Source organism: Hyla sarda, chromosome 9, assembly GCF_029499605.1.
Source record: "Hyla sarda isolate aHylSar1 chromosome 9, aHylSar1.hap1, whole genome shotgun sequence".
NCBI lineage: Eukaryota > Metazoa > Chordata > Amphibia > Anura > Hylidae > Hyla > Hyla sarda.
This window is the reverse complement of record NC_079197.1, coordinates 78,600,509-78,744,687: the sequence shown is the minus strand read 5'-3', so window position 1 is coordinate 78,744,687 and position 144,179 is coordinate 78,600,509. Positions and strand designations below refer to the sequence as shown.

The following is a 144,179-nucleotide window of genomic DNA, read 5'->3' as shown; positions in this document are numbered from 1 at the left end:
AGTAAAGATTACATCAGTTAAGCAAACCAGCGTGTCTTTCCTTTCAGTATAAACTTGATGTGAAGCTGTGTCCACGAGACAGCGGAGACATTATAGTAAAAAGGCTTTTAAAACGTTATCAGAAGCAGTTAATCAGCTTTGAATCGTCCGCAGCAGTAAAAAAGACTCATAAATCCTGTGCCCTGCAGTCTGTGTCGGAGTAAGGGCGCGAAGCACTAGAAAGTGAAACTAATTCTCTCACGTGCTATAACACCGCTGTGCTGTGTCCAGTCATCATCATTATCTACGCTGCCAGCTAAATCAAGATGCAGAACCCAGAGAACAGCACTCTGACAGTTAACCCTCAATGCTCCTATAAAGAGGAAGACACCTTGCCAAGAAGTAGATCTAGGTGCACAACATTGTCTAGAGCATCCAGTCAAACAAATCTAACTTCGGTTAGCGCCGATGCATCAAGATTTAAACGCCATAGTTCTAGACACTCAAGCACCACCAGCCTGTCATCCGCTAGCGCCATAGCAACTAAGGCAAGAGCAAAAGCAGATGCAGCTTGTGCAATGGCGTCCTATGCAAAGCAGGAAGCTGAATTGATGAAAGAACAAACAAAAAGTGAATCTGAAGCACTTAGAAGAGAAGCTGAATTGATGAAAGAACAAGCAAAAAGTGAATCTGAAGCACATAGAAGAAAAGCTGAAGCACTTAGAAGAAAAGCTGAAGTGCAAGCATCTTTACACTTACTGCAACAGCAGAAAAACGCTGCAGCAGCCTTAGCCGAGGCAGAAGTTCTCACAAGGGCTGCTGAAGCTCAGTTCGCTGACATAGAAACCCAGATGTCACCCCTCAGCGCAAGCCAACGTACCCGTGAGTACATACAGTCACAAGCAACCATGTACACTGACCAGCAGTTCAATGACACACCAAGGCCATCATTGACTCCACCAGCAATAAGCAACTTTGATACTATGCAACACTGCAAGACTGAATCAGAACCTCAGGGTAGGAAGTCAAGTGGTCGCATGCTCAGAGACCAATCTGCCAACCTGACAAGAGTGCAAACGGATGCTGATGTACTCCCTCCTCAAGCAAATACAAGTCTGGATTATAGCAGAAAGACTTACAATAGAGGAGAACAAAGCAGACTTAGTCAAGTACCTCATCAGCCTTACCAGCCGCAGCCATACCCTGAGTTTACACCCAGGAAGTATTCACCAGATGCAGCAAGAGCTACAGAGGTAGCAAGATTCCTGATGCGCCGTGAGATAGTGAGCGCTGGTCTCATGAAATTCGACGACCGTCCAGAAAACTACTTGGCCTGGAAGTCATCTTTCCTAAGCGGTACCCAAGACTTAGATCTGACAGACAGAGAAAAGCTTGATCTGCTCGTCAAATGGCTAGGACCAGAGTCCACTGAGCAAGCCCAAAGAATCAGATCAGTACATGTTCATGACGCAGCAGCAGGACTTGCAATGGTGTGGAGGAGACTAGAACACTGCTATGGGTCACCTGAAGTGATTGAAGATGCTCTTCTGAAGAGGATAGAAAACTATCCAAGAATGACAAACAAAGACAATCAAAAGCTGAGAGGGTTTGGGGACCTACTCTTAGAAATAGAAGCCGCTAAGTCTAGTGGATATCTGCCAGGTCTCTCATACTTAGATACAGCACGTGGAGTTGATCCCATAATCGAGAAACTTCCTTTCAACTTGCAGGAAAGGTGGGTCACTCAAGCATCAAGATACAAGAAAGAACATCGAGTCGCATTTCCATCATTTGCCTTCCTTGCTGAATTCATCGTAGACCAAGCTGAAACACGCAATGATCCAAGCTTTGCTTTCCTGAACAAGAGAACTGCAAGCTCCCCAAAGGTAGAGCAAAAACATCCAACGCCTTACAAAGAACGCAGAGCAACAGTTTCTGTACGGAAGACAGAAGTCTCGCCTGAGTCTGCAGTCAATCAGGAAGACAACACAAGTAAGAAAGTTGAGGAGCCAGACAAAATATGTCTCATCCACAACAAGCCTCATCCACTAAGAAAATGTCGCAGTTTCAGAAGTAAGACGTTAGAAGAGCGCAAAGCTTACCTTAAAGACAATCACATTTGTTTCAGATGTTGCGCTTCAATTCAGCATCTTGCAAAAGACTGTACAAAAACAATAAAATGCACAGAGTGCAACAGTGACAAACACCTGTCAGCACTGCACCCAGGACCATCACCATGGAAACAAGAAGTTCCAGCAACTCAAGAAGATCATGGTGGGGAGCAAGGCGAGAGTACAACGCCAGCAGTAACCTCAAAGTGTACTGAGATCTGTACAGAGCAGGGCCGCCCCAGATCATGTTCCAAGATATGCTTAGTCAAGGTGTATCCTGCAGGCTTCAGAGAAAAAGCAATCAAGATGTACACAGTCTTGGATGAACAGAGTAACAGATCTCTGGCAAAAACAGAGTTCTTTGACCTCTTCGGTGACAAAGGAAGTCCAACTCCATACACCCTGAAGACTTGTTCTGGAGTTGTAGAGACAACAGGGAGAAGAGCAAACAACTACATCATTGAGTCATTAGATGGAAAGACAAAGGTGACTCTTCCTATCCTCATAGAATGTGATGAGATACCAGACGACAGATCAGAGATCCCCACACCTGAAGTTGCTCGTCATCACCCCCATCTGGTGCGAATAGCAGACCAGATACCAGCACTAGATCCAGATGCTGCAATCATCCTTCTACTTGGGAGAGATATCCTCAAAGTGCACAAAGTCAGAGAACAGTACAATGGGCCACACAATGCACCATTTGGACAACGCCTTGATCTCGGATGGGTCATCTTTGGAGAAGTATGTCTAGACGGACTCCACAAACCAGAAAAGGTAAATGTCTACAGAACACATCTGTTACAGAATGGTCGTACATCTTGTCTTTGCCCATGTACCAACAGTCTACACATTAAAGAGAGACTTGTAAACCCAACACATCATCCGAGTATCCAGAGGTGCATGGAAGACTTCGCCTCAACTGGAGATACAGATGAACTGGGCTGTAAGGTGTTTGAAAGAACACGAGATGACGACAAGCTAGCACCCTCGGTGGAAGATACTCTCTTCCTTGAGATCATGGACAGAGAAGTCTTCAGAGACAAATCAGGCAGCTGGGTAGCCCCTCTACCCTTCCGGTCACCACGCCATCGCCTTCCTGACAACAAGGTACAAGCAGAGAAACGCTTCACCTCGTTGCAGCACATGCTACAAAGAAAGCCAAATATGAAGAAACACTTCCAAGCCTTCATGCAGAAGATCTTTGATAACGATCAAGCTGAAAGGGCACCACCACTACAAGAGAACCAAGAACACTGGTACTTACCAATATTTGGGGTGTACCATCCTCAGAAACCAGGCCAGAAACGCGTAGTATTTGACTCTAGTGCGAAGCACAAAGGCATCTCACTAAATGATGTCCTTCTCAGCGGACCTGACCTGAACAATACACTCCTTGGAGTACTCATCAGGTTCAGAAAAGAACTCATAGCAGTGACAGCAGACGTACAACAGATGTTCTACTGTTTCCTTGTTCGTGAAGATCACAGAGACTATTTAAGGTTCCTGTGGTATACAGACAACGACTTTAACAAAGAAATCACAGAGTACAGGATGAAGGTACATGTGTTTGGAAACAGCCCTTCTCCAGCTGTAGCTATCTACAACCTGAGACGAGCAGCACAGCAAGGTGAAAGACATGTTCAAGAAGCCACACAGTTCGTCATGAAGAACTTCTACGTAGATGATGGACTTGCTTCTTTCTCCAGCAACGAAGAAGCTATCAACGTCCTGAAAAGTACAAGAGAAATGTTGGCAGAATCCAACATAAGACTGAACAAGGTAGCTTCCAACAGCAACAGAGTCATGGAAGCATTTCCAATGGAAGACCGTGCTAAAGACCTCAAAGACTTGGATCTAGGAACAGAATCACCACCCTTGCAAAGAAGTCTTGGGATTAGTTGGGACCTGAAGACTGACAGTTTCACCTTCAGGGTCTCCAGAGAAGAGAAGCCATTCACAAAAAGAGGTGTCCTATCTACAGTCAACAGTCTTTACGACCCCCTGGGGTTCGTAGCACCCATCATCATGCAAGGTAAAGCTCTTTTGAGACAGATCACTACTGAGCAAGAACAAAGTGACTGGGACGTACCTCTACCTGAAGAGAAGAAAATGCAGTGGAAGTTGTGGAAAGACTCATTGTTAGAGCTTGAACAACTCAACATCCCTAGACCATACGTATCTGTTTCCTTGTCTGCTACAAAGAGAAGAGAAATATGCATATTCTCTGATGCCTCCACTATGGCTATCGCATATGTCGCCTACCTTAGGGTAATAGACACTGAGGGACAAAGTCATGTCGGGTTCCTCATGGGAAAATCTAAGCTGGCTCCCAGACCGGCTCACACTGTCCCACGTCTAGAACTTTGTGCTGCTGTCTTAGCTGTAGAGATGACAGACATGATTACAACAGAACTGGACATCGAGATCCATGCAATGAACTTTTATACAGACAGCAAGATTGTGTTAGGATATATTCACAATGCTTCAAGAAGATTTTATACATACGTGGCCAACAGAGTGACACGTATCAGAAAGTCTACAAGTCCAGAACAGTGGCATCACATCAGCACAGACAAGAACCCAGCTGATCATGGGACAAGACTGGTGCCAGCCGCTGCGCTCAAGCAAACTAACTGGTTTGTAGGTCCATCCTTTCTTCGTAAACCAGAAACCAAAGAAACTACTCAGGTAGAGACCTTTGAACTCATAGAACCAGATCAAGACAAAGAGGTAAGACCTCAAGTGACAGTTTGTAGGACTATAGTTACAAGAGACAGTCTGGGCACTCATAGATTTGAAAGGTTTTCCAGCTGGAAGTCGCTGACCCGTGCAATCGGAAAACTTATCTGTCTAGCCAGATCCTCCTGCAGAGCTACCAATACTGATCAGCGTAGCAACGACCACCTTGAACAAGCCAAGGTCACGATCATCAGATGCGTCCAACAGGAAGTCTTTAAAGAAGAAATCCAAGGCCTTCTGAAAAAGGAAGAGATTTCTCAACACAATTCACTCAAGGACTTGTACGCCAAGCAATGGAAACAAGTTCAAAGTCTTGCGGACATTTTCTGGAAGAGGTGGAGACAGGAATACCTGGTGATCTTCCAGCCATGCAAGAAATGGCAAGATGACAAACCCAATTTACAAGTTGGAGACGTTGTCTTACTGAAAGACTCTCAGGCCCACAGGAACGAGTGGCCTATTGGACTCATTGTGGGGACTGATCCTAGTAGTGATGCTAGAGTTAGAAAGGTTGAAGTTAGGATTGTTAGACAGGGCATTCCCAAAGTGTATGCAAGGCCAATTTCTGAAGTAGTTTTACTTCTGTCCAAGGGTTAGTGGCATAACAAAAAAGTATGCCAGGTGGGGAGTGTGCTGCCTTCGCAATGTATTTTACATGCTTGGCACTCAGCAGGGTCTGTTCCCTTAAGACCCTCCATTTTCTTGAAGCCTAGAGGCGGGCCTTCTCTCTAAAGCATAGGGCTAGATCCGGCATGTCTCATTCATTCCAGCTCCAGCCACCACAGTGACCAGATCCACAGGACTTCTTAAAGCTAATACAGACTGCAAATCTGATAAATACCAAAGCCTGTGAGTACGGAATTGTTAGTTAGCCTGTGTAGAGAGATGCTAGGCATTTGTAGATAGATAATGTGTTTTCAGTGTGTAGTAAGTAAGCACATGTTAGACCCTATCTATGTATTAGCTATGCATAATGTAAGGCACTTGAATAGCCATGCTTACATTTGTCTTTCATATGTTTGTTTTACAGTTTTACCGCACTTTCATTATATCTCAGTAAAGATTACATCAGTTAAGCAAACCAGCGTGTCTTTCCTTGAGATTCGGTATAAACTTGATGTGAAGCTGTGTCCACGAGACAGCGGAGACATTATACATATACTGTATACCCATACATATATACCCATACATACATTCACCCTTACATATACTGTATACCCATACACATATATACCCATACACATATATACCCATACCCACATATATACCCATACCCACATATATACCCATACATATATACCTATATACCCATACACCTATACATATATACCCATACATATTCTGTATACCCATACATGTATACCCATACATATACTGTATACCCATACATAATTACACCCATATATATATATATATATATATATATATATATATATACACCCACACATACATACCCACCCATATATATATATATACATATATACCCATACATATATACCCATACATACCTACACACATATATACCCATACCCACACACATATATACCCATACCCACACACATATATACCCATACCCACATATATACCCATACCCACATATATACCCATACCCACATATATACCCATACATATATACCCATACATATATACATATTTACCTATATACCCATACACCTATACATATATACCCATACATATACTGTATACCCATACATGTATACCCATACATATACTGTATACCTATACATGTATACCCATACATATACTGTATACTAGAGGTGCACCGAAATGGAAATTTCAGAACCGAAACGAAACCGGAAAAAAAAAAAATGTCCGTCCGAAACCGATACCGAAACCGAAAATGACTTCTCCCCGTCTTCTGGTAGAATGCAGCACTCCGCTCATTAGATTAGATTCCCCCACATTAGATTGCCAGCTCCCCCACATTAGGTCAGGAGTTCCCCCACATTAATAGGCAGCTCCCCCACAATAGTAGGCAGCTCCCCCACAATAGTAGGTAGCTCCCCAACAATAGTAGGCAGCTCCCCCACATTAGGTCAGCATTTCCCCCACAATAGTAGGCAGCTCCCCTACATTAGGTCAGCATTTCCCCCACAATAGTAGGCAGGTTCCCCACAATAGCAGGCAGTTCCCCCACAATATTAGGCAGCTCCCCACAACAATATTAGGCAGCTCCCCCCACATTTGTAGGCAGCTCCCCCCACATTAGGTCAGCAGTTCCCCCACAATAGTAGGCAGGTTCCCCACAATAGTAGGCAGTTCCCCCACAATATTAGGCAGCTCCCCACAACAATATTAGGCAGCTCCCCCCACATTTGTAGGCAGCTCCCCCCACATTTGTAGGCAGCTCCCCCCCCCCAATATTAGGCAGCTCCCCCCCCCCAACAATATTAGGCAGCTCCCCCCAACAATATTAGAAAGCCCCCCCCCCAACAATATTAGGCAGCTCCCCCCACAATATTAGGCAGCTCCCCCCCCACAATATTAGGCAGCTCCCCCCCCACATTTGTAGGCAGCTCCCCCCCAACAATATTAGGCAGCTCCCTCCACCAATATTAGGCAGCTCCCCCCACATTTGTAGGCAGCTCCCCCCCAACAATATTAGGCAGCTCCCCCCACATTTGTAGGCAGCTGCCCCCCAACAATAGTAGGCAGGTTCCCCACAATATTAGGCAGCTCCCCCCCCCATTTGTAGGCAGCTCCCCCCCACATTAGGTCAGCAGTCCCCCCACAATAGTAGGCAGGTTCCCCACAATAGTAGGCAGTTCCCCCACAATATTAGGCAGCTCCCCCCAACAATATTAGGCAGCTCCCCCCACATTTGTAGGCAGCCCCCCCCCCCACATTAGGTCAGCAGTTCCCCCACAATAGTAGGCAGGTTCCCCACAATAGTAGGCAGTTCCCCCACAATATTAGGCAGCTCCCCACAACAATATTAGACAGCTCCCCCCACATTTGTAGGCAGCTCCCCCCACATTTGTAGGCAGCTCCCCCCCCCCAATATTAGGCAGCTCCCCCCCCCAACCATATTAGGCAGCTCCCCCCCAACAATATTAGGCAGCTCCCCCCCAACAATATTAGACAGCCCCCCCCCAACAATATTAGGCAGCTCCCCCCACAATATTAGGCAGCTCCCCCCCACAATATTAGGCAGCTCCCCCCCACATTTGTAGGCAGCTCCCCCCAACAATATTAGGCAGCTCCCCCCAACAATATTAGGCAGCTCCCCCCACATTTGTAGGCAGCTCCCCCCCAACAATATTAGGCAGCTCCCCCCACATTAGGTCAGCATTTCCCCCACAATAGTAGGCAGGTTCCCCACAATAGCAGGCAGTTCCCCCACAATATTAGGCAGCTCCCCCAACAATATTAGGCAGCTCCCCCCACATTTGTAGGCAGCTCCCCCCCACATTAGGTCAGCAGTTCCCCCACAATAGTAGGCAGGTTCCCCACAATAGTAGGCAGTTCCCCCACATTAGGTCTGCATTTCCCCCACAATAGTAGGCAGGTTCCCCACAATAGCAGGCAGTTCCCCCACAATATTAGGCAGCTCCCCCAACAATATTAGGCAGCTCCCCCCACATTTGTAGGCAGCTCCCCCCCACATTAGGTCAGCAGTTCCCCCACAATAGTAGGCAGGTTACCCACAATAGTAGGCAGTTCCCCCACAATATTAGGCAGCTCTCCACAACAATATTAGGCAGCTCCCCCCACATTTGTAGGCAGCTCCCCCCACATTTGTAGGCAGCTCCCCCCCCCCCAATATTAGGCAGCTCCCCCCCCCCAACAATATTAGGCAGCTCCCCCCAACAATATTAGAAAGCCCCCCCCCCAACAATATTAGGCAGCTCCCCCCACAATATTAGGCAGCTCCCCCCCCACAATATTAGGCAGCTCCCCCCCCCCACATTTGTAGGCAGCTCCCCCCCAACAATATTAGGCAGCTCCCTCCAACAATATTAGGCAGCTCCCCCCACATTTGTAGGCAGCTCCCCCCCAACAATATTAGGCAGCTCCCCCCACATTTGTAGGCAGCTGCCCCCCAACAATAGTAGGCAGGTTCCCCACAATATTAGGCAGCTCCCCCCCCATTTGTAGGCAGCTCCCCCCCACATTAGGTCAGCAGTCCCCCCACAATAGTAGGCAGGTTCCCCACAATAGTAGGCAGTTCCCCCACAATATTAGGCAGCTCCCCACAACAATATTAGACAGCTCCCCCCACATTTGTAGGCAGCTCCCCCCACATTTGTAGGCAGCTCCCCCCCCCAATATTAGGCAGCTCCCCCCCCAACCATATTAGGCAGCTCCCCCCCAACAATATTAGGCAGCTCCCCCCCAACAATATTAGACAGCCCCCCCCCCCAACAATATTAGGCAGCTCCCCCCACAATATTAGGCAGCTCCCCCCCACAATATTAGGCAGCTCCCCCCCACATTTGTAGGCAGCTCCCCCCAACAATATTAGGCAGCTCCCCCCAACAATATTAGGCAGCTCCCCCCACATTTGTAGGCAGCTCCCCCCCAACAATATTAGGCAGCTCCCCCCACATTAGGTCAGCATTTCCCCCACAATAGTAGGCAGGTTCCCCACAATAGCAGGCAGTTCCCCCACAATATTAGGCAGCTCCCCCAACAATATTAGGCAGCTCCCCCCACATTTGTAGGCAGTTCCCCCCCACATTAGGTCAGCAGTTCCCCCACAATAGTAGGCAGGTTCCCCACAATAGTAGGCAGTTCCCCCACATTAGGTCTGCATTTCCCCCACAATAGTAGGCAGGTTCCCCACAATAGCAGGCAGTTCCCCCACAATATTAGGCAGCTCCCCCAACAATATTAGGCAGCTCCCCCCCACATTAGGTCAGCAGTTCCCCCACAATAGTAGGCAGGTTCCCCACAATAGTAGGCAGTTCCCCCACAATATTAGGCAGCTCTCCACAACAATATTAGGCAGCTCCCCCCACATTTGTAGGCAGCTCCCCCCACATTTGTAGGCAGCTCCCCCCCCCCAATATTAGGCAGCTCCCCCCCCCAACAATATTAGGCAGCTCCCCCCAACAATATTAGAAAGCCCCCCCCCAACAATATTAGGCAGCTCCCCCCACAATATTAGGCAGCTCCCCCCCACAATATTAGGCAGCTCCCCCCCCCACATTTGTAGGCAGCTCCCCCCCAACAATATTAGGCAGCTCCCTCCAACAATATTAGGCAGCTCCCCCCACATTTGTAGGCAGCTCCCCCCCAACAATATTAGGCAGCTCCCCCCACATTTGTAGGCAGCTGCCCCCCAACAATAGTAGGCAGGTTCCCCACAATATTAGGCAGCTCCCCCCACATTTGTAGGCAGCTCCCCCCCACATTAGGTCAGCAGTCCCCCCACAATAGTAGGCAGGTTCCCCACAATAGTAGGCAGTTCCCCCACAATATTAGGCAGCTCCCCCCAACAATATTAGGCAGCTCCCCCCACATTTGTAGGCAGCCCCCCCCCCACATTAGGTCAGCAGTTCCCCCACAATAGTAGGCAGGTTCCCCACAATAGTAGGCAGTTCCCCCACAATATTAGGCAGCTCCCCACAACAATATTAGACAGCTCCCCCCACATTTGTAGGCAGCTCCCCCCACATTTGTAGGCAGCTCCCCCCCCCCAATATTAGGCAGCTCCCCCCCCAACAATATTAGGCAGCTCCCCCCCCCAACAATATTAGGCAGCTCCCCCCCAACAATATTAGACAGCCCCCCCCCCCCAACAATATTAGGCAGCTCCCCCCACAATATTAGGCAGCTCCCCCCCACAATATTAGGCAGCTCCCCCCCACATTTGTAGGCAGCTCCCCCCAACAATATTAGGCAGCTCCCCCCAACAATATTAGGCAGCTCCCCCCACATTTGTAGGCAGCTCCCCCCCAACAATATTAGGCAGCTCCCCCCACATTTGTAGGCAGCTGCCCCCCAACAATAGTAGGCAGGTTCCCCACAATAGTAGGCAGCTGCCCCCCCACAATATTAGGCAGCTCCCCCCACATTTGTAGGCAGCTCCCCCCCACATTTGTAGGCAGCTCCCCCCCACATTAGGTCAGCAGTTCCCCCTTAGGGAGAGGGGTACCCTGGAACAGTGAGGAGCACAGGATTTGTGAGATGGGGGTAGTAAGATATCTTGAAACTCCTTGTAATAAAGTAGTCGTAGTCTGTCTGGACTAGGGCTTTTTCCGGGGGGGGAGGAGAGCACTACTTTTACCTTTCTGGTGTAAAAGGGGTGAGAAGCTCTGCAGACATGTCCTCATGCAGTTGAGGAAGGGATAGAACTTTAAGGAACTGCTCAATCAGCAAATTCCGCTCACTCACTTTGGATGGGGGACTTTTATCGTTAAGGTTGTATCATTTGGAGTAGATCCGCTGGAAAGCAAATTCAATGTCTGGTGTGGAGGTGCTAAGAGCGCCACCAGTGGTTCTCACCTCATGAATGTGTTGCTTATTGTCATGAGCGTAGATACGGTGCCTGAAATGTAAGTATGCTTTGGATGATTTATGGTTGAGATGTGTAAGAAGTTTTTCTCAGAGGAAGCATAGTTCTTTCTGGGTGTCTGTGTATGTGAGGCTTTGTGGATCCTCTCCAATGCAGCTATTTATTGCAAAAGGGAGTCATTCTCATGCTGGCCAGCTTTCGTTAGTTTAGAGCCCCAGGATATGAAAATTCCCATAATGCAGGCTTTGTGGGCCTCCCATATGACTGGTACAGGCGGGCCAGAGTCACAATTCAGCTTGAAATAGGAATCAAGATGAGACTGAATATCTGAGACGGCCTGTGGGTTCTCTAGAATGTGTTCATTTAGGCACCATCTCCAGGTTTAGAGGTGGTTTTAGAAAGGAGAAGACAGAGGTGAACAGGAGCATGGTCAGAGAAATAACATCAATACCTGTGGCTGTGAGGTGTGGTAAGAGAGAAGAATGGACAAACAAGTAGTCCAGTCTCTGGTAAGAGTTATGAGCTGCTGAAAAGTGCAAGTAGTCTTTGACGGAAGGATTCTGCAGGTGCCAGGCATCTATGAGAGATGAAACTGAAACCAAAACCATAATTTAGCAACTTATTCTGTAGGTCCATACGATTACAGAGATACCAAATGTTTATGTAAACATTTGTTAACCCCTTTAAGCCAATTTTCATTTTTACATATTCATGTTTTTTTGTTTTCTCCATATTTAGTTATTAACCCCTTAAGGACCATGCCCGTTTGACCTTAAGGACCAGGCCAATTTTAGTTTTGCATTTTCGTTTTTTCCTCCTCGCCTTCTAAAAATCGTAACTCTTTTATATTTCCATCCGCAGACTATATTATGAGGGCTTGTTTTTTGCACGACCAGTTGTCCTTTGTAATGACATCACTCATTTTACCATAAAATATATGGCGCAAACAAAAAACTACTATTTATGTGGTGAAATGAAAAAGAAAAACGCAATTTTGGAAATTTTGGAAGGTTTCGTTTTTACGCCGTACAATTTATGGTAAAAATGACATGTGTTCTTTATTCTGTGGGTCGATACGATTAAAAAGATAACCATGATTACATACTTTTCTTTTATTGTTGTGCTTAAAAACAAATAGCAAACTTTTAAAACCAAATTAGTACGTTTAATCACGGCATCTGAGGGGTTAATGGCAGACATCCGTGCGATTACAGATGTCGGCCATTACCAGAGGCTCCTTGGCTGCTATCAGCAGCCAGGACCTGCCGCGCATGACCCGAGCATCGCTCCGATGCTCGCGGTCATGTACAGGACTTAAATGTACATCCTGGTGCACGAAGTACCGCCGCACCAGGACGTACATTTACGTCCTTGGTTGTTAAGGGGTTAAAGTGTACCTGTTGTCAACAAAAACTTTTTAGACAATGTAGATAATACCATTATATGCGTATTTGTAATATACATTGGTTAAAAAATAAGGAGATTTTTTAATGCTTACCGTAAAATCTCTTTCTCGAAGGATCCATTGGGGGACACAGACCATGGGTGTATGATGATGTCTCTAGGAGGTATGACACTATGGCAACAAAAAAAGTCGGCTCCTCCCAGCAGGATATACCCGCCTCCAGGCCCTGAGCTAATCAGTTTTAGTACCAGAGCAATAGGAGAGGACCGACAGGTCAAGGAAAAAACACGAACTGTCCAAGAACCAGAAGAAAAAGCATAACTAAACACACCCTCGGACAGAGAACCAAAGAGAAACCCAAAAGGGCGGGAGCTGTGTCTCCCAATGGATCCTTCGAGAAAGAGATTGTACGGTAAGCATTAAAAAATCTCCTTTTCTCTATCGACTCCATTGGGGGACACAGACCATGGGATGTACCAAAGCCGTCCCTTGGCTTGGGATAATCAGTCAGGCAGGCGGCTGTTCACGGCCCAGACTAGCATCAGCCGTTGCAAAGGTATGAACCTGGTAGAACCTCGAGAAAGTGTGCAAAGACGACCAAGTAGCCGCCTTGCAAATCTGCGAGGCCGAGGCTTTGTTCTGGAGAGCCCAGGATGCACCAACAGAACGGGTAGAATGAGCCACAACCCTGATGGGAGGAATCTTCCCCATACAGCGATAGGCTTCCAAAATGGCAGACCGGATCCACCGAGAAATGGTGGCCTTGGAAGCAGGTTGTCCCTTACGACCTTCCGTAAGGACGAAAAAGGAATCGCACTGACGAAATGAAGAAGTGATAGAGAGATAGGACCTAACAGTGAATCACCAGAAACAGAGAACAGCAGGAGAGAGCTGCCAATTCAGACACTCTCCGAATGGAGGTGATCGCAACAAGAAACGCCACTTTCCAAGAAAGGAGGCGCAGGGACACCTCCCTAAGGGGTTCAAAGGGTTCACCTTGGAGGACACCCAGAACCAGATTCAAGTCCCAAGGGGGAGAAGGTGACCGATAAGGAGGGGCAGCATGCGCCACTCCTTGAATGAAGGTCCGGACATGAGAATTAGAAGCCAGAGGATGCTGGAAAAGAATAGAAAGGGCCGAAACCTGACCCTTAAGGGAACTGAGAGACAACCCAATCCCGACTGCAAGAAGGAGATAAGACGGGGAACAGAAAAAGTAACAGGAGACAAGACCTGAGCTTCACACGAACGAAAATAAGACTGTAAATTTTCGCCGAGGAGGGCTTACGAGCCCTGAGCATGGTGCGAATGACTTGGGAAGAGAAACCGCGGGCTCTCAAAACCGCGGTCTCATCCGCCACGCTGTCAAATGCAGCGACTGTAAATTGGGGTGGCAAAGAGGACCCTGAGACAGCAGGTCCGGACGAAGTGGAAGGCGCAGCGAAGAGTCGTCCAGGAGCCTGACCACCTCGGAGTACCACGTCCTTCGGGGCCAATCTGAAGCTACCAGTATGGCGGGAATGTTCTCCGCTTTGAGCTTCCTCAGAACCCTGGGAAGGAGCAGAAGGGGAGGGAACAGATAGGGCAGGGCAAACCCTAGGAATCACTATGGCGTCCACGGCTAGAGCCAGGGGGTCCCGGGACTTTGAAACAAATGGAAGAATCTTCCGATTGTGCCGAGACGCGAAGAGGTCCACGTCTGTAATGCCCCAGAGGTCGCAGATCTGCGCGAAGACCTTTGGATGAAGGGACCACTCGCCAGGGTCGGCTGAGGACCGGCTGAGGAAGTCCGCTTCCCAGATGAGCACACCCGGAATGTAAATCGCCTAAATGGCCGGAACCTTGTTTTCCACCCAGATAAGAATCTTTGTCACCTCGGCCATGGCTGCCGAGCCGCGAGTGCCGCCTTGCCAATTTATGTACGCTACGGCCGTGGCGTTGTCCGACTGGACGCGGACAGGGCGGGTCTGAAGCAGGGACTTCCAATGAAGAAGACAAAGAAGAATCGCCCTCAGTTCCAAGATGTTTATCGGAAGAAGGGCTCCCCGGGGAGACCAGAGGCCTTGAACCGTTTAGTCCCTGAACACACCGCCCCAGCCCGACAGACTGGCAACTGTTGTAACTACCTGCCAGTGGAGGGGAAGAAATGATCGCCCCTGAAGAAGAAGGGGGGAGCGGAGCCACCAGAGCAGAGACTGACGGATCCGACAAGGGAGAGCAATCTTGCAATCGAGAGACAGAGGAGATCTGTCCCATCGAGAGAGAATCGCCAGTTGAAGGGGGCGGTAATGAAACTGGGCAAAGGGTACGGCCTCCATGGCCGCTACCATCCGACCCAAGACTTCCATGCAAATGTGGATGGAAACTGGGACCTGGGCCCGAAGGGAGAGGACTACTGACAGGAGAGTCAGACGTTTGTCCGGCAGAAGGCAAATCCGGGCAGATGGCCGTGTTGAATTGAAGTCCCAAGAAGATCAGAGACTGGGTGGGAGAGAGGTCAGACTTGTTCCGGTTGACCATCCACCCGAAGCGATCCAAGGTCTGGAGAGTGAGATCCACATTCTCCAGAGTCTGGACTCTGGTGGGAGCCTTGATGAGAAGGTCGTCCAGGTAAGGGATCACTGAGACTCCTCTCGACCGCAACAGGGCTATCACTGGCGCAAGGATCTTGGTAAAGACCCGAGGAGCAGTGGCCAGACCAAAAGGGAGGTCTACGAATTGAAAATACCCCTCTGGAACCGCAAAGCGGAGGTACCGCTGATGGCCGGGAAATATTGGAACATGGAGGTAGGCATCCTTGATGTCCACCGAAGAAAGAAACTCCCCTTGTTCGATGGATGCCACTACTGAACGGAGATATTCCATTCGGAAGTGGCGGATGAGAAGATGACGGTTGAGACGCTTGAGGTCCAAGATTGGCCACACAGAACCGCCCTTCTTGGGGACCACAAAAAGATTGGAATAGAAACCCCAAAAACGTTCCCCTGGAGGGACGGGGACAATAACTACTTGGAGAAGTAGGGACTGGAGGGCCTCCCGAAACTGCTTCGCCAGAGAAGGAGACCGGGGGGCCCGGGACTGAAAAAAATCGATCCCTCGGAAGGGAGGCAAATTCGATTCGGTATCCGTTGGACACCACGTCCCTGACCCAAGAGTCCTGAATGTGTGTGGTCCAGATGTCTCGAAGAAGTAAGAGACGACCTTACACCGGAGAAAAAAATCTGCGGGTGGGGGCATCACTTCATGCGGAAGTGGGTTTGCGGTTGCCCTATTTGGCCACAAAACGTCCGGAACGGTTGGTGTCTGATTTCCAAGACGGGCGCGCCCGGAACGAGGGAGCCGTCTTGTCCCGCGAAGGCGCATGCCCAGACCCCTTATTGGGGCCAAAAGTCCGGCATTAACCCTTTAGACACCGCAATCAAAGTTGATTGGGGCATCTAAAATGAAATTGAAAGCATCCTGGCAGCTCAGCGGAGCTGATCGGGACTATTGCGATGAAATCGCGATGTCTCAATCAGCTAAATGGACAGTGGAGGGTCCTTACCTGCCTCCTCGCTGGACGATCGGTCCTCTGTTGCTCCCAGCCGTCCATGCAGGCTGAAGCAGTAGAGCACTGATAACACTGATAGATGCTATGCTATTGCATTGCATTGAACAGTGTATGCAATCAAAAGATTGCATGGTATAGCCCCCTATGGGGCTTAAAAAAAAGTTAATATATGTGAATAAGCCCCTCCCCTAATATGAGCCCTCATGTAGCCCTGTGTGTATGTAGCCCCTATGGGGGCTATAACATTGCAAAAAAAAAAAAAGTGGATAAAGATGATTTAACCCTTTCCCTAATAAAATCACCCCCCTTTACCCATAAAAAAAAACAAAACTGTGTAACTAAAAATATTTATGGAATAAAAACTGATGGAATAAAGACTTTCTGCACGGATACACAGGTGAGTGCGGCTCCTCTCTCTGCATATTACAGTAGCGCTTTGTGCTCTTCTACCTGCACTACCAGTTTTAGCAGCCTCTTTAACCTCACACCAATCAAACTGTGTGTGCTACCAGTGCAATCTACGCACTACACCCTTGCAGTGCCGGACACGACAGTCTGTATCTCCTACGAACACAATAATAGAAAGGTATGTAAAGATGGGCATCATTTTAATTGTATTGACCCAAAGAATGAAGAAACTTAATTTTTACTGTAAAGTGTACAATGTAAAAACTAAACCCTCCAAAATTAGCAAAATTGTGTTTTTTATTAAAATTTTCTCACTAAAAAAGTGTATTTTTGGGTTCATCGTACATTTTATGGTAAAATGAGAGGAGCTTTTATAAGTACAATTGGTCACGCAGAAAAACAAGCCCTCATATGGGACTGTGGATGGAAATATAAAAGAGTTATGGATTTTAGAAGGCGAGGAGGAAAAAAATGAAAATGCAAAAACAAAATCAGCATTGTTCTTAAGGTCAAACTGGACTTGGTCCTTAAAAGGGGTTAAACATACTAATTTTGGTGCATGTAATTATAATTTTTTTTAAGGGTGTCTTTTTTACCGAAAGGTGCACTGCGTAGAAACGAAAGCCCTAAAAAGTTGCTAAATGGTCTTTTTTTTTATTTTTTATTTCACCCCACAAATAAGTTTTTTTTTGTTTTGCCGCAGATTATGTTACAAAATAAGTGATGTCATTATAAACGTAAACTTATTGGCGCAAATAAAAAGCCCTCATATGGGTCTGTAGGTGCAAAATTGAACGCGTTATGATTTTTAGAAGGGGAGGAGGAAAGAACGAAAATTGCCCTTAAGAGTTCTTAACCCCTTAAGGACATAGGGCGTATCCATACGCCCCCGTTTCCAAGTGCTTAAGGACCGAGGGATGGATACGCCCTGAGCATTTCCAGCCCCCGCCGCTAGCCAGAGGGGAGCGGGGGCCGGATGCCTGCTGAAATCGTTCAGCAGGCATCCCGGCATATCGCCCAGGGGGGTCATTATGTCCCCCCATGTCGGCGATTGCCGCAGATCGCTGGAAAATTCAGTCCAGCGATCTGCGGCGGATTCCGGGTCAATCGGGTCTCCAGTGACCCGATGACCCGGAATTACTGGCTGATCAGCCAGAGCCAGCAGGGGTGAGGTGGCACTGGTGCCACCTCACGATCGCCCTGATTCGTCGGCCGGATTCCCGGCCGATCAATCAGGGCGCCTGCTGCGGGTGTCACTCCCGCACCCGCTCCGCCCCTCTTCCGGAGGACGTGAGCGGGTGCGGGCAGAAGACCCCGGGTGCTGGGGACCCCGATCCCCGGCGTCCCTGTTGGGATCGGGGCCCCAGGAGCGACAGCGGCGGCGGGACTGACCTGTTCCCTGAGCAGCAGCAGGAGGTGAGTGACAGCCTCCTGCTGTTGCTTAGCAACAGATCCCAGCATGCAAAAAGGGCATGCTGGGAGCTGTAGTTATGCAACAGCAGGAGGCAGACCACCACAACTCCCAGCATGCCCTTATGGGCATGCTGGGACTTGTAGTTTTGCAACAGCTGGAGGCACATTCTTTCTATGGAAAAGTGTACCTTCAGCTGTTGTATAACTACAACTCCCAGCTTGCACAATCAGCTAAAGTGCATGCTGGGAGTTGTAGTGGTGCATCTGGTGGTTGCATAACTACAACTCCCAGCATGCCCGTTTGCTGTCGTGACTGCTGAGAGTTGTAGTTTTGCAACAGCTGAAGGCACACTGAGTTAAGTAGCAAACCAGTGTGTCTCCAGCTGTTGCATAACTACAATCCCCAGCATCCCCAGCTAATGTAGTATGCCTCCGGCTGTTGCATAACTACAAGACCCAGCATGCCCTTCCGCTGTCCGTACATGCTGGGGGTTGTAGCTTTTGCAACAGCTGAAGGCACACTGGTTGCAAAACACTGAGTTTGTTACCAAACTGGGTGTTTCACAACCTGTGTGTCTCCAGCTGTTGCAAAACTACAACTCCCAGCATGCACTGATAGACCGTACATGCTGGGAGTTGTAGTTTTGCAACAGCTGGATGTCCCCCCCCCCCCCCCCAATGTGAATGTACAGGGTACACTCACATGGGTGGAGGATTACAGTAAGTATCCGGCTGCAAGTTTGAGCTGCGGCAAATTTTCTGCTGCAGCTCAAGCTGCCAGCGAGAAACTACTGTGAACCCCCGCCCGTGCGACTGTACCCTAAAAACACTACACTAACACAAAATAAAATAAAAAGTAAAAAACACTACATATACACATACCCCTACACAGCCCCCCTCCCCAATAAAAATGACAAACGTCTGGTACGCCACTGTTTCCAGAACGGAGCCTCCAGCTGTTGCAAAACAACTACTCCCAGTATTGCCAGATAGCCACTGACTGTCTAGGCATGCTGGGAGTTTTACAACAGCTGGAGGCCCCCTGTTTGGGAATCACTGGCGTAGAATACCCCTATGTCCACCCCTATGCAAGTCCCTAATTTAGGCCTCAAATGCGCATGGCGCTCCCACTTTGGAGCCCTGTCGTATTTCATATGGGGTATCGCCGTACTCGGGAGAAATTGGGCTTCAAATTTTGGGGGGTATTTTCTGCTATTACCCTTTTTAAAAATGTAAAATTTTTGGGAAAACAAGCATTTTAGGTTAAAACATTTTTTTTTTTTTTACATATACAAAAGTCATGAAACACCTGTGGGATAAAAAGGTTCACTTAACCCCTTATTACGTTCCCCAAGGGGTTTAGTTTCCAAAATGGTATGCCATGTGTTTTTTTTTTTTTTTTTGCTGTCCTGGCACCATAGGGGCTTCCTAAATGCGGCATGCCCCCAGAGCAAAATTTGCTTTCAAAAAGCCAAATGTGACTCCTTCTCTTCTGAGACCTGTAGTGCGCCAGCAGAGCACTTTTCACCCCCATATGGGGTGTTTTCTGAATCGGGAGAAATTGGGCTTCAAATTTTGGGGGGTATTTTCTGCTATTACCCTTTTTAAAAATGTAAAAATTTTGGGAAACCAAGCATTTTAGGTAAAAAAAAAAAATGTTTCACATATGCAAAAGTCGTGAAACACCTGTAGGGTATTAAGGTTCACATTACCCCTTGTTACGTTCCCCAAGGGGTCTAGTTTCCAAAATGGTATGCCATGTGTTTTTTTTGCTGTTCTGGCACCATAGGGGCTTCCTACATGCAGCATGCCCCCAGAGCAAAATTTGCTTTCAAAAAGCCAAATGTGACTCCTTCTCTTCTGAGACCTGTAGTGCGCCAGCAGAGCAATTTTCACCCCCATATGGGGTGTTTTCTGAATCGGGAGAAATTGGGCTTCAAATTTTGGGGGGTATTTTCTGCTATTACCCTTTTTAAAAATGTAAAATTTTTGGGAAACCAAGCATTTTAGGTAAAAATGTTTTAATATTTTTTACATATGCAAAAGTCGTGAATCACCTGTAGGGTATTAAGGTTCACTTTACCCCTTGTTACGTTCCCTGAGGGGTCTAGTTTCCAAAATGGTATGCCATGTTTTTTTTTTTTGCTGTCCTGGCACCATAGGGGCTTCCTAAAGGTGACATGCCCCCAAAAAAACATTTGTCGCTCCTTCCCTTCTGAGCCCTCTACTGCGCCCACTGAACAATTAACATAGACATATGAGGTATGTGCTCACTCAAGAGAAATTGGGTTTCAAATACAAGTAAAAATTTTCTCCTTTTTACCCCTTGCAAAAATTCAAAAATTGGGTCTACAAGAACATGCGAATGTAAAAAATGAAGATTTTGAATTTTCTCCTTCACTTTGCTGCTATTCCTGTGAAACACCTAAAGGGTTAATACACTTACTGAATGTCATTTTGAATACTTTGGGGGGTGTAGTTTTTATAATGGGGTCTTTTATGGGGTATTTCTAATATGAAGAACCTTCAAATCCACTTCAAACCTGAACTGGTCCCTGAAAAATAGCGAGTCTGAAAATTTTGTGAAAAATTTCAAAATTGCTGCTGAACTTTGAAGCCCTCTGGTGTCTTCCAAAAGTAAAAACTCATAAATTTTATGATGCAAATATAAAGTGGACATATTGTATATGTGAACCCAAATTTTTTTTATTTTGAATATCCATTTTCCTTACAAGCAGAGAGCTTCAAAGTTAGAAAAATGCAAAATTTTCATTTTTTTCATCAAATTTGGGGATTTTTCACCAAGAAAGGATGCAAGTTACCATAAAATTTTACCACTAAGTTAAAGTAGAATATGTCACGAAAAAACAATCTCGGAATCAGAATGATAACTAAAAGCATTCCAGAGTTATTAATGTTTATAGTGACAGTGGTCAGAATTGCAAAAAATGCTCTGGTCCTTAAGGTGAAAAAGGGCTCGGTCCTTAAGGGGTTAAGGTTTCAAATTATGTGGTATCACTGTGTGCGTAAATGTCTGAACCGTAAGGTCAGTGTCATTGAATGTGTCATTATTAGAAACAGAAGCCCCCAAAATTTACAAAATAGAATTTATTTGCCCCACAAATATTTATTTTTTGTTTCACAGTAGATTTTGTGATAACATTTGTGATGTTATTACAAAGTACAGTTAGTGAAGCCAAAAAAGGAGCCTTTTATGAGTGTGTAGGTGTAAAATGTAAAGGCTATTACAAAGCAAAGAGGAAAAAAATCAAAACTCCCAATGTCCTTAAGGGGGTTACATTTTATTTTAATAGTTTGGACATTTCCACACACGGCAATACCAAATATTTTTGTTAATCTAATTTTTTTCACTTGTAAAATGGAAAAGAGGGTTATTTATTATTTCATTGGGGTGGAAACTTTTTTTTACATATATAAACATTTTTTTTTTCCTCTTAACTCCATTGGAGAATATTTATAGCAGTCATTAGATTATGCATAGGCATAGCAGTGATAAGTAATATCGGAGATCTGCTTCTATGGTCTGCCAGAAAAAGATTGCCAAAGTGGGCCAGGAGCAGGTGAGAGGAGATTTGGCTGCCATCTTGACTCATTATACCCCAGAGATTGTGCAGTGGGTGTCTGATGGTGATATGGTGGCCTCATATTCTCTGTTATGCTTCAGAAGCTGTGATCAGTATTGATCATGGCATCTGAAGGGTTAATATAGGGTATCAGCATGATGGCTGATGTCTGCCATTAGCCGCAGCTCTATAAAGTAAACAGCTACTGCGCTCGATTCATAATCCAGTAGACACTCAGCACATACATGTACGTCCTGGTGCGCCAAGTACCATGCAGCCAGAGTGTACAGTAACGTCCTCTGTTCTCTAGGACCTGTGGCCTCCCCAGACATTGTGACTTTTTAATACCCCTTAAAATCTTAGGGCGCCCTAAATCTACCGGTGTTTTTAGTTAAAAAAATTCTTCCTCCCCATTCTCGAGATTTGAAGGTTTTTGGATCCTCTCTGACTGACAGTGAATCTGTCAGATGAGCATACCCTTCATTACAATACTGTGTTCTGATGCTGCAGTGAGGGGCTGTGATTTACATAGGGGGTGAGCTGGAGCTGATTGTGTGATTTCAGAGTAGGATGTTGTTAGATCTCTTACAGCACCCTGCAAGTGTAAGGGATGACTACTTGAATGTACACAACATGGGCTCTAAACTGCCAAGACCAAAGAATGATTTGTAGTGTAAGGGTCCTGGCACTGTGGAGTCCACGGTTTGTACATTCCAGTGCAGAGCTATTGCTCCTGTTCTGTACACCTGCCAGGACCTGCAGCCTACAATACAAGTCTTTTAGTGCACAGGACTGGGAGCCGGGATCTGGTGCTGCACTCGCTCCTTCTTGGGGAGCTGAAACAACATGGAGGAGCACAACGGATCACAAATCCCCCCTTACCCCATCCTGCAATCACCCTGCTGTGATGCTATCTAGTCCCCCACTACTTTACCTACTTCCTACTTAAGGGAAACACTCTTCCCCCTAGTGTCGAGGCTCAGACAATCAGATTCAAGAAGAGCTTGTCTCAGAATTAGGTAGATAGAGCTGAGGGAGACCAGATGACAGGGAGTCAGGTACATAAATATATGAGGAAGAGAGCGCATGCGCCTGAAACGCGTATGACAAGGGAGGGTGTCGGTTTTACCGTGGAAAGTTTGTTTGTCGGATTCGGACCAAAATAAAGCTGCAACTTTTTATCCAAGTGCTGGATCAGTTTCTACTTTCTTCGTTTACATAAATATATGTTTTGTTTTACTTTCATGTCACCCCTAACAATATATAAAGTTTTTTTAGCATCTGGATAACCCCTTAAAGGGGTATTCCGGGATTTTTTTTTTATTTGACTATGCTACAGGGGCTGTAAAGTTAGTGTAGTTCATAATATATAGGTTTTCTTATTTGATTTATTTTTAAACAGCATACAAAATGACTGTTGTCTCAGATTTTTCCCAGGTTGCAATCACTAGTCAGCTGATGACAGGGAGCCTGTCTGCTTCAATGGCTTGAGCAATCGCTTGGTGGGAGTGAGCTCAATCTGCAACTAATGCAACAGCTGTAGGCACCCTGATTGAAAACACAGGTCTTTTGAATGGATGCAGCTCATTTATGTTTTAATGGGTCGGGTGGCTGATGTGTGGGAGGGAGGAAAATGGAATTATAGGATTTGTAGGCAAAGAAGAAAACTCAAACAGGAAATACCAGTTCACAAAAAGCTAGCCACAGTGTTATGGTAATCTCACAACATAGCCATTTAGCCCCAAGACAAGCGCAGATCCTTCCTAAGCATGTCCATTACTGTCTGGCAGGTACGTACTAAAATCACCTTATGGTGGATAACCCCTTTAATTCTTTTAGAATGCTGTGCATTTTCATTTCTTGTGCTTCTCCTTTTATTTTCTATATTAAATCTCCATATTCTGAGCCCTATAACCATACCTCCCAACCATCCCAGATCCGGCGGGACATTCCCGCTATTGGCCCCCACATGTCCCGCATTTAACTGTAAATGCCTCTTAATGAGGCGTCTGCAGTTAAATGCGGTGCTCGGTGGAAGGTTTGACAGAGCCATTGGCTCCTCACCCAGTCAATCACTCTTGTGCTCGCTGGCTCAAGTTAGCCAGAGAACACAAGAGGCCAGGCTGAGCTCTTCCTGCTTCTGCGAACGAGTGACTTCATCAGATGCCGGAGCACAGAGGAAGAGAAAGGAAGAGCCCATGCTAAGGAAGCCCCCCGTCGCCGGAGCCGCTGGGAAGAGGGTAGAAGAGCCGCAGAAGGTAAGCATCCAGGAGGGGGAGGGGAAGGGCACTGCTACTGACTACCATGTGGGGGAAACTGTCTGGTACCATGAATGGCTTCCAGAGGAATGTGTTTCCCAACCAGGGTGCCTCCAGCTGTGCAAAACTACAACTCCCAGCATGCCCGGACAGCCAAAGGCAACAGCTGGAGGCACCCTGGTTGGGAAACACTGATCTAGGAGCACAAAGTCTAAGCTAAACTTGCAGGCCATAATATTGGTCAATGTATAGAATATTTCTTCGAAGCTAGATGGCTAAAGCTGATGAATAAGGGGAAAGAATTCTGCATCTTTATGCCACAATCTCATCATGTCATACTGAGGAGCGCCTAAGGTCCTGGCAAATGCCCACCTACAGCTCCATGCATATGTCGAGGCCAGTTGGTGCAACACCTGATGGTAGTGGTGTAAGTGCAATCTTTAAAAGTTATCCTCTATATATAGGGTAGGAGACAGGGCTGCCATCAGAGATTTCTGGCCCCCTTACACAGGTAAAGGCCGGGGTTCGCTTCAACCTAGTGGCCTGTCCCTGAGTCTGCCCCCAGGGACCCCCCCCCCCAATAGATTTTTCTAATTATGCATTTTTAATTAGATTACAGCAGAGGGTAGTGCAGTAAAACACTGTGCTGCAAACTATGTAACTGCGCCACACTCTGCTATAATCAAATATACCCTATTCTGGATACTGTAAAACTGCCCTAAAAATTTGTGAATATTCCCACATACTGGGGGAGATTTATGAAAACCTGTGAGAGGAAAAGTGGAGAAGTTGTCCATAGCAACCAATCAGGTGGCTTTTTTAACCTGTTGGGGACCACGGGCGTATGGGTACGCCCTTGAGTCCTGGTACTTAACCTGTTGGGGACGAAGGGCGTATGCATACTCCCTTGCGTCCTGTTACTTAAGGACAAAGAGCGTATGCATACGCCCTTGCGTCCTGGTACTTAAGGACAAAGGGCGTATCTATACGCCTGGTGGAATTTTGGTCCCTGCCGTGCGCCGGGTGGGGACCGGACCGGGGTGACTGCTGATATCAATCAGCAGGCACCCCGTGCAAATGCCCAGGGGGGTCATTAGACACCTCCCCCCCCCCCATGTCGGCAATCGGCGCAAATCGCAAGTGAATTCACACTTGCGATTTGCGCCGATTCCAGGTCATACAGGTCTATGGTGACTAAGACACCTGCGATCCCCCTGAAGTGATAGGAGTGAGGTGGCAGGGGTGCCACCCCTCCTATCCCTGCTATTGGTGGTCACCAATATTCGTGGCGACCACCAATAGCAGATCGGGGGCGGGTGGGTTAACTTTAGTTTTCCCCGTCCTGCCCATCCACAATAGGCGGCGCAGAACGGGGAAACCGGCGGGGACCGGCGCCGAAGATCCACTTACCGATCCGGAGGCTGCGGGCGACGGTGATCGGCGATGTCGTGCGGCAGAAGAGGACGGCTCCCTGGATCCTACGGAAGCCGGTAAGTTGCCTAGCAACATCTGGAGGGCTACAGTCTGAGACCATTATACAGTGGTCTCTAACCTGTAGCCCTCCAGATGTTGCAAAACTACAACTCCCAGCATGCCCAGACAGCTGTTTGGGCATGCTGGAATATCTAGTTTTGCAACAGCTGGAGGACTGAAGTTTGAGACCATTATACAGTGGTCTCTAAACTGTATCCCTCCAGATCTTGCAAAACTACAACTCCTAGCATTCCCAAACAGCTGTTTGCTGTCTGGGCATGCTGGGATTTGTAGTTTTGCAACATCTGGAGGGTCACAGTTTGGAGCTCACTGTGCAGTGTTCTATAAACTGTAGCACTCCAGATGTTGCAAAACTGCAAATCCCAGCATGCACAAACAGCAAACAGCTGTCTCAGCATGCCGGAAGTTGTAGTTAAGTACCTCCAGCTGTTGCATAACTACATCTCCCAGCATGCTCTTCGGCGATCAGAAGGTTTTCCAATCAGTGTGCCTCCAGCTGTTAAAAAAATACAACTCCCAGCATGCACGGTCTGTCAGTACATGCTGGGAGTTGTAGTTTAGCAACAGTTAGAAGCACAATGGTTGGAAAATACTGAGTTAGGTAACAGAACCTAACTGAAGGTTTTCCAACCAGTGCCTCCAGCTGTTGCAAAAGTACAACTCCATGGTCTGTCAGTACATGCTGGGAGTTGTAGTTTTGAAACAGCTGGAGGTTTGCCCCCCCCCCATGTGAACGTACAGGGTACATGGGCAGGTTTACAGTAAGTTTCCTGCTTCAAGTTTGGGCTGCGGCAAATTTTTCGCCGCAGCGTAAACTCCTAGCGGGAACTCACAGTAACACGCCAGTGCGAATGTACCCTAAAAACACTACACTATACTAACACATAATAAAGGGTAAAACACTACATATACACCCCCTTACACTGCCCCCCCCCCCCCCAATACAAATGTAAAACGTATTGTACGGCAGTGTTTCCAAAACGGAGCCTCCAGCTGTTGCAAAACAACAACTCCCAGCATTTCTGAACAGCCACTGACTGTCCAGGAATGCTGGGAGTTTAGCAACAGCTAGAGGCACCCTGTTTGGGAATCACTGGCGTAGAATACCCCTATGTCCACCCCTATGCAATCCCTAATTTAGTACTCAAATGCGCATGGCGCTCTCTCATTTTGGAGCCCTGTCGTATTTCAAGGAAACAGTTTAGTGCCACATATGGGGTATTTCCGTACTCGGGAGAAATTGCACTACTAATTTTGGGGGGCTTTTTCTCCTTTTACCCCTTATGAAAAGGAAAAGTTGGGGGTTACACCAGCCTGTTAGTGTAAAAAAAAAAAAAGAAAATTTACACTAACATGCTGGTGTTGCCCCATACTTTTTATTTTCACAAGCAGTAAAAGGAAAAAAAGACCCCCAAAATTTGTAACGCAATTTCTCCTGAGTACGGAAATACCTCATATGTGGGGCGTAAAGTGCTCTGCGGGTGCACGACAAGGCTCAGGATTGAGAGCGCACTATGTACATTTGAGGCCTAAATTGGTGATTTGCACAGGGGTGGCTGATTTTACAGCTGTTCTGACATAAACGCAAAAAAATAAATACCAACATGTGACCCCATTTTGGAAACTACACTCCTCACGGAACGTGACAAGGGGTATAGTGAGCCTTAACACCCCACAGGTGTTTGACAAATTTTCCTGAAAATTGGATGGGAAAAAGGAAAAAAAAACAATTTTCACTAAAATGCTGGTGTTACCTTAAATTTTTCATGTTCACAAGGGAAAATAGGAAAAAAGCCCCCCAAAATTTGCAACCCCATTTCTTCTGAGTAAGAAAATACCCCATAGGTGGATGTAAAGTGCTCTGCGGGCAAACTACAATGCTCAGAAGAGAAGGAGCACCATTGGGATTTTGAAGAGAAAATTTGTCTGGAATTGAAGGCAACGTGTTTACAAAGCCCCCATAGTGCCAGGACAATGGACCCCCCCCCCCCCCACATGTGACCCCATTTTGGAAACAAAACCCCTCACGTAATGTATTAAGGGGTGCAGTGAGCATTTACGCCCCACAGGTGTCTGACAGATTTTTGGAACAGTGGTCTGTGAAAATGAAAAATTAAATTTTTCATTTGCACAGCCCACTGTTCCAAAGATCTGTCAAACACCAGTGGGGTGTAAATACTCACTGCACCCCTTATTAAATTCTGTGAGGGGTGTAGTTTCCAAAATGGGGTCACATGTGGGGGGGTCCACCGTTCTGGCACCACGGGGGGCTTTGTAAACGCACACGGCCCCTGACTACCATTCCAAACGAATTCTCTTTCCAAAAGCTCAATGGCGCTCCTTCTCTTCTGAGCATTGTAGTTCGCCCGCAGAGCATTTTACGTCCTAACATGGGGTATTTCCATACTCAGAAGACATGGGGTTACAAATTTTGGGGGGCATTTTCTCCCATTACCCTTTGTAAAAATGGTAAATTTGGGGGAAAAACTGCACTTTAGTGAAAAAAAAATTTTTTTTTCATTTACACATCCGATTTTAACGAAAAGTCGTCAAACACCTGTGGGATGTTAAGGCTAACTGGACCCCTTGTTACGTGCCTTGAGGGGTAAAGTTTCCAAAATGGTATGCCATGTGGGGTTTTCTGCTGTTCTGGCACCATAGGGGCTTTCTAAATATGACATGCCCCCAAAAACCATTTCAGCAAAATTCACTTTCCAAAATCCCATTGTCGCTCCTTCCCTTCTGAGCCCTCTACTGCGCCTGCCGAACACTTGACATACACATATGAGGTATTTCCTTACTCGAGAGAAATTGGGTTACAAATTTTGTGGGGCTTTTTCTCCTATTACCACTTGTAAAAATTCAAAAACTGAGTCTACAAGAACATGCGACTGTAAAAAATGAAGATTTTGAATTTTCTCCTACACTTTGCTGCTATTCCTGTGAAACACCTAAAGGGTTAACACACTTACTGAATGTCATTTTGGAAACGTTGAGGGGTGCAGTTTTTATAATTGGGTAATTTATGGGGTATTTCTAATATGAAGGCCCTTCAAATCCACTTCAAAACTGAACTGGTCCCTGAAAAATTCTGATTTTGAAAATTTTGCGAAAAATTGGAAAATTGCTGCTGAACTTTGAAGCCCTCTGATGTCTTCCAAAAGTAAAAACATGTCAACTTTATGATGAAAATCTAAAGTAGACATATTGTATATGCGAATCAATATATAATGTATTTGGAATGTCTATTTTCCTTACAAGCAGAGAGCTTCAAAGTTAGAAAAATGCTAAATTTTCAAATTTTTCATCAAATTTTCAAATTTTTCACCAAGAAATAATACAAGTATCGACGAAAATTTACCACTACCATGAAGTAGAATATGTCACGTAAAAACAAATTTATAAGTAAAAGCATCCCAGAGTTATTAATGCTTAAAGTGACAGTGGTCAGGGGGGGGTTAAGGACCAAGGGCGTACCTGTACGCCTGTGAGAATTTCGATCCCCGCCTCTAGCCAGACGGGGATCGGAACGGGATGCCTACTGAAATCATTCAGCAGGCATCCTTTGCAAATGCCTGGGGGGTCCTTAGACCCCCCATGTCGGCTATCGCCGCAAATCGCCAATCAATTCAGAACGTCGATTTGCGGCGATTCCGGGCTGATCGGGTCTTTGATGACCCGAAAGCCCGGAAAATAGGGATGATCGGAGCTGTCAGAGACAGCCCCGATCATCCTAAAGGATAGGAGCGAGGTGGCAGGGGTGCCACCTCCTCCTATCCCCTGCGATTGGCCGGTCAGGACTGACCGGTGAATCGCAGGGGCGGGGGTGAAAGTTAATTCCCCCCGCTCTGCCCGCCCCTGGATGTCGGGGCAGAGCGGGGAAAGATGGCGGCAAAGTGCAGGGGCAGTGGATGCAGCGAGGAATGCCGGCGCCGGTTACCTGGGTTCACGCGGGGGCCAGGGACGATGAACCGGTGGTTGACAGGTGACGGCAGGCAAGTGGAGGCAGGCAAGTGGCGGCAATGTCCCAGATGCAGCAGTGAAGATTGCCGTAAAGTAATCTTTACTGTTGCTTCTAGGAGTTTCAAAACTACAACTTCCAGCCTTTGGCTGTCTGGGCATGCTGGGAGTTGTAGTTTTGCGACCACTGTCCTTCCAGAGGTTGCAAAACTACAACTCTCAGCATGCCCAGACTGTCCAGGCATACTGGGAGTTGTAGTTCTGTAACATCTGGCCCTTCAGATGTTTAAGAACTACAACTCCCATCATTCCTGGGCAGTCTCAGCATGCTGGGAGTTGTAGTTTTGCAACATCTGGAAGGGCACTGTTTGGAGACCACTATACAGTGGTGTCCAAACTGTAGCGCTCCAGATGTCAATTCAAAGCATGCCAAGACTGTCCATGCATGCTAGGAGTTGTAGTTCGGCAACATCTGGCCCTTCAGATGTTGCCAAACTACAACTCCCAGCATGCCTGGGCAGTCTGGGCATGCTTGGAGTTGAAGTCTTGCAACATCTGGAGGGATATAGTTTGGAGACCACTATATAGTGGTCTCCAAATTGTTCTCCTCCAGTTCTTGCATAACTACGACTCCCAACATGCCCTTCGGCTGTCTGTGCATGCTGGGAGTTGTAGTATTGCAACAACTGGAGGCACACTGGTTGGGAAACATTGTCTGTATCCTAACTCAGTGTTTCCCAACCCGTGTGCCTCCTGCTGTTGCAAAACTATAACTGCCAGCATGCACTGACAGACCATGCATGCTGGGAGTTGTAGTTTTGCAACAACTGAAGGCACATGGGTTAGGAAACACTGAGTTAGGAAACAGACAGTGGTGCGGAAACACTTCGTTAGTCTGTTACCTAACTCAGTGTTTCCCAATCCCAACCAGTGTGCTTCCAGCTGTTGCATAACTACAACTTCCAGCATGCACGGTCTGTGAGTGCATGCTGGGAGTCGTAGTTTTGCCCCCACCCCCACGTGAATGTACAGTGTACATTCAAATGGGTGGGGGTATACAGCAAGTTTCTTGCTTCAAGTTTGAGATGCGGCAAATTTTCCGCTGTAGCGGGAAACTCACTGTAAACCCCCGCCTGGGTGAACGTACCCTAAAAACACTACACTACACTAACCCTAAATGAAGAGTAAAACACTACATATACACTACACCCTTACACTGTCTCCGACCCCCCCCCCCAATAAAAATAAAAAACTCCTTGTACGGCAATTTTTCAAAAACGGAGCCTCCAGCTTCCAGTATTCCCGGACAGCCATTGACTGTCCAGGCATGTTGGGAGTTTTGCAACAGCTGGGGCACCCTGTTTGGGGAAAACTGACGTACAGCATTTTTGGTGGAGGAGACAAGTGAAACGCTTGCATCCGGGTACACCCTTATGAAAATCCCTAATCCAGGCCTCAAATGCGCATGGCGCTCTCTCACTACAGATCCGTCGTATTTCAAGGAAACAGTTTACAGCCACATATGGAGTATCTCCGTACTCGGAAGAAATTGCGCTACAAATTTTCCCTATGAAATGGTAAAGTTGGGGTCTACACCAGTATGTTAGCGCAATTTTTTTTTCTTTTTTACACTAACATGCTGGTGTTGCCCCATACTTTTCATTTTCATAAGAGGTAAAAGGAAATAAAGACCCCCAAAATTTGTAACACAATTTCTCCCAAGTACGGAAATACCCCATATGTGGGCGTAAAATTCTCTGCGGGCGCACAACAAGGCTCAGGAGTGAGAGCACCATGAACATTTGAGGCCTAAACTGGTGATTTGCACAGGGGTGGCTGCTGGTCACAGTGGTTCTGATATAAATACAAAAAAAAAAAGAAATACCAGCATGCGACCCCATTTTGGAAACTACACCCCTCACGGAACGTAACAAGGGGTATAGTGAGCCTGAACACCCCACAGGTGACTGACAGATTTTTGAAACAGTGGTCCGTGAAAATTAAAAATTTAATTTTTCATTTGCACAGCCCACTGTTACATAGATCTGTCAAACTCCAGTGGGGTGTAAATGCTCACTATACCCCTTGTCACATTCCTTGAGGGGTGTAGTTTCCCAAATAGTGTGCCATGTGGGGTATTTTTCGCTGTTCTGGCACCATGGGGGCTTCCTAAATGTGACATGCCCTGCAAAAACCATTTCAGCAAAATTCGCTTTCCAAAAGCCCAATGTTGCTACTTCCCTTCTGAGCCCTCTAGTGCACCCCCAGATCAATTTACATCCACATTTGAGGTATTTCCTAACTCGAGAGAAATGGGGTTTAAAATTTTAGGGGACATTTTCCCCTATTACCCCTTTTGAAAATGAAAAATTTGGGGTAACATCAGCATTTTAGTAAAAAATAAATAAAATTCACGTCCATCAAACATACACAGCCCCTATACACATCCCTCTCACACACACACACACACACACACATACATACACAGCCCCCACACACACACATACACAGCCCACATATACACACACAGCCCCCACAAACACATACACAGCCCCCACACACACACATACATAGCCCCCATATACACATACACAGCCCCCTATACTCATACACAGCCGCCATATACACATACACAGCCCCCTATACTCATACACAGCCCCATATACACATACACAACCGCCATATCCACATACACAACCCCCATATACACATACACAACCCCCCATATACACATCCCCCATATACACATACACAGCCCCCACACACACATGCACAGCCCCATATACACATACACAACCCCCATATACACATACACAGCCCCCATATACACACATACACAGCCCCCACACACACACATACACAGCCCCCACACACACATACACAGCCCCCATATTCACATACACAGCCCCCACACACATACACAGCCCCCACACACACATACACAGCCCCATATACACATGCACAGCCCCCATATACACATACACAGCCCCCACACACATACACAGCCCCATATACACATACACAGCCCCCATATACACATACACAGCCCCATATACTCATACACAACCCCCATATACTCATACACAACCCCCATATACACATACACAGCCCCCACATACACAGCCCCCATACACACACACACAGCCCCCATACACACATACAAAGCCTCCATACACACATACAAAGCCCCCATATACACATACAAAGCCCCCATATACACACATACATAGCCCCCACACACACATACACAGCCCCATACACATATACACTGCCCCATACACATACACTGCCATACCAGAACAGAACAAAACCCCATACCGCGACTGAATAAAAACGACATACCAGAACAGAAACATACCACCATACCGTGACTGAATAACACTACCATACCAAAACAGAACAATATCGCCATACCGTGACTAAATAACAATGCCATACCAAAACACAACAATACTGCCATACCTTGACTAACACTGCAATAACACATACCGTGACTGAAGATGCAGTAGATATTTCTCACACATGCACGTTTTATATATATATATATATATATATATATATATATACACACACATCAGCGTTTCCCAACCAGTGTGCCTCCAGCTGTTGCAAAACTACAACTCCCACCATGCCCAATTGCAGTTTTGCAACTGCTTGGGGCACCCTGAGAAACAATGGTGTGTATATGTATATATATATATATATATGAATCACCGTGAAAAATCGAGCACAGGACGGCTTCTAGTGCGGTGCAAAGTGTCCCCCAGTATGCCACACTGGATCCCCATAAAACTTCCTCCTCTAGGAAACAGCACCCAACACGAAGTCCAGGTATTATGCAGGCTACAAGGTTTTTATTTGCATCAGAGCATAAAGTGCGATGTTTCGGCTAGCAAGCCTTTTTCAAGCAATGCTTGTAGTCTGCATAATACCTGGACTTCGTGTTGGGTGCTGTTTCCTAGAGGAGGACGTTTTATGTGTGTGTGTGTGTGTGTGTGTGTGTATATATATATATATATATATATACACATACATACATACATACACAGAAAATCTGCAGCACTCCAGGCCCAATAATTAAGATTCTACCATATGTGACTGAACTTGCATCTCGATCTCAAAGAGGCAGCGCCACAGAAGATCACGACTTTTTTCCTGCACCTTTCTCATAGTGAGGAAGAATACACAATGGCATCAGTGACTACAGGTGACGTCTTCTCTATAGTGAGGAGAATACACAATGACATCAGTGACTACAGGTGACGTCTTCTCTATAGTGAGGAGAATACACAATGACATCAGTGACTACAGGTGACGTCTTCTCTATAGTGAGGAGAATACACAATGGCATCAGTGACTACAGGTGACGTCTTCTCTATAGTCTTCGCTTATCTAATTCAGATGGTACATACCACTGGGTCCAGCTAAATCTTCTCTTTGCAGAACTTGACGCCCAGATGGCATTGGTTCATTACTGTTACGCCGAGCGCTCCGGGTCCCTGCTCCTCCCCAGAGCGCCTGGGGCGTTCCTCTCTCTGCAGCGCCCCGGTCAGACCCGCTGACCGGGAGCGCTGCACTGACATTGCCGGCAGGGATGCGATTCGCATAGCGGGACGCGCCCGCTCGCGAATCGCATCCCAAGTCACTCACCTGTCCCGGCCCCCGGCTGTCATATCCTGGCACGCTCGGCTCCGCTCCTTAGGGCGCGCGCGCGCCAGCTCTCTAAGATTTAATTGCCTGGCCCAATTAGCCTAATTAGCATCCACCTGCTCCCTGGCTATATTACCTCACTTCCCCTGCACTTCCTTGCCGGATCTTGTTGCCTTGTGCCAGTGAAAGCGTTTAGTGTTGTCCAAAGCCTGTGTTCCAGATCTTCTGCTATCCACATTGACTACGAACCTTGCCGCCTGCCCCGACCTTCTGCTACGTCTGACCTTCCCTCTGCCTAGTCCTTCTGCCCCACGCCTTCTCAGCAGTCAGCGAGGTTGAGCCGTTGCCGGTGGATACGACCTGGTTGCTACCGCCGCAGCAAGACCATCCCTCTTTGCGGCGGGCTCTGGTGAATACCAGTAGCATCTTAGAACCGGTCCACCGACACGGTCCACGCCAATCCCTTGCTGACACAGAGGATCCACCTCCAGCCAGCCGAATTGTGACAATTACTTTGTCAGCGGAGTCTGATCCTCTACATGAAAATGATAATTAATATAATGCTGCCAAACTCGGACTTCTCTGAAAATAATACTACCTCACACTTTATCCTCTGAATAGAATACAATCGCACACTGTACCCTCAAGATATAAAATACTACTACACACTGTGCTCTCTAAATATAATACTACTGAACACTGCGCTCTCTGAAAATAAACCTGGCACACACTGTACTCTCTGAATATAATACTACTGCACACTGTGCTCTCTGAATATAAACCTGGCACACACTGTACTCTCTGAATATCATACTACTGCACACTGTGCTCTCTGAATATAAACCTGGCACACACTGTACTCTCTGAATATAATACTACTGCACACTGTGCTCTCTGAATATAAACCTGGCACACACTGTACTCTCTGAATATTAAACTACTGCACACTCTGCTCTCTGAATATGATACTACTGCACACTGCACTCTCTGAATATGATACTACTGCACACTGCACTCTCTGAATATAATACTACTGCACACTGCGCTCTCTGAATATAATACTACTGCACACTGTGCTCTCTGAATATAAACCTGGCACACACTGTACTCTCTGAATATTAAACTACTGCACACTCTGCTCTCTGAATATGATACTACTGCACACTGCACTCTCTGAATATGATACTACTGCACACTGCACTCTCTGAATATAATACTACTGCACACTGCGCTCTCTGAAAATAAACCTGGCACACACTGTACTCTCTGAATATAATACTACTGCACACTGCGCTCTCTGAAAAGAAACCTGGCACACACTGTACTCTCTGAATATAATACTACTGCACACTCTGCTCTCTGAATATAAACCTGGCACACACTGTACTCTCTGAATATAATACTACTGCACACTCTGCTCTCTGAATATAAACCTGGCACACACTGTACTCTCTGAATATAATACTACTGCACACTCTGCTCTCTGAATATGATACTACTGCACACTGCACTCTCTGAATATGATACTGCTGCACACTGCACTCTCTGAATATAATACTACTGCACACTGCACTCTCTGAATATGATACTACTGCACACTGCACTCTCTGAATATAATACTACTGCACACTCTGCTCTCTGACTATAAACCTGGCACACACTGTACTCTCTGAATATAATACTACTGCACACTCTGCTCTCTGAATATGATACTACTGCACACTGCACTCTCTGAATATAATACTACTGCACACTCTGCTCTCTGAAAATAAACCTGGCACACACTGTACTCTCTGAATATAATACTACTGCACACTATGCTCTCTGAATATAAACCTGGCACACACTGCACTCTCTGAATATGATACTACTGCACACTCTGCTCTCTGAATATGATACTACTGCACACTGCACTCTCTGAATATACTACTGCACACTGCGCTCTCTGAATATGATACTACTGCACATTGTACCCTCTGAATGATACTACTGCACAATGTACCTTTGGAATATAATAATAACACTGTGCTCTCTGAATATAAACCTGGCACACACTGTACTCTCTGAATATAATACTACTGCACACTGTGCTCTCTGAATATAAACCTGGCACACACTGTACTCTCTGAATATTAAACTACTGCACACTCTGCTCTCTGAATATGATACTACTGCACACTGCACTCTCTGAATATGATACTACTGCACACTGCACTCTCTGAATATAATACTACTGCACACTGCGCTCTCTGAAAATAAACCTGGCACACACTGTACTCTCTGAATATAATACTACTGCACACTGTGCTCTCTGAATATGATACTACTGCACACTGCACTCTCTGAATATGATACTACTGCACACTGCACTCTCTGAATATAATACTACTGCACACTACGCTCTCTGAAAATAAACCTGGCACACACTGTACTCTCTGAATATAATACTACTGCACACTGCGCTCTCTGAAAAGAAACCTGGCACACACTGTACTCTCTGAATATAATACTACTGCACACTCTGCTCTCTGAATATAAACCTGGCACACACTGTACTCTCTGAATATAATACTACTGCACACTCTGCTCTCTGACTATAAACCTGGCACACACTGTACTCTCTGAATATAATACTACTGCACACTCTGCTCTCTGAATATGATACTACTGCACACTGCACTCTCTGAATATGATACCACTGCACACTGCACTCTCTGAATATAATACTACTGCACACTGCACTCTCTGAATATAATACTACTGCACACTCTGCTCTCTGAAAATAAACCTGGCACACACTGTACTCTCTGAATATAATACTACTGCACACTCTGCTCTCTGAATATAAACCTGGCACACACTGCACTCTCTGAATATGATACTACTGCACACTCTGCTCTCTGAATATGATACTACTGCACACTGCACTCTCTGAATATACTACTGCACACTGCGCTCTCTGAATATGATACTACTGCACATTGTACCCTCTGAATGATACTACTGCACAATGTACCTTTGGAATATAATAATACCACACACTATACCCTCTGAGTATAATACTGTCACAGATTGTATCCTCTATATATAACACTACCACACACTGTGCTCTCTGAATATGATACTACTGCACATTGTACCCTCTGAATGATACTACTGCACAATGTACCTTTGGAATATAATAATACCACACACTATACCCTCTGAGTATAATACTGCCACAGATTGTATCCTCTATATATAACACTACCACACACTGTGCTCTCTGAATATGATACTACTGCACATTGTACCCTCTGAATGATACTACTGCACAATGTGCCTTTGGAATATAATAATACCACACACTATACCCTCTGAGTATAATACTGCCACAGATTGTATCCCCTATATATATTACACTACCACATACTGCAGTCTCTGAATATGATACTATTACATACTGCGCCTCTGAATATAACCTTGTCATACATTAAACCTTATATGATACACCATACCTCACATATAGTGATAATGCCTCCTGACCTGTGCAGGGGTAATACGCACAGTGATGTCACAGTACAGCGATGAAACACCCAATAATGTCACAATACAGGGATAATATATACAGTGATGTCACAATACAGGGATAATACAAACAGTGATGTCACAGTAAAGGGATAATACACACAGTGATGTCACAGTGCAAGGATAATACACACAGTGATGTCACCGTACAGAGATAATACACACATTGAGGTCACAGTACAGGGATTATACACACAGTGATGTCACAGTACAGGGATAATACACACAGTGATGTCACAGTACAGGGATAATACACACAGTGATGTCACCGTACAGAGATAATACACACATTGAGGTCACAGTACAGGGATAATACACACGATGATGTCACAGTAGAGGGATAATACACACAGTGATGTCACAGTACAGTATAATGCACACAGTGATGTCACAGTACAGTGATAATGCACACAGTGATGTCACAGTACAGGGATAATACAAACAGTGATGTCACAGTACAGGGATAATACACACAGTGATGTCACCGTACAGAGATAATACACACATTGGGGGAGATTTATCAAAACCTGTGCAAAGGAAAAGTTGACCAGTTGCCCATAGCAACCAATCAGATCGCTTCTTTCATTTTGCAGAGGCCTTGTTAAAAATGAAAGAAGCAATCTGATTGGTTGCTATGGGCAACTGGGCAACTTTTCCTCTGCACAGGTTTTGATAAATCTCCCCCATTGAGGTCACAGTACAGGGATAATACACATGATGATGTCACAGTAGAGGGATAATACTCACAGTGATGTCACAGTACAGGGAAACTGCACACAGTGATGTCACAGTACAGGGATAATACACACAGTGATGTCATAGTACAGGGAAACTGCACACAGTGATGTCACAGTACAGGGATAATACACACAGTGATGTCACAGTACAGGGAAACTGCACACAGTGATGTCACAGTACAGGGATAATACACACAGTGATGTCACCATACAGAGATAATACACACAGTGATGTCATAGTAGAGGGATATACACAGTACAGGGTTAGAACTCACAATGGGGTGAGGATTGGCAGGGGTCAGGGCACAGTATTTATAGTGTTACCTATGTAACCTGCCTGTCATGCCATCATCCACTGTTCACCTGCACTCTGGTCCTTCCTCTGACCCCAGCAGGCCTCCGTATGAGTCTATGATCACATGACCAGCAGGGGAGGAGCTGAGCTGGAGGTTGAGATCGCTGTGTGTATGGCAGTGTTTCCCAAGCAAGTGCATACAGATATAGCAAAACTACAACTCCCAGCATATCCAGACAGCTTTTGGCTATCTGGGCATGCTGGGAGCTGTGGTTTTCAACAGCTGGATGCACACTGCTTGGGAAACACTGCTATAGGGAGGCAGTGAAGGGGTCCATATGTGTACACATAGGACACAACAGAGCAGGTATATTTCCCCTCCCCAGGATCTCCACTGATGGCAGGAGCGGCTCACAGTTGGGGGCCCGGCTGTATGAGTCATCTGTGACTGTGGGGACTCATAATGATGCGCACAGTCCTGAAGCCGCCTGCCACCGCGGTGCCTGTCACAGGAGGGGGGGGAGGGGTGTTCAGCGGTCGGGATTGCTGCCCCCATGAAAAGTGCCTTATAGGAAAAACCGTCCCTGGCTGCAGCGCAGTGGACCGGTGGGGCTAAAGGGCTAGCTGCTTTGGGCCCCCAGGAATGCCCCATACACTGCCCCAGGGGTCAAGTCCTGGAAAAAAAAGTGTAGGAACTCACCCAAGATGGGGGGGAGGAGGGGGGGGGGGGCCACAGCCGAGATCGCAGGGGTCCCCAATGGCGGGACCCCTGTTATCAGACATCTTATCCCATATCCTTTGGATAGAGGATAAGATGTCTAGAGGAGGAGTACCCTTTTAAAGGAGTACTCTGGGGCAGTATTCCTGCTCCGTCCTGCCCGGGCTGCAAAAAAAAATGAAAATAAACCATCTCTCACCTTCCTGGGTTCCCGCGGAGCGCCACTACAGCTGATCGGTCCTCCGGTCCATCCTCTTCATACTTCCGGGTGTAACGAAGCGTCACATGGCGCTCAGCCTATCGCCGGCCGCCGCGATGTTCTGCCTCGGCCCATAATAGGCTGAGCGCCATGTGACGATTCGTTCACACGGAAGTATGAATAAGATGGACCGGAGGACCCATCAGCTGTAGTGGCGCTCCGCTGGAACCCAGGAAGGTGAGAGATGGTTTATTTTCATTTTTTTTGCAGCCCGGGCAGGACGGAGCAGGAAAACTCTGCACCAGAGTACTTCTTTAAGTACCAGGGCACCAAGATGTATATTTACATCCAATATGGGAGATTTATTAAAACCTGTGCAGAGGATAAGTTGACCAGTTGCCCATAGCAACCAATCAGATCGCTTGTTTATTTTTTTAAAAGGCCTCTGAAAATGAAAGCAGCGATCTGATTGGTTGCTATGGGCAAGTGCTCCACTTTTCCTCTGCACAAGTCTTTATATATCTCCCCCAATGTTCTTAAGGGGTTATCATTCTGATAATACACTGTAACAAAAACCTCCTTATGTCCCTATCATCATGATAACACACTGTAAGAAACCTCCTCATGTAATCTTCTTAGAATTGGGGTGACACACTGTAACAAGCCTCCTCCTCATGTAATCACCTTACTACTGGGGTGACACACTGTAACAAACCTCCTCATGTAATCACCTTACTACTGGGGTGACACACTGTAACAAACCTCCTCATGTAATCACCTTACTACTGGGGTGACACACTGTAACAAACCTCCTCTTCATGTAATCACCTTATTACTGGGGTGACACACTGTAACAAACCTCCTCCGCATATAATCTCCTTACTACTAGGTTGACACACTGTAACAAACCTCCTCATCATGTAATTACCTTACTACTGGGGTGACACACTGTAACAAACCTCCTCCTCATGTAATCACCTTACTACTGGGGTGACACACTCTAACAAACCTCCTCCTCATGTAATCACCTTATTACTGGGGTGACACACTGTAACAAACCTCCTCCGCATATAATCTCCTTACTACTAGGTTGACACACTGTAACAAACCTCCTCATCATGTAATTACCTTACTACTGGGGTGACACACTGTAACAAACACCCTCCTCATGTAATCTCCTTACTACTGGGGTGACACACTGTGACAAATCTCCTCCTCATGTAATCTCCTTACTACTGGGGTGACACACTGTAACAAACCTCCTCCTCATGAAATTACCTTACTACTGGGGTGACACACTGTAACAAACCTCATCATCATGTAATATCCTTACTACTGGGGTGACACACTGTAACAAACCTCCTCCTCCTGTACTCACTTTACTACTGGGGTGACACACTGTAACAAATCTTCCATGTAATTACCTTACTGGGGTGACATGTCTCCTCCAGCTCCGCCCCGCCTCCTCCACAGCATCACATAGGTCCTTCAACCACAATCTTCCCTCTCCACCACAGCTAAGCTCCGCCCCAACATGTGATGGTGACATCATCACAGGTCCTACATCTCCAGCATCTAGCAGTCTGGGCCAGGGGAGGAGACGGAGGGAGGGTAAGAACAGAGAGGTCGGTCCTGCAGGACTAATGTAAGGAACAGCATTCCTCCTGTGGAAAATGCAAAGGAACGCTGTTCCTGCAGGACTCGAGCCCTGCACTGCCCCCATACACATACACTGCCCCATACCATACACACTGCCCCCATACACACACACTGCCCCATACCATACACACTGCACCATACACATACACTGCCCCATACACATACACTGCCCCATACCATACACACTGCCCCATACCATAAACTGCCCCATACACATACACTGCACCCATACACATACACTGCCCCATACACATACACTGCCCCATACACATACACTACCCCCATACACATACACTGCCCCATACCATACACACTGCCCCCATACACAGCCCCCACACACATACACTGCCCCATACACATACACTGCCCCATACCAAACACACTGCCCCCATACACAGCCCCCATACACATACACTGCCCCATACACATACACTGCCCCATACCATACACACAGCCCCATACCATACACTGCCCCATACACATACACTGCACCCATACACATACACTGCCCCATACACATACACTGCCCCCATACACATACACTACCCCCATACACATACACTGCCCCATACCATACACACTGCCCCCATACACAGCCCCCATACACATACACTGCCCCATACACATACACTGCCCCATACCATACACACTGACCCCATACCATACACTGCCCCATACACATACACTGCCCCCATACACATACACTGCCCCATACCATACACACTGCACCATACACATACACTGCCCCATACACATACACTGCCCCATACCATACACACAGCCCCATACCATACACTGCCCCATACACATACACTGCCCCATACACATACACTGCCCCCATACACATACACTACCCCCATACACATACACTGCCCCATACCATACACACTGCCCCCATACACAGCCCCCATACACATACACTGCCCCATACACATACACTGCCCCATACCAAACACACTGCCCCCATACACAGCCCCCATACACATACACTGCCCCATACACATACACTGCCCCATACCATACACACTGACCCCATACACAGCCCCCATACACATACACTGCCCCATACACATACACAGCCCCCATACACATACACTGCCCCATACACATACACTGCCCCATGCCATACACACTGCACCATGCACATACACTGCCCCATACACATACACTGCCCCATACCATACACACTGCCCCATACCATACACTGCCCCATACACATACACTGCACCCATACACATATACTGCCCCATACCATACACTGCCCCCATACACATACAATGCCCCCCATAAGCATACAATGCCCCCTCATACACATACACTGCCCCCATACACATACACTGCCCCCATACACAGACACTTCCCCCATACTCATACACTGCCCCCATACTCATACACTGCCCCATACCATACACACTGCCCCATACACATACACTGCCCCATACACATACACTGCCCCATACACATACACTGCCCCATACACATAAACTGACGACATACACTGTCCCATACACATACACTGCCCCCATACCTTACACACAGCCCCATATATATGCACTGCCCCATACACATACACTGCCCCTATATACACACACGTACACAACCCCATACACACATACACTGCCCCTATAAACACACACACGTACACAACCCCATACACACACAGTCCCATACACATACACTGCCCCCATACACATACACAGCCACCATATACACACATACACAGCTCCCATACACAAAAACAGCCCCATACCATATACACTGCCCCTATATACACACACTTAGACACAGCTCCCACACACAGTCCACCATACACACAAACACAGTCCCCCTTACACACATACAGCCCTGTACCATATACACTGCCCCATACACATACACTGCCCCCATACACATACACTGCCCCATCCATACACCTACACATACACCCATACAAATATACTCGCATACACAGCCCCCATATACTCACCTACACTGCCCCATACACATGCACTGCTCCCATACACATACACTGCCCCCATATACACACACATACAGAGCCCCCATATACACACATACACAGCCCCATACAAAATACACTGCCCCATACACATACACTGCCCCCATCTACACACACATACACAGCCCCCATATACACTGCCCCATACACATGTACTGCCCCCATATACTCACATGCACTGCCCCCATACACTGCCCCTATGTACACACACATACACAGCCCACATATATACTGCCTCATACACATACACTGCACCATACACATATACTGCCCCTATATACACACATACACAGCCCCATACCATATACATAGCCTCATACACATACACTGCCCCTATATACACACACACAGCCATACACTCAGGACCAGTTTTAGATTTAATGTGGCGCTGGGCAAAATTAAAAGTGGGGCCGCAAAAGCCAAACAAGTTAGATTTTATTGTGAAACGACTGATGTCTTTACAAAGTAAAATTGGTAGTGCATAAAACAAGCCCTTGTAGGGGTCTGTAGGTGGAAAACTGAAAGCGTTGTGGTTTTTAGAAGGTGGGGAGGAAAAAACAAAAGTGCAAAAACGGAAAAACGCTGAGTCCTGAAAGGGTTAAATGATCAGGAGCACAAGCCACAAAGCTTGTAGACTCACAATATTTGCTAGACACACAATACCTCTATATTATTCCAAATTAAAAACCACGATAAAAAGACCAATATTCTGACATACAATAACATATACTGTAGTGGTAGATACCAACTATACACTGGCACCCTGCAGATCGAATGAGGCCGGGTTCACATATGTCAGGCGTGCACTGGAGGGAAACTAATGCTAGAACTGATCCCATTTATTTGAATGGGACAGTTCAAAATCATCCAGCGTCTTAATTTTGACGCTGGATTGTTGGACACACCGGAGAGGGAGGTTTGGATTACACCCCCTGAAAAACACTACTGTGCGTGTGTGTGTGTATATATATATGTATATATCATAGGAAAGAAAAAAAAATAAAAAATAAATATATATATATATATATATATATATATATTTCCCAACCAGAGCGTATCCAGCTGTTGCAAAACTACAACTCTCAGCATGCTGGGATTTGTAGTATTCCAACAGCTGGAGGCACCCTGGTTGCGAAACATTGAGATATACACACACATGCATAAATCAGTGTTTCCCAACCAGGATGCCCCCAGCTATTACAAAACTACCAATCCCAGCATGCCCAAATAGCCTAAACAGCTGGAGGCACCCTGGTTGGGAAACACTGTTAACAATATATATATATATATATATATATATATATATATATATATATATATATATACAAAGTCCCGAAATCACAGCACCAGTCAGGTCATGGATCTTGAAATACTGGATTATTTTATTCTTCCCCACAGCAAATGCAACGTTTCGGCAGTAGTAGCCTTTATCAAGCATAATACAAATACAAAATGTGCATATATATATATATATATATATATATATATATATATATCACAGATACATTTCATTGGCTACAACTCATGTGATACAAATGTATAATTATCTAAAAACGCACCTCTATTTAAATTTAATTGGAGCAATGCTCTGTTAATCACAGTGATGTCAAGTTGACATAGCATCCGTCTATATACAATACAATCAATACACATATAAAGTGCCCATTGCAATATGACATACAGTGCTATATAGTGTTATATAGGTACCTTCAGTATCAGCCAAATATATAACTCGATCGCACCCAGAACATGCCGATCGCTGCCATCTCCGTTCTCATTCTTGTTTGTATACAAAGCGACTGCGCATGCGTCGGAAAAGTTCCTACGTATCAGCGCATCACTTCCGCTCTCGATCGCTCACAGTAATGTGTGCTGATCAGGTGCGCGTAATGCCCTTACCCACACTAATCACCATTTGTGTTCTGCGGCTGCGCACACGGGTCCGACGATCGTGTTATCACACTGGACATATCGCGATCCAGCCGGCCGGCTGTGCATGCGCATTGTAACCAAACACTTGTAACCTAGCAAATCATGTTTGAATAGTACAACAGTAAATGCTGACATCAAATTATCATGCAACTGATATTTTATTTCTAGATGACATGAATGAGGGCATATATTAGAAAAAAAAATAATATATAAGAGGATGGCTGCAATGGCTGCGATCTTGGCTGTAGTGAAGGTCCCCACGCATTTGCTGTGGGGAAGAATAAAATAATCCAGTATATCAAGATCCATGACCTGACTGGTGCTGTGATTTCGGGACTTTGTTTATATATATATATATATATATATATATATATATATATATATATATATATATTCTTTTATTTTATTGAAGAGCTGAGGTATGTGCTCTCAAGTCACCCAAGTGCAAGTATTCACACAAAATACCGTGCACAAGGATGCGGTCTATCGCAAGCCCTTTTTTTACACTTGATCTTAGCCAAAAGGCCCAGAGGTGATAACCGGTAAAGGGGTGGAACCAACCATGCCCCCTTCATGAGCACTCACACTACTTATAGGGAAGAAAGGAAAAGGAAGGCTGGCAGGCGGCCTCCCATGCATAGGAAAGGAGGGAGGCAGGCAGTCTCCCATACACTCTCTGGGTGGGTGGCAGTCAGCCACCCGTACATACAGCACAGGCTAAATCCACATCATTGCTTAAAAGAAGGACAGGAGTCCATTCCACTCTGATGGAGCAATAAGCAATGCAATCCATACCCTGGCTTTTACAGGACCCCCTTTAATTGTGTAATTCACATTTCTTGCCACAAGATGGCAGTGGTGTTTTAAAATCTTGAACGCTGTGCACAGCTAACTCCGTACTATTGAAATTGCTCAGTGTCTGTCAGACAGACTGGTATTTAGACTCTTCTATCTAGTTAGTTCCGGTGCCCTGCTGCAGCTCGGGCACGGGAGTTACTAACTAAACTGGGACACTGGCACAGCGTTATTATTAAAACATAATCCTCCCTTACTTTAAAGGAAGGGAGGATTACGTTTTATATCATGAAAAACTATTTCCGAAACTATCTCGGAGTTAGCTGTGCACAGCGTTCAATATTTTAAAACACCACTGCCATCTTGTGGCAAGAAATGTGAATTACACAAGTCAAGAAATATTTTAAAGAAGCATTAATAAAAGTAAATTTTTAGGGGATCTTTAGTCAGGGTTAATCCTGAGGGGATTTATTTCCCCAAGTAGGTTGTTCATTAATAAGTCGGCCCAGAGATCCCTAGGGGATTTAGCTAGTGTAGGTTTTCGTGACATATTCTACTTTAACATAGCGGTAAATTTTTTTCGTTACTTGCATCACAAAATGTCATGAAAATGTTGAAAATTTAGCATTTTTCTAACTTTGAAACTCTCTGCTTGTAAGGAAAATGGATATTCCAAATACATTTTATATTGATTCACAAACACAATGGGGGAGATTTATCAAAGGATTTAGACTGATTTTTCCTGTCTAAATTTGTCGCACAGAAAGTCGCAGTCTAAATATGTGCGACTTTTCTGCGACTTTTGCTCTAGAGGATTTTTAGAACATGATGCATGCAAGTCTATTTTAGACAGAAATGCATTGGAAAATGCATTGGTGCTAAATTTATCAAGTGCGACTTTTGTGCGACAAGTCGCATCTGCCCAAAATACGCTGAAATGTCAGACCATGTTGGAGCAGGTCTAAATGCAGTTTAAGCTGTAGACCCTGAAGTCTGAGCACAGAATTTATCAAGGGCTGTGAGACCTTTGATAAATTAGGAGCACAATAGACAGGAAACTACCACATACGCTGGTCTATTAGCATACCCAGAATAGACTAGATTAGTAAATGTTCCCCAATATGTCTAATTTATGTTGGCATCATAAAATTGACCAATTTTTTACTTTTTGAAGACATTAGAGGGCTTCAAAGTATAGCAGCAATTTTCTAAATTTTCATGAAAATTTTAAAATCTGAATTTTTCAAAGACCAGTTAAGTTTGAACTGGATTTGAGGGGCCATTCTGTGAGAAATACCCCATAAATGACCCCATTGTAGAAACTACACCCCTCACAGTTTTCAAAATGACATTCAAAAAGTGTGTTAACCCTTTAGGTCTTTCACAAGAATTGCAGCAAAGTGGAGGAGAAAAATCAAAATCTGCATTTTTTACACTAACATATTCTTGTAGCCCCATTTTTTTTCATTTTTAAAAGTGGTAAAAGGAGAAAAAGCCCCCCAAAATTTGTAGCTCAATTTCTCTCGAGTACGTAAATACATCATATGTTGACATAAAGTGCTTTGTGGGCTCACAACATGGCTCAAGAGGGAAAGAGCAACTGTAGGATTTTTTTAAACAAATTTTGCTGTCATGGTTTTTGGGGCCATGTTGCATTTAGGAAGCCCCCATGGTGCCAGAACAAAAAAAACATATGGCATACTATTTTGGAAACTACACCCCTCAAGGAATGTAACAAGGGGTATAGTGAGCCTCAACACCCCACAGGTGTTTGGCAACTTTGCGTTGAAGTTGGGTGTAAAAATGGAAAATTAGATTTTCTCTATCGGCTCCATTGGGGGACACAGACCATGGGTGTATGCTGCTGTCTCTAGGAGGTATGACACTATGGCAACAAAAAAAGTCGGCTCCTCCCAGCAGGATATACCCGCCTCTAGGCCCTGAGCTAATCAGTTTTAGCTTAGTGTCTGAAGGAGGTGGACATGGTCTGGAATTCTCCAGACCAGGTCTTCTGTTTCTTATTTTTCCTAGTTAGGGTATGTGTTAGTTTTTTATTCCGTTTTCTTTCATGTTTTGAGGTGGGGACTCAGGAACTGCGGCTCACTGTTTGCTCATTGTGATTGAGGGGGCACAGACATTGTGTATATGCGCTGTTCACCCCCTCTCGCCAACGGTCAGCGTCTGGGGTTGTACCTCATGGGTCCGGGTCCCCCTATTCCCTGCTCGCTTTGCTCGCACATGGTAGCTCAGCGTGATGCAGGTAACAGAAAGCTGACTGAAGACCTCACAGAAGACTCCATTAGGTAAGTACTACTGATTGAGGTGAGTATATATTCTTCTCCCTTTAGGTGCTGACTTGCAACCTCTGGAGACCCTCATTTTTTGGCCCACCTTTCAGGGTCCAAGGGGCTGGCCTGTGTTAGGGGCTCTATCTTTTATTCTAAAAAAGGGGCGAGCAATGGCATATTGGGAATGAATGGTTTACTTTATTATTATGCACATGTGTGTGTGTGTTATACTATGCGGCTGAAAGCCGCGGCGCTTACTATGTGGCTGACAGCCGCGGCGCTTTTACTGTTCGGGCGCATGAAGCGCCGACTTACTTTCGCTTTCGGCAACAGACGACTGTCGGCGAATATGTGTATCGCCCGCTCACTTCCCCGTGGGCGCATATGCGGCTGACATGTGCGCCTGGGGCAAGGAGCGGGTGCCATTACTATTGTTCTTCTCGGCGGCCGGGGCGCTATAGCTCCGCCCACAGGGCCGCCGGAGCTCACTGGAGGCACGGATTGTCCTCCAATCAGCGCCGTGCGTGCGATTTTCGGTGGCAGAGGCCAATCAGACAGGGCCCCTGCTCCAGGCACGCCCCTCTCTGGCTATTGGCTGGCCTGTTTCTCCCTCTCTATCTACACAGAGCGGAGTTCTCCTCACAGCAGCCGCCACAGGGGACACAGACTCGGGTGAGATAGTTCTTTTTTCATTATGTTCGTACCCAGAACTGTTCCTCCCTCTAAACAGACAACTGGAGCGTTAGTTTCCTATTTGGTCTGTAAGAACTGTAATTCCAAAATGCCTGGTCCTGCTGAACCCACTTGCTCTGCCTGCTCCTCTGCTGCCCCAGACCCCCTGGTACCCTCGGATGCTCTTTCAGTTCTGGTGGATTCGGCCGCCCCTCCAGCCTGGGTTTCTTCCCTATCCCAGTATATGGGCTGACTTGACTCAAGTCTCCCGTTCGGTGGCTGAGGCTTCTCGTGACGTGGTGTCTGCCTTGAAGAGGTCTGCCCTGTGCCAACCCTCTAAAGGGCCCCGCTCCTCTTCTCCACATACTTCACCCTCTCACAGGCGTACTAGGGGTGTATCTTCTGACTCTTCCATTGAGTCTTCAGGTAGACGTGGGTGCTCCCCTCGTGGGTCCCGCCCCCCCGTGTCATCTGGTCACAAACGTCGCTCCTCCAGAGGACGTTCCCGGAATCGCCACTCTGCCTCGCAAGAGTCGCGTACCCGGTCATGGTCGCCCCCCTCCAGGGCTGCCTCCACTTGTTCACATTCTCCTGGTGAACTGGTGGATGAGGCTTTCGAATCGGCATCTGACTCGGAAGACCGCTTGGATACAGTTGAAATGATGAACTCATTGGTTGCGGCCATAAGAGACACCTTTCACTTAGAGGACCCAGGATCTTCGGATGTGACTCCTGAAGTATCTTTTCATCATGCTAAACTGGCACCTCAAAGGTTCAGCTCTCACGCTGAATTTGACATCCTTCTGGAATCTGCATGGAAACATCCGGACAAGAGGCTCCTGGGAATGAAGAAGGTTCAGGTGCGTTACCCATTCGACAAGGACCTTGCCTCTAACGTGGTTTCCCCTCCCTTGGTGGATCCACCAATTTCCCGCCTCTCTAAGGCTACTACACTGTCGCTAGCAGATATGGCTGCTTTCAAGGATTCGACGGACAAGAAGGTGGAGTCCTTAGCGAAGTTTGCCTCTGAAGCAGCAGGCTCTTCTCTGCTTCCCACCTTCGCCTCGGCTTGGGTGTCCAAGGCCCTATCGGTGTGGTGCTCAAAACTCCGTCAGGGTATCCAGGCGGGATCCCCCCAGAGGATCTGTCTGCTTTGGTTCTCCAATGCTCTAAAGCTGGGGACTTTTTGTGCACAGCTTCCATGCAGTCAGCCCATTGTGCTGCCTTTGCTGTGGGTCACCTGGCGGCCCTCCGCCGTTCCATGTGGCTTAAGGCTTGAGATGCGGATGCCGCTCCCAAAAGGTCTCTCACCGAGCTTCCTTTTACTGGTGCCCGTCTTTTTGGCAAGCGCCTTGACGAGATTATCTCTGAGGCGGCGGGGGGCAAGAGTTCCTTGTTGCCTCAAAATAAGGCTCGCTCTACTTCCCAGAGGAAGTCCTCTTCCTTTCAATCCTTTCGGACTTTTGGCCCTAATAAGGGGTCTAGGCAGGCGCCTTCGCGGGACAAGAAGGCTCCCTCATTCCGGGCTTGCCCGTCTTGGAAGTTGGACTCCAACCGTTCAGGCCGTTTTGCGGCCAAATCGGGCAAACGCAAACCCACTTCCGCATGAAGTGATGCCCCCACCCGCAGATTTTTCTCGGGTGGGAGGTCGTCTCTTACTTTTTCGAGACATCTGGACCACACACATTCAGGACTCTTTGGTCAGGGACGTGGTGTCCAACGGATACCGAATGGAATTTGCCTCCCTCCCGAGGGATCGTTTTTTTCAGTCCCGGGCCCCCCGGTCTCCTTCTCTGGCGAAACAGTTTCGGGAGGCTCTCCGGTCCCTGCTTCTCCAGGGAGTTATTGTCCCAGTTCCTCCAAGGGAACGTTTTTGGGGTTTCTATTCCAATCTTTTTGTGGTCCCCAAGAAGGGCGGTTCTGTGCGGCCAATCCTGGACCTCAAGCGTCTCAACCTTCATCTTCTCATCCGCCACTTCCGATTGGAATCCCTCCGTTCGGTAGTGGCATCCATGGAACAAGGGGAATTTCTTTCTTCAGTGGACATCAAAGATGCCTACCTCCATGTTCCAATATTTCCCAGCCATCAATGGCTTTTTTTCCTATTACTCCTTGTGAAAATGAAAAATTTGGGATAACACCAGCATTTTAGTGAAGAAAAATTTTTTTTTCATTTTCATGTCCAACTTTAATGAAAATTTGTCAAACACCTGTGGGGTGTTAAAGCTCACTATACCCCTTCTTACATTCCGTGAGGGGTGTAGTTTCCAAAAAGGGGTCACATGTGGGTATTTATTTTTGTGCGTTTATGTCAGAACCGCTGTAAAAGGTAAAAGGAGAAAAAGCCCCCCAAAATTTGTTGGGCAATTTTTATGGAGTACGGTAAAGTGAGAGAGCGCCATGCGCATTTAAGGCCTAAATTTCGGATGCAAGAGTTAGACTTGCCTCGGATACCAAAATACCCTACGGCAGTGTTTCGAAAACAGAGTGCCTCCAGCTGTTGCAAAACTCCCAGCATGCCTGGACAGTCGATGGCTGTCTGGCAATACTGGGAGTTGTTGTTTTGCAACAGCTGGAGACTGCGTTTTAGAAACCGTGCCATACCAGAGGTTTCTCATTTTTATTGGGGGGGGGGGGACTGTGTAGGGGTATGTTTATAGGTAGTGTTTTTAGGGTACATTCAGACTGCCGGGGGATTACAGCGAGTTTCCTGCTGGGAGTTTGAGCTGCAGCAGAAAATTTCCTGCATCTCTAGCTTGCAGCGAGAGACTAACTGTAAACCCCCGCCCCTTGTGAATGTACCCTGTACATTCGCATGGAGGGGGGGGCAAACCCCCAGGTACCGCCACCATCTTCTCCCCCCCCCCCTCTCTTCCTGACATCCAGGGGCGGGCAGAGCGGGGAATTTCCATGGTAACCCTTCCGCCTTTAACTGCCATTGGTCAGTAGTCATTACTAATGGCAGGGGATAGGGGGGAATGGCACCACTGCCACCTCGCTCCTATCCCTTAGGAGGATTGGGGCTGTCACTGACAAATCCTTTCATCCCTATTTTCCGGGCAATCGGGTCATCAGAGACCCGATCAGCCCGGAATTGCCACAAACGTCGATTTGCCGCCATGGCCGACATGGGGGGTTCTCAGGACCCTCCTAGGCATTTTCACAGGATGCCTGCTGAAAGATTTCAGCAGGCATCTCGGTCCGGTACCCGACGGCTAGCGGCGGGGACCGAAATTCCCACGGTCGCATCCATACACCCTCAGTCCTTAAGGACTTTGAAACGGGGGCGTATGGGCACGCCCTCCCTCCTTAAGGGGTTAAGATCTGCATATGAAAACAACACGCCTACCTTTGTTGCCTGTAGCCACCTCCCTGGCTGTCCGGACACGGAATCAAACCAACTGTAACGAGAAACTGAAAATAAACAGTATTCACCTGCATCCTTTTGGACTCTTTGCTGAATCAGGGTAATCTGACAACCCATGGTCGTGCTGTTGGTGCTTCTGGTTCTTCTGCTGTTTACACCTGGCAGTGGCATTGAATGACATTTAATAGAACTAAAGGTCCTGGGTGCAACAATCCTCCCATGAGGACCAGCCTCAACAGCTTTGTAGATTGCACTCATGTTTGCAACTCCATATACATTTTCTTTTCTTCATATTTCTTTCTTCATACTTTTTTCTTTCCGTCATTCAGACTTTCATTCATTCTCACTCACTCACTCACTTTAATTCATTTGTTCTCTCTCTCACTCACTCAATTACTCACTCAATCACTCATTCACTCTCACTCACTCACTCTCTATCTTACCCACTCACTCAGTCAGTCTCTCTCTCTCTTTCTTTTCTTCTTCTTCTTCAGACCCCATCATAGCACTAATGCTTATCCAATACCACCAGCAGATGGAGACACTCCATTGCAACATTGGTTGTGAGCAGCAGTTTCTAAAAACAAATGCCTCATGGCTGATTTCCCATCAATCAATGGATGGCAAATTTTGTTTTTATCATTCACTGACCACAGAACCAATGCATGGTCAAGCAACAGCAATGACGCACCCTTGTGAATAACCATGAGACCCTCACATCATTTAACAGGATTCAGCACCACCTGCAAGACAGCTACGTATCATGTCATGTCAAACCTGCACAGGTGTGCTAGATTAGTATTATTATAATTTTTTTATTTTTTTTGACATCAATCAGTGTGCAAACATGGTCAGTAAAACGCCAAATGGATAGACGTTCATAAACCAGTCAGTGCAACTCATTATTGTGGTCTCTAATTGTGGAACTCTTTTTTTTTTTTGTGAGGATACGATGAGCTTATCCAATTAAGGAGGCCATTCAGCAGTACTGGGTCTGGACAGCAGCGGCACCTTCTGCAGCCAGACTGACTGACATGACAAGGCAGGCAACAGCTGCAGCAGCACCCACAGAGGATTAAATAAGAATCTGTCTTTTTTAACACTGGAATGGGGTGGTGCACTGTACCCGAAGATACTGCCATATCGGGTCAATGCATTGGGCGACGGAAGCAAGTTTCCAAATCGGCTCCCATTCTCAAAAATCCATTTAATTTATGGTCCCCAGATAGGGGACATATCAGATATTAAACTGATAAGAACAGATTTTTGATTGAAAAAACCTTTATTACCAATCAATTGTCAATCACACAATAAATATATTCACCATAACAGAACTGACTTTTTTTTTATCTATCTATCCATCTATATATATATATACCGTATTTATCGGGGTATACCTCGCACCGGCCTATAACACGCACCCTCATTTTACCAAGGATATTTGGGTAAAAAAAGTTTTTTACCCAAATATCCATGGTAAAATGAGGGTGCATGTGTGCGCGTGTATACCCCGATAAACCCCCAGGAAAGGCAGGGGAGAGAGGCCGTCGCTGCCCGCTTCTCTCCCCCTGCCTTTCCTGGGGTCTAGAGCGCTGCTGCCGGCCCTTCTCACCCCCTGGCTATCGGCGCCGCTGCCCGTTCTGTCCTCCTGACTATCGGTGCCGGCGCCGATAGCCAGGGGGAGAGAAGCGGCGCCGACAGCCAGGGGGAGAGAAGGGGCAGCAGCACCCATTGCCGCCGGCGCCGCTGCCCCGTTGCCTCCCCCCATCCCCAGTGGCATAATTACCTGGGTCGGGTCCGCGCTGCTGCAGGCCTCCGGCGCTCGTCCCCTGCGTCGTTGCTATGCACGGTGCGGCGCATGACGTCAGTGCGCCGCGCCGTGCAGCGCATAGCAACGACGCCGGGGACGCACGCCGGAGGCCTGCAGCAGCGCGGACCCGACCCCGGCAACAGGTAATTATGCCACCGGGGATGGGGGGAGGCAACGGGGCAGCGGCGCCGGCAATGGGTGCCGCTGCCCCTTCTCTCCCCCTGGCTGTCGGCGCCGCTTCTCTCCCCCTGGCTATCGGCGCCGGCACCGATAGTCAGGGGGACAGAACGGGCAGCGGCGCCGATAGCCAGGGGGTGAGAAGGGCCGGCAGCAGGGCTCTAGACCCCAGGAAAGGCAGGGGGAGAGAAGCGGGCAGCGACGGCCTCTCTCCCCCTGCCTTTCCTGGGGGTGTATCGGCGTATAACACGCACATAGACTTTAGGCTAAAAATTTTTGCCTAAAAAGTGCGTGTTATACGCCGATAAATACGGTATATATATATAGATATATAAAAAAAATTATTTTATTGAAGAGCTGAGGTATGTGCTCTTAAAGAGTAGCTATCCTCAACTAAAATGTCCATATTCCCCCTCCCACTGTCTACATCTATCCCTGTTTTTTTTATCCTCTTAAAACATTAGAACAATACCTTTTTCCACTCTTCTTCGGTAGCTCAGAGTTGAGCAGTCTCACGATTGCAGGAAGTCGGCGGGCGGGCCGGCGTGATGTCATCTGAAGCCTCGCCGGCCACCACTTCCGCCCATCTTGCTGTATTCTGCGCTCAATGTCGGGAGCGCGCATACAGGCGCGCATACAGGCTGGGAGGGACGGCAGCCTCTGAGAGTCTGAGAATGGAGCTACTGTACTGTACCCTGAGGGAATTTATAATATCAAAATGGTGGGTAGTACAATTGATTATATGCCCAAAACAATAAAAATAAAATTTCACAAAGCTGCAATCCCCAATGAATGACTGCAATGAATAATAGTGAATAATAGTGATTTTATCCCAATCAAAAATGATGCATAATTTTTGAATGGGATAAAATCTCCATTATTGACACCATTTATAATGCACTGCTGGCTGCAGCCATTCATTGGGGATTGCAGCTTTGTGAATTTATTTATTTATTTATTTTTTCATATAAAGCTGCACTCCCAAATGAATGGCTGCAGCCAGCAGTGCATTATAAATGGTGTCAATAATAGTGATTTTATCCCATTCAAAAATGATGCATCATTTTTGTAATGGAATAAAATCTCTTTTTTTTCACCATCTATACCAGTGGTCCCCAAACTGTGGCCCTCCAGATGTTGCAAAACTACAATTCCCAGCATGCCTGGACAGCCAACGGCTGTCCAGGCATGCTGGGAATTGTAGTTTTGCAACATCTGGAGGGCCACAGTTTGGGGACCACTGACCTATACTGCATTGCTGCGGTTTTATCGTGTACATGTGCTCACTGATTGCATATTTTATTGCATTAGGAACACCGCAGCAATTCAGGATAGGTGGTGATTAAAAAAAAAGATTTTATTCCATTCAAAAATTGTGCATATTTATTGATGGAATGAATTCACAATTTATATCACCATCTAGACTGTATTGCACATAACACCATAACCTCCCCCCAATGGAATAAATGTGCTTTTTTTGCTCACCATCTATACTGGAGTGATCCGGTGTTACTCAATAAAACCGCAGCACTACAATATAGATAGTGATCCAAAGTACCAAATGAGTCCAAAATCAGAAATTTACCGTGCATACCATCCACACTCAATATATGATAATGAGCGTGCATAGCATGCAGGCTCAAAACATGATAATGAGAGTGCATAGCATGCATGCTCAATACCTGATATTGAGCATCCATAGCATGCACACTCAATACATAATAATAAACATGAATATTTTGAGCGTGCATAGCCTGCATGTTCAATACATGATATTGAGCATGCATAGCATGCACAGTAAGTATATGATATTGAGCATGCATAGCATACACACTCAATACATGATAATGAGCGTGCATAGCATGCAGGCTCAATACATTGTAATGAAAGTGTGTAGCATGTATGTGTAGCATACATTGAGCATCCATAGGATGCATACTCAATACATAATAATGAAAGTTAATATATGAGTGTGCATAGCCTGCATGCTCAATACATTATATTGAGCATGCATAGCATACACACTCAATACATGATAATGAACGTGAATATATGAGCGTGCATAGCATGCATGCTCAATACATGTTATTGAGCATGCATAGCATCCACAGTCAATACATGATATTGAGCATGCATAGCATGCACAATCAATATATGATATTGAGCGTGCATGGCATAAACACTCAATACATGATAATGAGCATGCATAGCATGCAGGCTCAATACATCGTAATGAAAGTGTGTAGCATGCATGCTCAATAAATGATATTTTGCATGCATAGCATGCACACTCAATACATAATTAACGTGAATATTTTAGCGTGCATAGCCTGCATGTTCAATACATGATATTGAGCACGCAAAGCATACACAATCAATACATGATAATGAGCATGCATAGCATACATTTTCAATAAATGATATTGAGCATGCATAGCATACACACTCAAAAATGATATTGAGCATGCATAGCATACAGGCTCAATACATCATAATGAGAGTACATAGCATGAATGCTCAATACATAATAATGAACATGAATATATGAGCGTGCATAGCATGCACAGTCAATACATGATATTGAGCATGCATAGCATACACACTCAATACATGATAATGAACGTGAATATATGAGCGTGCATAGCATGCATGCTCAATACATGTTATTGAGCATGCATAGCATCCACAGTCAATACATGATATTGAGCGTGCATAGCATGCACAATCAATACATGATATTGAGCTTGCATGGCATAAACACTCAATACATGATAATGAGCATGCATAGCATGCAGGCTCAATACATCATAATGAAAGTGTGTAGCATGCATGTTCAATATATTACATTGAGCATCCATAGGATGCATACTCAATACATAATAATGAACGTTAATATATGAGTGTGCATAGCATGCATGCTCAATACATGATATTGAACATGTATATCCTACACACTCAATACATTATAATGAGCGTGCATAGCATGCAGGCTCAATACATCATAATGAGAGTGCATAGCATGCACACTCAATACATAATAATTAGCGTGCTTATCTGATCAATACCTGATGTTGAGCGTGCATAGCCTGCACAGTCAGTACATGATAATGAGCCTGCATAGCTGAGTGTGCATAGCATGCACACTCAATACATGATAATGAGTTTGCTTAGCTGAGCGTGCATAGCATACAGGCTCAAAATATGATATTGAGCAGCCCTAGCTTGCTGTCGCTATAAATACAATGTGCAGAGTATTATTAAACCTTGTATAATTGATTATTGTACTGAAAAAGGATGATAGCCACTAACATGTTATCTCAACAAGACCAAAACCAAGTAATGGAGAATTTTGCTTTAGGCTATTACATACTCTATTAATCTATTTACTAAAGGCAACTGGATATTCATATGCTGCAGAGGAGAAAAGGGATGAAGAATATAATCCTGAAGAATCTTCTGATGAGGTAATTAATATTCTTTATTATATATATATATATATATATATATATATATATATAATTTTTTTAATACTTATTATTATATTAATTCACTTTTTTTTTTTTTTTAAATAGGAAGATTATAGTATTCAACAGGAGACGGAAAGTGACAGTGAGGAGGAAACAGCTGCAACAATACATGAAATAACGCCGGTAAGCATATCAACAAGCTACACTTGAAGATCATTTGAACACTGTAATTGAACCCACACCAGGGTCTAACCTACACATTACTAACAGCACCCTGATGTTTAGCTTTCTACCCCGTTTGACAAAAGATCTCCATAGACCACAATGGGCAAAATAAAATAAAATAATGTTTTAGATCTAGCCCATTCATTCCTATCCACCAAAAATAGACCCTGGAGGCTGACTTCCAGTACCCTGCTGTTTAGCTTCCTACGTCATTTGACACAGGATCTCCATAGACCACAATGGGCCATTGAATTCAATGGGCAAAAAATCTCAATATTATAGATCTAGCCCATTAATTCCTATACACCAACAATAGACCCTGGAGGCTGACTTCATACTCAGCCTCCAATGGTATTTTGACTAAACAAACCTCAAATGTTTAATGGGTTAATTTGTTGGTGTATAGGAATGAATGGGCTAGATCAGTGTTGTTCAAACAGTGGCCCTCCAGATGTCGCAAAACTACAACTCACTCACAGTCCAGGCATGCTGGGGGTTTTAGTTTTGCAACATCTGGAGGGCCACAGTTTGAAGACCACTTGGCTACATCTATCTTCTACAATCTTCACTATCACCAATCTCTTCTTTCTCCTGCCCTAATCTAGCAGCCAAACATTACCATGACACCCTAAAATCTACCCTGTATCAAATGGCACCCTCTAAAACACGAATCTCCCGACACAGACGGCAGCAACCCTGGCACACGCTAACAACCCGCTTTCTCAGGCGATGCTCTAGGTGTGCTGAACGTCTCTGGAGGAAAACTAAGACTTCTTCAGACTATCTGCACTATAAATTCATGCTTAAATCCTATTACTCCGCTCTTCACCTCACCAAACAAACATATTTTACCTCCCTCATCTCCTCTCTGTCTAACAACCCAAAACACCTTTTTGACACGTTCAACTCTCTCCTTCGGCCTAAAGTACAGACCCCAATCACTGATCTCTGTGCTGAAGACCTGGCCAAATACTTCAAAACTAAAATCGATGAAATTCGTGATGAAATCCTCTCCCAGTCCCCTAAAAGTTCTGATCCAATTCCCAGCCACGTCTCCTCTTCATCACTCTCAGTTTTTGAGCCTGTAATGGAGGATGAGGTTTCCAAGCTCCTCTCCTCTGCCCGCCCCACTACCTGCTCTAGTGACCCCATGCCTTTACACCTCATCCAGTCTCTCTCTCCTGCTATCAGCTGTCACCTAACTAAAATCTTTAACCTCTCCCTCTCTTCTGGGGTCTTTCCCTCCTCCTTCAAACACTCTATCATAACCCCACTATTGAAAAAACCATCTCTGGACCCTTCCTGTGCAGCCAACTATCGACCCGTCTCAAATCTCCCCTTTATCTCCAAACTCCTGGAATGCTTGGTCTACTCCCGCCTTATCTGCTATCTCTCCGAGAACTCTCTCCTTGACCCCTTACAGTCTGGTTTCCGCTCCATTCACTCCATGCACAGAAACGGCCCTAACCAAAGTCACTGACGATCTTCTGATGGCCAAATCAAATGGCAATTTCTCTTTACTGATTCTCTTGGACCTGTCTGCGGCTTTTGACACTGTGAATCATCAACTCCTCCTCAGTAGTCTCCGCTCCATCGGTCTCAAGGACTCTGCTCTCGCCTGGTTTTCCTCCTATCTCTCTGGACGCTTCTTTAGCGTCTCGTTTTCTGGCTCTACTTCTTCTCCTCTTCCCCTTGCTGTCGTGGGTTCCCCAGGGATCGGTCCTAAGTCCTCTACTCTTTTCACTCTACACATCCCCAATTGGAAAAACAATCAGTGGATTTGGTTTCCAGTACCACCTCTACGCTGATGACACCCAACTTTATACCTCCTCCTCCAACATCACCCCTGCACTCCTACAGAATACCAGTGACTGTCTCTCTGCCGTCTCAGACATCATGTCCTCTTTATATCTGAAACTAAATCTTTCTAAAACAGAACTTTTTGTCTTTTCTCCATCAACTGATACTGTACCTAACCCTGACATTTCCATCTCGGTATGTGGTACTACCATAACTCCCGGGCAGCAGGCTCGCTGTCTTGGAGTTATACTCGACTCTGATCTGTCTTTCACTCCCCATATTCAGTCTCTTTCACGTTCTTGTCACCTGCATCTAAAAAACATTTCCAGAATCCGCCCGTTTCTCATTACTGAAACTGCTAAAACTCTCATTATTGCTTTGATTCACTCCCGTCTCGACTACTGTAACTCTTTACTAATAGGCCTTCCTTTCTCCAAACTCTCTCCTCTTCAGTCCATCCTTAATGCCGCAGCCAGACTCATCTCCTCTCCAGCCACTACACCGACGACTCCTCCCTTTGCCAGTCACTACACTGGTTAACAATTCAGTCCAGAATACAGTACAAAATCTTCAGTCTCACACACAAAGCTCTCCACAATGCTGCACCTCCCTACATCTCCTCTCTCATCTCCGTCTACCATCCTACACGTTCTCTCCGATCTGCTAATGATCTCACACTAACATCTTCTATAATCCGAACTTCTCACTCCCGTCTACAAGACTTCACTCGTGCTGCACCGGTTCTCTTGAATGCTATCCCTAAATCCCTCAGACTCAACAACAACATCCATAGTTTCAAACGTGGCCTAAAAACACATCTCTTCAGACAGGCCTACAGTAGTCTCTAATTGGCCTCAACATATCCCCAACATATCCCCACACCTCTTGTTTGAATAGTTATTGTGTAATTTTATGTCTGATACTTGTCTTTGTTTGTACCCCATAATTGTAAGCGCTGTGGAATCTGTATGCGCTATATAAATAAATAAATAAAATTAATAAATCTATAACATAGTGATTTTTTGTCTATTTAAGTCCAAGGGCCCATTGTGGTCTATGGCGATATTGTGGTAAACTTGTAAGAAAGCTGAACAGCAGTGTCCTGTTAGTAATGTGTATGGGAGACCCTGGTGTGGGTTCAATTCCTCTGTTGATATAGAGGGAGATTTATCAAAACCTGTCCAGAGGAAAAGTTTCTGAGTTGCCCATTGCAACCAATCAGATTGCTTCTTTCATTTTTCAGAGGCCTTTTAAAAAATGAAAGAAGCAATCCAATTGGTTGCTATGGGCAAATGCACAACTCTTCCTCTACACTGGTTTTGATGAATCTCCCCCATAGAGTTCTGTGATTATACTCATATTAGTTTGAACTTTTGTGAACTAGGTCAATTGAGTACAACACATTACCTCCTTTTTCAATTAACCTAGTTGCCCATTTATGGTATCCAATCAACCTAGTTTCCACGGTTCAAAGTATCAATTGACCTATATCTGTCAAACCTAATTAAAGAATAATCACACAACTTGAGCTGAACCCAGGAATTGAACCCACACCAGGGTCTCCCATACATATTACTACCAGTACCCTGCTGTTTAGTTTCCTACTTCATTTGACACAGGATCTCCATAGACCACAATGGGCCATTGAATTCAATGGGCAAAAAATCTCAATGTTATAGATCTAGCCCATTCATTCCTATACACCAACAATAGACCATGGAGGCTGACTTCATACTCAGCCTTCAATGGTATTCTGACTCACCAAAATGATAATGTTTAATGGGTTAATTTATTCCTAAATTTCTGTACTTTCCTATTTTGTCTGTAGCTTGATGCATTGGACAAACATTTTAGCAGGAACTGGTGGGTTTGGATAAAACAGTCCCCCATAGGGCTACTGTAAGTGATCCCCAAAAATTTTTGTGACACCCCTATGTCCATTTAATATATTGTTCAAGAGGATTACATTTTTTTATTGTATACAATTTTTTATCTTTTTGTATTCATTTTTAGAAACGAAAAGCTCTTCTGGAAAGACTAAGAAAAAAGGCAGAACTACATGGCGAGCTACATGAGCACTCTTTCCAAAACGACCCAGAGTGGCCAAGCATCAATGACATCCCAGGTGACATAGTTACATAGTTACATAGTTACATAGTTAGTACGGTCGAAAAAAGACATATGTCCATCAAGTTCAACCAGGGAATTAAGGGGTAGGGGTGTGGCGCGATATTGGGGAAGGGATGGGATTTTATATTTCATCATAAGCATTAATGTTATTTTGTTCCAGGAATGTATCTAATCCTGTTTTAAAGCTGTTAATTGTTCCTGCTGTGACCAGTTCCTGAGGTAGACCGTTCCATAAATTCACAGTCCTCACGGTAAAGAAGGCGTGTCGCCCCTTGAGACTAAACTTTTTCTTCTCCAGACGGAGGGAGTGCCCCCTCGTCCTTTGGGGGGTTTAACCTGGAACAGTTTTTCTCCATATTTTTTGTATGGGCCATTAATATACTTATATACGTTTATCATATCCCCCCTTAAACGTCTCTTCTCAAGACTAAACAATTGTAACTCCTTTAATCGCTCCTCATAGCTAAGATGATCCATGCCCCATATTAGTTTAGTCGCGCGTCTCTGCACCCTTTCCAACTCCGCAGTGTCCCTTTTATGAACAGGTGCCCAAAACTGAACAGCATATTCCAGGTGAGGCCGTACCAATGCTTTATAAAGGGGGAGTATTATGTCCCTGTCCCTTGAGTCCATGCCTCTTTTGATACATGACAATATCCTGCCGGCTTTGGAAGCAGCAGCCTGACATTGCATGCTATTCTGTAGTCTGTGATCTACAAGTACACCCAGTGACTCTGCCAGTTTAATCCCCCCTAAGACATACGACGCATGCAGGTTATTAGTACCCAGATGCATAACTTTACATTTATCCACATTGAACCACATTGAACTATAATGATCCAAGAATTGGGAATACACATTGGTGCAAGTGCCAAAATTGCAAAATTATGCCAACAAGAGATGAGAGCATCTGCTGCCAGGAGGAGGATATTCTTAATCCCCACTTTGATAAAGGACTAACTTGTATTCTACAACACGAGGAGTTAGTCAACTTGAGATTTAAAGAAAAAAGTTCAGTGGATGGATAAGTGCCAAAGAATTGTTAAAAAAATCGCAATAGGTAATAATATTGTATTGTATATTAATTTTTATATCTTTTTTAGAAACATTTTTTTTAATGTTTTTAAATATTACTCTCTTTTTTTGACCTTTTCATAAAACTTGAAAAATTAAAAATGTGCATATCAGCATTTCTCTGTGTTTACATGAACATAATTGCAGTTGCTATTACAATTCATTTTATTTTTTATTTATTTTTTTGTGTGCAAATAATTTACCAATCTCAAAGTACATTTACACAAACTTTAGCGTATACGGCTGGGGGAGATAAAACCGGGGGATCACGTATCCCTGCCAAATGCAACCGTATGTTAATTCCTTTCTATGAGCCGTCCGGAGTGAAATGCCGATTATGGTTGACTCATTTTTGCTCTGTATGCGCTTTTTCCACAGACCAAAAGCCATAGTCGACCATGGTTTTACTTCACCCTTTTAGGTACGGTTGAAAGTGCATACGGGACAAAAATGAGCCAACCTCACTGAGGATCACTCCGGTCGGCTCATTGAAATGATTTACCATACGGCAGGGATACGGTAGCACATGGTTTTAGCTCCACCACAGCCTTATGAACTCATGTAAGTGTAACAACATGATGTAGGTCTTTATAAGTCTTCCCCCACGTTTGTGAAATTTGAATCTAAATCCACATATCTGTAAATTATTCATAATTGTTACACTATTTTAATCTTATTTTATTTGTAGGGTTATTCGCAAGTCCGCTTATAGATCCTACTCTTGTTTTGCGCATGGAATCCTTGGGCCTAAACGACGAAAGCCAATACCATCATGTGTCGTCAATTTTATTAGGTCTGAATTTCCAGATCCTGACGGGCAATATATTGGATTCCACTGGCCTGATGAATACCCAGCAAGTGACATGGCTGCTGATGTTTGATTCACTATGACACTTACTTTCTGCACTTTTCATGTTACTACAGTTTTACATTGCACTTTTATTGTTTACAATTTTTTTATGTTTATTTATCTTGTTATTTATATTATATTAATTAGTTATTTAAATTTTTATGGTGGTTATTTTATTTTGTCTATTTTAATCTGTCTACACCAGTCATTTCCCAAACGTGGTCCCTCGGCACACTGCTATTCCATTTGACACTTCCCATTGTTGGAGTTTATTTTTCCGTTGATTTTTTTATTTTTTTATTTCCAGCCCTGGCATGCTCGCTGATGACTGACGGCGCAGGGTGGAAGGGAAGCCTGCGTGCGAACTGCGCACAGTGTCCCACTCCCCCTTGCGGCCCAGTGAGGCAAAAATGGAGCCATGGTGAAGAAGCTGTAATACCTGCGGTGCCACCGTCACTGCGGTGTCACCCAGGTCCACCCTCTACCCACCCCAACTGTCAACCCCCCCCCCCGTCCACACCCGTGTCACCATGTTCATCCTCCTGTCCTCACTGTCACACATGTTCCCCCTCCCCGTCAATCATGTCTACCCCCTATTCACATCTGTCACCCATGTACACTCCTCTACACCCCTGTTACCCAATTACACCCCTCTGTTACCCATGTACACTCCTCTACACCCCTCTATAAACCATGTACACTCCTCTACACCCCTCTATAAACCATGTACACTCCTCTACACCCCTCTATAAACCATGTACACTCCTCTACACCCCTCTATAAACCATGTACACTCATCTACACCCCTCTATAAACCATATACACTCCTCTACACCCCTCTGTCACCCATGTACACCCCTCTGTTACCCATGTACACTCATCTACACCCCTCTGTTGCCCACGTAAAATAATTGCGGATCCTAATGTGTTTGTTTTGCATGTTTAACAGTGAAGAATTGTGTGTGGAATAAATAGTCAAGATGGCAACAATTCAAAGTAGAGAAGATATTATTTGTCAGTTGCTATATAAAGCAGAAATTTTAAATACATACCAACTGAAAAATAGATAATCCATACTCCTTGTATCTCGGCCAGCTGCAGCACCTGGCGTATGAGATAACCCCCGGTTTTCTATAAAATTTTACCTTGTTTAAAGGTAGTCTTATATGGCATATAAAAAAAAAATTCGTTCCTTAGAAACTGAATATTTTTGATTTACGTTTTTTTTAACAATTGATGATTAACATTTATTTTCTGTAATGAAAACATTTCACAAAAACAAGTAGTAATAATATTTTTTAATAAACAACACTATAATAATAAACCATTAATAAAAAAAAGTATTTTTTACTCATGAAAATATACATGAATATGCATGTTAAACAATATAGCACATAAACAAGTATATAGCACATAACAAACAAGTAAAAAATTAAAATCTTGAGTGGTGTTTTTCAACCATTGATTGTTTGTCTGGTTTTTCAATTGGTGCTATATTAGAAGGCATTGTTGACCGGCGAGAGGTCCAGTCTATGGAAATGTTTCCATCGGCAAGTCCCATTACATCCTGCATGATTTTCGAGACGAATTCCTGAGTGGTTGGCTCATACACTGATCGTAAAAAAACACTCTTTCCGGGCTTTTGAATAGGCAAGATTGTACCTCGGTGTGCCTAAAGGTCCGCTAGTTTCAGTCTCTCTTGTAACAACTGCTTGCACTCTATTCACATTATAATTATGGTCAAGAGCAGCAAGCTGTGTTCGAGCATACACCCTGTCTGTACTAAAATGAAGTCTTTTAGGCCTGTATTTTGTTAGTGAACTATGAAACACTTCCAGATATCCAGTGTGACAAAAGTTGCTAAGATGTCTAAGGTATTTTTGTAGTCTTGTATCCATGACAATTTTTCCAAGTTCGACATAACAGGCACTTTGTTTTTTTAACCATTTTCGGGTGGACTGAATGTCCTCAGGGAGTTGGTCATGATGACAAGATGATTCCTGACCATTATCATCCTTCCAAAAATGAACGTTGGTGACATGGTACAAGACAGAGTTCCATCTGTTTACAAGTTCATCTGGATTGCATTCACAAGTATTAGAACTCCACCATAAATGATTTTTAATTGGTCCTATCCATTCTGCTAAATCTTGGCAGTTTTTTGTTTTTTTTTTGCTGACGGCAAGTAGCTTTTTTCCAATAGATTTAGCTAAGTGCCAGACATCAAACTGGGGACCAATTGTTTTATATTCCTCACACAGCATTTTTCTGATGGATACATGCCGGTCAGTGCAAATGATGTCTATGTCCACTTTATTTTGCAGTAGAAATTCCATGGCATTCTTGCACGCTATTTTTTCAAGGGCAACAGAGGATAAACCAATATTTGTTGAATGTTGAAATTCAATATTTTGTTAGTTTCTACATCCATCAATGTGTATATACAATATTTTGCACTGTGCCCGGGTGAATCACATTGTCCATCTCCAGCAACACATACTGCATGTTGTGATATTTTTTCCATTTCTAATTTTTGATTAATTGTCCAAGAATTTTCAATTGCAGGAAATATATATATTTTTTGGATACGGTAGTAAGTAGCCTGGCTAATTCCCAAAATATTAAATATTTTTAGGAACTGTTGGATTTTGATGTAAGTGTTTCCACTAGTAATGATAGCAGTAGCTAACTGTAAATTTCCAAATGGTTTCTTTCCCAATCGGGGCTGGCTCTGCCATATGCGTTTTAAATGTTTGGCCTCGCATTCAGCAAAGACTGAAATATATGATCCCTTTGTTTTTTTATACACTCTTAGTATTTTTTTGTTGCAGGGTGGATTAGAGGTACAGGGCATCTTGTATAGTAATGTGTCCAAACAGCTTTCATAAACTATCAATTTTCTTTCTTCATGATGTGGTACATTTACATTTACAAATTTTTCACTCAGCACATGCTGACTGTCCTCTTCTTCGTAGTCTTCATCATCTGAATGAACTGAGTCTCCCTCATCATCACTTGAACTACTTTCATTTGTTGAGACTGGAGTTGTGATTGTTGATAAACTTTTATCTACTTCTAAAACAGATATAGGGGCATGCAGAGTAGATTCCTCCACAATAACAGTGACTTCAGGGTCTTCAATAGGTTGTATAGGTGAAATTGTCAATTCGGATAAAAGCGTGGCAGGTAGTAGTTCGTGTCTAGCTCTACAACTTTCTTGAAACTCAGGTACACTGTTAAGAGTTGCTGATCCAGTTGGTCCTATATTTTTTTTCGGAGTCGAAAATATTACACTGGCACCTTGCAATGGCTCCGAAGGCAGGTTTCCAAATACCAAGCTTTGTCTTGATTTTTTTTTTCTCAAGATTTTTTTTTTAACCAGTCTTCTGCATTGTATTTTTATAGAGAAAGTTGTAGGTTTTACTTGTATACACTGATTTCCGGTTCCCCAATTCCTGTCAAATATAGTTGCTGCTTCCTTTTTCGTTATCTCTGAGGCTTGTGGCTCCGTTTCAGTTGGGTTAACATGAGGTACAATATTTCGGCAGGTTGGGCACATTTCCCCTGGCTTTAAACCATTGGTTGAAGCTACGTCTTCATCCAATCTTTTCCTCTTTTGAGGATTCAGGATTTCAGCCTCAACTGCCTCGTCAGCTTGAACTTGTATATCCCGTGTAGGGAAAATACTAGGAACGGCAAAGGGGGTGAGCCTCTGTTTTCCTGTATTTGGATTAAAGGTATAGTCAGTAGTTTTAAAATGGGCTGAGCAGAGCCGATAATTGTTCATTTTAGAGAGATGAATGTGGTCAACCAGTTCATCAATTTTGGGAAACTCTTGATCTGTAGCCAATAGCCATGCCATGATACGATCCCTCTCTCTTGGGAAGGAATGCATGATGATATTATGGTCGCCTTTTACGCTCCTTGACTTGCAACCGTTGACAATGCAGCCCGGCATTTTCTAAAGAAGAAAATGGAATAATGGATTTTAAAATAAATACTAAATATGTCTATATAAAAATATTAAAATTACATTATGTTTCTATTTTCTTGGAGAACATTTGAAAAATAATATTTATTGAAAAAGCACCATTCAAATAATAAATACAAGATTAATATGTTAGTTCACTAGTACAGTAATGTAACTCCTTCCAAAATTTTACAAAGCTTTCTAAATAATTTTAATTTTTTTACTTGGCCTGTACTTATTACTGTTTATCCAAAATATGGTTACTCTGGTTGTTGCAAAACTTCATTGGCTGTCATGTATGTGTACCCTCTGTATGTCTGAGATTGCTGGGAGTTTTACTTTTGCAACAGCTTGTGGCACACTGATTGTGAAACACTGCTTTAGTGTGTCCTGTTTTAACTCAAATATTTTTACAAGATGAACACAAATCTTTTCAAATTATTATCGTTTGAGTTGAATCATGGCTTGTGTTTCTTTTGAGCCTTTGTGATAGTGCGGGAGCATTACATTATTGAACTGAGGCATAAGATAGTATCCACTATAATCTAAGAATGGTGCAGAATCACGTGGAATAAAATAGTGTCCATTAGTGGAAGATGTTCCCTATTGTGAATAGAGGCTAAAAAAATCTTTATAAATTATAGAGTAGTGTCATGTACTAAATGAAGATTGTAATTAACTATAAAACCCTTAAATACAGTAGAATATCCGAGAGCCTTTTAGTAATCTACTAAAACCACCACCCCATATGATTTTAACCACTGTGTCATATTATTTCACCTTGATCCGCCACTATGTCTACTACTAATTTTCACCCTACTATTTCATTGCCCCTTTATTACCTCTGTGTGGCATGAAGAGGAAATACATTTATGTATCTAAAGGTTGTTGGGTTGCCCAAAGCAAACAATCATATAGCTTTTTTGATGAAAGAAGCGATCTGAACGGTTGGGACACTCTTCAGCTTCACATCAGGACAAGTTGTTCTAAAATCACCCACACTATATTTATGTATTACATAACTTTATGTAAAATTTTTATGCAAACCTGAAAAGCGGCTCTGATAAGTAGTAGACAATAAAGCAAAAGAAAAGAGCTGTTGATGAGTCTTCTGAAAAAAATCAAAAAAGGATAATGTCACATTGACACACAGAACTAAACATCATTTTATTACTTAGATTTTTGATCTATGTTGCCCAGCTTTTAAAAAATGTAACACATAGACACCATAGGTGAACTAAGCCTAAATAGACAAAATTTATAACACAACAAATGACAACTTATCACAAGTTAACCCTACTAATCGCTTTTGAAAATGGGGATGTGGCTTCCATAAATGTGTGTAGCCTAGGACTGCACACACCAATACCAAAATATTATACACATAGTAGTACACGCAATTACGAAGCCATTACCGTCTCACTTGAGAACTGAGAGCACGCTCCACTGATCACAACATCACCACTGTCCAGCCAAATCGTGGCATTGGTCCCTGAACCTAGTCCAATAACACCACCATCTGCATTTTCCAGCAAGAGGCACATACTGGCAAACCTTCATTCCGCTTGAAACTTGGTTAATATTGTAACAGCACTGCAAGGGTAAAAGAGTTCCACAGCGGAGGACTCAAGTAAAGCAGTGCGCCCCTGAATAACTCAGTACTCACCCCCACCCCACTAAATATCACTCATACAGCAGGGCTGTGACGACAGGGTATATTGGGCAGAAAATAGAGGGACTCCAGCACAGCTACTAAACTCATTTTTACGTTTTATTTCGACTACATTGGCACAGTGACGTCCGTGCCAGCTACATGTAATGCTAAGACATTGATTATAACAAAAAAAAATGTTTATGCACATTTAGTTTATATTACATGATACAATTATGTATGTATTATTAAATGCCAACCTGTATAGCTGTTCTGTAGAGTAGTCGACAATAAACACAAATAAGATAGCTGTAGATGAGTCTTCTGAAAAATGAAAAGGAAAATGTCACATTGACATACAGACCAATACATCATTTTCCTAATTATGGTTTTGATCTATGTATCACAACTTGTTCCAAATTGAATGCATAGACACCTTATGGTGAACATTAGAGATGAGTGAACTTACAGTAAATTCGATTCGTCACAAACTTCTCGGCTCGGCAGTTGATGACTTTTCCTGCGTAAATTAGTTCAGCCTTCAGGTGCTCCGGTGGGCTGGAAAAGGTGGATACAGTCCTAGGAAAGAGTCTCCTAGGACTGTATCCACCTTTTCCAGACCACTGGAGCACCTGAAAGCTGAACTAATTTATGCAGGAAAAGACATTAACTGCCGAGCCGAGAAGTTCGTGACGAATCGAATTTACTGTAAGTTCGCTCATCTCTAGTGAACATATGTTAAAGCATAAATATTGACACAATTGACGCCACAACAGATGACCACTTATTATAAGTAGTGTAGCATCTGGTGTCCATTTTTTCAAGACAGTGGACAGGGCAACGCATAAAGATGTGTTACCCTGTCAGGTGCCCTCTCAGATGTCCAACCATCCTGCCTCAAAATTGATGTCCTGCAAAGTTTCCCTCTGGCGTGATTTGCGGGTAAAATCATGCAAGAACTGATACCAATCTTTTCTTTTTGACAGTTCACATTCATCAAGAATCTAAATTTAACCTCCTGAGCGGTATTCCCGAGCGTGACTCGGGGTTAATTTTCCCTGCCAGAATCGGTAACCCCGAGTCACGCTCGGGGTAGAATTACAGAGTTCCCGGCCGGGCTGCACGATATATCGCAAAAGCAATGCGATATAGCGATGCGGCCCCCCGGGAAAACTTGCGATTATCTGCTCTGGTTGGCTCGCGTTGCGGGGGCCGGCCAGAGCAGGTAAAGAAAAATACTAAAAGTCAGTGTTTCCCTACCAGGGGGCCTCCAGCTGTTGCAAAACTACAACTCTCAGCATGCTCGAACAGCCAAAGGCTGTCCGGGCATGCTGGGAGTAGTAGTTTCACAACAGCTGGAGGTACCCTGTCAGAAAAACACTGAGCTAAATGTAAAAGGAAAAAGTAGTAAAATAAAAAAAACTTTTGCTCACCTAGTCCCGGTCCCTGAAGATGTCGTTCCCCTCCGTGCGCTCTGGTCCCTGCTCTATTCATCTTACAGGACCTTTCACTTTTCAGCCAATCACAGGCCGCAGTGGTGTAAAGCCTGTGATTGGCTGAAGGGGAAAGGGCTTGTTCTGCAGCAAATACACTAGGTTTGAAAACTGCCCGGCAAACCCAGTGTATCCTGCTGCAGAACAAGGTGACAAGGGGGGGATAGGAAGAATGTGACAAAGGGGGGAATGTGACAGAGGGGGGGATGTGACAAGGGGGGGGGATGTGACATGAAGGGGGGGGGGAAATGTGACAGGGGGAATGTGACAAGGGGGGGGGGAATGTGACAAGAGGGGGGAATGTGACAGGGGAGGGGGAATGTGACATGAAGGGGCGGATGTGACAAGGGGGGATTTGACAGGGGGAGGGGAATGTAACATGAAGGGGGAGAATGTGACAAGGGTGGGGAATGTGACAAGGGGGGGAATGTGACAGGGGGGGAATGTGACAGGGGGGGAATGTGACAAGGGGGGGAATGTGACAAGGGGGAGAATGTGACAAGGGGGGGAAGAATGTGACAAGGGGGGAAGAATGTGACAAGGAGGGGGGAGAATGTGACGGGGGGATGTGACAAGGGAGAGGGGGAATGTGACAAGGGAGGGGGAATGTGATGGGGGAGATGTGAAATGGGCGGGGGGAAGATGTGAGATTCAGTGCAAAAAATTGTACCGCTTTTGGTACAAATTTCCAGAAAGAATCATACCGCCAGGGAGGTTAATGCCAGATGGGTGATGCTTATGACAGGGTAACACAACTTTCTGCTTTCACCTGTCCGTTGGCAAGAAACAATGGACGCATGAGTCAATACAATTTATGCCAAGTTTTCATAAGTTATTCAATCAGTTGTGTCAATATTTAGGGTGAGACCACCTATGCAGGATACCTGATATATGTGAACCACACCATATAGCGCCACCTCTACCCTGTTAATATGTATTTTGAATACCATGTTACACAATTAAATTATTATGTTTTATTTTCAGATTCATTAATTGTGAGGAATACAATTTTGCATTCTGTTGCCTATGTAGCTGGCTCTCCTTTATTTTGGTATAAAAACAATAAAATGGAGGGGAGTGCTTATTTCTCTAAAATTTTATAATTTTTTTTTATTAATTTATATTATACGGTTTAGTAATGGAACCAATCGTATAGATGTAGTCCATTACAAACGCAGGGATTAGCGTTTGTGCCAAAAAATAAATAACCAGGAAGCGGTAACCTCCAATTATTACCAAGTTCACAACCTAAAACGAGGTACCGGGAAGAGCCGGTACCAACAGGCCCAGAGCGTCCAAAATGGTGAACCTGGGCCTAGTTGTTAACAGGCTGGTGTTTTTTAGTCTGGGGAGGGCCAGTAACAATGGTCCTCGTCCACTCTGGTAATGTCAGGCTCTTGCTGTTTGTTTGCTATCTGTCAGAGACTGAAAAAATGGTGACATACACGTTGTTTGTCAAAAATAATTACCAAGATGGGAAAAAAAAAAAAACGTGTGCAGTTCACCATATTTTCATTCTCAGCCAGATACCAACCAAACAGCAACAGCCTGACGTTACCAGGGTGGGTGAGGACCATTGTTACTGGCCCTCCCCAGCCTAAATAATGCCAGCCTGTTACCACCTAGGCCCAGGAGCGCCATTTTTGATTCTCCAGCCCTGTTGGTACCGGCTCTTCCTAGCACCCTTGTGGCGGTGGGTACCAGGGTAATAATGGGGGGGGGGATAGCGCTAGCTGGTTTTGGCGCTAAAGCTAAGCCCTGACTTAGTAATGGATTCTGTCTACAAGACAGTTTCCACTACTTAGCATTATAATGTAAATTTATTACACAAAAATAAAAAATTACAACACGTTTTATAAAAATTTTATTGAAAGAAGCACTACCACACAAGCTGTCAAAATATTTTTTTGAATTTACAACAAAATAAACGTAGTCCATCAGACAGAGTTGTAGCCCTTCACACGTATCTGAAATAAAAACTAAAAAAAAAGTTACTACATGCATGGCACTCACCCCTGTGGAGAACGTTTTTTTTTATGTGGATGCTCCAACTTTTGATAAAAAACAACCCCCATTTCCTGTGTGGGAATGATGGGAGTTGTAATTTAAGAAACATGTTGAGCCTAAAGATTTGCAACAGCAGAAGGCAACCTGTTCCTAAAATACAACCCTTATCATGGGAGTTGTTGTTTAGAAACAGTTATTCATGTGTCTACTAAAATTACTGATGATGAATATAATGAAGTATATGTTTATTGGTCTCAAGAATGTTTTTATCATGTCAGTAAGCAATACATACACACACTCATATATATATATATATATATATATCTATGGATATATATATATATACCGTATTTATCGGGGTATAACACGCACCCTCATTTTACCAAGGATATTCGGTTAAAAAAAATTTTTTACCCAAATATCCATGGTAAAATGAGGTGCGTGTGTGCGCGTGTATACCCCGATATACCCCCAGGAAAGGCAGGGGGAGAGAGGCCGTCGCTGCCCGCTTCTCTCCCCCTGCCTTTCCTGGGGTCTCGTGCGCTGCTGTCGGCCCTTCTCACCCCCTGGCCGATAGCCAGGGGGAGAGAAGCGGCGCCGACAGCCAGGGGGAGAGAAGGGGCAGCGGCACCCATTGCCGGCGCCGCTGCCCCGTTGCCTCCCCCCCATCCCCGGTGGCATAATTACCTGAGTCGGGTCCGCGCTGCTCCAGGCCTCCGGCGTGCGTCACTGACGTCATGCGCCGCGCCGTTCAGCGCATAGCAACGCCGGGGACGCACGCCGGAGGCCTGGAGCAGCGCGGACCCGACTCAGGTAATTATGCCACCGGGGATGGGGGGAGGCAACGGGGCAGCGGCGCCGGCAATGGGTGCCGCTGCCCCTTCTCTCCCCCTGGCTATCGGCGCCACTTCTCTCCCCCTGGCTATCGGCGCCGGCACCGATAGTCAGGGGGACAGAACGGGCAGCGGCGCCGATAGCCAGGGGGTGAGAAGGGCCGACAGCAGCGCTCTAGACCCCAGGGAAGGCAGGGGGAGAGAAGCGGGCAGCGACGGCCTCTCTCCCCCTGCCTTTCCTGGGGCGGTATCGGCGTATAACACGCACACAGACTTTAGGCTAAAAATGTTAGCCTAAAAAGTGCGTGTTATACGCCGATAAATACGGTATATATATATGGATATATATATATATATATGGGTATATATATATGGGTGTGTATATATATGGATATATATAAGGATATATATATATATATATATGGGTTTATATATGTATATGGGTATATATATATATATATTTTTTTTTTTATATATGGGTATATATATATATATATATATATGGGTGTATAAATATATATATATATATGTATATATATGGGTATATATTATATATATATATATATATATATACCCACACATACATATCCATATATACTCACACATACATACCCATACATACCACACATACCCATACACACCCACACATACATACCCATACACACCCACACATACATACCCACCCATATATATATATATATACATATATACCCATACACCTATACATATATACCCATACATATTGTGCTGCCTTCGCAATGTATTTTACATGCTTGGCACTCAGCAGGGTCTGTTCCTTTAAGACCCTCCATTTTCTTGAAGCCTAGAGGCGGGCCTTCTCTCTAAAGCATAGGGCTAGATCCGGCATGTCTCATTCATGCCAGCTCCAGCCACCACAGTGACCAGATCCACAGGACTTCTTAAAGCTAATACAGACTGCAAATCTGATAAATACCAAAGCCTGTGAGTACGGAATTGTTAGTTAGCCTGTGTAGAGAGATGCTAGGCATTTGTAGATAGATAATGTGTTTTCAGTGTGTAGTAAGTGAGCACATGTTAGACCCTATCTATGTATTAGCTATGCATAATGTAAGGCACTTGAATAGCCATGCTTACATTTGTCTTTCATATGTTTGTTTTACAGTTTTACCGCACTTTCATTATATCTCAGTAAAGATTACATCAGTTAAGCAAACCAGCGTGTCTTTCCTTGAGATTCGGTATAAACTTGATGTGAAGCTGTGTCCACGAGACAGCGGAGACATTATAGTAAAAAGGCTTTTAAAACGTTATCAGAAGCAGTTAATCAGCTTTGAATCGTCCGCAGCAGTAAAAAAGACTCATAAATCCTGTGCCCTGCAGTCTGTGTCGGAGTAAGGGCGCGAAGCACTAGAAAGTGAAACTAATTCTCTCACGTGCTATAACACCGCTGTGCTGTGTCCAGTCATCATCATTATCTACGCTGCCAGCTAAATCAAGATGCAGAACCCAGAGAACAGCACTCTGACAGTTAACCCTCAATGCTCCTATAAAGAGGAAGACACCTTGCCAAGAAGTAGATCTAGGTGCACAACATTGTCTAGAGCATCCAGTCAAACAAATCTAACTTCGGTTAGCGCCGATGCATCAAGATTTAAACGCCATAGTTCTAGACACTCAAGCACCACCAGCCTGTCATCCGCTAGCGCCATAGCAACTAAGGCAAGAGCAAAAGCAGATGCAGCTTGTGCAATGGCGTCCTATGCAAAGCAGGAAGCTGAATTGATGAAAGAACAAGCAAAAAGTGAATCTGAAGCACTTAGAAGAGAAGCTGAATTGATGAAAGAACAAGCAAAAAGTGAATCTGAAGCACTTAGAAGAAAAGCTGAAGCACTTAGAAGAAAAGCTGAAGTGCAAGCATCTTTACACTTACTGCAACAGCAGAAAAACGCTGCAGCAGCCTTAGCCGAGGCAGAAGTTCTCACAAGGGCTGCTGAAGCTCAGTTCGCTGACATAGAAACCCAGATGTCACCCCTCAGCGCAAGCCAACGTACCCATGAGTACATACAGTCACAAGCAACCATGTACACTGACCAGCAGTTCAATGACACACCAAGGCCATCATTGACTCCACCAGCAATAAGCAACTTTGATACTATGCAACACTGCAAGACTGAATCAGAACCTCAGGGTAGGAAGTCAAGTGGTCGCATGCTCAGAGACCAATCTGCCAACCTGACAAGAGTGCAAACGGATGCTGATGTACTCCCTCCTCAAGCAAATACAAGTCTGGATTATAGCAGAAAGACTTACAATAGAGGAGAACAAAGCAGACTTAGTCAAGTACCTCATCAGCCTTACCAGCCGCAGCCATACCCTGAGTTTACACCCAGGAAGTATTCACCAGATGCAGCAAGAGCTACAGAGGTAGCAAGATTCCTGATGCGCCGTGAGATAGTGAGCGCTGGTCTCATGAAATTCGACGACCGTCCAGAAAACTACTTGGCCTGGAAGTCATCTTTCCTAAGCGGTACCCAAGACTTAGATCTGACAGACAGAGAAAAGCTTGATCTGCTCGTCAAATGGCTAGGACCAGAGTCCACTGAGCAAGCCCAAAGAATCAGATCAGTACATGTTCATGACGCAGCAGCAGGACTTGCAATGGTGTGGAGGAGACTAGAACACTGCTATGGGTCACCTGAAGTGATTGAAGATGCTCTTCTGAAGAGGATAGAAAACTATCCAAGAATGACAAACAAAGACAATCAAAAGCTGAGAGGGTTTGGGGACCTACTCTTAGAAATAGAAGCCGCTAAGTCTAGTGGATATCTGCCAGGTCTCTCATACTTAGATACAGCACGTGGAGTTGATCCCATAATCGAGAAACTTCCTTTCAACTTGCAGGAAAGGTGGGTCACTCAAGCATCAAGATACAAGAAAGAACATCGAGTCGCATTTCCATCATTTGCCTTCCTTGCTGAATTCATCGTAGACCAAGCTGAAACACGCAATGATCCAAGCTTTGCTTTCCTGAACAAGAGAACTGCAAGCTCCCCAAAGGTAGAGCAAAAACATCCAACGCCTTACAAAGAACGCAGAGCAACAGTTTCTGTACGGAAGACAGAAGTCTCGCCTGAGTCTGCAGTCAATCAGGAAGACAACACAAGTAAGAAAGTTGAGGAGCCAGACAAAATATGTCTCATCCACAACAAGCCTCATCCACTAAGAAAATGTCGCAGTTTCAGAAGTAAGACGTTAGAAGAGCGCAAAGCTTACCTTAAAGACAATCACATTTGTTTCAGATGTTGCGCTTCAATTCAGCATCTTGCAAAAGACTGTACAAAAACAATAAAATGCACAGAGTGCAACAGTGACAAACACCTGTCAGCACTGCACCCAGGACCATCACCATGGAAACAAGAAGTTCCAGCAACTCAAGAAGATCATGGTGGGGAGCAAGGCGAGAGTACAACGCCAGCAGTAACCTCAAAGTGTACTGAGATCTGTACAGAGCAGGGCCGCCCCAGATCATGTTCCAAGATATGCTTAGTCAAGGTGTATCCTGCAGGCTTCAGAGAAAAAGCAATCAAGATGTACACAGTCTTGGATGAACAGAGTAACAGATCTCTGGCAAAAACAGAGTTCTTTGACCTCTTCGGTGACAAAGGAAGTCCAACTCCATACACCCTGAAGACTTGTTCTGGAGTTGTAGAGACAACAGGGAGAAGAGCAAACAACTACATCATTGAGTCATTAGATGGAAAGACAAAGGTGACTCTTCCTATCCTCATAGAATGTGATGAGATACCAGACGACAGGTCAGAGATCCCCACACCTGAAGTTGCTCGTCATCACCCCCATCTGGTGCGAATAGCAGACCAGATACCAGCACTAGATCCAGATGCTGCAATCATCCTTCTACTTGGGAGAGATATCCTCAAAGTGCACAAAGTCAGAGAACAGTACAATGGGCCACACAATGCACCATTTGGACAACGCCTTGATCTCGGATGGGTCATCTTTGGAGAAGTATGTCTAGACGGACTCCACAAACCAGAAAAGGTAAATGTCTACAGAACACATCTGTTACAGAATGGTCGTACATCTTGTCTTTGCCCATGTACCAACAGTCTACACATTAAAGAGAGACTTGTAAACCCAACACATCATCCGAGTATCCAGAGGTGCATGGAAGACTTCGCCTCAACTGGAGATACAGATGAACTGGGCTGTAAGGTGTTTGAAAGAACACGAGATGACGACAAGCTAGCACCCTCGGTGGAAGATACTCTCTTCCTTGAGATCATGGACAGAGAAGTCTTCAGAGACAAATCAGGCAGCTGGGTAGCCCCTCTACCCTTCCGGTCACCACGCCATCGCCTTCCTGACAACAAGGTACAAGCAGAGAAACGCTTCACCTCGTTGCAGCACATGCTACAAAGAAAGCCAAATATGAAGAAACACTTCCAAGCCTTCATGCAGAAGATCTTTGATAACGATCAAGCTGAAAGGGCACCACCACTACAAGAGAACCAAGAACACTGGTACTTACCAATATTTGGGGTGTACCATCCTCAGAAACCAGGCCAGAAACGCGTAGTATTTGACTCTAGTGCGAAGCACAAAGGCATCTCACTAAATGATGTCCTTCTCAGCGGACCTGACCTGAACAATACACTCCTTGGAGTACTCATCAGGTTCAGAAAAGAACTCATAGCAGTGACAGCAGACGTACAACAGATGTTCTACTGTTTCCTTGTTCGTGAAGATCACAGAGACTACTTAAGGTTCCTGTGGTATACAGACAACGACTTTAACAAAGAAATCACAGAGTACAGGATGAAGGTACATGTGTTTGGAAACAGCCCTTCTCCAGCTGTAGCTATCTACAACCTGAGACGAGCAGCACAGCAAGGTGAAAGACATGGTCAAGAAGCCACACAGTTCGTCATGAAGAACTTCTACGTAGATGATGGACTTGCTTCTTTCTCCAGCAACGAAGAAGCTATCAACGTCCTGAAAAGTACAAGAGAAATGTTGGCAGAATCCAACATAAGACTGAACAAGGTAGCTTCCAACAGCAACAGAGTCATGGAAGCATTTCCAATGGAAGACCGTGCTAAAGACCTCAAAGACTTGGATCTAGGAACAGAATCACCACCCTTGCAAAGAAGTCTTGGGATTAGTTGGGACCTGAAGACTGACAGTTTCACCTTCAGGGTCTCCAGAGAAGAGAAGCCATTCACAAAAAGAGGTGTCCTATCTACAGTCAACAGTCTTTACGACCCCCTGGGGTTCGTAGCACCCATCATCATGCAAGGTAAAGCTCTTTTGAGACAGATCACTACTGAGCAAGAACAAAGTGACTGGGACGTACCTCTACCTGAAGAGAAGAAAATGCAGTGGAAGTTGTGGAAAGACTCATTGTTAGAGCTTGAACAACTCAACATCCCTAGACCATACGTATCTGTTTCCTTGTCTGCTACAAAGAGAAGAGAAATATGCATATTCTCTGACGCCTCCACTATGGCTATCGCATATGTCGCCTACCTTAGGGTAATAGACACTGAGGGACAAAGTCATGTCGGGTTCCTCATGGGAAAATCTAAGCTGGCTCCCAGACCGGCTCACACTGTCCCACGTCTAGAACTTTGTGCTGCTGTCTTAGCTGTAGAGATGGCAGACATGATTACAACAGAACTGGACATCGAGATCCATGCAATGAACTTTTATACAGACAGCAAGATTGTGTTAGGATATATTCACAATGCTTCAAGAAGATTTTATACATACGTGGCCAACAGAGTGACACGTATCAGAAAGTCTACAAGTCCAGAACAGTGGCATCACATCAGCACAGACAAGAACCCAGCTGATCATGGGACAAGACTGGTGCCAGCCGCTGCGCTCAAGCAAACTAACTGGTTTGTAGGTCCATCCTTTCTTCGTAAACCAGAAACCAAAGAAACTACTCAGGTAGAGACCTTTGAACTCATAGAACCAGATCAAGACAAAGAGGTAAGACCTCAAGTGACAGTTTGTAGGACTATAGTTACAAGAGACAGTCTGGGCACTCATAGATTTGAAAGGTTTTCCAGCTGGAAGTCGCTGACCCGTGCAATCGGAAAACTTATCTGTCTAGCCAGATCCTCCTGCAGAGCTACCAATACTGATCAGCGTAGCAACGACCACCTTGAACAAGCCAAGGTCACGATCATCAGATGCGTCCAACAGGAAGTCTTTAAAGAAGAAATCCAAGGCCTTCTGAAAAAGAAAGAGATTTCTCAACACAATTCACTCAAGGACTTGTACGCCAAGCAATGGAAACAAGTTCAAAGTCTTGCGGACATTTTCTGGAAGAGGTGGAAACAGGAATACCTGGTGATCTTCCAGCCATGCAAGAAATGGCAAGATGACAAACCCAATTTACAAGTTGGAGACGTTGTCTTACTGAAAGACTCTCAGGCCCACAGGAACGAGTGGCCTATTGGACTCATTGTGGGGACTGATCCTAGTAGTGATGCTAGAGTTAGAAAGGTTGAAGTTAGGATTGTTAGACAGGGCATTCCCAAAGTGTATGCAAGGCCAATTTCTGAAGTAGTTTTACTTCTGTCCAAGGGTTAGTGGCATAACAAAAAAGTATGCCAGGTGGGGAGTGTGCTGCCTTCGCAATGTATTTTACATGCTTGGCACTCAGCAGGGTCTGTTCCCTTAAGACCCTCCATTTTCTTGAAGCCTAGAGGCAGGCCTTCTCTCTAAAGCATAGGGCTAGATCCGGCATGTCTCATTCATTCCAGCTCCAGCCACCACAGTGACCAGATCCACAGGACTTCTTAAAGCTAATACAGACTGCAAATCTGATAAATACCAAAGCCTGTGAGTACGGAATTGTTAGTTAGCCTGTGTAGAGAGATGCTAGGCATTTGTAGATAGATAATGTGTTTTCAGTGTGTAGTAAGTGAGCACATGTTAGACCCTATCTATGTATTAGCTATGCATAATGTAAGGCACTTGAATAGCCATGCTTACATTTGTCTTTCATATGTTTGTTTTACAGTTTTACCGCACTTTCATTATATCTCAGTAAAGATTACATCAGTTAAGCAAACCAGCGTGTCTTTCCTTGAGATTCGGTATAAACTTGATGTGAAGCTGTGTCCACGAGACAGCGGAGACATTATACATATACTGTATACCCATACATATATACCCATACATACATTCACCCTTACATATACTGTATACCCATACACATATATACCCATACACATATATACCCATACCCACATATATACCCATACCCACATATATACCCATACATATATACCTATATACCCATACACCTATACATATATACCCATACATATACTGTATACCCATACATGTATACCCATACATATACTGTATACTCATACATAATTACACCCATATATATATATATATATATATATATATACACCCACACATACATACCCACCCATATATATATATATATATATATATATATATACATATATACCCATACATATATACCCATACATACCTACACACATATATACCCATACCCACACACATATATACCCATACCCACACACATATATACCCATACCCACATATATACCCATACCCACATATATACCCATACCCACATATATACCCATACATATATACCCATACATATATACATATTTACCTATATACCCATACACCTATACATATATACCCATACATATACTGTATACCCATACATGTATACCCATACATATACTGTATACCTATACATGTATACCCATACATATACTGTATACTAGAGGTGCACCGAAATGGAAATTTCAGAACCGAAACGAAACCGGAAAAAAAAAAAATGTCCGGCCGAAACCGATACCGAAACCGAAAATGACTTCTCCCCGTCTTCTGGTAGAATGCAGCACTCCGCTCATTAGATTAGATTCCCCCACATTAGATTGCCAGCTCCCCCACATTAGGTCAGGAGTTCCCCCACATTAATAGGCAGCTCCCCCACAATAGTAGGCAGCTCCCCCACAATAGTAGGTAGCTCCCCAACAATAGTAGGCAGCTCCCCCACATTAGGTCAGCATTTCCCCCACAATAGTAGGCAGCTCCCCCACATTAGGTCAGCATTTCCCCCACAATAGTAGGCAGGTTCCCCACAATAGCAGGCAGTTCCCCCACAATATTAGGCAGCTCCCCCAACAATATTAGGCAGCTCCCCCCACATTTGTAGGCAGCTCCCCCCCACATTAGGTCAGCAGTTCCCCCACAATAGTAGGCAGGTTCCCCACAATAGTAGGCAGTTCCCCCACAATATTAGGCAGCTCCCCACAACAATATTAGGCAGCTCCCCCCACATTTGTAGGCAGCTCCCCCCACATTTGTGGGCAGCTCCCCCCCCCAATATTAGGCAGCTCCCCCCCCCCAACAATATTAGGCAGCTCCCCCCAACAATATTAGAAAGCCCCCCCCCCCAACAATATTAGGCAGCTCCCCCCACAATATTAGGCAGCTCCCCCCCCACAATATTAGGCAGCTCCCCCCCCACATTTGTAGGCAGCTCCCCCCCAACAATATTAGGCAGCTCCCTCCAACAATATTAGGCAGCTCCCCCCACATTTGTAGGCAGCTCCCCCCCAACAATATTAGGCAGCTCCCCCCACATTTGTAGGCAGCTGCCCCCCAACAATAGTAGGCAGGTTCCCCACAATATTAGGCAGCTCCCCCCCCATTTGTAGGCAGCTCCCCCCCACATTAGGTCAGCAGTCCCCCCACAATAGTAGGCAGGTTCCCCACAATAGTAGGCAGTTCCCCCACAATATTAGGCAGCTCCCCCCAACAATATTAGGCAGCTCCCCCCACATTTGTAGGCAGCCCCCCCCCCACATTAGGTCAGCAGTTCCCCCACAATAGTAGGCAGGTTCCCCACAATAGTAGGCAGTTCCCCCACAATATTAGGCAGCTCCCCACAACAATATTAGACAGCTCCCCCCACATTTGTAGGCAGCTCCCCCCACATTTGTAGGCAGCTCCCCCCCCCCCAATATTAGGCAGCTCCCCCCCCAACCATATTAGGCAGCTCCCCCCCAACAATATTAGGCAGCTCCCCCCCAACAATATTAGACAGCCCCCCCCCAACAATATTAGGCAGCTCCCCCCACAATATTAGGCAGCTCCCCCCCACAATATTAGGCAGCTCCCCCCCACATTTGTAGGCAGCTCCCCCCAACAATATTAGGCAGCTCCCCCCAACAATATTAGGCAGCTCCCCCCACATTTGTAGGCAGCTCCCCCCCAACAATATTAGACAGCTCCCCCCACATTAGGTCAGCATTTCCCCCACAATAGTAGGCAGGTTCCCCACAATAGCAGGCAGTTCCCCCACAATATTAGGCAGCTCCCCCAACAATATTAGGCAGCTCCCCCCACATTTGTAGGCAGCTCCCCCCCCACATTAGGTCAGCAGTTCCCCCACAATAGTAGGCAGGTTCCCCACAATAGTAGGCAGTTCCCCCACATTAGGTCAGCATTTCCCCCACAATAGTAGGCAGGTTCCCCACAATAGCAGGCAGTTCCCCCACAATATTAGGCAGCTCTTCCAACAATATTAGGCAGCTCCCCCCACATTTGTAGGCAGCCCCCCCCCCACATTAGGTCAGCAGTTCCCCCACAATAGTAGGCAGGTTCCCCACAATAGTAGGCAGTTCCCCCACAATATTAGGCAGCTCCCCACAACAATATTAGGCAGCTCCCCCCACATTTGTAGGCAGCTCCCCCCACATTTGTAGGCAGCTCCCCCCCCCAATATTAGGCAGCTCCCCCCCCCCAACAATATTAGGCAGCTCCCCCCAACAATATTAGAAAGCCCCCCCCCAACAATATTAGGCAGCTCCCCCCACAATATTAGGCAGCTCCCCCCCACAATATTAGGCAGCTCCCCCCCCACATTTGTAGGCAGCTCCCCCCAACAATATTAGGCAGCTCCCTCCAACAATATTAGGCAGCTCCCCCCACATTTGTAGGCAGCTCCCCCCCAACAATATTAGGCAGCTCCCCCCACATTTGTAGGCAGCTGCCCCCCAACAATAGTAGGCAGGTTCCCCACAATATTAGGCAGCTCCCCCCCCATTTGTAGGCAGCTCCCCCCCACATTAGGTCAGCAGTCCCCCCACAATAGTAGGCAGGTTCCCCACAATAGTAGGCAGTTCCCCCACAATATTAGGCAGCTCCCCCCAACAATATTAGGCAGCTCCCCCCACATTTGTAGGCAGCCCCCCCCCACATTAGGTCAGCAGTTCCCCCACAATAGTAGGCAGGTTCCCCACAATAGTAGGCAGTTCCCCCACAATATTAGGCAGCTCCCCACAACAATATTAGACAGCTCCCCCCACATTTGTAGGCAGCTCCCCCCACATTTGTAGGCAGCTCCCCCCCCCAATATTAGGCAGCTCCCCCCCCAACAATATTAGGCAGCTCCCCCCCCCAACAATATTAGGCAGCTCCCCCCCAACAATATTAGACAGCCCCCCCCCCCCAACAATATTAGGCAGCTCCCCCCACAATATTAGGCAGCTCCCCCCCACAATATTAGGCAGCTCCCCCCCACATTTGTAGGCAGCTCCCCCAAACAATATTAGGCAGCTCCCCCCAACAATATTAGGCAGCTCCCCCCACATTTGTAGGCAGCTCCCCCCCAACAATATTAGGCAGCTCCCCCCACATTTGTAGGCAGCTGCCCCCCAACAATAGTAGGCAGGTTCCCCACAATAGTAGGCAGCTGCCCCCCCACAATATTAGGCAGCTCCCCCCACATTTGTAGGCAGCTCCCCCCCACATTTGTAGGCAGCTCCCCCCCACATTAGGTCAGCAGTTCCCCCACAATAGTAGGCAGCTTCCACCCACTCCACAGACATACAGCTTCCAGCCATATACAGTGTATGGCTGGAGGCTGTATGTCTGTACTGCTGCCCCCACAGTGATCCGGTCACCGCTCCTCCGGCCCGGGGCCACATCTACTGCTATGGCCTATGGACCATAGCAGTAGGTGCCGGGACCGGAGGAGCGGTGACCGGAACACTGAAGAAGATGACGCGGTCACTTACCAGGCCCCGGCCAGCGCGCATTATCTTGCGACGATCCTGCGGTCCTCCTGCTTCTCTTTGGTTGTACGCACGGGACGTCAGTGACGTCCCGTGCGTACGACCATAGAGGCGGAGAAGCGAGGGACCGAAGGAGGATCGCAGGAGGACGCCGGGGAATGGTGAGTGACCGGCGGACATCCTTATGTCCCGAAAAGATTTGCCGGTCCGGGCATGCTGGGAGTTGTAGTTTCACAACAGCTGGAGGCCCCCTGGTTTTTAGTATACAGTATTAGGTTTTATATGCGCTGGCCGGCCCCCACCTGCAGCCACACACGGGAGCCGGCCCGGGCACATAAAAAGAAGTATTCCTATCCCGGAGAGCGCCCCCCCCAGATGTTGCGCACCGCCCACGAGTGCCTGTTTGCAACTTGTGCTGTGGGCGGGCAGGGGAGGTGGGTCATTATCGGCACATTTTTTGTTGTTTCGGCATTTCCCCGAAACAGCTATTTTCGGCCGATATGTATCGGCCGCCGATATACTGAATCCCTACTGTATACCCATACATAATTACACCCATACATATATATATGTATATATATATATATATATATATATATATATATATATATATATACACACACCCATACATAAACCCATACCCATACCCATATATACCCATACACCTATACATATATACCCATACATATACTGTATTCCCATACATAATTACACCCATAAATACATGTATACACCCATACATACATATATACACATATACCCATACACATATACACCCATACACCTATACATATATACCCATACACCTATACATATACACCCATACACATATACACCCATACACATATACATACACACCCATACACATATACATATACACCCATACCCATACCCATATACATATACACCCATACACATATACACATACACCCATACACATATACACCCATACACATTTACATATATACCCATACACCTATACATATATACCCATACATATACTGAATACCCATACATATATACCCATACATACCTACACCCGTACATATACTGTATACCCATACATAATTACACCCATACATATTAATATATATATATATATATATATATATATATATATATATACACACACACACACCCATACATACATATATAAACCCATACACATATACATATACACCCATACACATATACATATACACCCATACACATATACACCCATACATATACACCCATACACATATACGTATACACCCATACATGTATACATATACACCCATACACCTATACATATATACCCATACATATACTGTATACCCATACATATATACCCATACATACCTACACCCATACATATACTGTATACCCATACATAATTACACCCATACATATTTATATATATATATATATATATATATATATATACACACCCATACATACATATATACACCCATACACATATACACCCATACACATATACATATATACCCATACACATATATACCCATACATATATACCCATTCACATATACATATATACCCATACACATATATACCCATACACATATATACCCATATACATATACACCCATACACATATACATATATACCCATACACATATACCCATACACATATACATATATACCCATGCATATATACCCATACATCTATACATATATACCATACATATACTGTATACCCATACATATACTGTATACCCATACATTATATATATATATCTATATATATATATATATATATATATATAAATATGTATGGGTGTAATTATGTATGGGTATACAGTATATGTATTGGTATACAGTATGTATGGGTATATATGTATGGGTATACAGTATATGTATGGGTATATATGTTTAGGTGTATGGGTATATATGTATGGGTATATATGCATGGGTATATATGTATATGTGTATGGGTATATATGTATATGTGTATGGGTATATATGTATATGTGTATGGGTGTATGTGTGTATGTAAATGTGTATGGGTGTATATGTAAATGTGTATGGGTATATATGTATATGTGTATGGGTATATATGTGTATGGGTATATATGTGTATGGGTATATATGTGTATATATGTGTATGGGTATATATGTGTATGGGTATATGTATGGGTATATATGTATCGGTATATATGTGTATGGGTATATATTTATATGTGTATGGGTGTATATATGTATGGGTGTATACATGTATGTATACATACATGTATGTATACACCCATACACATATACACCCATACATATATACACCCATACACATATACACCCATACACACCCATACACATATACACCCATACACATACACATATACATATACACCCATACACATACACACCCATGCACATATACACCCATACACATATACACCCATACACCTATACATATACACCCATACACCTATAAATATACACCCATACACCTATACATATATATCCATACATATATACCCATACATATACTGTATACCCATACATACCTACACCCATACATATACTGTATACCCATACATAATTACACCCATACATATTAATATATATATATATACACAGACCCATACATACATATATACACCCATACATACATATACACCCATACACACATACATATACACCCATACACACATACATATACATATATACCCATACACATATACATATATGTTTCAACTTGGTTTTTATTAAAGGATTTTAGAATGTAACAAAGGATAAACAAAAGACAATAAATGGGATAATAATGCTGCAGACATGACATATAATGGACTCACAATAACCGCACTAATACTTAGTATAAATGACGTGTGGATCTGATGTCGCGGAAGGTCCGGACTGATCTCCAATATGAACACGGTAATAGGGAAGATCTAACCAGAAGAGTCCAGTGGGTGGGGGAATATAATGGTGTATACATGTCCATATACACGATGATCTGTGAGATCCTGGGTTATGTAGGATTTGTCAGCAGTGTAAATAATGGGGTATAATAAGGGGTAATAACAATACCACCTAACTGTATAATAACAAAGAACACAATGTTCAGTATGAGACCTTCATGTTCTAGTAAACAATAGATATGGAGATTTAGTGCTACAATTATATTATAAACTATTATAGGAAACGCCACAAAATCAGAGTTGTTACTATTATTATACTCACTATTATTATTGATATGAATGGGAAGTAATATTCCGGATTCACCAGGTGCGTCCCCATCTCCAGTTTTGCTATATTTAAGCTCAGTGTGTGATGTCATATGTAATACACGTAACTGTCCCTGATCCAGTATCCAGGTATTATATTTTGGTCCAGCAGTGATGTCATGTGTGATGTCATATGTAATACACGTAACTGTCCCTGATCCATTATCCAGGTATTATATATTGGTCCAGCAGTGATGTCATGTGTGATGTCATATGTAATACACGTAACTGTCCCTGATCCATTATCCAGGTCTTATATATTGGTCCGGCTGAGGCTTAGAGCAGAATTTACGTGGAACCATCACAGAAGTTATTGGCCGATTGAGGGAATTTTGTAAACCAGGATTTCCATTTGTGTCTCATCTTTTCCCCACACCCTTGTTGATTTGCCAGAGCCCATTCATATGACCCATTGGTGGAGACGTTATCGATGACTTCTTGGATGTCTGGGATATTTGGAGTTTTCCAGCGCCTCGTAATGAGGAGTCTGGATACATGAAATATGTGGCATATGGGGATTCGCTGGGGGAATGGAATATTCTCTATGTCAATAAATAACAGGGCCAACTCAGGGGTTATCTGTTATCACCTTGAGACTACGTTGTTTTGTCTCTCTGTTTAAAGTCAGTCATGTTGTTTGCATCTATATACACGTTTATCAGGTGTCAGGATGTGATTGTGGTACTTGTGACCGTCTGCAGGCATTCTCCATTGTATGCAATTTTTGCTGGGGACATCGCCCTTAGCAGCGGTTGACAAGTGCAGGGCCTCCACCCCAGCGAAGGTGCACAATTGCACTTGGGGTTGAGTTTCCTGCTATAGCCATGTCCATGCAAATATAAGCCGGCAAGCGTCTTTTAAGGCTTATACCAATGCACCCTTTTATCTTATTGGGTAGCATTGGGGGTTTCACCTGTGAGGCCTGCTATATATAAACCAGCAAGGGTGGGGCTTGTAGCCTGTCTCCCCCCTCCCATTGTATGTGTGCTGAGTTCACACTGGAGGCGACTGGGGAGCAGTCTGCAAGTTGGACCTTAGGCTGCTGTATATCTGGTTCCTGGTTCTATGCATCTGGCCAGGCAAAAAAGGTTGGTGGTTAGGTCCCGCATAACATGAGAAACCTTGGCGTGGTGTGCGGGCTCAGGTATGTCCTTCATATAAGGATATACTGGCTAATGTCTCATTTTTACATCAGTTTTGAGGATTAGCTAATATCATTGTATATATTTACCACAGGATTGAAACCCCACTTTTGTCCATAGGTGCGGGTCCTCTACCCCATTGTATGAGTGCACAATTGCACTTGGGGTTGAGCACCTGTTATCACCTTGAGACTACGTTGTTTTTTCCAACTCAGGGGTTAATGAGATCGGGGAGATCAATAAATCATTAATCAATGAATTTATATTTGACCAAAAGTGCTTGAGCTTTGGGCAGCTCCATAGAATATGTTTGATGGATCCAATTCCACCGCAGTCCCTCCAGCAATCCATAGAAGCGAAAGGATACATTGTAGATAGACGGAGCGGCGTATAATGCCATCTCATTAACACTTTAGCATACGATTCCCAGTGGGAAGCACATCGGGTAGACTTCTTAGCCAAGAAGAACGCTTTCTCCCATCTCATGGAATTCAACGTTAATTTGAGATCGTTCTCCCACTTTCCTAGATGGGAGAATTTTGCCTCATTATATCCGTTTTCATTAAAGAATTTATAGGACCACGCTAAACCTTTCTCTAGGTATGAGTGCGGATTGTGTAGGGTGTCTGCTAGGAATTGGGGGAGGTTGACATCTTTATGGGATAAGTTTTTAATGGATTTCTGTATTATTTGGAATGTAGCTTCCTCTATATCTGGGAGGCCATAGCGGAGCTGTAATTCATGGAAGGAAAGAAGACGGTCCCCTTCAAAAAGATCTGAGACATATTTTATTTGCTTATCTGACCAGGTGGAGACGTCCTGCAAGGAGGTGTATAGGACGAGGGAGGAGAGGGGAATATTACATTGGGAACCAGAATGGGGATTTCTCTCTGACTTGCTGTAATCTGCCCACAGTTTTAGCATTGCTTTGACTGGTGGTAGAACAGTAAATCTTTTAATAGGAAGCAGTTTTCCTGCGACTAGTAATACATTTGACCAATTGTCTACATTTAGCGTCTCTTTCTCTACACGTTGCCAACCAATGTTGCCACGTTCTGGTATTAATCAGGCTTTGGTTTGGGATAATATGGTGGACTTCCAGTAAGCCTCTATATTTGGCAAACCAAATCCTCCATCTTTAATGGGGCCTAGAAAAATCTTTTGTGCGACTCTCGGAGGGGAACCCCCATATAAATTTCAGGAGTTGTTTCTGCAGAGCATTGAATATATATTTGGGAGTTGGGATAGGTAGGGCTCTGAACCTATACAAGATTTTCGGTAAGATAAACATCTTATATAAAGTCAACTTACTCAGCCAGCCTGTCTCATTCTTACTTATATCATCTAATTCTTTACCCAGGGATGTTATTAAGTTGGGGTAATTACTTTTAATAAGATTTCTTGGATTATTAGTGATTTGGATACCTAAGTAGGTTAATGATTCTTCTGCCCATTTGTAAGGAAATTTTTGACCAATGATGTCCTTCTCCTCCCTTGACATATGTATACTCAATAAGTAACATTTCTTCTCATTTAATTTATAATAGGAGACTTTACCGAAGTCATCCAGAAGTTTTTGAGTTGTCAGGAGTGAGGAGAGTGGGTCTGATAGAAGAAGAATGACATCATCAGCGTAGAGGCTGATTTTATTTTCACTGATTGAATGATCAATTCCTTTAATGCTGGGGGATTTGCGAATTAGAGAGGCGAAGGGCTCCATCACTAAAGAGAAAACTCCTTCTCTGCATTTAGTGACAAGAGCAGAGAAGGCGTCCGTTTATGATCTGCTAGAGCCACTAGGTCTATTACTCGTCTGGTGCCATCATAGGTTTGACGGCCTTTAGTAAACCCAACCTGGTCCTCACCAATGATGAAAACGGTTGGCTATAAGCCTTGCATACAGTTTTGATATCTTCATTTAATAATGATATTGGTCGTAGGGCTGAGGGCCAGGTGGGGCTTTTACCAGGTTTGGGTAATGTGACAACATGCGCTGACAGCATCTCTATCGGAAACTTACCAGACCTCATAGTCTCATTAAAAACCTTTTCCAATAGAGGCACCAGGGTATCTGCAAAGGTTTTATAATAGAAAGTAGAATAACCGTCCGGGCCAGGGGATTTATGGAGTTTGGCTTGTCCGATTCCTGTATGAATTTCTTCTGAGGAGAACGGCCGTGATAAGAAGCTATTGAATTTGTCAGGAATTTGAGGGAGATCACATCGGTCTAGGAAGCTGTTAATTTCTTCTAGGTCTGGCTGATGAGTATTGGGGTCTTTATTCAGATTATATAAGTCATAATAATATTTACTGAATTCATCAGCAATTTCTTGGGGGTGATAAATTTTGTTTTTTGTGGAGGGATTTTCTAGGTGACTTAATCTAGTTTTAATTCGCATTTTATTTATTCTGTTTGCCATTAATTTTGATGATTTATTGAAATCATTATAATAGAGTATTTTAAGTCTCCTCATTCTTTTATCGAATCTTGAAACTAATAATTGGCGTAGATGTAGTTTAATCTGTCTAAGTTCAGTCTCTACTTGTTGGGAGTTGTTCTGTTTATGAGATGCTTCTATTTGGGATAATTTGGTTAGAGTTTGGTTTATTTCAGCCTCATGTAGTCTTTTTTGTTTTGAGGTGGCCTGAATGATGAGTCCCCTGATATACGCCTTACTTGAGTTCCACAAGAGGAATTGATCATCAGTTGAAGGAGAATTTATGGCTATAAATTCTGTAAATTTTTCCTTTATGAGCTTTACAGTTTGTGGGTTGCCCAACACAAAATCATTACATTTCTAGATGTAGGTATTGCTAGGGTGGTTTGGAATATGAATTTTTAGAAAAATGGGGCGTGGTCAGACCAAGTGATTTGAGATATTGAGCAGTCTTTGACATAATTCAAAGCGTCTTTTTTCAACAGAAAATAATCTATTCTAGTATAGATTTTATGTGCAGCTGAGTAAAATGTATAGTCTCTTTCGTTGGCGTGAGCGCACCTCCATATATCCAGGAATTCGTGTTGGGCAAACCATTGTTTTAGTTGAGTAGGTGGAGTGGAGCTCTGTGAGGCGGTATCCTCTGAGCGATCAGCAATCGCATTAAGATCCCCCACAACTATTAGCTTCCCCTCAGCTATACGGTTTATTTTTTTTATCAATTTGTTAAGGAAATTAACTTTTGAGCTGTTTGGGCCGTATGCGTTTACTATGGTGAACAACTGATTATTAATCTCACATACAATAATCAGATATCTCCCATTGATATCCCTTAGTATTTCTATTAGGTTGAAGGCGACAAAGTTTCTAACCGCTATTGCTACTCCGGCTGACTTCTTTTTTGAGTTGGCCAAAAATATGTTAGAGAAATTTTTGTTTAAAAAATTAGGATGATCGCCCTCCTTAAAATGTGTTTCTTGTAAACACAAGATGTCAACCTTATTTTTCCTCGCCTCTGTCCAAATTAAGGAACGTTTGAAAGGGCTGTTAAGTCCTTTCACATTTAAACTCATAAATTGGACTGTCATGGTGGATCAGTAGTGAAATGATGTGAGTGAGTAGTGTTTACCTGAACCCTTTGGAGGGTCTTATTCATGGGGAGGAGGAAGCTTCTGCACCCGGTAATTCGGAGGGAGGAATATCGTCTCATACTGAAACACAAAGAAATCTGTGTAAACAACAAAACAAACATAACATTTTCAATTAATATAACCAACAATTAGGAGTAGTGTTGTCGGGAAAGTGCAGATTCAATATCTGCGCAACTGGGGAAGTTGCAGGAAAAAGGGTAAGTTCTTTAACAATTATATAGTTCCTCATGTTGGGTTGCTCCCGGGTACTCGGGACCAATCCGTATTGAGCTTTGAGAATCTTCGCTGATCATCCTTTGGAGCATTGTCAATTTGAATGTCTCATTTCTGAAGGAGCTCTTTGCCTTTCTCCACTGAGGCAATAGAATAGGTTTTCCCATTTCTGGTCAGTAGGATTTTAGTTGGGAACCCCCACTTGTAGGGTATGAGGGAATTGGGAGAGGTCGGTGTATAGAGACAGGTGCTGGAATGGTTCTGGTGGTTTTTTGTAGTTTCCTGCATTCAGCGAGCAGTTGTTCTTTGACATGGAAGTAATGGATCCTGGTGATGACGTCTCGTGGTATCTCTTCCGGTAGATGTTTTGGTTTATATAACCTTTGAGCTCTGTCCACAGTCAGTTCTATGGTGTCCACTGTAGGAATCAGTGTTGCTATGAGGTGTTGGACATATTTTTTCAGGTCCGCATCCTTAACAGTTTCGGGTACACCTCTGATTTTGACATTATTTCTCCTCCCTCTATCCTCCATGTCTGCCATTTTGATTTTCATGGCAGAGATTTCCTCTTGAAGAGAAATGACTTTGTCAGTGAGGCCGTTGTGATTGAATGCAACTTCTTCAATTCTCTCATCTATTTCAGTCACTCTTTCTTCTAAAGTGTCCAATCTGTCAGAGATTTTTGTGATGGCGTCATTGAGATCTTTTTTTATAGATTTTCTGAGGGACAGCATCATCTCTTTCATTAATTCTTCTGATGCAGGTGAGGTTTTAGATGCTTGAATTTGTGTAATGGGGTCGTCAGAGTCATCCTCCATATCAGATGGAGTAGAATGGTTGTTTCCGTCGTCCCATCTCCCTTTGTGTGTTTCTGGGCTCGCCGTAGCTGATTTATTGCCAGTTGTATTTGGTGTAACTGGATCTCTTTCTTTCCGTTTGACGTAAGTAGATCTTTGAGGTAGTGCATCACTTGGTGTGACACTTTTTTTAGGTGATTTGTTCCGAATTCTGTTACCTTGTTCTTTTTGAGAACCATGGGAGGTTCCCAATATATCAGATTGCAATAGTTCCATTTCAGTACGGCGTACATGGTGAGTTTTTTGTTCTTTGTTCTCAGATGTTTTTTTAATAGAAGGATTGTTGGAGGTTTTCCATTTATTTTGAGGATTGGAGGCCATTTTGGTGTAAGTAAGATGAGATATAAAGACTGTCCACTAGAGGGCGCAGTGAAGTTGTGGCACTTCAGGGGTAATTGCACTTTATATGAAGGAAAGAGACAGTGAGGACTTTCCTCCTGTGTGATCTCTTCAGGTTATTGCTGAGGAACAAGTGTATGAGCTTTATAATGAGCACAGAGATATAGAGAGGAGCTGTGTAGTGCTGGCAGGTAGGTCACTACACTGTATATATACTCTGCATTCCTGGGACAGTTATGTCTGTATTGTACTCTGTATTGTACTCTGTACTCTGTACTGTACTCTGTATTGTATTCAGTACTCTGTATTGTACTCTTTATTTGTATATCTGTAGTCTTAGGGCACTGTATACAGCAGTTATATACTCTGTATTGTACTCTTTAGTTATATGTCTTGTGGTGTTAGGGCACTGTATACAGCAGTTATATACTCTGCTCTCAGCTGTTCAGGCTGTATTCTCCTCAGGAGCTCTGTACTCTGTATTGTACTCTTTAGTTATTTGTATATCTGTAGTCTTAGGGCGCTGTATACAGTAGTATATACTCTGCTCTCAGCTGTTCAGGCTGTATTCTCCTCAGGAGCTCTGTACTCTGTATTGTACTCAGTACTCTGTATTGTACTCTTTAATTATTTGTATATCTGTAGTCTTAGGGCACTGTATACAGCAGTATATACTCTGCTCTCAGCTGTTCAGTAGTATTGAGCGGCATATGTCATATTCGAATTTGCGATATTTCGCGAATATATGGACGAATATTCGTCATATATTCGCTAAATTCGCATATTCATAATAGTCGCGTTTTATTTTCGCATACGCGAAAATTAGCATGTGCGAAAATTAGCATAGGAAAAATTACCATAAGCGAAAATTCGCATATGCGAAAATTAACATATGTAAATTTTCGCTTATGGTAATTTTCGCATATGCGAAAATTCGCTCGCCAGTCTCTCACAGTAGTATTTGAGCCTACTTTACACCACACAAGCTGGAAGAAGAAAGGGGTGATCACTGTGATGTGTACTGTGAAAAAAAAAAAAAAAAAAGAATATTCGTAATTACGAATATATAGTGCTATATTCGCGAATATTCGCGAATATGCGATATTCGCGAATAAAATTCGTATTCCGAATATTCGCGAGCAACACTACTGTTCAGGCTGTATTCTCCTCAGGAGCTCTGAGGTGATGACAGGGGAGGGAAGATGGCGGCGGGGCTGAGCACAGGACTGTTATCAGTGTTTTCTGTCAGCTTGTATAGAGCAGGACTCACCAGAATCTCAGCAGGGATGAGATGGAGACGTGTCTTGTGAAAGAAGATGGAGGCTCCGCTCTGTAGTGTCTTGTGAGGGAAGATGGAGGCTCCGCTCTGTAGAGTCTTGTGAGGAAAGATGGAGGCTCCGCTCTGTAGTGTCCTGTCAGGTGATTCCCCTCTGTAGTTGGATGACAGGACTTTTCCTCACAGGCAGGAGGTATGGAGTCTGCTAGGCCAAAACTTTTTATCCACAATAAGTCTGGTAAATCAAAACAAATTTACTGGAGAGCTTCTCACTGATGTCCCAAAGGATTGTGAGAGGTTTGGACCCAAAATTATCCCGGAGAAGTAGCTTTTTGTTGCTTTATGTGAGAAACCATAGAGGAGCTAACACAACATGCGACTATTCTCTCTCAGCGCTAGGCCACGCCCCCATACATATACATATATACCCATACACATACACATATATACCCATACACATATATACCCAAATACATATACATATATACCCATACACATATACATATACACCCATAAACATTTACAAATATACCCATACCCATATACATATATACCCATACATATACACATACATCTATACCCATACATAAACTGTATACCCATACATATATACCCATACATACCTACACCCATACATATACTGTATACCCATACATAATTACACCCATACATATTAATATATATATATATATATATATTAATATGTATTGGTGTAATTATGTATGGGTATACAGTATATGTATAGGTGTAGGTATGTATGGGTATATATGTATGGGTATACAGTATATGTATGGGTATATATGTATATATGTATGGGTATATATATGAATGGGTGTATATGTATGTATGGGTGTATATGTATGTATGGGTGTATATATGTATGTATGGGAGTGTATATATATATATATATATATATATATAAATATACACCCATACATACATATATACACCCATACACACTCATACATATATATACCCATACACATATACACATATATACCCATACACATATATACCCATACACATATACATATATACCCATGCATATATACCCATACACCTATACATATATACCCATACATATACTGTATACCCATACATATCTACACCCATACATATACTGTATACCCATACATAATTACACGCATATATATATATATATATATATATATATATATATATACACACCCATACATACATATATACACCCATACATATATATACACCCATACATATATACATATATACCCATACACATATACATATATATACCCATACACATATATACCCAAACACATATATACCCATACACCCATACCCATATACACCCATACACATATACATATATACCCGTACACACCCATACACATATACATATATACCCATACACATATACATATATACCCATACACATATACATATATACCCATGCATATATACCTATACATATATACCCATACATATACTGTATACCCATACATATATACCCATACATATATACATATATACACCCATACATACATATATACACCCATTCATATATACACCCATACATATATACACACACACATAAATATATATATACACCCATTGTGGCAGTGTGGCAAGGAAAGGGTGTATTTCCTTGGCTCACCCTGCAGAAGCTCTCACCTGCTTCTTAAGTAATGAGGCAGGAGGGAAGGGAGGTGTATATGAGATGGAGACTAAGTCTAATGTGGGCTCTTCCTAGGAGACAGCATGTGGGCTGTAGGGAAGAGACAGAGCCTGCTGAGGAGTACACAGCCCGAGCTATGAGTGGCTCAAAGAAAGTGACATGAATTGTGAGTAGAAGGTTGCAGGGGACATATGTTTAACCGGCTGAGGGAAGCTCAGCGGTTGTTAGTCAGGACAAGCTGATCTGTTTAGTCAGTGACCAGACGGTCTAGGATTTTGTTTTGTTCCTGCTTTTTGTTTATTTCTTTACCTGCAACCTGTCTAATAAAACTGGCAAGGTGCCAGATTTGCATTATAAGCGTTTGTTTGCTGGTTTATTGAGAAGAAACGCATCCTGTGGCGTGGTCCAGGACGATCCCAGAGCTAATCCCCAAGACGGATCGTCACACCATACATACATATATACACCCATATATATACCCATACATACATATATACACCCATACATACATATATACCCATACATACATATATACACCCATACATACATATATACCCATACATACATATATGCATCCATACATACATATATACACCAAAATACATTTACTCCATTACCTGAATATGAAGCTCCCCCACTGCTGTAAACTTCTCCCACGTGTGCTGTCCTCCGCTCTCTGCTGTGTCTCCAAGATACCCTGCTGCTCGCATGCGCGGGAGCTGTAAGGTGGGGGGGGGGGGGGGGGGCGGGCGTTCGGGGATATTTCAATTTCGCGCTGAGCTCTCTATCTGCTGTATAGGAAGCTGTGAGCGCGCATTCCGGATCACACTGGGGCACGCCCGGCCAGCGTTGGTCCATGCATGCTGAAATTCAGCAAGGAAAACTCAACCTGAGCCACTTAGGGTGACACCTAGTGGCCAGGTTTTCAAAGTGAAAATATACATGTAAAACATTTTTTTTTTTATGAAAATATATTAGAAACATTTTTTATTTAGCAAAATCTTTTTAATAATTTTTTTTTTTTTAATGAGAGTACCCATTTAACCCCTTAAGGACCAAGGGCGTACAGGTACGCCCTTGGTCCTGCTCTCCTGATATAACGTGGGGTTACACAGTAACCCCGTGTCATATCACGGTGGGCCCGGCGTCATAGTGAAGCCGGGACGCCGCGCGCTATTAACCCTTTAGCCGCGCGCTCAGAGCTGAGCCGGCTAAAAGTGAAAGTTGACGGCTAGCTCAGTCGGGCTGTTCGGGATAGCCGCGGCTAATCGCGGCATCCCGAACAGCTGACAGGACAGCGGGAGGGCCCCTTCCTGCCTCCTCGCTGTCCGATTGCCGAATGACTGCTCAGTGCCTGAGATCCAGGCATGAGCAGTCATGCGGCAGAATCGTTGATCACTGGTTTCTTATGAGAAACCAGTGATCAATGATGGAGATCAGTGTGTGCAGTGTTATAGGTCCCATTGGGACCTATAACACTGCAAAAAAAAAAGTGAAGAAAAAGTGAATAAAGATCATTTAACCCCTCCCCTATTAAAAATTTGAATCACCCCCCTTTTCCAATAAAAAAAAAAAAAACACAGTGTAAATAAAAATAAACATATATGGTATCACCGCATGCGGAAATGTCCGAATTATAAAAATATATCATTAATTAAACCACTCGGTCAATGGCGTGCGCGCAAAAAAATTCCAAAGTCCAAAATAATGCATTTTTGGTCACTTTTTATATCATTTAAAAATGAATAAAAAGCGATCAATAAGTCCTATCAATGCAAAAATGGTACCGTTAAAAACTTCAGATCACGGCGCAAAAAATGAGACCTCATACCGCCCCATACACGGAAAAATAAAAAAGTTATAGGGGTCAGAAGATGACAATTTTAAACGTATTAATTTTCCTGCATGTAGTTATGATTTTTACCAGAAGTCCGACAAAATCAAACCTATATAAGTAGGGGATCATTTTAATCGTATGGACCTACAGAATAAATATCAGGTATCATTTTTACCGAAAAATGTTCTACGTAGAAACGGAAGCCCCCAAAAGTTACAAAACAGCGTTTTTTTTTTCAATTTTGTCGCACAATGATTTTTTTTCCCATTTCACCGTAGATTTTGGGGCAAAATGACTGACGTCATTACAAAGTAGAATTGGTGGCGCAAAAAATAAGCCATCATATGGATTTTTATTTGCAAAATTGAAAGAGTTATGATTTTTTAAAGGCAAGGAGCAAAAAACGAAAATGCAAAAACGGAAAAAACCCCGGTCCTTAAGGGGTTAAGTCACCCAAGTGCAAGTATTCACACAAAACACTGTGCACGAGGATGTGGTCTATCGCAAGCCCCCTTTTTTTTTTTTTTATTTGGCTACCCCTGAGGGGTATCTTTATTTAAAAATTCATAAAAGTGCATATGATCGTAAAAGACATTGTTTTTACAATAAAAACACATTTTTCATAATAAAAGTCACATAAATAGTAGTAAATGTTTACATAAATACACTCATATTACACTTAAAATGTTCATTTGGTTGCTTTACAAAATGGCGTTCCATTCATTAAAATATCATTTTCTAGCTCATAAAGGATAGTATTTCCTGTCCAATAAAAGGTACTGGTACATATTACTAATACAAATAGATAAAGCATCATTCACAGATAAAATCTTGTGCTTGAATAGTAAACAGTTTCTGGCATCCCACAGAGCTGCCTTAACACCAGGGCCGGACTGGGTGGGAAAACCAGCCCTGGAAAATATTACATACCAGCCCCATAGTGTTGCGTCATTATACCAGCACGTCGTCATTTTCTTGTTCATAAAAGGTAAAATCATGTATTTTAAAGCATATTAGTTCCCCCCACATTAGGTGCAGTATAGTTCCCCCCCACATTAGGTGCAGTATAGTTCCCCCCACATTAGGTGCAGTATAGTTCACCCACATTAGGTGCAGTATAGCTCCCCACGTTAGGTGCAGTACAGTTTCCCCACATTAGGTGCAGTACAGTTTCCCCACATTAGGTGCAGTATAGTTCCCCCACATTAGGTGCAGTATAGTTCCCCCACATTAGGTGCAGTACAGTTCCCCCCACATTAGGTGCAGTACAGCCCCCCCCCCCACATTAGGTTCAGTACAGTCCCCATATTAGGTGCAGTATAGTTCCGCCACATTAGGTGCAGTATAGTTCCCCACATTAGGTGCAGTCACTGTAGAAGACAAGCAGTCTTCTGTACACTGAGGACAAGCGGGGCTCTGTAGACTGAGGACAAGCGGGGCTCTGTAGACTGAGGACAAGCGGGGCTCTGTAGACTGAGGACAAGCAGGGCTCTGTAGACTGAGGACAAGCAGGGCTCTGTAGACTGAGGACAAGCAGGGCTCTGTAGACTGAGGACAAGCAGGGCTCTGTAGACTGAGGACAAACAAGGCTCTGTACACTGAGGACAAGCAGGGCTCTGTACACTGAGGACAAGCAGGGCTCTGTACACTGAGGACAACCGAGGCTCTGTACACTGAGGACAAGCAGGACTCTGTACACTGAGGTCAGCCCCCCCCCCCCAATCCTCAAGTAGAAAAACAAAGCCACGCCCCCACCCGCATCTCCCACCTGCCAGCTAGCTGTTGGAAGACTAAACTCCCAGCATGCTCTTACAGTGAGGACATGCTAGGAGTTGTAGTTCTACCAGCTAGCCAGTGGGAGGTAGATGCGGGCAGATGGCCGGGGTGCGGATCTTCACAAAAAGTTGTACAAAAAGTTGCAGTTTGCGACTTTTTGTGCACCTTTTTTTTAAATGCTACAGCACGTTTTGTAAGCCAGGTCTGACCTGGCTTAAATTTGCTACTTTTTTATGGGGGTTTGGACTGGGACCAAAAATACACCCTGACATTTAAGAATAAGCAGTCCATTTTTTCTGGTGGGGTCTGAATGCTGGGACCTCCACCAATCACCTTGCTTCAAGTTGCTCTCCAGCTGTTGCAAAACTACAACTCCCATCATGTCTGGAGCCTCAGGCATTATGGTATGCAGTTTTGTAACAGCTGAAGGCCACAGATTGGAGTACAGTGTCCTCATCATCACTGCAGAACTTACAAATTACAGCAGTGATGGGACAGTCAGGAGAATACACAATGATATCACTGACCTGAGTGATGTCTTCTCTGTTGTCGTTCCTTTTCCTCTGATCCAGACGCCAGGTCTTCTTCCAGCTCCATCTTCTCTGCAGAGTCTGAGGCCCAAACTTCATTGTCTCCTCACTATGTCAGCAGATCCTCATCCTCTGTATGATGACAATAATCATTATAATACTGCCAGATACTGTGCCCTAAATAAAATACTGCCACACACTGCACCCACTGAATGTAATACTGCCACACACTGTACCCACTGAATATAATACAGCCATACACTGAGCCCTGAATATAATACTGCCATACACTGCGCCCCGAATATAATACTGCCATACACTGCACCCCAAATATATTACTGCCATACACTGAGCCCTGAATATAATACTGCCATACACTGCGCCCCGAATATAATACTGCCATACACTGCACCCCAAATATATTACTGCCATACACTGAACCCTGAATATAATACTGGCATACACGCCTGTTACGCTGAGTGCTCCATCTCCCCCTCCACCTCCGGAGCGCTCGCGGCGTCTTCTGACCTGCAGCGCTCCGGTCGGCAGCGCTGACCGGAGACGCTGTTCTGTTGTACCCGGCGGGGATACGATCTGCCTAGCGGGACGTGCCCGCTCGCGGATCGCATCCCGTCCCGCTCACCTGTCCCGATCTCCTGCTGGATCCCAGTGCGCGCGGCCCCGCTCTCTAGGGCACGTGCGCGCCGGGGCTCTCAGATTTAAAAGGCCAGTGCACCACTAATTGGTGCCTGGTCCAATCACCCTAATTAGCTTCCATCTGCTCCTTGTATATATAAACCCACTTCCCCTTCCTGTCCTTGCCGGATCTTGTTGCCTTAGTGCCCTGAGAAAGCGTTTAGTGTGTTCCCAAGCCTGTGTACCCAGACCTTCTGCTGTGGCCCCTGACTACAACTCTTGCTGCCTGCCCTGACCTTCTGCTACGTCCGACCTTGCTCTTGCCTTGTCCCTGTGTACCGCGCCTGTCTCAGCTGTCAGTTGGGGTTGAGACGCTATCGGGTGGAACGACCTGGGGGTTACCTGCCACTGCAAGTCCATCCCGCTTTGCGGCGGGCTCTGGTGAAAACCAGTAACCCCTTAGATTCCGTTCCCCTGGTACGGCCCACGCAATCACCCCACTGACACAGAGGATCCACCTCCAGTGTCCTCGCTGCATACCAGTCCGGATCCTGACAGTAGATCCGGCCATGGATCCTGCTGAGGTCCCGCTGCCTAGTGTCACTGACCTAACCACGGTGGTCGCCCAGCAATCACAACAGATCGCACAAGGACAGCAGCTGACTCAACTGACCATTATGCTGCAACAGCTTCTGCCGCAACTACAGCAATCATCTCCTCTGCCAGCTCCTTCATCTCCTCCGTAGTGAGTGGCTGCTCCCAGCTTCCGCCTGTCTCTATCGGACAAGTTTGATGGGGACCCTACACCTGGAGATGATGTCGGACCAATTCCCTACTGAACGGTCTAAGGTGGCTTTCGTGGTCATTCTCCTGTCTGGAAAGGCCTTGTCATGGGCCACACCGCTCTGGGACCGCAAAGATCCCGCCACCGCTACTATACAGTCCTTCTTCTCAGAAGTACGTAGTGTCTTTGAGGAGCCAGCCCGGGCCTCCTCAGCCAAGACTGCTTTGCTGAACCTCGTCCAAGGGAGTTCTTCTGTGGGCGAATACACCATCCAGTTCCGTACCCTCACTTCTGAACTATCCTGAAACAATGTGGCCCTCTGCGCGACCTTCAAGAAAGGCTTATCCAGTAACATCAAAGATGTTTTGGCCGCACGAGAAATTCCTGCAAATCTGTCTGAACTTATCCATTTGGCCACCCGCATCGACATGCGTTTCTCGGAAAGACGCCAGGAACTTCGACAGGAAAAGGATTTTGTTCGCACCAGGCGATTCCTCTTCCCGGCTCCTCTCTTCCAATGTCCTTTGCAATCTGTTCCTGTGCCTTCCGCCGAGGAGGCTATGCAAGTGGATCGGTCCCGCCTGACCCTACAAGAGAGGACTCGCCGTCGTAATGAGAATCTGTGCCTGTACTGTGCTAGTACCGAACACTTTCTAAAAGACTGTCCTATCCGCCCTCCGCTTCAGGAGAAACGCACTCACTTACTTCACAAGGGTGAGACGACTCTTGGTGTGAATTCTGCCTCTCCACGTCTGACTGTACCTGTGCGGATTTCTCCTTCCGCCCACTCCTCCTTCTTAGCAGTGGCCTTCTTGGCCTCTTTCATTAATAGGTTCAGCATCCCAGTAACCCGTCTCGTCAAACCGCTCTTTATCTCTTCTGTTAACGGAGAAAAATTGGACTGCACTGTGCGCTACCGCACAGAACCCCTGCCCATGAGCATTGGACTGCACCATGAAAAAATCGAATTTTTCGTTCTGCCTAACTGCACCTCTGAAGTTCTTCTCGGCCTGCCGTGGCTCCAACGTCATGCTCCTACCCTCGACTGGACCACCGGGGAGATCAAAAGTTGGGGTCCTTCTTGTCACAAACGATGCCTCACATCTGCTCCCACTTGTCAAACCCCTGAGGCTCCACCTTTACCGGGCCTTCCCAAGGCTTACCAGGACTTTTCAGATGTTTACTGCAAAAAGCAAGCAGAGATCTTACCACCTCATAGGCCTTATGATTGTCCCATTGACCTCCTTCCTGGTACTACTCCACCCCGTGGCAGGATTTACCCTCTGTCAGCCCCAGAGACTCAAGCCATGTCTGAGTATATCCAAGAGAACTTAAAGAGAGGTTTTATTCGGAAGTCCTTATCCCCTGCTGGAGCGGGGTTCTTCTTTGTTTCTAAAAAGGATGGATTCTTACGACCGTGTATTGACTACCGCGGTTTAAATAAAATTACCATCAAAAACCGCTATCCCCTGCCTTTGATCTCTGAACTCTTTGACCGTCTTCGTGGAACAAATATCTTCACTAAATTGGACTTAAGCTTATTCGCATCCGGAAAGGTGATAAGTGGAAGACCGCTTTCAATACCAGAGGTGGACATTTTGAATATCTAGTTATGCCCTTTGGGCTCTGCAACGCCCCTGCAGTCTTCCAGGACTTCGTTAATGAGATCTTTCGGGACTTATTGTATACCTGTGTTGTGGTTTACTTGGATGACATCTTGATTTTTTCCTCTAACTTAGAGGAACACCGTCGTCATGTCCGTCAAGTGCTCCAAAGACTTTGTGAAAACCACCTGTACGCTAAATTTGAAAAATGTCTCTTTGAATGCAACAGTCTTCCTTTCCTAGGTTACCTAGTCTCTGGCCAAGGGCTTCAAATGGACCCAGATAAACTGTCAGCGGTTTTGGATTGGCCACGCCCTTCTGGACTCCGCGCTATCCAACGCTTCCTGGGATTTTTCCAACTATTACCGACAGTTTTTTCCCCACTTCTCCACCATAGTGGCCCCTATTGTGGCTCTGACCAGGAAGAATGCTAATCCTAAATCGTGGCTTCCACAAGCGAATGAGGCCTTCAATCGTCTCAAAACTGCCTTCGCCTCTGCACCAGTTCTGTCCAGACCTGATCCGTTGAAGCCATTCTTCCTGGAAGTTGACGCTTCCTCAGTTGGAGCCGGAGCCATACTTCTTAAAATAAAACGCTACCAAACGTTACATTACTTGTGGTTTTTTCTCAAAAACTTTCTCTCCGGCAGAAAAGAATTACTCTCTTGGAGATCGTGAACTTCTGGCCATCAAGTTAGCACTCGAGGAGTGGAGACATCTATTGGAGGGTTCCAAACACCCCATTGTCATTTACACCGACCAGAAGAATCTCTCTTACCTCCAGTCCGCTCAGCGTCTGAATCCTCGCCAGGCTAGATGGTCGTTGTTTTTTGCCCGCTTTAACTTCGAGATACATTTCCGTCCCTCGGATGCCTCCGAATCTGAAGCCCCTCTGCAGCATATCGTACCGCCTGAGTGCCTGGTATCCTCTGCTCCAGCCTCACTGGGGCAAACCCCCCCGGAAAGACTTTTGTTCCTCCACGCCTTCGCCTCAAGATTCTCAAATGGGGGCATTCCTCTCACCTGGCTGGTCATGCTGGCATTAAAAAGTCCATTCAGCTCATTTTCCATCTGTATTGGTGGCCTACACTAGAGGGTGACATTACTGATTTCGTTTGGGCCTGTACTATTTGTGCCCGGGATAAAAACCCTTGCCAGAAGCCTGCTGGACTCCTCCTTCCTTTGCCCGTCCCTGAGCAACCATGGTCCCAAATTGCCATGGATTTTATTACCGATCTTCCCGTATCCCATGGCAATACCGTCATCTGGGTGGTCGTTGATCGTTTTTCCAAAATGGCTCACTTCATTCCGCTTCCAGGCCTTCCTTCTGCGCCACAGTTGGGCTTCCCATGCTTCCCGGGCTTCCCACGAATATTGTCTCGGATAGAGGCCTTCAATTTGTGTCGAAATTTTGGAGAGCTCTCTGTAACCAATTAAAGATCAAATTAAATTTCTCGTCCTCCTATAACCCCCAATCCAATGGCCAAGTAGAGAGAGTAAACCAGATTCTTGGTGACTACTTGCAACATTTTGTCTCCTCTCGCCAAGATGATTGGGTCGACCTTCTGCCCTGGTCTGAATTCTCGTACAATTTCAAAAATTCTGAATCCTCCGCCAAATCTCCTTTCTTTGTGGTGTACGGCCGTCGCCCTCTGCCCCCCCCCTCCCCATTCCCACTTCTTCTGGAGTTCCTGCCGTAGATGAAGTAACCCGGGACTTCTCTGTTATCTGGAAGGAGACTCAAAAGTCGCTCCTACTGGCCTCGTCTCGTATGAAGAGACATGCAGATAAGAAGAGAAGAACTCCTCCTGTCTTCGCTCCTGGTGACAAAGTGTGGCTCTCTGCCAAATATATCCGGTTTCGTGTTCCTAGCTACAAGCTGGGTCCACGTTACCTTGGACCATTTAAAGTCAAAAGTCAAATCAACTCTGTCTCCTACAAGCTTCATTTTCCTCCTTCTCTTCGTATTCCTAACTCCTTTCATGTTTCCCTTCTCAAACCTCTCGTTCTTAACCGCTTTTCCCCCAAGGTCACCGTTCCTGCTCCTGTCTCTGGCTCCTCTGATGTCTTCACGGTAAAAGAAATCCTCACCTCCAAGGTTGTCAGAGGTAAAAAAAAAAATTCTCGTTGACTGGGAGAATTGTGGCCCTGAAGAGAGGCCTTGGGAGCCCGAGGACAATATCCTCGACAAGGAGCTCATCCATAGGTTCCTGGGCTCCAAAAAGAGGGGGAGACCAAAGGGGGGGGGGTACTGTTACGCCGAGCGCTCCGGCTCCCCCCGTCGCTATCGGGTGGAACGACCTGGGGGTTACCTGCCGCTGCAAGTCCATCCCGCTTTGCGGCGGGCTCTGGTGAAAACCAGTAACCCCTTAGATTCCGTTCCCCTGGTACGGCCCACGCCATCACCCCACTGACACAGAGGATCCACCTCCAGTGTCCTCGCTGCAAACCAGTCCGGATACTGACAGCGCCCCAAATATAATACTGCTATACACTGAGCCCTGAATATAATACTGGCATACACTGCGCCCCGAATATAATACTGGCATACACTGTGCCCTGAATATAATAATGCCATGCACTGTGCCCTGAATATAATAATGCCATGCACTGTGCCCTGAATATAATACTGCCATACACTGCGCCCTGAATATAATACTGCAATACACTGAGCCCTGAATATAATACTGCCATACACTGCGCCCTGAATATAATACTGCCATACACTGCATCCTGAATACCTGAATATAATACTGCCATACACTGCGCCCTGAATATAATACTGCCATACACTGCGCCCTGAATATAATAATGCCTCACACTGTACCCTGAATATAATACTGCCATACACTGTGCCCTGAATATAATAATCCCATACACTGCGACCCAAATATAATACTGGCATACACTGAGCCCTGAATATAATACTGGCATACACTGCGCTCCAAATATAATACTGCCATACACTGAGCCCTGAATATAATACTGGCATACACTGCGCCCCAAATATAATACTGCCATACACTGTGCCCTGAATATAATACTGGCATACACTGCGCCCTGAATATAATACTGGCATACACTGCGCCCTGAATATAATACTGGCATACACTGCGCCCTGAATATAATACTGGCATACACTGTGCCCTGAATATAATACTGCCATACACTGCTCCCTGAATATAATACTGCCACGCGCTGCGCCCTGAATATAATACTGCCATACACTTTGCCCTGAATATAATAATGCCATACACTGCGCCCTGAATATAATACTGCCATACACTGCGCCCTGAATATAATACTGCCATGCACAGTGCCCTAAACATAATACTGCCATTAGTCTTTGGATTAGCGTTTGGATAGGGTATAAGTTATAGATTGCGGGGGGTCCAAGCATTGAGACCCCCCACGATCTCCTGCATGGGGGCCCAGTCAGTATGCCAGAAGCCGACATCTGACCCCACAGGAAGCCGTGGACGGCACGCTCCCTCCATGTATCTCTATGGAGTATGTGGTGTGTCGCCGGTACTTTGTGCGGGGTTGACATACCTCTTTTTCAGCTGACTGCCAAGGCCCGTACTGGAGATCGCGGGGGTCCCAGCGCTCGTACCCCCCCCCACAATCTATAACTTATCCCATATTCTTTGGACCCACATCTATCAATCATGCATATACACCTCCTTCTTTATCCTTGGTTTCCTCAGCCTCACACCTCCCCAAACCCCCCCATCCTTGTTATCCTCACCAACACCCCCCAGCCTCCCCCCCTTCAATCATAAATATATACCCCTCCCCTCATCCTTGGTCCTAACCCCCCAGCCTCCCCCCCATTAATCATAAATATACACCCCCCCCTCATCCTTTGTCCTAACCCCCCAACTTCCCCCCCATCAATCATAAATATACACCCCCCTCATCCTTGGTCCTAACCCCCCAGCCTCCCTCCATCAATCATAAACATACACCCCCCCCTCATCCTTGGTCCTAACCCCCCAGCCTCCCCATCAATCATAATTATACACCCCTTCCTCCTTGTTCGTCACCCCCAGCCTCCCCCCATTAATAATACATATACAACACCCCCCTCTCCTCAGTCTCCTAGGCCCCCCCCTGCACGCCAACTTTATTCTTTTGTTCTCCTCAGCCTACCCTACGTAGCCCATGCTTACCTTAATCACACGCAGATCCGCCCCGCGCTCAGCAGCAGTGCCGGGCTCCCAGCTTTACGGCGTGAAGACACAGGGGGAATGACGCCGCACGTGACGCCGCACGTGATGTCGCACGTGACGTCGCATGTGACTCCCCTGCGCTCCCAGGGCTACGGACAGACGGAGTGGAAAGGGTGGCAGACAGAGTGGGCGGACACAGACTGGAGCGGGCAGTAAATTTTCCGCCCCCCCCCGCCCCCGGACTGCGGACCTGGCCACCCCTAAGCGGGCGCTAGGTCCGCCTAGTCATAGAGCCGGGCATGCAGGCGGCCTGTGCAGCCCGCTGTTCCTATTTTCATGTAGGGGCCTGGAGCCCCTACGTTAATCCGGCCCCAAAGCAGCCCCAGGCCCAGCGGCCCAAACAAGTCCAGAAAAGGTGGTACACAAACTCTTGTTCTTGGCAGCCCTCGCTCAGACAGTCTGCAGTGTCGGCCATACTTCTTCGGTGCTGGAATGCCCGGTATGGAAGACACCCGTGTATGCAGCAGGTTAAAAGCATAAGGACAATTTAACCCCTTAAGGACTAAGCGTTTTTCCATTTTTGCATTTTCATTTTTTCCTCATCACCTACTAAAAATCATAACACTTTCAATTTTGCACATAAAATTCCATATGATGGCTTATTTTTTGCGCCACCAATTCTATTTAGCAGTGAAATTAGTCATTTTACCAAAAAATCCACGGCAAAACGGAAAAAAATTTCAATGTGAGAAAAAATGTCATTTTGTAACTTTTGGGGGCTTCCTTATCTTTATTCTGTAGGTCCATACGGTTAAAATGATACCCTACTTATATAGGTTTGATTTTGCCGTACTTCTGCAAAACATCATAACTACATGCAGGAAAATGTATACATTAAAAATTCTCATCTTCTGACCCCTATAACTTTTTTATTTTTCCACGTACGGGCCGGTATGATGGCTCATTTTTTGCGCCATGTTCTGATGTTTATACCATTTTTGTATTGATTGGACTTTTTGATCGCTTTTTATTAATTTTTTCATGATATAAAAAGTGACCAAAAATACACTATTTTGGACTTTGGAATTTTTATGCACGTACGCCATTGACCGTGCGGTTTAATTAACAATATATTTTTATAGTTCGGACATTTCCACACGCGGCAATACGACATATGTTTATTTTTATTCACACAGTTTTTTTTTTCATGGGAAAAGGGGGGTGATTCAAACTTTTATTAGGGAAGGGGTTAAATGACCTTTATTAACTTTTTTTTCACTTTTTTTTCCCTTAGGGGGCTATAACACTGCACACACTGATCTTTTACACTGATCCCTGCAAAGCCATAGCTTTGCATGGATCAGCGTTATAGGGGGTTGATTGCTCCAAGCCTGAGCTACAGGCTTGAGGAATCAAACACCGAATGGACGCGACAGAGCAAGGTATGGGGACCTCCGCTCGCGTCCTAGCTAATCGGGACATCGCGATTTTATCGCGATGTTGTATGTATGTTGTATGTATGTTGTATGTTGTATGCATGATGTATGTATGTTATATGCATTTTGTATGTATGTTGTATGTCGTATAGATGTTGTATGTATGTTGTATGTATTTTGTATGTATGTTGTATGCATGTTGGATGCTGTATGTATGTTGTATGTATGTTTTATGTTGTATCTGCGTTGAATGTATGTTGCATGTATGTTGTATATATGTTGTATGCTTGTTGTATGTATGTTGTATGTATGTTGTAAGTATGTTGTATGCTGTATGTATGTCGCATGTATGTTGTATGACATACAGTACAGACCAAAAGTTTGGACACACCTTCTCATTCAGAGTTTTCTTTATTCTCATGACTATGAAAATTGTAGATTCACACTGAAGGCATCAAAACTATCAATTTATACATGTGGAATTATATACATAACAAAAAAAGTGTGAAACAACTGAAAATATGTCATATTCTAGGTTCTTCAAAGTAGCCACCTTTTGCTTTGATTACTGCTTTGCACACTCTTGGCATTCTCTTTTTGAGCTTCAAGAGGTAGTCACATGAAATGGTTTTCACTTCACAGGTGTACTTTTTTGGAGGAGGAGGAGGTGTGATGGTGTGGGGGTGCTTTGCTGGTGACACTGTTGGGGATTTATTCAAAATTGAAGGCATACTGAACCAGCATGTCTACCACGGCATCTTGCAGCGGCATGCTATTCCATCCGGTTTGTGTTTTGTTGGACCATCATTTATTTTTCAACAGGACAATGATCCCAAACACACCTCCAGGCTGTGTAAGGGCTATTTGACCAAGAAGGAGAGTGATGGGGTGCTTTGCACCTCCACAGTCATGGGAACTTAAACCCGATTGAGATGGATTTGGGTGAGCTGGACCGCAGAGTGAAGGCAAAAGGGTCAACAAGTGCTAAGCATCTCTGGGAATTCTTTAAAGACTGTTGGAAGACCATTTCAGGTAACTACCTCTTGAAGCTCATCAAGAGAATGAGTGTGCAAAGCAGTAATCAAAGCAAAAGGTGGCTACTTTGAAGAACCTATATATAGACGAGAAATAACAACAAGAGGTGCGCCCCTAGTGAGGACCGTTTATCATAAATGGAAGAGATAGCGCAAAGATGAGTTCTTACCCCTAGGTGTTGCGCTCAGAGCACAACACCTATAGTAGCGTGCGGATGCAGAAAATCAGATGGAACCGCTGCCACGAGGAACTTCACGGTATGACGTCAGTCAGTCTGGTGGATTGCAATGGGAAGAGATGTGTGAACAAGTTCCTCTAAAAGAAAACGCTGGTACCCGAAGATGGAGGTATACTTCTTTATTAGCTACACGTTTCGATCCTGAACCGGGATCTTCATCTGCCTGATGAAGATCCCGGTTCGGGATCGAAACGCATAGCTAATAAAGAAGTATACCTCCATCTTCGGGTACCAGCGCCTTCTTTTAGAGGAACTTGTTCACACATCTCTTCACTTTGAAGAACCTAGAATATGCCTTATTTCAGTTGTTTCACACTTTTTTGTTATGTATATAATTACACATGTGTTAATTCATAGTTTTGATGCCTTTAGTGTGAATCTACAATTTTCATAATCATGAAAACAAAGAAAACTCTGAATGAGAAGGTGTTTCCAAACTTTTGGTCTATACTGTACATACATACGAGCCGAGAAGGGGACTCCAAGTGATGCTCCTCCACAGGTCCCAGCAGTGGATACCCCCCTCCTCCCAGCCAGGAGGAGGTTTCAGGGGTGACTATCTCCGAGGTCCCCGAAACAGACCTGAGTAAGCACCCGGCCCCTATGGATGGGCAAGAGGTGGAGGATGAAGACGAGTTTGGAGCCCAGAAGGCAGTCTTACCAATGTGCTCCATCTACACACCTGTAGCCTTGAATTGTGGGGGATGTCTGAGCAACGGTAGTTTCTCTCCAGCTTCCTCTATGTGCATGGTAGATTCAGATGTGGGGGGTTACGAGAGCCCCAGTACACGGTCCATCAGTCTGGTCTGGATCTAACCAATCCAGTACAGGAATTTAGGTGCACTACTGTGGTAGATGTATACAGTGACATTGGCTATCCCTCAACACTGATGTTAAAATTGAGACATTCGCCAGTATATGCTTATATGAGGGACATACCAGAGCCCACACACCTACCTGTGCGCTAAACCTACCTGTGCGTGATAAGCAAAACAGGGGCCAGTGGACAATTATGGCAGCCGACTCACAGCATCCTCCCAGGTACCCTCCAGCATGGCTAGCACACATACAAGGAGGGAGGCAAACTGCAAGCCCCACCTAAGTTGACTGATATAGGTGCATGGCCTCACAGGTGCTACCTTAACCTGTTAAGGACCCATGATGTACGCATACGTCATGAGTCCGCTCCCGATCTATAACGCGGGGCCACAACGGCCGGGACCCGTGGCTAATAGCACGTGGCATTGATCGCGCGCTATTAATCCTTTAGACGCGGCGTTCAAAGTTGAACGCCGCGTCTAAAGTGAAAGCATGCCGGTTAGCTCAGGGAGCTGTTCGGGATAGCCGCGGCAAAATCACGGCATCCCGAACAGCTTACAAGACAGCCGGAGGATCCCTACCTGCCTCCTCGCTGTCCGATCGCCGAGTGACTGCTCAGCAGAATCACCGATCAGTGGTTTCTTATGAGAAACCACTGATCAATGTAAAAGATCAGTGTGTGCAGTGTTATAGGTCCCTATGGGAGCTATAACACTGCAAAAAAAAAGAAGTGAAAAAAAAGTGAATAAAGATCAATTAACACCTCCCCTATTAAAAGTTTGAATCAACCCCCTTTTCCCATAAAAAAAACCAAAACAGTGTAAATAAAAATAAACATATATGGTATCGCCGCATGTGGAAATGTCCGACTTATAAAAATATATCATTAAATAAGCCGCACGGTCAATGGCGTACACGCAAAAAAATTCCAAAGACCAAAATAGTGCATTTTTGGTCACTTTTTATATCATGAAAAAATTATCAATAAGTCCTATCAATGCAAATCAATTTCATATCGCCCCATATGTGGAAAAATAAAAAAGTTATAGGGGTCAGAAGATGACAATTTTAAACGTATTAATTTTCCTGCATGTAGTTATGATTTTTTAAGGGGTTAATGCTGCCTGGAAAATGTTCAAGGTGCATTACATATGGAGTTTACACACCTCCAAGTATAAAATTTAAACAACAATAAAAAACATGGTCTCAAATGGCTGGAGATGCTCAACCCCAAATGCGGTTGTGCATTCATACTGGGGTAGCAGATCCTGCCCTTGTAGTCCGTTGCTAGGGGCGATCCCCAGCATAAAAATGCATACAATGGAGGATGCCTGCAGTGGACTACAAGTGCCACAATAGAATCCTACACCAGATAGACGTTGTGGATGTGTAACAATTAGAACAATACAATACAGGAATTTAGGTACACTACTGTTATACATCCACACTGTCTACCTGGTGTAGGATTCTATTGTGGCACTTGTAGTCCGCTGCAGGCATCCTCCATTGTATGCATTTTTATGCTGGGGATCGCCCCTAGCAACGGACTACAAGGGCAGGATCTGCTCCCCCAGTATGAATGCTCAACCGCATTTGGGGTTGAGCACCTCCAGCCATTTGAGACCACGTTTTTTGTTGTTGTTTAAATTTTATACTTGGAGGTGTGTAAACTCCATATGTAATGCGCATTGAACATTTTCCAGGCAGCATTAAGTTTGCAACTGTGAGGCCATGCACCTATATCAGCCAACTTAGGTGGGACTTGCAGTTTGCCTCCCTCCTCCCATTGTATTTGTGCTTAGCCACGCTGGAGGGTACCTGGGAGGACGCTGTGAGTCAGCCTAATGCTAGCGTAATTGCCCACTGGCCCCTGTTTTGCTTATCACGCACAGGTAAGTTTAGCGCTAGGTCCCGTGCCATTTGAGAAACCTTGGTGTTGGTGTGTGGGCTCTGGTATGTCCTTCATATAAGAATATACTGGTGAATGTCTCAATTTTAACATCAGTGCTGAGGAATAGCCAATGTCACTGTATACATCTACCACAGTAGTGCACCTAAATTCCTGTATTGTATTGTTCTAATTGTTACACATCCACACCGTCTATCTGGTGTAGGATTCTATTGTGGCACTTGTAGTCTGGTGCAGGCATCCTCCATTGTATGCATTTTTATGCTGGGGATCGCCCCTAGCAACGGACTACAAGGGCAGGATCTGCTCCCCCAGTATGAATGCACAACCACATGTGGGGTTGAGCACCTCCAGCCATTTGAGACCACATTTTTTGTTGTTGTCTAACGAATCCAGATCAGCAGGGGTCGCCATACTTTTAAAAGGAAATGTTTTCATTGATGTTATTAATGAAATTTTACCTGGCAGAATTATATTGGTTAAATGTGATAAGGTGGCAAGGAAAGGGTGTATTTCCTTTGCTCACCCTGAATAATCTCTTACCTGCTTCTTAAGTAATGAGGCAGCAGGGAAGGGAGGTGTATATAAGATGGAGACTCAGTCTAATCTGGGCTCTCCCTTGGAAACAGTATGCTGGCTGTTAGAGGGGGGAGACACACGGCCCTGTTTAGGTAACACGCAGAAGGCGCTGTGAGAGGTCCAAGAAGTGGTGTGAACTGTGAGTAGCAGGTTGCAGGAGATACATGTTTAACTGGCTGAGGGTAGCTCACCAGTTAGTAGTCAGGGCATGCTGATATGTGTAGTCAGTGCCCAGATGGTCTAGGATTTTATTTTGTTCCTGCCTTATGTTTGTTTTTCCCCTGCAACCTGTCTAAATAAAGCTGGCAAGGTGCCAGGCTTGCATGAATAACTGTTGTCTGCGGGTTTATTGAGTGGAAACGTGTCACGTAGCAGATTCCAGGATGATCCCGGAGCTATTCCCAAGAAGGAATCCTTACATTTTGGTGGAGGATGCAGGCACACGTTGCTAAGGACAGCACGTTGCCAAGGGCAACCAATGAGCGAGTTGGAGAGGAGCTGTTGCTAGGAGCAACCCCCTGCAAGATTGCAAGTCGGAAGAGCCCAGCAGAGGAGTTCAAGCACAGTTTGGTGTCTGCGGAGAAGCGTTGCTAGGGGACACGGATCGAGATTTTTTTTTCTGGAAAAAGGACAGGCCGTTGCTGGGGGAAACCGATGTGGGCCACAACCGGTGGTTGCTAGGATGAAGCTGAGGTCCCGTGAGTTGTTGGTGGGCGGAATCCCACTGTGGGTGGACTTGGATTGTTGCCAGACTGTATCTCGGATTATGCCAGAAATAATTCTCTTTGTGAAGTCCCACCCGGAGCCCGGTAAGACTGTTCAAATTACCTTTGATACATGTTTTGGAGCAGTAAGCCATATGATGGAGGTATGTGCAGAAATTACAGTTGAAATTGTACTGGACAGAGACTTTCCGTATTTCTGGCAGCTGTGGGATGCCGAGAGTGCACCTGAGAGTTCGCACTCAAAGGTTCCGGAAGTAGTGAGGACTGGGGTGTCTCTACTGGACTGTGTGAATGGTGCTGTATATTGTGAACCCATCCAGGCTGATGATCTTTTTCTTGAAACACTTATGTTAATGTGTTCTGATGTAAAGAGTACTGTTGCCACCTCTCGCAGGACAAAAGAAAACCTGTGTGAGCTGGAAATAGAAGGTAAAAAGATGATGGTTTTGTTACATTCAAAATGTGTAATAAGTCTGGTAAAGACCAGCTGCAGAAAGCCGGACCCTGCTGTAATGTCTATAAAAGCCGGTATTTGGGGTTATAAAACAGTTAATGTGTGTATTTCTACTCCCTATGGTACCACAAGTCACAAGGTTGCAATAGAGCCTACCTTAGAGTATGAAGTAGTGCTGGGGAAGGATTTTCCGTTTTTTCAGCAGTTGTGGGAAGATAGTCAGGTGACTAGAGCAGGAACACCTGATAGGCTCACAACACTTGGTTTTCACCACATAGCAGGGGACAATAACTCAGCAGAGGATGAGGACAGGGAGTGTCAGCAGATCCTAGGTATATGTCAGGTGGAAGTGTGCCAGACCACTAGGGGAGCTGAAGAACAGTCCGCGAGTCAAGTTAAAGAGGTGACTGGAATAGAAGCTACGGAGAGGGCTGTGGAAAAACCAAAACTCCAGAAGAGAGTACAGGTGGAGCTGGGGGCTGCGCTTACCATCACAGACAGAGTCCTAAGTGAAGGAGATGTGGCGTCTGGACCAGGGAGGGGTTGCAACCAGGAAGGTCAAACCACTGGACCAGATATTGTTGCAGACCCAGGAGCCCAGGAGTAGTTTTTGCCAGGCCATGGAGAGACTGTAACAAGACAAAAGAAAAGTCTGCCAAGAAGCCAAGAGACAGTTCAGAGGAACTGTTTGGAAATCACATGGATTCGCTGCTGCCAAGAGCCATTGAAGTTGTTGTTAGGGGAAACAAACTTACCGTCAAGGGATTGCCGGTCCGACGGGAGTGTTTAGCTGTAATGTCTATAAAAGCCGGAGTTGCCAACGTGGTGGGAGAGGAAGAGTGCCAGGTGTTGATGGCACCTGTTGATGATGACGATGATGATGATGATGATGATGACAAGGCAAAAGTGGCCGCAACCCCGAAAAAGGGGGAGACTTCGTCTAGAGATGGAGAATTGCTGGGTCGAGTGTCTGACAGAGGACCAGAGGATTTCTCATGGTCTAACAGCGAGAGTGAGGAGACCACTGTCAGTAAAAGGTCTCGGAAAAGACTAGCTGGCCTCGGAAAAAGACTGGAGCAGATCCAGAATCTGGAAGAATCCCTGCAGATGGTTTCTGTGAAGTTGACAGAGAAAGAAAAAGAGGTACATCGCTTGACAGAGGAGAGGGACAAATCGCTTGCTGACTTTAAGAAAGAGCAAGAAGCGAGGCTTCAGTTGGAAAAAGTAATGGAGCACCACAGAAGTAAGTTTGTGGCTCTGCAGGATGAACTGTCCCGCTCCCAGGGTCTTGTGACCAGCAAGGAGAGTGAAGTGGAGAGTCTGGCCAAGCGGATGTCATTCCAGGAAGAAGAAGTGAGTCTTCTACATGGTGCATATCAGGCTCTGCGGAGTGATCACAAGGCTAGGCTAGTAGCCATGGAAAAAATTGAAAAAGAGAAGAATGAAATGAAGATGGAAGTTGATGATCTTGCCAGCAATCTGGAGAGTGTCTCTAAAGCTAAGAGACAACTTGAGGAGGAAGTCAAGGCGAAGAATGCCCTTGCACATGCTCTTAAATCTGCTCGTCATGACAATGACTTGCTCCGTGAGCAGTATGAGGAGGCCCTGGAACGAGTTGAGACTCTGAAACATGAAAACAAGAACTTGCAACAGGAGATCTTAGATCTATCTGAACAGATTGATGAGAGTGGAAAATGTATCAATGAGTTAGAAAAGACCAAGAAACAGTTGCTGGACAGTGAGAAGATGATCTCCGCAAAGCTCGAGTGAGCAGCTGAAATATATAAAGCTGGAAGATGACATGAAGATCTTAAATGAGAGCCTGGAAGTGCAGAACGAAACGTGCAGAAGGTCCCATGTAGCTGCCTTGGTTTTGCTGGGAGCGCAACTCTACGAGCAGGTGGCTGTGCTGGCGGACAATGAACAGTTGAGGAAACAATTGCTGTCTTCGGAAGATACTGTCAGGGACTTGACAGAGTTACTTGACAGTGAGAGGAGGAAGTCCGCTAAGCTCCAGTGTAAGCAGCGAAAATGTGAGAAAAAGGAAGAGGACCAGGAAGTTCTAAAAGAGAGCAGAGACCAAGCTATGGTGGAATTGGCTCAAGAAAGGCTTCTGGGGCAGAAGTTACGGGATACAGGGATGCTTTCTTTGAAGCCCGGCAAAAAGTCCTCTAATGCTAAGATTGAGGCGAAGCCCTGTAAGAAGCTAGGACTGAGCTGAAACCTGGTGTGAAATCCTCTGAAGTGGAGACTAAGGAGAAGTCAGGCGGGAAATCCTCTGAACCTGAGCAGACCAAAAATTCTGAAGGTAATGCTGAGGCAGAGAAATCCTCTGAAGCAGAAGCTAAACCAGAATCAACCTCAAAAGCTATGAGTAAAGAGAATGGCACAACTGAAGCTACAGGTGAAGAGAAGAGTAAGCCTGAAGAAGAAGCTGCAGAGAAGAGAAGCTGATTCTACACACGAATCTGAAGGAGCCAAAGACTCTGAAGCCAAACCTGAGGAAGCTGGTGCCCCTGAAGAGAAAGCTGGAAGGGATGAGGTGAAACCGTGTGAGAAATCCACTGAAGTCAAAACTGTGGTGAAACCAGGTGGGAAGTCAGCCACTGAGGCCGAAAGATTCTCTAAAGCAGAGGCAGAGGTCCGGCAAGCCAGAAGAAGACAAAGGTTAGAAGCATCGGCCCTCTTGGTCCTTAATTTCAAGAACCCTGCCCACACCAGGGTGAAGAACCTGGTACTGCAGAGGTGTGACCGAGAGATTTGCAATTGGTGGCTGGTAAAAGCCCAGAAGAAAAGTCAAGGACTTCAGAAACTGTGGGACAAAAGTTGTCCAAGAGAAAGGAAACGCAGATGGTTTATGCCTTTCAAATACATGTGCTCCTTCCCGGAGGTCTGAGCAAAGGGGGGGGGGGGGGGGGGGATATGTGATAAGGTGGCAAGGAAAGGGTGTATTTCCTTTGCTCACCCTGAATAATCTCTCACCTGCTTCTTATGTAATGAGGCAGCAGGGAAGGGAGGTGTATATAAGATGGAGACTCAGTCTAATCTTGGCTCTCCCTTGGAAACAGTATGCTGGCAGTTAGAGGGGGAGACACACGGGCCCTGTTTAGGTAACACGCAGAAGGCGCTGCAAGTGGTCCAAGAAGTGATGTGAACTGTGAGTAGCTGGTTGCAGGAGTCACATGTTTAACTGGCTGAGGGTAGCTCACCAGTTAGTAGTCAGGGCATGCTGATATGTGCAGTCAGTGACCAGACGGTCTAGGATTTTATTTTGTTCCTGCGTTATGTTTGTTTTTCCCCTGCAACCTGTCTAAATAAAGCTGGCAAGGTGCCAGGCTTGCATGAATAACTGTTGTCTGCGGGTTTATTGAGTGGAAACGAGTCCTGTGGCAGTGCCCAGGACGCCTCGGAGCTATCCCCAAGGAGGAATCCTAACATAATGCTTTTATTGATGGTTTTAAATGGCAGTTTACGGTTCACTCGTTAAAAATGATAGAGCACGAATGTTAGAGATTTTACCCATTTTTATCAATGATTCTGAGACTCTTATTTTAGCAGGTGATTTTAATTGTATTATAAGGGGCAAGCACCGTTTTACCAACTCAGTAAGTAGAAATTATGACAAAACTTCTTCTATGTTAAAAAATATGATTGTTACATTTCTTAAAAACATCGGTAAGTTTAAAATCCACAGTGTTTTACCAGAGAGAGACGGTTTGACCTGGAGCAATGTAAACTGCAGCTCCAGGATTGATTTTATCTTCTGTTCTTATCAAGTACTGCCTTTTAAGGCTATGCTTCCACTTGTTTTTTTTTCTGGCAGTTTTTGGAAAACTGCTAGAGATGAGCAAACTTTTCAAAAATTTGATTAGAATTTTTCGAAAAAATTTGTTTCAATCCGAATTTATTTGTGGTGAAACTATATTAAAAACTGCTATTTCTGGCCTACAGAGAGCCTCAGTAGGGGTATAGAACACTTTGCTGTGTTCTAACACGCATATGGGGTGTGCTGGGGTAGTGAAATAATACTGTTATTCAGAATAACGTGCAGATTACCGGCATCGCTTTTAGAATCACTGCCGCAGAGCAGCACAATGACAGGGCCAGCAGGTGGCATCAGTATGAGGAGACCATATAGTGGCTGAATGACACAGCGTGGAGGTTTTGGCAGCATGAGGAGACCATATAGTGGCTGAATGACACAGCTTGGAGGTGTTGGCAGCATGAGGAGACCATATAGTGGCTGAATGACACAGCTTGAATGAGGCTGAAGCATGAGGAGACCATATAGTGGCTGAATGGCACATCCAGGAGTTGGCAGCAGTAGACACTAGGCCTTCACAATCCCTAAGATTAAAAGATGAATTCAGAAATTTAAACCAAAGATTTTGGATAGCTAGTGCGACCATAACAAAATTTTCAGTCCCAGACCCAGGCCCAGCAGCAGTATCAGTAAACCATATATTGCCTGAATGACACAGCCTGGAGTTGGCTGAAGCATGAGGAGACCATTGAAATGTATGATTTTTTTTATTTAAATTTAGATTTTGAAATTTAAATGAATGATTTTGAAATTGAACTTTTAACTCCCAATTTTTAGTGTCCCGGACCCCGGTGTGTGGGTACAAAGGGCCAAATCTAACAAGCCCCCACAGGGCTCATGTGACTGTGAGATGTAGGCGCAATGTCTCCATTGCTCTGACCAGCCATTGTTTCCAACACTTTTCTCCAAGACAAACCATGTGAAGAACAGCGTGACACCGCCATGCCCTGTACGCATGGTATGCTGAAGGGCCACTGAGACTTGTCTAGGCAGTGGAGGCTGAGGACATGGTGGAGGAGGTGGAGTCGAACACTGTCACAGGACCAAAGGGCTGACAGAGTGGAGCAGGAAGCAGCATGAGTACACAAGAGGGATTCACAACCCCTAAAAGTAAAAGGTGAATGTTGAAATCTCTATTGAAGATGCATGTTAGGTAGTGCTACCATCCAAAAATGTAAGGCCCAAGCCCATAAGCATCAGTAAGCCATGTAGTTCCTGAAAGACACAGTCAGGAAAAGGCATCAGCAGAACCCAAGAGGATTTCATAACCCCTAAGATTGAAAGATCAATGTTGAAATCTCAATTAAGCATGTATGTAAGCTAGTGCAAAACATCCATAAATTTAAGGCCCAAGTTCTTAATCATAGTTACATAGTTAGTATGGTTGAAAAAAGACATACGTCCATCAAGTCCAACCAGGGAATTGAAGTGAAGGGTGTAAGGGGATAAGGGAAAGGGATGTAGTTTTATAATTCTGCATAAGCATTAATGTTATTTTGTTCCAGAACTGTATCTAACTCTGTTTTAAAGCTGTTAATTGTTCCTGCTGTGAGCAGTTCCTGAGGTAGACCATTCCATAAATTCACAATCCTCACGGTAAAGAAGGTGTGTCGCCCCTTTAGACTAAACCTTTTCTTCTTCAGACGGAGGGAGTGCCCCCTCGTCCTTTGGGGGGGTTTAACCTGGAACAGTTTTTCTCCATATTTTTTGTTTGGGCCATTTATATACTTATATACGTTTATCATATCCCCCCTTAAACGTCTCTTCTCAAGACTAAACAATTGTAACTCCTTTAATCGCTCCTCATAGCTAAGATGTTCCATGCCCCATATTAGTTTAGTCGTGCGTCTCTGCACCCTTTCCAACTCCGCAGTGTCCCTTTTATAAACAGGCGACCAAAACTGAACAGCACATTCCAGGTGAGGCCGTACCAATGCTTTATAAAGGGGGAGTATTATGTCCCTGTCCCTTGAGTCCATGCCTCATTTATACATGACAATATCCTGCTGGCTTTGGAAGCAGCAGCCTGACATTGCATGCTATTCTGTAGTCTGTGATCTACAAATACACCCAGATCCTTCTCTACCAGTGACTCTGCCAGTTTAATCCCTCCTAAGACATACGATGCATGCATGTTATTAGTACCCAGATGCATAACTTTACATTTATCCACATTGAACCTCATTTGCCAAGTGGATGCCCAGACACTTAGTCTATCCAAGTCATCTTGTAACTTATGCACATCCTCTATAGACTGTACCGTGCTACAAAGCTTGGTGTCATCTGCAAAGATAGAAACAGAGCTGTTAATACCATCCTCTATATCATTGATAAATAAATTAAACAACAGCGGGCCCAGTACTGAACCTTGGGGTACACCACTAATTACCAGGGACTGAAGCATCAGTAAGCCAAGTAGTTCCTGAAATACACATGAGCAGTCAGGAGCAGGCATCAGAAGTACCTAAGAGGGTTTCATAACCCCTTACATTTAAAGATCAATGTTGAAATTTCTATTAAGCATGTATTTAGCTTGTGCTAAACATCCAAAAATGTAAGGCCCAAGCCCAGAAGCATCAATAAGCCAAGTAGTTCCTGAAAGACACAGAAGCAGTCAGGAGCATGCATCAGCAGTACACCCGAGGGTTTCATAACCCCTTTACATTGCAAGATCAATGTTGAAATTTCAATTAAGCATGTATTTAGCTAGTGCTAAATATCCAAAAATTGGAGGGCCAAGGCCAGAAGCAGCATTAAGTAAATTAGTTCCTGAAACAAACAGTCAGGAAAAGGCATCTGCAGTACACCGGGGGATTTAATGAGCAATAAGATTGAAATATCAATGTTGATATTTCTATTAAGCACTCATGTTAGGTAATGCTAACATCCAAACATATTAGGCACAGGCCCAGTTGCATCCCAAAACAATCTAGTTGCTGAAAGACACAGCCTGGATCTGGCAGGAGGATGCATACATAAGAGGGCTTTAATTTAAAAATATCAAGTTTAAGGGTCCCAGGACCCAGCGTGTGGCTACGAAGGCCCAAATCTAACAAGGAGCCACATGTCACATGGTGGCACAATGACAGAGCCTGGAGGTGGCATAAGTATGAGGAGACTATCTCAGAAATTCAGACAAACACTCCAATTTTAATAGAAAGTAAAAATGACAACCTTGAGACACTCTCATTAAAAGTGGATAACAGTGTTGAGACACAGCAGTCACCTGTAGCCCAGTTCCATCAAATAAAGCCTTGCACAAAATTGATATTTCCACAATAAAGAATAGACTGAATAAAAAAGGGGTAACTTCAGTGCTTATTAAAAGGTGTACTAGATGAATTCAATAGTTCTCTCAGTCAGAAGAAAATATTAAAGTTGTTTTAGGTATGTTGTCTGACGAAATACCTTTGTGTAAGAACAAGCGCTTATCCAAAAGATTACAGCGAGCTATACTGCCCTTAAGAAAGGCACATAAGACAGTTAAAAAATCTCTGCAGCTTGTGGCAAAATCTGGAAAGAGCAAAAATATGGCAAAATCCTTCAGTGTACAGGAACACCTTACTGTTAATAGCAAAGAGGTAAATTCTAAACAGGTTGAAAGTATAAGCAGTCAGATTTAACAGACAGAAGATTCCTTTAAAATTTTGAAAGTTGCCGAGGTATAGAAGTGCCCAACCACAGACAGAAAATGTCTAACAGAATCAACTCAAGTGATGGTTAATGGAGTGTTTGTGCAAGATTCCCAGCAGGCCAAAGTAAATGGCAATTCAGCTACAAAAATTTCACTTTTGACTTCTTACAAACTTACCATGTCCTACCCAGTTACTCCTGAAGACAGTTCTAGCATTACCAGTATTACCGTATCAGATAAAGAAAATGCTATGCCAGCAGTTCCTTCTGTGAAATCACCTTATGATGGCAAAGGAAAGCATATAGTAAGATCAGGGCCGCCATCAGGGGGGTACAACCCATACACCTGTATGGGGCCCAGAGCTTCAGGAGGCCCAGCCGGCCCTGGACCTTTTTTTTTCCAGCTTGTCAGGGCCGGACAGGCCAGGGGCTGTTGGGAGTCGACATGCCCTGCGCAGGCACACACGTCTACTCCAGTCACCTGACCTGTCCCTGCATGATCTCCAGTCCAGACGATCCTCCCCGTGCATAGGAGCAGCAGCAGCCTCCGCTGCACCGATCCCCGGCAGCCAGCAGGGTAGGTGAACTTGCAGGGGTGGCGGGGTTTGCAATGGTGATGAGAGGTGCGGGGGGAGAGGTGCTTGGGGTGTAATGGTGGTGATAAGAGGTGCAGGGGGGGTGAGGAGAGGTGCAGAGAGGTGAGGAGAGGGGCAGGGGGGGTGAAGAGAGGGGCAGGGGGGGTGATGAGAGTGGCAGGGCGGGTGATTAGAGGGGCAGGGGGGGTGATGAGAGGGGCAGGGGGGGTGATGAGAGGGGCAGGGGGGTGATGAGAGGTGCAGGGGGGTGATGAGAGGTTCAGGGGGTGTTGAGAGGTTCAGGAGGGGTGATGAGAGGTTCAGGGGGGTGATGAGAGGTGCAGAGGGGGTGTTGAGAGGTGCAGGGGGGAGTGATGAGAGGTGCAGGGGGTGTTATGGGGTTGATGAGAGGTGCAGGGGTTGTTATGGGGGTGATGAGAGGTGCAGGGGTGTGATGAGAGGTGCAGGGAGGGGGGTGGTGAGAGGTGCAGGGGGGTGATGAGAAGTGCTTGGGGTGTTATGTGGTGATGAGAGGTTTAGGGGGTATGGGGGTGATGAGAGGTGCAGGGGGGTTATGGGGGTAATGAAAGGTGCAGGGGGGTTAAGGGGGTGATGACAGGTGCAGGGGGGTTATAGGGGTGATGAGAGGTGCAGGGGGTGTTACGGGGGTGATGACAGGTGCAGGGGGTGTTATGGGGTTGATGAGAGGTACAGGGGTGTTATGGGGTTGTTGAGAGGTGCAGGGGGTGTTATGGGGGTGATGAGAGGTGCAGGGGGGTGTTATGGGAGTGATGAGAGGTGCAGGGGGGTGATGAGAGGTGCAGAGGGGAAGTGATGAGAGGTGCGGGGGGGTATGGAGGTGCAGGGGGGTATGGGGGTGATTAGAAGTGCTTGGGGTGTTATGGGAGTGATGAGAGGTGCAGGGGGGTTATGGAGGTGATGAGAGTTGCAGGGGGTGTTATGGGGGTGATTAGAGGTGCAGGGGGTGTTATGGGGTTGTTGAGAGGTGCAGGGGGTGTTATGGGGTTGTTGAGAGGTGCAGGGGGTGTTATGGGGTTGTTGAGAGGTGCAGGGGGTGTTATGGGGTTGTTGAGAGGTGCAGGGGGTGTTATGGGGTTGTTGAGAGGTGCAAGGGGTGTTATGAGGGTGATGAGAGGTGCAGGGGGGTTATGGGAGTGATGAGAGTTGTAGGGGGGTTATAGTAGTGATAGGTTTGGCGGAGGTGATGAGGACACAGAGGACATACAGAGGACATATACACAGTATATGTTTATATGATGTGTATGCATGTATGGCAGTATTATATTCAGGGTACAGTGTATGGCAGTATTATATTCAGTGAATACAGTGTGGGGCAGGATTATATTTAGTGGGTACAGTGTATAGCAGTATTACATTCAGGGTACAGTGTGGGACAGTATTATATTCAGTGGATACAGTATGTGGCAGTATTATATTCAGGGTACAGTGTGTGGCAGTATTATATTTAGTGGGTATAGTGTATAGCAGTATTATATTCAGGGTACAGTATGGGGCAGGATTATATTTAGTGGGTACAGTGTATAGCAGTTTTATATTCAGGGTACGGTGTGGGGCAGTATTTTATTTAAAGTTCACTTTCTGGCAAGGTTATAATGATGACTGTCTCCATGCAGAGGATGAGGATCTGCTGACAATGTGAGGAGCCAATGATGTCTGGATGTCAGACTCTGCAGAAAAGATGGAGCTGGAGGAAGACCTGGTCTCTGGACCAGATGAAGAAGAAAAGATAACAGAGAAAATATCACTCAAGTGAGAAGACGTCACTCAGGTCACTGATATCATTGTGTGTTCTCCTGACTGTCCCATCAGGGCTGTAGTCACTTGTAAGTTCTGCAGTGATGATGGGTAAAACTGTGTCCAATCTGTGTCTCTCCAGCTGTTACAAAACTAAAACTCCCATAATGCCTGCGGCTTTCCAGACATGATGGGAGTTTTAGCTTTCCAACAGCTGGAGAACCACTTCAACTGAGATGATCAGTGGGGGTCTCAGCAGTCGGACCCACATCAAAAAAATTGGCTGCTTATTCTTAAATTCCCGTGCAGTGCTGTATAACACTGTGCTATTAAAGGAGTTTTCTGGTAAAAAATACCAAGGGAGAAACCGGAAAGTTCGTCCCCAGGGGAGCACGCGCGGTTCCCTGTACCCAACTAGGGAGCGCTGTACTTGGGCACCTGAGAGAGCGGCTGAGTACGGGCTACCCTGGGGACAAACCTCCTCGGTGGACCGCACGCCGATGTATTCTTACTCGCCTGATGCTTCCGCTCTCCGCTGCCGGGGGGTCCACGTCACCGATCCTGTGCCCAAGGACAGCGCTCCCTACCTGGGTACAGGGAACCGCGCCTCCCGCCCTTATAGCCTCTCTGGTTCTCTAAGTGTCAAAGTTTTACAGGCATGGAAGCCTGTCAGGGGACTGTTTAAGAGGCTTCGCTCATGGACTGCCCAGCCCCGGGTCGTGTACATGAACCAGCCCATTCCCCCTGGAAAATACCAAGGGAGAAACCTGAAGGTTCGTCCCCAGAGGAGCCCGCACTTGCCCCTGGCGTACCCTGAGAGAGCGGCTGAATACAGGCTCCCCTGGGGATGAACCTCCTCGACGGATCGCCCGCCGATGTTTGCCGACTCGGCCAAAGCTTCTGCTCCACGATGCTGGGGGGTCCGCATCACCGATCCTATGCCAAAGGACGGCGCGCCCTGTCTGGGTACAGGGACCTCCGCCTCCCCCCTTATAGCCTCTCTTGTTCTCTGCGTGTCAAAAGTCTACAGGCATGGTAGATCCTTCCATAGACCTTGCCATGTTCGGTTGACCATCCTGGGCATAGGGACTCGCATCTCCCCCTGGCCGACAACCTGGACTTTGTAATCTTTCATTTCACCTCTGGAGAGCCGAGGCGCTTCAGCGGAACGCATGCCAATGTTTTTTGACTCACCCGAGGCTTCTGCTCTCCGCTGCTGGGATGTCCGGGTCACCGTTCCTGTGCCCAAGGACGGAGCGCCCTGCCTGGGTACAGGGACCCGCACTTCCCGCCCTTATAGCCTCTCTTGTTCTCTGCATATTAAAAGTCTACAGGCATGGAAGATCCTTCCAGAGGCCTTGCCATGTTCGGTTGACCATCCTTGGCATAGGGACTCGCATCTCCCCCTGGCCGACAACCTGGACTTTGTAATTTTTCATATCGCCTCTGGAGGGCTGAGGGGCCTCAGCGGACCGCACGCCGATGTTTGTTGACTCGCCCAACGCTTCTGCTCCCCACTGCGGGGTGCTCGCGTCACCGGTCCTGTGCCCAAGGACGGCGTGCCCTGCTGGGTACAGGGACCCGCACCTCCCGCCCTTATAGCCTCTCTGGTTCTCTGCGTGTAAAAGGTCTACAGGCATGGAAGCCTGTCAGGGAACCGTTCCGGAGGCTTCACCTGGGGACCAGCCCAATCCCCCTGGAAAATACCAAGGGAGAAACCGGAAGGTTCGTCCCCAGGGGAGCCCGCGCTCGGCCCTGGCGTACACAGAGAGCGGCAGAGTGCGGACTCCCTTGGGGGGGGGCGAACCTCCTTGGCGGACTGCCCTCCGATGTATTCTTACTCCGCCGACGCTTCTGCTCCCCGTCGCCGGGGGGGTCCGTGTCACCCGCGCCTCCCGCCCTTATAGCCTCTCTGGTTCTTTGCTTGTCAAAAGTCTACAGGCATGGAAGACCCTTCCAGAGGCATTGCATGTGTTCGGTTGACCCTCTTGGGCACAGGGACCCGCACCTCGCCCTGGCCGACAACCTGGACTTTGAAATATTTAATTTTGCCTCCCTAGGGCGGGGGCATCTCATCGGACCGCCCGCCGATGTTTGTTTACTCGCCCGACTCTTCTGCTCCCCGCTGCTGGGATGTCCGCGTCACCGATAATGTGCCCAAAGACGGCACGCCCTGTCTGGGTACAGGGACCCGCGCCTCCCGCCCTCATAGCCTCTCTGGTTCTCTGCATGTCAAAAGTCTACAGGCATGGAATCCTGTCAGGGGACCCTTTCGGAGGCTTCACCCCTGAGACAGCCCAGCCCCGGGTAGGGTAAGTGAACCAGCCCAATCCCTCTGGAAAATACCAAGGGAGAAACAGGAAGGTTCGTCCCCAGGGAAGCCTGCATTCCTCCCTGGCGTACCCTGAGAGAGTGGCTGAGTGCAGGCTCCCCTGGGGACGAACTTCCTCGGCAGACCGCCCGCCGATGTATTCTTACTAGCCTAACGCTTCTGCTCCCCGCCGCCGGGGGGTCCGCGTCACCGATCCTGTGCCCAAGGACGGCGCGCCCTGCCTGGGTACAGGGACCCGCGCCTCCCGCCCTTATAGCCTCTCTGGTTCTCTGCGTGTCAAAAGTCTACAGGCATGGAAGACCCTTCCAGAGGCCTTGCCTGTGTTCTGTTGACCCACCTGGGCATTTGGACTCGCATCTCCCCCTGGCCAACAACCTGGACTTTGTAATTTTTCTTTTCACCTCCGGAGGGCCGGGGTGCCTTGGTGGACTGCCCGCCAATGTTTGCCAACTCGCCCGACGCTTCTGCTCCCCGCCACCGGGGGGTCCGCATCACCGATCCTGTTCCCAAGTACGGCATGCCCTGCCTGTGTACAGGGACTCATGCCTCCCGCCCTTATAGAGTCTCTGGTTCTCTGCATGTCAAAAGTCTACAGGCATGGAAGCCTTTCAGGGGACCCTTCCAGAGGATTCACCCAGGGACTGCCCTGCCCCCGTTCGGGTACATGAACCATCCCGATCCCCTTGGAAAATACCAAGGGAGAAACCAGAGGTCGACCCCAGGGGAGCCCGCGCTCGGCCCTGGCGTACCCTGAGAAAACAGCCGGAAGGCTTGCTCTCCTACTATTCTGAGGCAGGCGGCCGTTCTAAGGTACTTACTCGTGATGCTGCGATACAGTTTTATGAACGCGTACCACTCGGACATGCCCAGCTCGTGGAACTGTGACCTGGATTCAGCTTTCATATCCGATCTCATACCGGTTCTCAGTTTTTCAATTATTGTCAGGTATGGAAGTCAGTCAGGGACCCTTCAGGAGGACTTGCCCAGGTAAGGTTGACCTTCCTGGGCACATGGACCCACACCTCTGGCCTACAACTAGGAATTTGTCATTTTTAATTTCGGGGATTACATGATGAGGAGATTTGTTACATTGTGTCACCCCAGTAGTAAGGAGATTACATGATGAGGAGGTTTGTAACAGTGTGTCACCCCAGTAGTTATGAGATTACACGAGGAGGAGGAGGTTTGTTACAGTGTGTGACCCCAGAATAAAGTAGATTAGAGGAGGAGGGGGTTGTTACAGTGCGTTACTCCAGTAGTACGTTAATAACATGGGCAGGAGGTTTGTTACATTGTTTCACCCCAGTAGTAAGATGTATACATGAGGAGGAGGTTTGTTACAGTGTGTCGCCCCAGTAGTAAGGACATTACATGAGGAGAAGGTTTGTTACAGTGTGTCACCGCAGTAGTAAGGGGATTAAATGAGGGGGAGGTTTGTTACACTGTGTCACCTCAGTAGTAAAGAGATTACATGAGGAGGCAGTTGGTTACAGTGTGTCACCCCAGTAGTAAGTTAATAATAGTGGATGGGTTTTGTTACAGTGTGTCACCCCAGTAGTAAGAAGATTATATGAGGAGGGGGGTTGTTACAGTGTGTCACCCCAGTAGTAAGTTAATAATATGAGGTTGGGGTTTGTTACAGTGTGTCACCCCAGTAGTATGGGAGATTACATGAGGATGAGGCTTGTTAGAGTGTGTCACCCCAGTAGTTAGGAGACAAATTGAGGAGGAGGTTTGTTACAGTGTGTCACCCCAGTAGTAAGGAGATTACATGGGGTGAAGGTTTGATACAGTGTGTCACCCAAGTAGTAAGTTAATAACATGAAGATGGGGTTTGTTACAGTGGGTCACCCCAGTAGAAAGGAGATTACATGAGGAGAAGTTTTGTTACAGTGTGTCACCCCAGTAGTAAATTAATAACATGTGGAGGAGGTTTGTTACAGTGTGTCACCCCAGTAGTAATACGATTACATGTGGAGGAGGTTGGTTACAGTGGGTCACCCTAGTAGTAAGGAGATTACATGAGCAGAAGGTTTGTTATAGTGTGTTACCCCAGTAGTAAGGAGATGACATGAGGAGGAGGTTTGTTACAGTGAGTCACACCAGTAGTAAAAAGGATACATGGGCAGGAGGTTATTTACAGTGTGTCACCCCAGTAGTAAGGAGATTACATAAGTAGGAGGCTTGTTACAGTGTGTCACCCCAGTAGTAAGGAGATTGCATGAGGAGGAGGTTTGTTACAGTGAGTCACACCAGTAGTAAAAAGGATACATGGGCAGGAGGTTTTTTACAGTGTGTCACCCCAGTAGTAAGTAGATTACATGAGTAGGAGGTTTGTTACAGTGTGTCACCCCAGTATTAAGGAGATTAAATAAGGAGAAGGTTTGTTACAGTGTGTCACCCCAGTAGTAAGGAGATTACATCAGGAAAGGGTTTGTTACAGTGAGTTAGCCCAGTAGAAAGGAGATTTTATGAGGAGAAGTTTTGTTACAGTGTGTCACCCCAGTAGTAAGTTAATAACATGAGGAGGTTTGTTACAGTGTGTCACCCCAGTAGAAAGGAGATTATATGAGGAGAAGGTTTGTTACAGTGTGTCATCCCAGTAGTAAGGAGATTACATGAGGATGGGGTTTGTTATGGTGTGTCACCCCAGTAGTAAGGAGACTACATGAGGAGGAAGTTTGTTACAGTGTGTCACCCCAGTAGAAAGGAGATTACATGATGAGGAGGCTTGTTACAGTGTGTCACACCAGTAGTAATGAGATTACATGATGAGAATGTTTCTTACAGTGTGTCACCCCAGTAGAAAGTTAATAACACGAGGCGGAGCTTTGTTACAGTGTGTCACCTCAGTAGTAAGGATAATACATGGGGGGAGTTTTTTTTTACAGTGTGTCACCCCAGTAGCAAGAAGATTTCATGAGCTGGAGGTTTGTTACAGTGTGTCACCCCAGTAGTAAGAAGATTACATGAGAAGGTTTTTTTTTTTTTACAGTGTGTCTCCCCAATAGTAAGAAGATTACATGAGGAGGAGGTTTGTTACTGTGTGTCACCCCAGCAGTAAATTAATAACATGAGGATGGGGTTTGTTAAAGTGTGTCACCCCAGTAGTAAGGAGATTACATGAAGAGGGGGTTTGTTACAGTGTTTCACTCCAGTAGTAAGGAGATTACTTGAGGAGGAGGTTTGTTACATTGAGTCACCCCAGTAGTAAGGAGATTACATGAGGAGGAGATTTATTACAGTGTGTCACCCCAGTAGTAAGGAGATTACACGAGGAGGTTTGTTACAGTGTGTCACTCCAGTTGAAAGGAGATTGCATTATGAGGAGGTTTGTTACAGTGTTTCACCCAGTAGTAAGGAGATTACATGAGGAAGAGGTGTGTTACAGTGTGTCACCCCAGGAGTAAGGGAGTTACATGAGGAGGGGGTTTGTTGCAGTGTGTCATCCCAGTAGTAAGTTAATAATATGAGGATAGAGTTTGTTACAGTGTGTCACCCCAGTAATAAGGAGATTATATGAGGAGGAGGTTTTATTACAGTGTGTCATCCTAGTCATAAGGAGCTTACATCCTAGTCATAAGGAGCTTATATGAGGATGAGGTTTGTTACAGTGTTTCCCCCAGTAGAAAGCAGATTACATGAGGATGTGGTTTGTTACAGTGTGTCATCCCAGTACTAAGGAGATTACATGAGAAGTTTGTTACAGTGTGTCACCCCAGTAGAAAGGAGATTATATGAGGAGAAGGTTTGTTTCAGTGTGTCATCCCAGTAATAAGGAGATTACATGAGGATGTGGTTTGTTATGGTGTGTCACCCCAGTAGTAATTAGATTACATGAGGAGGAGGTTTGTTACAGTGAGTCACCCCAGTAGAAAGGAGATTACATGATGAGGAGGTTTGTTACAGTGTGTCACCCCAGTAATAATGAGATTACATCATGAAAATGTTTGTTACAGTGTGTCACCCCAGTAGAAAGGAGATTACATCAGGAGAAGGTAAATTACAGTGTGTCACCCCAGTAGTAAGGAGATTACATGAGGATTGGGTTTGTTACAGTGTGTCACCCCAGTAGTAAGGAGATTATATTGGGGGGAGGTTTTTTACAGTGTGTCACCCCAGTAGCAAGAAGATTTCATGAGCTGGAGGTTTTTTACAGTGTGTCACCCCAGTAGTAAGACGATTACATGAGGAGGAGGTTTGTTACTGTGTGTCACCCCAGCAGTAAATTAATAACATGAGGATGGGGTTTGTTAAAGTGTGTCACCCCAGTAGTAAGGAGATTACATAAGGAGGGGGTTTGTTACAGTGTGTCACCCCAGTAGTAAGGAGATTACATGAGGAAGAGGTGTGTTACAGTGTGTCACCCCAGGAGTAAGGGAATTACATGAGGAGGGGGTTTGTTACAGTGTGTCACCCCAGTAATAAGGAGATTATATGAGGAGGAGGTTTGTTACAGTGTGTCACCCCAGTAGTAAGGGAGATTACATGAGGATGAGGTTTGTTAGAGTGTGTCACCCCAGTAGTTAGAAGAAAAAATGAGGGGGAGGTTTGTTACAGTGTGTCACCCCAGTAGTAAGGAGATTACATGGTGAGCAAGTTTGTTACTGTGTGTCACCCCAGTATTAAGTTAATAACATGAAGATGGGGTTTGTTACAGTGGGTCACCCCAGAAGAAACGAGATTACATGAGGAGAAGTTATGTTGCAGTGTGTCACCCCCAGTAGTAAGGAGATGATATGAGTAGGAGGTTTGTTACAGTGTGTAAACCCAGTAGTAAGGAGATTACATGATGAGGAGGTTTGTTACAGCGCGTCACCCCAGTAATAAGTTAATAACATGAGGAGGTTTGTTACAGTGTGTCACCCCAGTAGAAAGGAGATTACATGAGGAGAAGGTTTGTTACAGTGTGTCACCCATGTAGTAAGTTAATAACATGTGGAGGAGGTTTGTTACAGTGTGTCACCCGAGTAGTAAGAAGATTAAATGGGGAGGAGGTTTGTTGCAGTGTGTCACCCAAGTAGTAAGTCAATAACATGTGGAGGGGGTTTGTTACAGTGTGTCAGCCCAGTAGTAAGAAGATTACATAAGGATGAGGTTTTTTACAGTGTGTCACCCCATTAGTAAGGAGATTACATGAGGAGAAGGTTTGTTGCCGTGTGTCACCCCAGTAGTAAGGAGATTACATGAGGAGAAGGTTTGTTACAGTGTGTCACCCCAGTCGTAACAAGATTATATGCGAGGGGGTTTGTTACAGTGTGTCACCCCAGTAGTGAGGAGATTACATGATGAGGGGGTTTGTTACAGTGTGTCACCCCAGTAGTAAGAAGATTACATAGGTAGGGGGTTTGTTACAGTGTATAACCCCAGTTGTAAGTTAATAATATGAGGATGGGTTTTATTACAGTGTGTCATCCCAGTCATAAGGAGTTTACATGAGGATGAGGTTTGTTACAGTGTTTCACCCCAGTAGAAAGCAGATTACATGAGGATGTGGTTTGTTACAGTGTGTCACCACAGTAGTAAGTTAATAACATGAGGATGAGGTTTGTTACAGTGTGTCACCCCAGTAGTAGGGAGATTAGATGATGAGGAGGTTTGTTACAGTGTGTCACCCCAGTAGTTAGGAGAACTAATGAGGAGGTTTGTTACAGTTTGTCACCCCAACAGTTAGGAGATTCCAAGAGGAGGAGGTTTATTACAGATTGTCACCCCGATAGAAAGGAGATTACATGATGAGGAGATTTGTTACAGTGTGTCACCCCAGTAGTAAGTTAATACCATGAGGAGGAGGTTTGCTACAGTGTGTCACCCCAGTGGTAAGGGAGATTACATGAGGAGGAGGTTTTTTTTACAGTGTGTCACCATAGTATTAAGGATATTTCATGGGGAGAAGGTTTGTTACAGTGTGTCACCCCAGTAGTAAGAAGATTACATTATGAGGAGGTTTGTTACAGTGTGTCACCCCAGTAGTAAGTCAATAACATGTGGAGGAGGTTTGTTACTATGTGTCAGCTAAATAGTATGAAGATTACATGATAGACATGTGCACATCAAAAATTTTCGTTTCTTTTCGTTTCTTTTTACACCTATATTCGTATGTTTTCGGTTCGGCAGCCATTTTCCGATGACATTTTCGGACAGATTCGTTATTATCTAAAATGGCGGTCAAAATTTTCGAACGCATTCGTTATCGGATTCATTCGTCAACAGAAACATTAGTTTTCATAGGCATTTGTTATAATGGACTTTTGTTATAGGATTCATTATCATTTGTTCGGTATTCTGATATATTCGTCATCTCTTTTGTTATCGGGTGCTTTTGTTATTCGGATACATTCGTTAGTTGGCTGCAGTCGTTATACATTCGTTATTCGGATACATTCGTTATTTGGATACATTCGTTATTCTGCTACATGCGTTATTCGGCTACATTCGTTATTCGGATACATTCGTTATTGCATAACGAATACATCCGCAATTTTGTCAATAAAGTTTATTGAAATTACAAAAAAAATCGAATTCGTTCCAGCAACTTCCACTTCCACCTGGGCTGAGCTGCATGCAGTATTGTGTTGGTTGTTGTGAGCTGTTATACTGTGATACTGAGTGAATAAAAATGTCTGGAGGAGAGCATGAAAGTGTGGCTGGGAGAGAGGAAGGTGAGAGTATGAGAGTGAGTGAGAGTGCAGGTGTCAGTGTGAATGTTGGTGGAAGAGGAGAGAGGAGAAGGAGGCGCCTTTATCAGGGCAACATTAGCAGTGGCACTGCCAGTGGCACCACTAGTAGACAACACGGACTTGGGTCGTCAGTGTCCCCATCACCAAGTTCGGAAAGTGGAGGGGAGGAGTCGGCACCTGTTGCCAAAAAGAATCGTGGCCCCAGGTTCACCACAGATGAAAATCTAGCTCTGGTGGCGGCTGTCACCAGACATAAAGCCACACTGTTCACCACCACCGTGGGCAGTGAGGAGAAATTTGCGGCCTGGAAGCGGGTCAGAGACGCTGTGGTCCATGTTGGAGCAAAGGACCGATCAGTCGAATGTATCCGCAAAAGGTGAGTACTATATGTAAATGTTATATGTGTATATATATATATATATAAATAATAAATATGTGTGTGTGTGTTTCCCAACCAGGGTGCCTCCAGATGTCCCAGCATGCCCGGAGACAGCCGTTGGCATGCTGGGAGTTGTAGTTTTTCAACAGCTGGATTTATTACATATATATAATTATATTTAATTCCACCTAATGTGAAAAGGGTGATAACTTAGGTAGCATAGCATATTGATCAGTGTTATCTATGCTCTGTTGCTCCATCCAGGATCTCAAGCATGCAGCAGAGGAGTTAAAGGGGTACTCTGGTGAAAACCTTTTTTATTTAAAATCAACTGGTGCAAGGAAATTAAACAGAAACTAAACAAAAAAGTGCCAGGCAGAAAGTACCCACCTACTGAGTGGTGAGCGTGCATCATACCTCAGGAGCTGCAAATGCAGAATTAATGTCCAGTTGCAGCAAGGGGTTAAACCCGTCCTTCACTGAGGGTTTAACCCCTTGCTGCAATTGGGCATTCATTCTGGGTACCAGATACCATGATCATTCAATACAGATCATGACATCTGCAGCAGTTAGGCAATTTAAATTTCATATATGATCACATGGACTGTGTCCTACTGTCCTTTATGGGTTAAAGGGGTAGTATACCATAGAGAGAAAACATATTAGTTTGTATAACCATGCCCTGGAGAGTTCAGTTAATATTTTTCCTTACTGCCTTTCACTAGAGTACCCCTTTAATGTAAGAGTAGTCTATGGGGAATTTAAATATTATTACACTGTGTGTGGCACTTGTAATGATGCATATTCTACTAATTAAGTAATTAATCACAGATGGAAAAATTAAAACCACACAGAGGTACAGACAGTATAAGTAAGTGCATTATTGAAAATAATGGAATACCCCTTTAACCCCTTAAGGACACATGACGTACTGGAACGTCATGTGTCCGCACCCGATCTATAACGCGGGGCCACGGTGGGTCTAACAACGGACGGGACCCGTGGCTAATAGCGCGCGGCATTGATCGCTGTGCCGCACGCTATTAACCCTTTAGACGCGGCGTTCAAAGTTGAATGCCGCGACTAAAGTGAAACTGAAACCATGCCGGTTAGCTCAGTGGGCTGTTCGGGATAGCCGCGACGAAATCGCGGCATCCCGAACAGCTTACAGGACAGCAGGAGGGTCCCTACCTGCCTCCTCTCTGTCCGATCACCGAATGACTGCTCAATGCCTGAGATCCAGGCATGAGCAGTCAAGCGGCAGAATCATCGATCACTGGTTTCTTATGAGAAACCAGTGATCAATGATAAAGATCAGTGTGTGCAGTGTTATAGGTCCCTATGGGATAACAATGATCAGTGTGTGCAGTGTTATAGGTCCCTATGGGATAACAATGATCAGTATAAGAGATCAGTGTGTACAGTGTTATAGGTCCCTATGGGATAACAATGATCAGTATAAGAGATCAGTGTGTACAGTGTTATAGGTCTCTATGGGAGCTATAACACTACAAAAAAAAGTGAAAAAAAGTGAATTAATATCATTTAACTCCTTCCCTATTAAAAGTTTGAATCACCCCCCTTTTCCCATAAAAAAAAAAAACACAGTGTAAATAAAAATAAACATATATGGTATCTCCGTGTGCGTAAATGTCCAAATTATAAAAATATATCGTTAATTAAACCCACGGTCAAAGGTGTGCGCGCAAAAAAATTCCAAAGTCCAAAATAGTGCATTTTTGGTCACTTTTTATATCATGAAAAAATGAATCAACGATCAATAAGTCCTATCAATGCAAAAATGGTACCGCTAAAAACTTCAGATCACGGCGCAATAAAAAGAGCCCTCATACCGCCCCATACACGGAAAAATAAAAAAGTTATAGGGGTCAGAATATGACAATTTTAAATGTATTAATTTTCCTGTATGAAGTTAGGATTTTTTCCAGAAGTAAGACAAAATCAAACCTATATAAGTAGGGTATCTTTTAACCATATGGACCTACAGAATAAATATCAGGTGTCATTTTTACCGAAAAATTTACTACGTAGAAACGAAAGCCCCCAAAAGTTACAAAATGGCGTTTTTTTTTTCATTTTTGTCTCACAATGATTTTTTTTCCCGTTTCACCGTAGATTTTTGGGCAAAATGACTGACGTCATTACAAAGTAGAATTGGTGGCACAAAAAATAAGCCATCATATGGATTTTTAGGTGCAAAATTTAAAGAGTTGTGATTTTTTAAAGGCAAGGAGCAAAAAACGAAAATGCAAAAATGGAAAAACCCCTAGTCCTTAAGGGGTTAACATACCAGACATTTTGGTAACACTGGCTATATCTGTTGCTTATATGCAATTGTGCATATAAGTAAAATCAAACAGTTGTAACATTTGTCAACAAAACTTTTTATTGATTTTAAATGTATGATAAACTTTTTAATAAACTATATCTCATGCAGGTATTATGACTGTAAAGCAACCGTCCTGCGTAAAATAAAAAAAAAACAAGGAATTCAGGAAGTGGGAGCAGGAGTTCCGGAACCATCTCCTGCCAGAGGGTCGGAGTGAGACAGGCCTTGGTGGTCCTCATATGTCGCCTGAATCCGAGAGTGCTGGCGGTGAGTAAAAAAATAAAAATAAATTATTATTATTATTAATAATTACTTGTTCAAAAAATATAAAACAATCATACTAATCCCAAACATACACACACCCACACATATATATATATATATATACATATATGTGTATATATATATATATATATATGTGTGTATATATTGGTATATATATATATATATGTATGTATATATATATATATATATATATATATATATATATATATATATATACAGACAAAGAATAAGTCAGCCAGCACTTTAGTTGATACCAAACTATTATATGGACCTGGCCTACACAATAGCTGTATAGCTCTCCGTTTTAACTGCATATTCATGTTTCACCTATATCCTTGTGCTGGCAGTGTGCTGCTGCATACTTCTGTTGCTGTATATCTAGCCTAGTAGCGTGCACCTGTAGGCCAGGTCCATATAATAGTTTGGTATCAACTAAAGTGCTGGCTGACTTATTCTTTGTCTGTATTGCACATACGGGGGAGTGGCTACCTCCATGTTGGCCTTGCACCCCACCCACCTCTATCAGGTGTGTATATAAGGTGTCTTGGATGTTCCAGACCCTGCCATGCTTACTGAACTGTTCACACAGAGGCATATTCACAGTGTAGGGTCCGTCCCAAGGAGGCCACCTTATCGCGGTGGGACGGTCCAAGCTATTTGACCGCCGGCGGAGACAAATTTGCGAGCTAAGTGCCTTACTATTTCATAGTTTCACATTTGCATCTATTACACCATAGCTGTATAGCTCTCCATGTTTTAACTGCATATTCATGTTTCACCTAAATCTGGTAGTGTGCTGCTGCATTCTTCTGTTGCTATATATATATATATATATATATATATGTGTGTGTATATATTGGTGTATATATATATATATATATATGTATATAGATAGATAGATATAAATAAAATATTCATATATATATATACATACATATACAGTTTATACACACACACATATATATATATTTGTGTGTGTGTGTGTACACACATGCATACATAAATAGATATCGAACAATCAAGAGAATGCAGCATCTCCAGACCCACAACACTCCAAAATGCTGAAATAGTGATGAGTTTATTTCCTCAGAGGTTAATAATATAATATTTTAGTATCTTCTTCTTTACCTATGATGAAATAAACTCATTACTTTTTCACCATATTGTAGTTTATTTATTTATTTAAGCTTTAAGAACTTATGATGGCAGCTAATCAAAGTAATGAGACACACTGTAATGTAAACTTTCTTACTGTTTCAGTCAAAACATTACTAATTAATTATTATTATTATTTTTTTTTTTTCAGATCAACCAGGTCCATCTGCAGGGAGGATGGTCCGCCATCAAAACTTGCCCCAATCACCTGTCCTGTCCTCAGCATCGGCTGAGATAGATGAGGAGGAGGAGGTGTCCCCAGGTGAACAACACCAACCACTCTCCCCCAACCCTAGCTCCTGGCTCTGTCCCAAGGGATACTTACCTGCAGCTTGCTAAAGAAATCCAAAGGCTGGCCAAGGAGAATCGCACCATGGTTGAACTCCACCGATCACAAAAACAAGAGTTCCAAGCCCTGTTGGCCAAACAAATGGGAGAATTTCAGGCCATGTTGTCCCACCATAGCCAACAACAGATGCAGGCGATGCATGATTTGAGGGTGGACGTTATGCCCCATAAGCAGCAGCAATACCCCCAAAAAAAACTGAAATATACGGGACTAAATTATTTCGCCTTGTTGATATGTTTCAGTTGTTGTTCTGTTTAAGATATGTTATTATTACTACTGCAGCATTGAAGGCCTTGGCCATTCAAGAAAAAAAAAAACATTTTTTTCTTTATCCTGTGTGGTGTCTAAATTATTACTAACATTACATTATTTTTATTTCCACTTTTTTTTTTTTTTGTGTTGTCCACATCTTGGGGGAGATTTATCAAGACCTGTCCAGAGGAGAAGTTGCCCATAGCAACCAATCAGCTCGCTTCTTTAATTTTTTAACAAGGCCTGTGCTAAATGAAAGAACCAATCTGACTGGTTGCTATGGGCAACTGGGCAACTTTTCCTCTTGGCAGGTTTTGATAAATCTGCCCCCTTGTCCACAGTGCTCTCTGCTGACACCTTTGTCCGTATTAGGAACTGTCTAGAGCAGCAGGAACTTTGCTATGAAAATGTTATTCTAATCTGGACAGTTCCTGGCTGACATGTACAGAGGTGTCAGCAGAGAGAGCCCTGTGGACAGACTGGAGAGAAATAAATAAAAAAATAATACACTGACTTATATTTTCTATTGGCACGTACATTATTCTGCGCAGATTTGATGTACTGCATATTATGCTGCAGATTTCAATATCTGCAAAAAATAATGTACGTGTGAATTGACCATTATGCCTCTGGAATATTTGCTCCATTCATTTACTAGGGGTCCCTCTAGTGGCAGAGGCACTGTAAAGCACAACTGTTATAAAGAAAATTGATGGAATTTTAAGTTACTCACCAGTGATTTGCTGAAAGAAACTCCTTTTTTTCACCCACTTCAAGGTCCAGCAATAGGATTCCTAAATCCTGAAAGAAAGATGGAAAGGTATAAATTAAACTAAAATTAATAATGGGATATTAGGAGGGAAGGGGATGATTGACAGACCACTCACCTGTTTGAAGGGGCTGTTAAGCTTGTCACTTGCTTCACTTTTAAACAACTGGTAGTAACGGGAAAACATTCCAACTTGTTAACGAAACTTGAACTCAACGGTAACTGCAGTGTTCAACTTTAACTGAAGAGGTAACTTCAACTTTTTAACTTGTTTCAAAGTTTAGGGCTGGGTACCCTAACTTTGGCAAATTGACTTTAAAAAAAGTCATCTGCTCCATGAGCTGAGGGGACAGTTGAGAACGCTGTGGGCATAGAATGTTCCCGGTGACAGAAAATACCTGCTCACTTTGCACAGAGGTTGGGGGGCAGGATAGGAGCTCCTGGGCCACCATGCTTAGAGCAGGCCAAATAGCCCTCTTTTCGTCCCAATATTTCATGGCATCGGCAGTGGGAAATATATTTGGTTCAGACACATAAATTTTGACCATGTCTGCCACCTTGTCTCTTGGTATCCGAGAGGGTTGTCTGGTTTGTCCAACCAGGCTTTGCAATGTCTCTGCCCAAAAGTCTGCAGCTCTTGAGGAGGTTGTAGCAGTGTTGCTGATGGTTGCTGAGATTTCTGCAGGCTCATCTTCCTCTGCTTCTTCCTCCTCATCATGCCTCTCTTGTCCCACATCTAATAGTCTCTGTCTGTCACACACCTTGATGATTAATTTGTCCCTCCAGCTTGTTAGGGCATTTGCTTGGAGAGCCATTTTGCCCTTAATCCGGGGGTCACACATGGTGGCTAGCATTAGATCAGGGCAAGTGTCTGTCAGCTCTTTAATCCTACGCTGTAGTAGGACCTGGAGTCTCCTTACCAGTGTGGCAACATCACCAACTATATAGCCTCCAGTCAACTTCTCTCTGTTATTCAGGAAGGCATCCATTTTGGTTAACAGATGAGTAAAGAGAGGGATGACTTGCGCCAAACTTGCCTTCTCCTGGCTTAACTTTTCCGTGACCGCACGAAAGGGGCTAAGTACAGCAACCACCTGAGCAACTAAGGTCCACTCCTCCCTGCCAAATGCTCTGGTGATGCCAATATAATTTTCATGGGACTTTGCATGTATGGGTTTCTGCTGCTCTAGGATTCTTTCCAGCATTTCTAGTGTGGAATTCCACTGGGTGCTAACATCCTGTTTCAGTCTGTGTTGAGGAACACCTGCCTTACTCTGCTCCCGTCTGAGTAAGTGGCTGTCTTTAACACTCCGGTGAAAATGCCCTGCAATTTTTCTACATGAATCCAGAACTCCTGTGAGCTTTGTGTTGCTCTCTGAGGTGTCTTCCAAACCGGCCTTCACCACAAGATGGAGGACATGTGCAGAGCATCGCACACATACAAAGTTGCCATTACGCAATGCCTTTATCATTTTGGCTGCACCGTTAGTCACCACGAAACCCATCTTCGGATGTGTATCTCCGTGTTCCCCAAGCCATTCTTCCACCATTTTTTTTAAGTGCTCTGGTTATGTTTTGTGAGCTGTGCTGCTCATCCAATACCTCTGCATGGAGGAGGAATGAGCGGTGGCCCTGATTTGTATTCTCAACACCAGCCCCTGTGCTTCTTGGACCTGATTTGGTTTGGGCAAGTTCAGTGACAATGGGCTGCCACCAGTGTGTGGTCAATGATAGGAAAGCATGCTGGCCACTGGGAGCACTCCACAGGTCAGTGGTTAGATGTACAGACTGTCCAGCAGCTTTTCCCAGCTCCTCTTTTCCACACACGATTTATACAAAGCAGGTACTATACTTCTGCTGAATGTGGTACGTGATGGTACAATATATTGGGGTGCAAGTGCCTTTAGAAGGCGTTTAAAAGGTTCCCCTTCCACCATGTTAAATGGAGCCCCCCCAATGGCTATGAGCTCACCTATAAGGCGGGTAATCTTGCGGGACTGTTGGCGGGAAATCCCCCTGGGATGAAAACCAGTAAACTGTTCTATGGTGGACTGGTTTCCTTTACTGGGATGAACAACAGCTTCAGCCCCTTGCCCCTTTTCCAGGTTATCTGAGGCTGAACTCATAGTAGCACTGGAACTAGCACTACTACTTCCCTTTCTTTTACTTGGTGGAGCTGCCAAACCACTTTCTTCTCTCATCAACACTGCCTTGTGGTGTGTCCTCAGATGGTTATCCATTCCTGCATTGGTGAGATGCCCCAAGACTTTGCCACAACTTACTTCCTTGCCACATAGCTTACATTTGGCCAAGCGACCATCCCCAACTGTTATGAAATGCTCCCATACCTTAGATTTGCGGTTACCACTGACACTGGGTTGTGCTGATGGGGAAGGTTTTTCTGGAAGGGGAGTGCTCTTGGAAGCAGTAGCTAAAGTCCTTGTACTGGTGACAGTGGCAGTCTTTGCATGGGAGGGTGTATCCACAACTATGGAGCCAGAGGAGGATGGTGGTGATTGAGATTCTTGATAGTCATCATCAATGTCATGTACGAATAGTAGTGGCGAAAAAGGTTTATCTGGTGCAATACTGGACCATGGTACCTCCTCTTCTACAATGCCAATGTTCACATCTGCAAGGGCAGGACTGACATGCATGATGTTGTCTATTTCTGTGTCAGAGCCTTCTTGATGGACATTTAGGGCCACCTCAGCATCAGTAATGGCTGTCTCATTTTCTGCTAGAGTCTCCGTCTCCACATGGCAGATGTCTCTGATTGGTTGCCTAGAAGTTTGGCCACTGGAAGACTTGGCAGCAGGCCTTGCTGATGTCCTCTTATAAAAAATGGCAGCTGTTACCTTTGGCTTCTTGGTAACACCTTGTCCTCTAGCTGTCTCTGTGTCACTGGGGAAGTCTTCCTCAGGGGATCTGTCCATCTCTACAAGCACTGTGAGTCACTGTTAACACCAGTAAAACTTTCACAGGAATAAAGAAAAGTTCCTCAATGTCCGTGAAAAACACAGGATGTAGAAGGACACCCCGATTGGCTGACTAATGTCATGTGATAACAAACTCTGTAAAGTGACCAATCAAATAAATGGAGAAAATTATTCCTTAGTTTCGATTTCGTCAACTAATAACGAATGCATTCCGTAATTAACAAATCAAGTCCTTGTTTATTCTGAGACAAGGGTCACGTGACGAGAGGATGTGATCTCGTCAGCTCCGCCCGCTCCAGGGCTCTCTCCCTCCTCTCCCCCCACCCCCCAGGAGGCATGATGCTGACCCTGGGACGAACGTCCCTGATTAGGGCGAAAAAAGAAAGAAAAAGAGGAAAGAGAGAAAAAAGAAAAAAGGAAACCACCTGACGGACGGATCTGCTCCCCGCTGTGGTATGGAGATGGAGGTGTCCGGTGTGGGAGGGGGTGTGGCGGCCTCGCTGCAGTGGACAGTAGTGGTGGAGGTGAACGAGCTGAGAGGCGCACAGTCAGCAGAAAAGAGATCCGGCAGGAAGAAGAGGAAGGAGACGGAGCGCAAGCACGAGTGGTGCAAAGCAGCTGGGGGGACCACGTGAGCGGGCTCGGCGTGCGACGGAACACGCCGGCCGCTCCGGGTGCCCTGCAATCAGCTCGGGTAACAGAGGCCAGGATCAGCGTGGTGAGCTTGAATCTATTCATTTTAACTGAAGTCCGTTGTAGGAAAGCTTTTCTGAAATGCAGGCTGGCAATGGCAGTCTATGAGAGTCTGGTGGGGTATACTTCCTCACCCTGGTTACAGATGATAGGATAAGCATGTGAGATCAAGAAATCTGGATGAGCTACTGTACTAAAAGTGGTGGAGGGGGGGCAGAGGTGTGTCGGAGCTATCACAGTTTTGGAACTATAAAGTGACTTCCCCCCCCCCCCCCCCTATACCTCTATACCCCTTATAATCCTCCAGCTACCCCTCCTCTATATGGATAATGTTGTTAAGAGTATATGTGAACATGATCGGTAGTCCGAGGACTGGTTATATAAGCTGATTACCTTATGTGGAGGAATTTTTCAGCTATCCCCAAGGTGAAACAAAAACGTATTAACCGAAGGCATCGGTAGAGAGGAGGAGGTGTATATTGAAAAGTATTGCTCTGTCTGAATTTATAAAATAACTCACTGAA

The 144,179-nt window shown here is 44.9% G+C and overlaps 2 protein-coding genes, 1 long non-coding RNA gene, 1 other non-coding gene and 1 pseudogene across 11 annotated transcripts; 1 reads left to right on the top strand and 4 right to left on the bottom strand.

The window, feature by feature from the left end:
• Positions 1-45,435: 45,435 nt before the first annotated feature.
• Positions 45,436-45,675, bottom strand: LOC130292170 (U2 spliceosomal RNA; annotated as a pseudogene).
• Positions 45,676-53,370: 7,695 nt separating this feature from the next.
• LOC130292229 (U2 spliceosomal RNA) lies at positions 53,371-53,557 on the bottom strand. The gene has a single exon (XR_008848136.1). It is a non-coding gene; the product is annotated as a U2 spliceosomal RNA (small nuclear RNA).
• Positions 53,558-69,674: 16,117 nt separating this feature from the next.
• LOC130291701 (uncharacterized) lies at positions 69,675-94,374 on the bottom strand. Its single transcript, XM_056540827.1, has 2 exons — positions 92,771-94,374; positions 69,675-69,738 (listed from the first exon to the last, which is right to left on the bottom strand). The coding sequence occupies exon 1, from the start codon at positions 94,181-94,183 to the stop codon at positions 93,179-93,181; it is 1,005 nt and encodes a 334-aa protein (XP_056396802.1). The 5' UTR covers positions 94,184-94,374; the 3' UTR covers positions 69,675-69,738; positions 92,771-93,178.
• Positions 80,102-139,956, top strand: LOC130291702 (uncharacterized). 4 transcript variants are annotated; one of them, XR_008848006.1, is made up of 4 exons: positions 123,214-123,698; positions 125,352-125,487; positions 137,322-137,480; positions 138,805-139,956. It is a non-coding gene; the product is annotated as an uncharacterized LOC130291702 (long non-coding RNA). The 4 variants fall into 4 exon arrangements; XR_008848007.1 differs by having other exon boundaries at positions 125,352-125,506; XR_008848009.1 differs by lacking the exons at positions 123,214-123,698; positions 125,352-125,487 and adding an exon at positions 80,102-80,602.
• LOC130291700 (zinc finger BED domain-containing protein 4-like) lies at positions 137,340-143,914 on the bottom strand. Of its 5 annotated transcripts, XM_056540824.1 has the most exons (4): positions 140,142-143,914; positions 139,988-140,055; positions 138,979-139,068; positions 137,340-137,474 (listed from the first exon to the last, which is right to left on the bottom strand). In XM_056540824.1, exon 1 carries the CDS (start codon positions 141,571-141,573, stop codon positions 140,287-140,289), a length of 1,287 nt encoding a protein of 428 aa, XP_056396799.1. In that variant the 5' UTR covers positions 141,574-143,914; the 3' UTR covers positions 137,340-137,474; positions 138,979-139,068; positions 139,988-140,055; positions 140,142-140,286. The 5 variants fall into 4 exon arrangements, with proteins under 5 accessions (XP_056396799.1, XP_056396796.1, XP_056396801.1 ...); XM_056540821.1 differs by having other exon boundaries at positions 139,988-143,914; XM_056540825.1 differs by lacking the exon at positions 138,979-139,068 and having other exon boundaries at positions 137,384-137,474.
• Between the last annotated feature and the right edge of the window lie 265 nt (positions 143,915-144,179).

Coding starts and splice junctions, on each gene's coding strand:
- LOC130291701 (XM_056540827.1), bottom strand. CDS start 94,183: ATGGCCTCCAATCCTCAAAATAAATGGAAAACCTCCAACAATCCTTCT.
- LOC130291700 (XM_056540821.1), bottom strand. CDS start 141,573: ATGGTGGAAGAATGGCTTGGGGAACACGGAGATACACATCCGAAGATG.